The following is a 141357-nucleotide window of genomic DNA, read 5'->3' on the forward strand; positions in this document are numbered from 1 at the left end:
AACTAAATTGTGTTTTTTTTTTTTTTTTTCTTTGGTAAGAGAGAACTATCATTATAACTATCAGAACAGCAAAAATACATCAGCTCCACAACTTGGATCATGTCTCTAGAGTAGAAAATAATACTTCAATTCAAGTAATTCGATGATTCTATTTATCCCACAATCGAGGTGTACTTGTATACTCTAATGGGAAATAATCTTTCTATAATTACAGGAAATCTTAATCCTAATTACATACGGATTTACAGCGATTTTACACTCTCTCAAGTTGGTGCATAGATGTCATCAACTAACTGCTCCTTTGAGTTTACAAATAGAAAGCAATTAACCTTTCTGTCAATATTTTCTTTAATAAAATGATAGTAAATTAAACTCCAAATGATTTGTTCTATCATGCTGAACTGGATTATGTGCAATCTCAATGACAGCTGTATTATCACAATGCAAATCCATATGCCTTTTTAAGCCTGTAACCCAGGTCTTTTAGGACATTACGGATCCATAACATTTCACAGACTCCATGTGCCATACCTCGAAATTCAGCTTATGCACTTGATCTGGCAACGACTTTCTGCTTTTTGCTACGCCAAGTGACAAGGTTCCCTCCAACAAAAGTGAAGTACCCATATGTAGAACGTCTTTCAATTTTATCACCAGCTCAATCTGCATTTGTGTACCCAACAACTTCCAATTCACCTTTTTTTTTTTTCTCAAACAGTAACTCTTTACCTTGCGCCATCTTCAAGTACCTCAAACTACGAAAGACTGCATCCATATGCACTTCACTAGGACAACGCATAAACTGCCTAACAAAACTCACAACATAAGCAATATCATGTCTAGTATGTGATAGATAAATCAACCTTCCTACAAGATGTTGGTACCTTCCTTTATCAGTTGGAACTTGATCAGGATAAATAGCAAGTCTATGATTTATCTCAATGAGTGTCTCGATTGGTCTGCAGTCCAGCATCCCCGTTTCAGCAAGTAAATCAAGGACATACTTCCTCTGTGAAAGTGAAATCCCCTTCTTAGACCTAACAAATTCAATACCCAGAAAATACTTCAGTTTCCCAGATCCTTCATTTCAAACTCTTTTGACATATACTTTTACAATTCATTCATCTCTTTTGGATCATCCCCTATAACAATCATGTCATCAACATACACAATAAGAGCTGTAATCTTACCATTCTTGCATTTGATAAATAAGGTATGGTCAAAATTGCTCTTTCTGTATCCAAATGCTCTCATAGACTTTGAAAATCTTCCAAACCAAGCTCTTGGAGATTGCTTTAGGCCATACAAAGACGTCTTCAATTTACACACCTTGCCAACGTCACTCGGGTAATTCTTAACACCTGGGGGCACATCCATGTTCACTTCTTCCTCCAAATTCCCATTAAGAAATGCATTCTTCACATCAAACTAGTGCAAGGGCCAATCTTTGTTTGCTGCAAGTGAGATTAGAATCCGGACAATATTGATCTTTGCCAAAGGTGCAAAAGCCTCCTCATAATCAATCCTATAGCGTTGTGTATATCCCTTGGAAACCAACCTTGCCTTGTATCCATCAATAGTTCCATTGGCATTAAGTTTCACAGTAAACACCCAACGACATCTTATAGTCTTCTTTCCAACCGGCATAGGTACTAGCTCCCATGTTGCATTCCTCTGAAGAGCTTCCAATTCTTCATTCATCGCCTTTGTCCATTTTGAATCCGTCAATGCATCCTGCACATTACTAGGAATAGATACTGTAGATAATTGATCAACAATAAGTGCATGTAACCCCGAAATCCTATGGTTAGACATAAAGTTAGCTATAGGGTATTTAGCTTTGGCTTTGATATCTGATTCATATTGTTTCTTAGGATTTCCCTTTGTGATTTCCTAGGTTCGTCACTTTCTAACCCAGAAGACTCATTAAAGTTTAAGGGTACCTGAGGTGGATCATTCTGAGTGGGATCTTCAGTTGGTGATGTAGAAGGGGGAATATCTTTGTGTGAGCTTCAAATACGTCTTGATTTTGATCTAAACTATCCAAAAAATTGTCTCATGAAACGATCGATTGCCAGGGATCGACCAAACAATCGATTGTTTGGCTATTGGAAATTTCTACCTGTTGAAGCGATCGATCGCTAGGTTCAAGCGATCGATTGTTTGCTTCTGCCTCAGGAAGCGATCGATCGCTAGGGCTGAACGATCGATCGTTTTGTCCACTAGGAGCTCTGTCTCTTGAAACGATCAATCGTTTTTTGCTGTTTTAGAATTGCTGCCTTCAAATCGTTCATCCAAATTTTCTAAGTCTTTAAAAACATCAAAATCACCAATAGAACGAGGATTCCCTTCATAACCTCTCTCCCCCTGAAGGGAAGACCGAGAAGCTCCCTCTAAGCAATATGGCTCATATTCAAGGAATGAGACATCAAGATATATATGTATTGTGTTGGTGAGTGGGTCATAACATATGTACCCTTTCTGAAACATATAACCCACAAAAATACACTTATTTGCACTGGGATCAAGTTTGCTCCATTGTGGCTTTAGTATATGGACATAAGTTGTGCACCCAGACTCTCGGGGCTCCAAATTAGGCATAAAGGGGATGGTCAAAAGTGTATAAAGCTTCTAATGAGGATTCTAAAACTCAATTACCCGTGAAAGAGAACGGTTGATGAAATATGCTGCTGATTTCACTGCTTCTCCCCAATAGGATCGAGGTACATTCATGCCAAACAAGGAAGCACGAATAACTTCCATCAACTGCATGTTCTTCCGTTCTGCTAAACCATTCTGTTAAGAAGTATAAGAATTGGAGGTTTGATGACGAATTCCGTGTGACCGGCAAAACTCAATCATAGGGCCATTCATAAACTCTTTAAATGGTCAAACTGAAACACTCTGATGAATTGTTGAAACTAAGTTTCTACCATTTTTGTGAAATTCGGTAAACATCCCAAATACATCACTGGTATTCTTCAGTAATGACACCCATGTCATGCGAGTGCAATCATCAATAAACATTACATAATACTGAGCTCTAGAAAGAGAAGGAATTTTCACATGCAGGACCTCAGACATCGGAGTGAATTTTCATAAAAAGAACAAGCTAGACTTGTATTAAGACTTGGTGAATATGAAATACGGTGACTCTTGGCCAGTTCACAAATGTCACAATGGAAATCCAAATCACTAACAACCGAAAAAAAAAAAAAAAAAAAAAAGAGGTTACAACTTCTTAAGATAACTAAAAGATAGCTGACCTAAACATCGATGCCATAACCATACAGCTTCCTTCGCATTCTCTACCCCGTTGATCTGATTAACTTGCCCCAAAAGATATTTCTGGTTCTCTCCAGTCTCTATCAGATCCAGGTAGTACAATTTTCCCCTTCTAACACCATAACCAAGAATCTGCCGAGTCAGAATATCCTGAAACACACAGAAAGATGGATAAAAGGCCACAATACATGCAAGAGCTAAAATAATTTAACCAACAGACAGGAGATTATAAGCTAGTGATGGAACATCTAAGACGGATTCAAGGGTTAAACTATCTATTAAAGTAATCGAACCTTTTCCAGTGACCCGAGTTGGAGTACCATCGAGCAGCAAAGACAACATTTTGAGGGGAATGTCTAAGGTTTTTCACAAGATTAGGGTCATTGGTCATATGATCAAATGCACCTATATCAATTATCCATGTATTATTCAAAGTGACCTTACCCTTCATACCTAACTACACTATATTAGTGGAGGTATTGTCTAGATGCTCTTCCTCTATAGTAGCAACGGTAGCCTTGCCCAAATTCTTTCGTTGTTTCTTGGTGAAGTCCCACCAATCACTTTATAGCACCGTTTCTGGCTATAACCTAATTCCCCACAGATAATGCACTTTTTATTTGCATATGGATTTGGTTTACCTAGAGGACAGCGTGGAGAAGGACTTGAGAAGCCTAGGGGAGGACCCGGTTTGTGTTGAATGGCCATAACAGAAGATTCGGTAGGCACTGAATGCCCTATAGCCTGTTTCTTTGATTGCACCTTGCAAATGTAAGCATAGCTCTGCTCTAAGGAAAATTTAGGTTCCTTCTGCAGGATTTCTTCACGCACTTGATCATACTCTGGGTCAAGTCCACTCAAAAACATGTGATAACACATCCAAGACATCGCTGAAGTCTCTTAAACTAGAGCTGCAACATTATCATTCTGAGAGGCCACCCTTTGATCAATCTCCTGGAACATCGCCACTAACTCATTGTAGTAGGTAACATTGAGCCATCCATTTTGCTTTGCTTCAAAACACTTCTTGTTCAATTCAAAGATCCGGGTTTCATTACAATCATCATAAAATGTTTTCTCTACAGCTTTCGAAATATATTTTGCAGTAGGAAGACGAATATATATATAAGGGTTCATAAGAAAGGACTCCATGGAGTCAATGAGCCAACTTTTCACCTTTTCATTGTCCGTGGCCCAAGCTTCATACTCTTCTGAATTCATGGCGGGTTCAGCCTTTACTCCGGTTAGATAACCAACCTTCCCTCGTGCTCCAATGCTCATCCACATGAGAGGAGCCCATATGGTGTAATTGGATTCATTCAAGACAACACTTGTTAGGAAAATAGAGTTGTCTTGTTAGGTGGTGTAGTGGTGATGGATGACTTGTGAGCATGGCACTATTGCCTTCTTGGGATTTGATTGTTAGCTTCAATTATAGGTCCGGTCATTGAGGATCAATTTGGGATTTTTGCAGGATTGAGTTTTCTAGGGTTTCAAGATGGATCTAAATTCTTTGAAAAAAGAGGTTTTTTTTTTTTTTTTTTTTTCCCCGAAAAAAGGGTAGGGTGATGGTGGTTTGAAAGTCATGGTTTGATTTCAATGGTGGAGGTGCACAACGGTTTGTGGTGTTCTTCGGGATTCAGGATTCAAAGGATGCAGTGCAAGTTCAAAGATTGAACTTACTTTGATACAAAGTAGAAAAGACTACTTCAATTTAGGGTTAATTCGATCATTCTATTCATCCCACAATGGGGGTACATATACAGGTATAAAGAAGTAGTCTAATTCTAATAGGAAACAATATTTCCATAATTACAGGATATCCTAATCCTAATTACATACAGAGTTACAGCGATTCTACATCTAGACCAAGTAAACGAAAGATCTGACTAACACCGCTCATTCTTTCTACTATACTTGTTTATTCAAAGTGGGCCTACAAGCTAGAAAAATAGCGTAACATCTAGAAAGTTGAGAACTACCAAATGTCAATCTTGTAGGCTGCAAAACTAAACTAAGGACTAACAAGCACACAAGGTGCATAAACTCTGACAAAGTCCTATAGAACTACTGGAACTCGGTATTGGACTATTGAAAATAAAAAATCTAAATTAAAATGTTAAATGTACAGGTTGTATAAAAAAAAAAAAGGAAAAAATTCAGTTTGCCCCCCTGAACTTTGGGTCTAAAATCAGACTGGTCCTTAAACCTTTTTTTTTATCAGACTGGTCCTTGTACTCTCAAACGACACCACCAGAGTCCAAAATTTGAATTTGCCTCCAAATGTGACGTCACTATAGCCGTTGGAGCCGATAAGGGGGCCTATATTTGACTGATGTTTTGACATTTTTGATGAAATGTCTAAAATACCCTCCATTATTGTTTGTTTCCTATTACGGATTGATTACGGAGCCCATATCAAACTCGAGCTCGAAACACTAACTCACTCACTCTCTCTCGCTTTCTCGCTCACAATCATCTTCAACTTGTTGAAACCCATATTTTAAACCAAATCCAAACAAGCTATTTATGGGCCAGAAGATCAAAGCGAAGCGTGATGACATGGTTGGGGCAGATGAATGGATATGCCGATTAGAGAATGGAGGTGAAGATCTCCCGAATTACAGTGAGTTAGGTTTTTGAATTTAAGATTGTTACAAATGATTAAGGTGGTTTACTTTTTAGGGTTTGCCTTAGGGTTGTTGATTACATGATTTGGGGATTTGTTTGTTTCTGGTTATCCGATTTAGGGCATTCGAGTCCAGAAATGGAGGGTCTTTGGTTTAGGGTCTCAAAATTTAGGGTTTGGAATGTTAGTATCTAGGGATTTGTAGTTTACTTGATTAATTTTTTTGACAAATTAAGGTTTGGAACCTTCTGATTTGGGGGTTGCGAGAATTAGGGTTTCCAATTTTTAATGTTTTCGATTTCTCTTGTCATATATGTATCTGAAATTGAATAATAGATATGCATGTGGTTGTTGTTGGGAACCTAATGTTGTATATTAAACAAAGTGGTCCTCATAAGTGCTTCTGTGGTCCTACAGAAGATTTTATTTTTTAGGGTTTTAGTTGTTGGAATCCTTTGAAAACTGGGTTGGTGAGTATTTATGATAGTGTGAGCATAAGTTTAGGGTTTTGGGATATATATTTGTGCTCCGTATCTGTCTATGGTGCTGGATGTTAATTCATTTTTTCTAATTGAATCTATTTAATTTCAGACTACCTGCAAAGTATATCATGGTGGATACTTGGATCAAATAGAGAACAAGTATGTTGGTGGAACGATAAGCTACTACGATAATGTTGCCAAGGACAAGATGAGTTTAACTGAGATGGATGGGATGGTGAGGGGTATCAATCTTCTTATGTTAGGAGAAGGATTGATTACTATTACTCTATAGGGTCAGAGGAAGATGCAACCACCAAGCTGAATACTAACCGAGATGTGGTGACAATGTGCTGCTGTGTGCCAGAGATTAGGCTGGTGATCCTGTATCTTGTCCATAGAGACCTACATGAAGATGACTATGAAGAAGAGGATTATGTGTTCCTGTATGAGTATGGGATAGCAGGTTTTGGGGATAGTCAAGTGGGCAGCAGTGGGGTTGTCATAGAGGAGCTGCCTGATTCACCTCTAAAGCCTAAGTCTTCTATGAAGATTGAAGAGCTCCCTCCTTCACCTCAAAAGCATCTTGTGAAGGCTGAACGATATAAGGTACGTGCTTTAAGGAAGCCTCTGCCTGCTTTGAAGATAAATGAGCCTTAAGATGAGGAATGCTCTGATGATAATGACTACAACCCAACTAAGGATGATGATGAGTATGCGGGTTATGGAGTTGATGATTATTTTCTATTTGATTGGTTAACAGAACCAGAAGGAGGGCATAATGAGGAGGCTTCTCAGCCTATTGAAGGGATTAGAAATGGAGATAATACCAATGAAGCTATTGATGTTGAAGATGATGAGGCTATGTTTGTAGTTGACTCAAATGAGGAAGGGATAAGGCATGAGTACAATTCTGATGAGGATGTCGAGCAAGACAGGAATCCAGAGTTTAATCCAAAGATAGACATGAAGGAACCTTATGACTTTAACTTTTGCAAGGGAATGAAATTTGCTCAACTAAGATACTCAGGGTTGCTTTAAGGGAAAGGACAATTTAGGATGGTTGGGCAGTGATGTTTTTGAAGAATGACAGCAACAGAGTTAAGGCCATTTGCAAGGCTGAAAATTGTGATTTTGAACTGTTTGCATCTAAAATGCAACATGGGAGCACCTTGCAGATTAAGACTTATGTTGGGAAGCACAACTGTGCTAGGGTATTGGGCAACACTATGGTGAAAACACCATATCTAGTCCAGAGGTTGCTGAGCATATCAAGCTCAACCCTAATATCTCAACAGGTATTAATAGTCCAAGTTTACAATATTTTCAATTTACTGTGATGTTTTGGCAAAGTTATTAATCAAATTTCACTCTTTTGATGAATCAGAGTCCCTACAACAAGTGATGGCAGCTGTTGTGAGAGCCAAGGTTTCATTCTAGCTGCTCTAAGTATGCTTGAGAGAAGCATGAAGGAGCAATATGCAAGGGTGCATGATTACTCTAAGGAGTTGAAGAAGGTGGACCCAAATACAACAATGGATATCAAGTGGGACTTCAATAATCCTGGTCAGCTATCTGTATTCAAAAGAATGTACATCCGTTTGGGTGCATTGAAGCAAGGATTCAAAGCTGGATGTAGACCACTTCTAGGATTAGATGGATGTCACCTCACGAGTACCTATAGTGGTCAGCTATTGTCAGCAGTGAAGGTGGATGCTAATAACACAACCTGGGTGGTTGCTTATGCACAAGTAGAGATAGAGAGCAAGGATTCATAAGACTGGTTTATGAGGCTATTGGTTAAGGATTTGGAGATCACAGGTGAAGGGAATAGTTTCACTTTCAGCTCAGACAAACAAAAAGGGCTTCTACTTGCATGTGAAGATGTGGTGCCACTAGTAGATCACAGATTCTGTGTGAGGCACTTGTGGACCAATTTCAACAAGCTATTCCCTGGCAATGTAATGAAGGACCAGATGTGGGCAGTTGCCAAGTCCACAACTATGGCTTAGTACCACAAAGAGATGGTTCTCATGAACCAAATGGATTCAGAGGCTCATAAATAGCTGACAGGTAACCAAATTCTGGTAAACTTTATAATAAGCAAAAGCTTCAGATTACCTAAACCCTAAACTAATTTGAGTTGTTTCACACTTTATAGATCCAAAGAGAAACCCTAAGCACTGGTGCAGAGCCTACTTTAACACTATTTTGTAGTGTGATGTTGTTGAACAATCTTTCCGAGAGTTTCAATGCTTGTATCCTACCTGCAAGGTCAAAACCAGTCATTTCATGCTTTGAAGATATTAGGGTAAGGATGATGAAGAGGATTCCATTGAGGAAAGAGAAGATGGGAAAGGTGATGGACCCTATCTGCCCCAAGCCTAGGCTGCTTCTAGAGAAGAACAAGGTTAAATCTGCCATAGATTGCATCCCTAATGGGACTGGCAACCACAGAATTGAGGTGGAGAGCATTGGAGATAGCAAGTATGTGATGGATCTGGACAGAAGAGCTTGTGCTTGTAGGAGATGAGATCTAACTAGGATCCCTTGCAAGCAAGCCATATCAGCCATCAACTTTATGAGACAGAAGCCAGAAGATTATGTGGATGCCTGCTACCTGACCAAGACTTACATGGCTACTTACTCTAACACAGTCCCGCCTGTAAATGAGATGGACTTGTGGATCCCAAGTGAAGAACCTGCCATCCAACCACCACAATACAACAGGCAGCTTGGAAGGCCAAGGACCAAAAGGATTGAGGATGCTTCTGAGAAGGAGAATGAAGGCCCCAAGCTTGGAAGAGTGCAGAAATGAGGTGTAGCAACTGTAACTAGTTGGGTCACAATATCAAGAGTTGTCACAGACACCTCCCACCTAAGACAATGGCAGCTAAGGGTAACAAGAAGAGAAAGTTGAACAATAGAGAGACATCATCTTCTCAGGTATTTTTTTTCTTATGAGATTGTTAAGGGTTCAGAAATTTATTGGATTATTATGGACTAATCATAGTTTAACCAACTTATTTTCTGTAGGCAAAGGGTACCAAAGAGCCCTTAAAGACAAAGAATGAACACAGAGATAAGGCAACAAAAAAAGCTGAAACAACAAAGGTAAATTAATTTTACAAGTATGTTTGAAGCTTTTGTTGGTCATTGGTTGCTTCTAAATATACATCTCTTTGCAGAAAAAGAGGGATGAAAAGAGGCCAGCAACAAAGGCAGCAAGAGGACCTACTCCAGGCAGAGGAAGACCACCAAAAGCTGCTTTAAACAATGGTAAATTAGCTTCAACCAAGGGTAAAGCAGCTTCTCCACCACAAGCTTCATCAAGGACATCTGTCAGGATCCAAGATAATGCAAAGAATGGTGCAAAATAGAGCAATATGGGTATCAGATTAGCAACCAAGGTTAGGATTTACAGATGCATACTTACAATTTTTTGTGCAACCATGTGCTGTGTCGCATGGTTGCTAGCAAGGTTCAAAAAAACGGGTTGGGCGGCGCTTAGGAGCTAGGCGTCACCATACCGTTTAGATTTTTGGCTAGGCGTAGTCACTAGGCGGCGGCCTAGGCGTGCTAGGCGGACACTCTTGGGCGTTGGGCGTTGATTTTTTTTTTTTTTCCGATTCGTCTGGCCAGATTGATAACTCCCAAACTCCATAGTCTTTAGAGACTTCTCTCTGAACTAAAACCCAATCCTCGACAGAGCCCTTGATCAAAACTAACAACCCAGCGCACTCGGATGAGTCGGTGGTAGTGGAGTTCCGGCGATGAACCTGATAAGAGAGAAAGTTGGGGATTGAAATTTGAATCTAAAGTCGGAATCTCTGATCAACAAAACTATCGATTGGTAGATGAATGAAGCTTTCCTTGATGAAGACAACGAAGATTTTTGTGTTTGATGATCAATTTTGGTGAGAGGAAGAATTGGGAGAGTGCAGAGAGAAAAATGGGAGAGTTGAGAGGCTTCGAGGAATCTGGACTTCGTTTCTTGACTTTCTTCTAAGCACACACAACTAGCAAATGACAATTATGCCCTAAGACTAATTAATATAATTACAAGATTGAGAGTGGAGATTAAAACCAAAAGAAACGGGAAAAAAAAAGTTTTAAAAGGGAAAAAATACACACACATTAACACACTATATATATTTGTAATAAAAATAAAAATAATAATAATAATAAAAAACGCCTAGTCCCTGCCTAGGCTGGAGGAGCTAGGCCCCGGATTACCGCCCGACTAGCGCCTAGCGTTTTTTAGAACCTTGGTTGCTAGGTCTAATCTTTTTGCATAGATGATTAGACCTAGATTTTTGGCAACTCAATCCAAACTGTTGTTTTTGGTTAGTTTGGATATAAATACACATTTATGCATCCATTTGGCTGCAAATTATGGTAATTATGAACAACATTTTCTCCAAAATTTCTAGATTTTGGTCAAATAGCCAAGTTTTTTGTTCATTTGGCTTCCAAAGATTTTGTTCATTTTCTGGAAATTTAATGATGGTTAGGGTCCAATTGTTTCTTCCATTAAAAGTTTTGGTCAAATAGTCATGTTTTGGTGTGGTTGCCCTCAAACTGCACCAGCCCATTTAAAAAAAAAAAAAAAGAAGTCATGTTGTGGATTAAATTAGGATTCGATTTAAATTTTGGAGGCAAATAGATCAAATTGTCCATTCTTTCCTCCTTAAAGGTTTAAAAATCTGAAGTGTGGGCCCCCTTGTCAGCTCCAACGGCTATAGTGACGTTACATTCGGAGGTAAATTCAAATTTTGGACTCGGGTGATGTCGTTTGAGAGTACAAGGACCAGTCTGATTAAATTTTTTTTTTTAAGAGGATACAAAGACCAGTCAGATTTTAGACCCAAAGTTCAGGAGAGTAAACTGAATTTAATCTAAAAATAAACTATAATCCAATAAGTAGATGAACATAAAGTTTACGACAATTTATAAATATTTAAAAAACTAGCACATATTGTTCATTCTAATTTATATTTCAAAAGAATATTCATTGTAAAATTGATATTACCGAAAATCAAAATAAATACTAAATATGGTATAAATGATTAAATTCAAAAAATTTGGTTAAAAATTGGTATTTCAATTTCAAAACCAAAAACTTTGGTTTTGAAGTTAGCACCTACAAAGCTACAACCAGTTTGAGCTGATTGAGTGGCAGCTCTACTTTTATATGTGATTACATTCTACTGGATGCTAGGACATAGTTAGTGCAGAGTCTCTCATCAAAAGCAAAAGAAATCCTATGATCCTATGTGGGCTAATCATGTTTCTCAAATGAAACACACTCCGTAATGTAGGACTACTTAATAGTTTCTCATATTGAAAAGACAAGAAAAAAAAATCTCATTAAAGCAAGTTCACTCGTTGGGTAGGTCAGGGTCACTAGTTCATTGGATCACTGGGTCAGACACTATTCATTACTTTTTTATGTTTGTTTCCACCCATTGGGTTTGGATCACTGCCTCAATTTTCAAACTAATTAACTTGGGTCACTTTTTGAGTTAGTTTCTTGACTTACAAACTAACCCAAGTCAGTTTTCAAACTGACCCAGTGACCTAGACCCAACATGTGGAAATAAACATAAAAACGTAGTGAACAATGTCTGACCCAGTGTCCCAATGAGTAAACTTAATATAGGAAACTGACCCAGAGTGACCCATCTTAGTTTGGAAATTGATCCAGTGACCCAAACCCAACTGGTGGAAACAAACATAAAAAAAACAGTGAGCAATGTCAGTAATTTAGTGACCCAAAGGACGAACTTGCTGTTAGAGTGACAGAGGATAATGCAAGATTTTGTTTGTTTGTTTTTTTTATTTTTTATTATTACAAAAATGGTGGCCTAGTGAGCTACCACTCCGGGGGTTGGAGCAACTTGGGTATGACCCCTCCCCAATGGATGTTTTTAGCAAGCCGGGGTTCGAACCAAAGACCTCCTATTACCAGGAGAAGCCCTGCAGCGTCCGCCCCACTTACAGTCTAGCCAAAGATTCAAATTTCAGTTTCGGGTTTTGATTTCAGTACTTCAAATTTAAGGAAATTTCAGAGAAAGTTTCAATTTTGGTGGAAATTTCAGTTAAAAATAAAGAAATCACATTAATTGCATTTATAAAATGATATTTTTGAATGAAACTTTTACACGGACTAAACTAACCTATAATAAACATATTTACAATGTAACATCTCTAAAATTATACATTTATAATAGAATTATGATATTTAATATGGACGAGTAATTAACTAGTATTGTAGTAGGTTGCTAAACTAGTGTTTTTATCTATTTGTAATTATAAACGTGCTATATATTGATAATGTTATTGTGATTTACTTTTTTTTTTTTTTTAATGGCTGGAACAGTGAGAGGCTTGGCCATCACCCATTTTCACTAATAATTAGAAAATTACAATGGGGCTGGGCATGTAATACCAAAACCCCGTGAATGGAAATGAACAAGTAGAACAAAATGAATATAAAAGCTACTATGATGTGGTTCGATCTAGCTGGTTGAACTGCTTTTATTCAGTATCATACAATACTGCTCCCAATTACATGAATTTTGGAAATGATTTTGGTACTTCATCACATGGGTATTATATATGTGTTGATCTATTCCCACATGCAATCCATATATTGGATATTGGGGAATTAACCAATATGGTGTTTCATTGTATCAAGCATATGATATTTGAGAAGAAGCAAAAAGGGATTCATGTTATGGTTGGAGCATTCAACTCTGTAGTAGATAAAAGCAAAAAAGTTTTTTTTTATTGTATTCAACTTCATTGAAAAAAAAAAAATTAAAATTTCATATTTTCATAAGTATGAAATAAAAAATTCATTGTCGGTAACATACAAATTTCACAGAAGTTTCAGAGAAATTTCGAATAAAATTTCGGTGTGAATTTTGTAAATATATTTTGTGTATATATATTTCGGAAATTAAGAATTTCATGGAAATGTAAGGAAAATTTCGGGAAACTCTTGATGAAAATGATATAGCATATGAATTTTGTATTGATAAATTAAAATTACGGAAATTTCGACAGTTTCAGAGAAATTTAAAAGTTTGAACCTAACATGCTTCTACTAGACTAACCTCATTAGGTAACACAAAATTATTTTTTTGAATAAACACAAAATTATTTATTAGTGCCGAATTAACACGTGTATGTAGTTCTTGACAATCTGATTTGGTCCGTAAAATCTTGTCGGGTGATTAATCCAATTTTTCTTATTTTTGTTCCCACTACATGAACACATGGGCGACTTGGTGTCCCTAGTGATCAAGACCATGAACACATAGTAGTGCCGAATACCACACAGATATTTTAATTCGGAAATTAAAAATTAGTTATAACATACAGTAGAGAGATGGATTTTACGGCCAATCGTTTCAAAACTCGTACAGCTGCTTTCCCAATCGATTCAAATCTGACTTAATTGGAGCCCAACATCAGTTGTTGTGATTAACCAAGGTTAATTTCTTCTTCTCTGTTTGGTTGCTCCACTTTATTCATACTTTTCAATGTAAAATGTTGCCTGGAATTCTTCAATTGCAATTCCAAATGATCCGTTTTCGTTTCCTCATTGCATCTACATATCAATTTCGTTGGGTTATCACTTTCCACAAAACGTATCTGGAATCCAGATTCTTGACTCGGAATCCCTAGCACCCACATTTTCTGTAATGCCCACCATGTGTATGAGGAATGTCCTCTGTGGGAATGCACGATTCAAAAGATGATATTACTGCTATGTTTACCCAATTTTGCATTCTATCTTAATTTTGTATTTATTGGGTTTGGGTCTCAGTAATTCGATACCATGATTTACTTAGCTTATAGTCTAAGAAAGGTACTAATTTGTGTTGCATTTGCTGCAGATACCAAAGATATAAAAGATTGTGTACTTTTCGAAACTCTCTACAGAATTGTATCCGGTGCGGAACATAAGAAGACGGTGAAATGGGAGCCTCCAGTGGGCCAAGGCTTTCCGGAATGCAGAGACAAGTACTTAGTCTGTACAGAGGGTTCTTGCGGGCAGCTCGTTTAAAATCTGCTGAAGATCGACCCAAGATTGAGTCACTTGTGTCGAATGAGTTCCGCCACAATGCCAAGAATGTAGACCGCAAGAATTTTCTTTACATTGAGTACTTGGTTCGCCGCGGAAGGAAACAGCTTGATCAGCTCAAGAGCCCTGATACTGTTGGATTATCAGCCCTGAATGTGAGTTTCTCTGAAAGACTGAAATGAAACGTCCTACGCATTGAAGTAAGCGTTTGATATTTGTATCTACTTGCTGAGATAGATTTTATTTCATCCATTTTTATAAAAGAGTACGTTAGGAAAAGAAATACTTGATCTGAATCACTATCGAGAAATTCTAAACTGTGCAATATTGATGACTGTGGTCCTCTGAGGCAATGTGTATTGATTAACTTTGTTATAATAATAATATCTTAAGAGTTACTTTATTGATACTCCAACACCTGTTTCTTTTTTTCATTTTTTTTTGTATTTCTAATTGTTGTTAGACAATAAGAAAGCCTAAGCACTGATTTAATACAAGCTGATACGGAAAGCCTGAATACTACAGGTAAACAATAACTACTTGTGTTGTGTAGATAGATGAGGACAATCAGGACATTACTAAATTCTGATAAGCCTAACAGAAAGTTGCATGTAAACAAAAACTTTAAAAAGTTGGGAACTTGGGATAATGATCTTCTAATCATTGATTATGACAGTCATCCGGCTAGTATTGAAATCATTGTGATTGTCTATTTGCTTAATCACAGTAAGAAACCTTGACAACAACTCTAGCAATGTGAACTCTAGTGTTTTTATTTCAGTTTCCTTCTGTTTCTCACAGAGTATATATATAGGGAGCCTACTTGTAATATGATTATGAAACTTTCAACGCTGAAACCTCTGTCAGAGACCATTTTATCTGTTTTTTTAGTGTACTGCGGATGTGTCATTGATATGTATATCAACACTTAAAAACAAACATCAGGAACTCATGTATGAGGATTTGATATTGCTTGCCCAATTTAGGGTTCTCAACATCTGGAACCCATGTATCAGGAACCTGTTCTAAATGAAGTGTCTTCTGTTACTCGGTAATTTCATTGGAGTTGAGAAACTGTTTGGTATATCAAATTCTAGAAATATTTTCGGGAGCAGGGTAGGATAATACACCCCCCTTAGAATTTCACCATTTTCTTAACAACATAATAAAATGTCCACTAGATGAGGAGATAATGAGGTGAAGACACTCTATGAATAAGATTCCCTTCAAAAAGATCCCATGTCGTACAACCTCCAAAAACAATGTTACCCAAAAGCTCTGAAGAGAAGAAGAAAACTTGATCCGTACAATAGTTACAACTTAAAAATAGTACAGGTAAATTGAAAATGCATCTACCAACAACTTTAGTCAACAGGTAAAAACCATGTCCTGAATACTGCACAATTATTTCCTAGGCATAAAAGAATGGAAGAATAAAAAATAAAAAAATATAAAGAAACTCATATCCTTGCAGTGGTAGAAGTTCAGTCATTAGCAGTTCGTCAGTTGCAGCAAAAGATTCTCTTCAGTTTATAAGCAGAATCCAGAACTACACCTTCCCTAGAATATTAGGTTCGAGCCTCCTCACGGCAGAAGTACCCGAATTAAAACTCTTTACATCATTGAATAGTGAATAGACGTCCCAACCCCCACCTCTCCAATATGAATAATAAACAGCTGGAACATGAGCGACTTTCCAGTGATCTTCTCCACCATCTGGATGTAGTGGCATGATTAATTCATCTGGCATATCGAAAAACTCAAGCAGCTTTAAATTGGTTAAATGTTCAATGCCAGATGGGACCTTCTTCAAGCATTTGCAGCGCTGGATAATTAGCTTTTCTAGACAAGGCATTGCTCCCTCCTCTATGGTTACTGATTGTAGCTCATCCAATTTATCAATACCTAATAACTTCAGACTTGGAAACCCTCCTGCCTCAAAGTGCAAGCTTTCTCCATCATAAACTTGTAAAAGTTCAAGATGTACCAGGTTTGGCAAACCCCGAAGATGTACTAGAGGATCCTCCTTCAGCCGACTCCATTTTAGAAACAGTCTGACCAGGTTTTGAAGAGAAGAAATCCAGTGGGGTAAGTTTTCTAAACGCCCTGCCAAGTATAGTCGCTGAAGAAATGGAGGAGCACGAGAAATGTGGCTAAGATCAATTATCTTCTCTTTCTCTGCTGAAAATACAGACAACGAGCGAAGGCTGGTCATATTTTGGACGGATGAGCATAAGGTGGCCCCATGTTCTTCTCTCAACTTATAAATGCCTAACCTCCTTAGTTGGTTCATTCTCCCAAGCTCTGCCATTAAAGCACCACTGTATTGATTTGCCTCTATAAAGCAGAGCTTTTGGAGCGATTGCAAGCTACTTATCCCTGCCGGAATCTTAACTCCTTTTCTGGCATTAAATCGGGCATATGACTCAACCTCATAACGATAAACCAGGAGATGACGAAGTCGCTTGAGATTCAAAATCTCAGCAGGTAATTCAACAACATGCGAATGTTTAAGGTCCAAGGTCTCTAGGTTTTGTAGCTTCTTGATGGAACTTGGAATTTGTTTTACCTTTGTATGCCTCAAGCTAAGGTACTTGAGAAGAAGAAGCTTGACAACCTCAATTGGAAACATTTCCAGATGTGCACCTTCTAAGTCTAATACAGTAAGCAACTGAAGACTGGTATGAAACAATTTTGGTATGGGAAAATCAGTAAGTGAATCTTCTACCCCAAAAACGAGCAACGAACGAAGTCGGGATGGTGTCCTCTTTTGATGTATATTCTGCAGCGTGTTGACTATTGATAGTCTTCGAACTTTCTCATCAGGCCACATTGTACCTTGATCTTTTTCTATTGCTGCAAAGTTTTGCTCTTTAGACTTCAAAATGACAATCTCCCGTAAAAGATCATGGATGCGATATGATTTAACTCTCCCATCAGTTGATGTTTCTGCTGCTTGAATCAAACTTCTGTCCAATAACTCTCTGAGGTAACTCTCTGCAGCTTCTTCTGGTGTCCTTCCCTCTTTTCCAATAACAAATCCTTCAGCTAACCATAACCGAATTAATTTCATATGCTCAATTTTGTAGAGATCAGGAAAGATGCTCAGATATAAGAAACAAGATTTCAGATGGTATGGTAAATCACTGTAACTGAGATACAGAAATTTTTTCAGGTTGTAAAGTTGATCATTTCCGTCAATTTCAGCTCCAATGCTTCCAGAAACAGCAGCCCATTCATCCACATTTCTCTTGTCTTTTAAAGCTAGTACAGAGCTGATGGCCACAATTGCAAGGGGCAGTCCCCTGCATTTCATCAGGATGGATTGACAAATTTCCTCCAAATTTGGTGGGCATGACTCTCCATGAAATGTCTTCTTACAGAAAAGAGTCCAAGAATCCTCTGGAGATAAGGGCTCTAAATGGTAGAGCATGTCATGGTTCCCCAAGCAAGAGGCAGAGGCTACATTAACATAGCGAGTAGTGAGCATTACTCGACTACCACGATTGTTGTTCGGCATTACATGATTGATGGCATCCCAGTCCGATATATGCCATATACCATCAAGAACAATCAGGTACCTACTATTCTGCAGCAATTTTTTGATTCTCTCTCTTAGCTGATTGTTATCCATGGTTTCAACTTCTTCATCTTCAGGAACCGGTTTCTGGATAACTTTGAAGATATTATTGATCATGTGTCTTAGGAGCTGACTTGTCTTGAATGATTGAGAAACAGTGATCCAAGCATGTACCTTGAAACGTTTCTGAACTTTTGGATCCTCGTAGACTTGCTTTACCAAGGTAGTTTTCCCCAGTCCACCCATCCCAACTATTGGAACCACCTGGCGTCCAGTGTCTTCCTTCATAAGCAACTCAATCAGTTGCTTTTTGCGCTCGCCAATGGCCACAAGATCAGCCTCTTCCAGTAAAAGGGCATCCCCTTGATCAAACTTGTGGTGCTGAACCAGACGAGCAGAGTTGGAGCCAGCTTGGTCAACAAGTTTGTATCTCTCATGTCCCTCGTAGAGGTTTTTGACTTTTGAGTTTATTCTTTGAATATCAGCAGAAATTTGATGCTTAGCTTTCCATTTCTTGATGATACAAGAAAGCTTATGAAGGGAAGCTTGGAATCCATGACCGTGATCGTGTGAATGGAAAAGCCTGAATTTATCAAGGGCATCTTCCATTTCATGAGCTACATCTCTGACTTGTTTAACCCACACTTTGAGCTGAGGATTGCTGTCTTCCTTTGCATCAGCAACCCTTAAGAAGGCCTTGATGCGCTCCAATTCATCAACCAGGTCCTCGACCTGTTCTCGGATCCCGGACAAGAGTTTCACCTCTTCTTCGAGTAATGTCGTGAGCCTGTCCACCAAAAAGGTGACTGCACTTTCAGCCATTTCTTTGCCTGATAGCACTTGCAGGTTTGTTTGTGTTTCTGAGGACAGATAATATATTTGTGGTAGGAGAGAAGAAAAGCTTTGTATGTGGTATTTGAGTTGATATTGTTGAATGATCTTACAGGGAAAAATCAAGAATGAGGAAGGTACAATGTAATGAGAAATTGGAGAATATACAGGTATATTAATTAGACCCTTGACTATTTCTTTAGTTTTCAAAAACTATTGGATACCAGTATTCTAGTATGTTGGGCAACTGCACTTTTCTTTGTGACATGTAGCACCAATTGACCCTGATGTAGATGGTTTCCACAAAACCTTTAAAAACAGAAGAAGTCTACCCCATGAAAGATCATTCAACAATATCAACTCAAATACCACATACAAAGTTTTCTTCTCTCCTACCACAAATATATTATCTATCCTCAGAAACACAAACAAACCTGCAAGTGCTATCAGGCAAAATTTATGAATGATCTTTCATGGGGTAGGCTTCTTCTTTTTCAAAGGTTTTGTGGAAACCATCTACATCAGGGTCTATTGGTGCTACATGTCACAAAGAAAAGTCCAGTTGTCCAATATTCTGGAATACTAGGTATCCAATAGTTTTTTGAAAATTAAAGAAATAGTCAAGGGTCTAACATACCTGTATATTCTCCACTTTCTTATTACATTGTACCTTCCTCATTCTTGATTTCTCCTTGTAAAGTATCAGGCAATTTGTCTTAGTAGCCATCTAAACATTCCCAATCTTGAAATAAGTAAATAAGTAATTGAATAGTAGGCTTGACTGACCCAATCATCTTCTGAATTAGGAACTAATCAAAATAACAAAGTTACTTAACTGAGAAAATAACCGACTTGTGGCCACATATCATAATGCAATCTGAAAGAAAAGGACTCTGAATTCCGTTGCAACATCACCTTTAGCTAAGCTTTAGAATATTCGAATCAGTTTTGTTCCTTTCAAATCAACCTCGGCAGTCAACACCCATTCATCTGACTTGGTCTGTCTTCCAGCCATTTGCTAAAAAGCCAGTTTCCCCTACTGAACAACACGCGTTAGTAACATTGGCAAAGTGTTACTGATCATTTGCTCATTTAAGTCATTTGTGTAATTATGGCTTTGGCAACAGTAAGTTTTGCTGATAGGTCAGTTAACATTGATGTTGATTATGTTTGGATTATCTAAGCATTGTTTGTCCTTTATGTTATTTCGAGAGTAAAAAATTTATTATTTTATTTTTTTTAGAAGGATTATATATCAGGTTGAAAACAACCATACGTTTCTACAATTATTACTATGGATTGGTAACAATCTACATGATAGTCGGTGACAACTTGGACAAACAATGGATTGGTAACAATCTACCTAATAGTCGGTGACAACTTAGACCTCAAGGCAAACCTTCCCGACCTTCAACTCCAACACAAACCAGACCCACCAATTTCATCCCCACCTTCACAAACACAACCCTTAGCCAAATCAAACCGAAGACTCTAATTAATTGGTAGTTTCAGTGGGAGTTGGGAAACTGTTTGGTAACTATAATTTTAGAAAGGTCGCTGTCAACTCAATTAAGAAACAATTAAGTCAAGAGACAATTTAAGAATAATTTTAACCTCATATACCTACCACCTCCTGAAAAAAAGAATGTTACTGATAGGTCTGAAGAAAAGAAGAAGAAAACTTGCTCTCCATAATGGGTAAGGGTGGTTCTAGTTGGACCTCCAAATTTGATATTTGGACCTCCAATTTTTTTAGGTTATTAATTGACTTTGTCAACTTATATGAAAAGACAAATAAGGACAACAACATTCTTTTAGCAAATTCAAAGGGGTTCCAATAACATATCAAGATCGAGAACCAACCGTCTGATTAATTTTGATAGAGGAGAGACCTACTAATAAATAATAATAGAGCAATGTTATGTGATTTTGATTCATTTTTCTTCTCGTGGTTGAAGATAGAGATAAAAAGTAGAATAACAGATTGTTGTATCTCATGTTCAAGGGCATTTTGGTAAAAATAAGGAGGTCTACTTAGCTTTTCAAGTATTCTAAAAAGTAAATTAGAGGTGTATTAAGTATGGGAGGTCCAAATAGCAAATTTGGAGGTCCAACTAGAACCACTCAATGGGTAAAACTAGAAAATAGTACAGAAAATAGAAAAGTAAGCTACAAACAACTTTAGGCATTTTGTCCTGAATAACAGATGATTATTTGGAAGGCAAAAAGAAAGGAGAAATTAAATAATTCAGATTGGTGCAGTGGTAGAAGTTCAATCCTCAAAAGTTGCTTGCAAGGATTCTTTACATGTGTTTATAAGCAGAACCTGAAACTACACCTTCCATACAGTATTTCGTTCAAGCCTTCTCGTGGCAGAAGTACGCGAATCAAACCCTTCATTGACTAATGAACAGACATTCCAGTCGCCACCTCTCTGATAGGAATAATAGACTTCTGGGACATGAACGACTTTCCAATGATCTTTTCCATCTGGATATAGAGGCGTGACTACTTCAACTGGCACATTTCTCGTGGCTAAGATACTTGAGAAGAAGAAGCTTGACAACTTCTCTTGGAAACTTCTCCAAATGTGCACCTTCCAAGTCTAGTACAGTAAGCAACTGAAGACCATTAGGAAACAATATTGGTACGGAAAAATCAGTAGTTGATTTTTCTACCCCAATAATGAGCAAAGAACGAAGTTGAGATGTTGTCCTTGTATGTTGTACATTTGGCAGTACGTCAACAATTGAGAGTCGTCGAACTTTTGCAGGTAAAATTGTACCATGCTCTTTTCCTATTGCTGCAAAGTTTTGCTCTCTAGACTCCAAAATTGCAATCTCACATAAAAGATCATGGATGTAATATGATTTAATTCTCCCATCAGTTTCTGTTTCTGCTGCATGAACCAAACTTCTGTGCAATAGCTCTCTGAGGTAACCCTCTGCAACTTCTTCCGGTGTCATTCCTTGGCTTTTTCTGACAAATCCTTCAGCCAACCACAATTGAATTATTCTCATATGGTCGATTTTGTAGTGATCAGGAAACATGCTCAGATACAAGAAACAAGATTTGAGATGGTAGGGTAAATCACTGAAACTGAGATACAGCAGATTTTTCATGCTGTCAAGTCGAATTTCCCTCTATTTCAGCTCCAATACTATGATCAATAGCATACCATTCACGAACATTTCTCTCGTCTTTTAAAGCCAGAACAGCGCCAATTGCCACAATTTCCAGGGGCAGTCCCTCTCATTTGCGTAGGATGGAATGACAAATTTGCTCCAAGTGAGGAGGGCATGAGTTCTTCTGAAATATCTTTCTGCAGAAAAGAGTCCAAGAATCTTCAGGTGATAAGGGCTCTAAACGGTAGAACATGTCATGGTTCCCCAAGCAAGAGGCAGAGGTTACATTAACATCATGTAGTGAGCATTACTCGACTACCACGATTGTTTTTTGGCAACGCATGATTGATGGCCTCCCAGTCAGATATGTGCTATAGATCATCCCAAACAATCAGGTACCTAGTATTCTGCAGCAATTCTCTTATTCTCTGTATTAGCTGGTAGTCATGCATGCTTTCAACTTCTTCATCTTTGGGAACCATTCTCCTCATAACTTGGTAGATTTCATAGATAAGACGTTTTAGGAGCTGGTTTATCTTGTAGGATTGAGAAACAGTGATCCAAGCATGTACCTTAAAATGATTCTTAACTCTGGCATCCTTGTATATTTGTTTTATCAAGGTAGTTTTCCTAATCCTCCCATTCCAACTACTGGAACCACCTGCTGTCGGAAAACATTCAACATAAGCATCTCAATCAGCTTCTCTTTGCGTTCTCCAATTCCCACAGGCTCAGCCTCTTCTGGTGAAAGGACATAAACTTGACCAAACTGACATTGCAGACCTTGATCATAAAGTTGGTATCTGTTATGTCCCTTTGAGAGCGTTTGGACATTCAACTGTAGGAGTTGAATATCAGCTGCAATGTGATGGCAAGCTTTCGGTTTCATGATGATGCAAGAAAGCTTTTGAAGGAAAGCATGGAGTCCACGCTGGACATCATGTGAATTGGAAAGCCTGAATTTATCAAGGGCATCTTCCATCTGATGAGCCACATCTCTAACTTGTTTAACCCACACTATGAGCTGAGGGTTGCTGTCTTCCTTTGCATCAGCAACCCTTAAGAATGCCTGTATGCACTCTAATTCCTCAACCATGTCCTCCACCTGTGCTTTGATCCCTGATAATAGTTTCACCTCATCTACGAGTAACGTCCTGAGCCTGCCGACTAAAAAGGCAACTACACTTTCTGCCATTGCTCTGCTTGATAATGCTATTAATTAGGCCTGTTCTTGCTAGGTGAATATGGTTTTGGTGTAGATGTTGGAGTTGGTATTGTTGAGTGATCTTTCAGGAGGCAGCATTCTCTTTTTAAAGGTTGTATAAAAACCATTTACTGTGAGGTCAACTGGTGCTACATGCTGCCCAATACTGTGTAGCTGGCTCTACTTGTTATAAACAATTGGATTAAGAAAAGTTGAAGATGCTCATTTGGTGTTTCTTTACTTAATTATTCTCAAATTTCAAAACCAACATGCTGCGCACTACTTACCCTCGACCCAAGCACCATCAAATCCCTGGAAAACAGCTCCTAACTCTTCCAGATTCAACTTAAGCCAATGAAAGTACTGAGAATTATAAGCAGGTATAGCAAACCAAATGAGCATCTTGACTTCTTTTGTGAGGTAGCTAGCTAGTAATAACTAATAACCCATGGGATAAACAAGTAGAGCACCAGTTGACCCTGATGGAGAAGGTGGATGGTTTTAAAGTTTGACTTTTGATACAGCTTTTAAAGATAGAGAGAAGTTGAGAAGGCTACACCATGAAAGATGAGACAAATCTAATATCACACAAAAACCTTATGCTCCTAGCAATGATATAAACTATTATGTTTTTCGTGTTCTCTTCCTTTTGTCTTAATTTATATCTAGAAACCAGAAAAGTAGCTCTGATACCAGAAAAATAGATCAAACAACAAAGATGAAAGAGGAAAATTTTAATCCCAGAACAAAAACGAAGAAAAAAAAAACAATTAAGGACTAATGAACCGATCAATGAGAACTGGAATGGTTCTCCCCAAGTTGAACTTTGACAAACAGCAATAGTTACATACAAAGTTTGTGATCATGCGAGCTCCTCTGTTGATAATGGCTGTGAATTTCATAAAATCATAGTCACTATGTTATTTAATAGCCTTTTTTTTTTATCAAGAAACTAAAATGCATTAATTGAAATTCATAATATACATCGGACTTTAGTATGAGTACATCAATATATAAGGGCAAATGACGCAGTCGGAATGATAAACTAGGTTTACCAGCAATAAACCTAAGCAAACGATTCTGGAGTCCACCAGAGATAAAAGAGAATAATCTCAATATATTGATAAAAGATGATAAGATGCCTTCTGCAGCCGCTTGCGGCTGCATAAATAAGAGAAAAGTACCCTAGGGCGACTAACAACGAAACCCTAAGGCCCATGGATAAAAACGAAAACAATCCAAAAATAACTAAGAAAACCAAAAACGGTTAAAATAGAAAAATGCCGTTTTGAGGCCCTAAACGATCCCGAAAGCCCGAAAAAGGTCACACGTCGTGGCATAGCTACGAGTTTGCCTTCTGGCGCGATTCCCTTTCCGGAAAGCTGAAGTGCGTCCCGATCGGACTCCGGAGGCCCATTTCACGTCTACTAGTCCCTTTTCGGTTTCCACCCTTAGCACGATCCAATTGTTCTTGAAATTGGACCGCTATCTGTTCTACATCATCAAAATAGTCGATCCTCGATCTAAACACTGAATGCAGGAAAGATAAGAGCATTTTTAGTATGTGATGCCTAATTACATTCAAAAAGTAATTAATTTTTGAAGAAATAGAGCCAGCTAAAATGAGCATGGAACAATCATGGACCTAAACACTGAATGCAAGAAAAAAATGTCTTCACTTTTTCTGTTACAACAACCTCCATGGACCGATCAATTTTTGAATCTTGAAGTTGTTGGATAAGAGCCTTAATTCGAATCCATTTCTAACATAACTTTCTGAATTTTCTTGCATCATTACCTTTAGCTTTGCTTTTAAAGATACAGGTGAATTGTGTTCTAAATTTATATATTTGTTAGGAACCACACCAAAACCTAGTTTCCCATAGAACGTCCTTTCTTTTTCGGCAGTAACAGTAACATTTGCAAAATAGGAACTGTAAGGTTTGCTATTATAGGTCGGTAACATTTGAGATGTCGATCAATTGTCGATTCTCCGCATTGTATTCCGTTTTGATATTTGCAGTGTTGATAATATGCTTTGTACATTGCATATTCCTATCTAGAATTTTTGCTAGGGATAGTAAGTTAGTGTCAATCTTAGTCCTCAAGCCAATCCTTCCCACTTAAATTCTAAGTTTCCAACACCAACCAGACTCACCCATTTTCATATCCACCTTCGCAAACACAACCCCAAACCAAATCAAACCTAAAATTCTTACTGGCGATTCAGTGGGAGTTCAAAAACTGTTTGGTAACTTAAATTTTAGAAACGCTAATTGTCAGGAGCTAGCAGTGTACGTAGAATCATAATATATCCTCCTAGGCTCCTATAGTTCTCTTCTCTCTTCAGGAAGTTGTTCTGTCCACTCAACTAGGAAAGAAGAATGTCAAGCCAAAACAGAAAACCTCCTAAAACAACGAATGTCATCGGAATACGTACAGTGCAGACAAGAGAAAACGATCTCTATAATTCCCACAATTAGGTAAAAAAAAAAAAAAAACTAACGATGTCCTGACTCCTGAATAATTGAAAATTATTAGGAAGGCATAAACAAGAAAATAATAAAACAATTCTTTAGAACTTGCTTCCACAGGATTCTTTACAGTTATTTGTAAGCAGAACCTAAAGCTAGACCTTCCATAGTATATTAGGTTCGAGCCTCCTTATGGCAGAAGTACCATGATGAAATCCCTCCCCGTCATTGACTAATGAGTAGACATCCCAACCGCCACCTTTCCAATAGGAATAATAAACTGCCGGGACATGAGCGACTCTCCAATGATCTTCTCCATCATCTGGATGTAGTGGCATGATTAATTCATCTGGCATATCGAAAAATTCAAGCAACTTCAAACTGGTTAAGAATTCAATGCCATATGGGACCTTCTTCAACAATTTACAGCGTTGGATAATAAGCTTTTCTAGACAAGGCATTGCTCCCTTATCTATCTTTACCAATTGAAGTTCTTCTAATTTATCAATACCTAGTAACTTCAGATTTGGAAACCCTCCTGCCTCAAAATGCAAGCTTTCCCCATCATAAACTTGTAGGAGTTCAAGATGTACCAAATTTGGCAAGCGTTGAAGATGGACAACAGGATCTTCCTTCAACCGACTCCATTTTAGAAACAGTCGGACCAGGTTTTGAAGAGAAGAAATCCAGTGTGGTAAGTTTTCTAAACGACCTGTCAAGTACAGTCGCTGAAGAAATTCAGGAGCACAAGAAATATGGCTCAGATCAATTGTCCCTTCCTTCTCTCCTGAAGATACAGACAATGCGCGAAGGTTTTTCATCTTTTGAATGGATAAACATAAGGCTAGTCCATCTTCTTCTCTCAACTTTAAAATGCCTAACCTCCTTAGTTGAGTCAATCTTTCAAGGTCTGCCATTAAAGCACCATTGTCTTGATTTGCCTCTATTTTACACAGCTTTTGGAGATTTTCCAAGCCACATATTCCTGCAGGAACCTTAACTCCATATTTGGAATTAAAGCGTGCATAAGACTCAACTTCATAACGATATACCAGGAGATGGCGAAGTTGCTTGAGATTCAAAATCTCAGCTGGCAATTCAACGACATGGGAGTGTTTAAGGTCCAGAGTCTGTAAGTATCTTAGCTTCTTGATGGAGGTTGGAATTTGTTTCACCTTGCTACTCCTCAGGCTAAGAAACCTGAGAAGAACCAGCTTGACAACCTCTTTTGGAAAGACCTCTATATGTGCACCTTGCAAGTCTAATACAGTAAGCAACTGAAGACCTATAGGAAATAATTTTGGTATGGAAAAGTCAGAAAGTGAACCTTCTACCCCAAAGATGAGTAAAGAGCGAAGTGTGGATGGAGTCCTCTTCGTTTGTACATTCTGCACCGAGTTAACTATTGATAGTCTTCGAACTTTTTCTGGCCACACTATATCTTTCTCTTTCTCCATTGCTGCAAAATTTTGCTCTTTGGACTTTGAAATGACAATCTCTCGTAAAACATTGTGGATACGATATGATTTGACTCTCCCATCAGTTGCTGTTTCTGCTGCCTGAATCAAACTTCTGTCCCATAGCTCCTTAAGGTAACTCTCTGCAACTTCTTCTGGTGTCTTTCCTTCCATTTCGATCAGAAATCCTTCAGCTAACCATAACCGAATTAATCTCATACGCTCAATTCTGTAGAGATCAGGAAAGATGCTCAAATACAAGAAACACGATTTCAGCTGGTAAGGTAAATCACTGAAACTGAGATACAGTAATTTCTTCATATTGTCAAGATGATCATTTTCCTGAATCTCGGCACCAATACTTGTACAAATAGCAGTCCATTCATCTACAATCCTCTTGTCTTTTGCAGCTAGAACAGCGCCAATTGCTACAATTGCTAGGGGCAGTCCTCCACATTTGCTTAAGATGCAGTCACAAATGCTCTTCAAGTTTGGCGGGCATGAGTCTGCCTGAAATGTCTTCTTGTATAAAAGAGACCGAGACTCTTCTACAGATAAGGGCTCTAAAAGGTAGATCATACCTTGCTTCCCCAAGCAAGAGGCATGTGCTACTGCATGATTACGAGTAGTGAGCATTACTCGACTACCAAGTTTGTTATTGGGGATTGAATGATTTATCACATCCCAAGCATCTATGTGCCATAAATCATCAAGAACAATCAGGTACCTACTTTGCTGCAGCAATTTTTTGATTCTCTCACGTAGCTGGTTGTTGTCCATGCTATCAACCTCTTCCTCAGGTGGTTTATGAATAACTTGGAAGATGTTATGAATCATGAGTCTTAGGAGCTGGTTCATATTGACTGACTGAGAAACAGTGATCCAGGCGTGAACCTTAAAGTGTTTCTTAACCTTGGGATCCTCATACACTTGCTTAACCAAGGTAGTTTTCCCCAATCCTCCCATCCCAACCACTGATAACACCTGGCGTCCTGGCTCATGCTTCATAAGCAACTCGATCAGCTGTTTTTTAGGCTCCCTGATTGCCACAAGATCAGCTGCTTCCAGTAAGAGGGCATCCCCTTGACCAAAGTGACGTTGCCCAATCCGACGAGAAGAGGTGGAGTCAGCTTCGCCAACAAGATTGTATGCGTCACGTCTCTCTCTGAGGCTTCTGACTTTGGAGTTTAGCCCTTCAATATCAGCAGCAATTTCATGGCAAACTTTCCATTTCTTTATGATGCAAGTAAGCTTCTTAAGTGAAGTACGAAAGCCACGCAGGGGGTCATTGGAATAGGAAAGCCTGAATTTATCCAGGGCATCTTCCATCTCATGAGCCACTTCTCTGACTTGTTTGACCCACACTTTGAGTTGAGGGTCACCGTCTTCCCTTGCATCAGCAACCCTTAAGAACGCCTGAATGCGCTCTAATTCATTAACCATGTCCTTGACCTGTGCTTGGATCCCTGACAATAGGTTCACCTCTCCTTCCAGTAGTGACTTGACCTTGCCAACTAAAAAGGTCACTACACTTTCTGCCATTTCTTTTTGTAGTGCTATTTGGCTTTTGTTTTTCTGGGTTTCTGAACAGATAATATGTCTGTGCTAGGAGAAAAGGTTTTTGTCTTATGTTTGAGCTGATATTGTTGAGTGATCTTTCATGGGGAAGCCTTCTCTTTTTAAACTTGTGTCAAAAGTCAAAACCATCTACCATCAGGGTCAACTGCTGCGACATTTTCCAAAGAAATCATCTAGTTTCCCAATACTGTGTAGTTGTCTCTTCTTTTTTATCCATTGGTATTAGCACTGCTTCAAAGAAATTGTCAAGATGCTCATTTGGTCTTCTATACCTGCATCTCAAATTTCTCATTACCTTGAATGTTCCTTAATTCCTTTGTAAACTTCCTGGCAATTTTCTTAGTTTAACTTAATAATCTAATAACCAGATCACATTGTTCTATCTGTATTTAATAATAAACAAATCTCGATGGAAAGAAACGTTCTAACCAACTACTGCAAATTTTGTAGCATCATCATATATAGCTAAAGCTTTAGAAATATATCAACCTCAACTGTCAGCATTGATTATTCTGACTCAGCTCATCTCCTCGATCAAGTTGTTCTAACCAACTACTGCAAATTTTCTAGCATCATATATAGCGAAAGCTTTAGAAATATATATATATATATATATATAGAGGCCCGATCTACAGCGGACGTCCGCACTTTCGCTAAAGTGCGGACGGTGACACAGCAGGCTGTTCCAGGCAGCGAAGACGGCGTGGAGCTTGCCGGACGGAGGCTTCCCAGACGCGTCTGGGCAGCGATTGAGGTCGGAGCAGGTCGGGGTTGCAGGTTTCTGGGCAGCGACCCGACCTGCCGACCTGCAACTGCAACCTCGTCGCCGGCGACTCCACCCTACTGCAGACAGGTCCGTCCGACATGCTCCGCCGCTCCGTCGTGCCCCGAGCAGAGCTGCTGCGTCGCCGTCCGCACTTTAGCGAAAGTGCGAACGTCCGCTCTCGATCCTCTCCGTATATATATATATATATATATATATATATATATATATAGTCCGTCTCCGCTACGGACGTCCGTACCTTTTCTTAGGTACAGATTTCCCGTTTTCCCCCACTTTCCGGCCACATTTTCACATCTTAACCGTTCAGTTTTTAGGTCATAATGTATAGATCACCTCTGCAAAATTTCATCCAATTTGGTGATCGTTAAGGCATCCAAAACTGCAATTTACCATTATAAATACAAACGGTTCCGGTTTGACAGATTCGGTCCGTTCGTGTAAATTGCAATTTTGGATGTCTTAACGATCAGCAAATTAGCTGAAAATTTGCAGAGGTGATCTATACATTAGGACCTAAAAACTGAACGGTTAAGATGTAAAAATGTAGCCGGAAAGTGGTCGAAAACAGGAAATCTGTACCGAAATTTCGGTACGAACGTCCGCACCTGAGAAATATTCTCTATATATATATATATATATATATATATATATATATCTGCTCAACTTGAATATACACACACACACATACTATAAGAAATTAATATCAGTATGTTGTCAAGTTGTCAGACTTAACCAGTAATCAAGCTAATCAAATGGGTTTTCCACAGCTTGTACCTTTGGCAGCAAGGAACATAAAATAGGGACAAAGGTTTTAAAATATACGGTATTCCATAGGAAATGGAATTGATAATTTCTTAATCTAATGGGAAACTAGTTACGCCAATCATGATTGCACTTTCCTGGAATAACTTGGCCCGATCGAGTTGAACATTAATTAATTTCTACACAAGCCCCAATTGCTTTGCCCACACGTAACCCTCAAGATATTGTACAAGGCCAAATCAAACGCTTACATGTTGAACACTGACAAACAAAGCTCCATTTATATTTGGCAGTGAAAAGAGAACTACAAAAAAGGACCAAAGAGGAAAAGATGGGCGCTCATTCAAACAAAGCTATAAAGACCAAAGAGGAAAATTGAGATATCTATTCTAGTAGCGCATGTTGAACACTCTAACATACATCTCATCTCGATTGAAATTGTTCTTAATTAACAGGTTACCAACTAGATCAAACAAGGTATGGACATTTTTGATCTGATAAAAACTATATAATATAAAATGAAACAAATTAGGACTAAAAAACAAAGCATCACAACTAATTGGAAATTGGTGTTGGCATAAGCATCGCATCATCATGTGAATGTGAATTAGATACGGATACCTGCTACGATCGACCTTTTAAAGGCCTCGAAGCACAGCAACAAGATGCTTGCTCGTTCCTCCGATCAACCGAAACTGCTCATTCGTCTACTACTCTTCTAGTTCACATCCACACCACTTGATCTTGAGAGCAGCAAGAATAATGTGGGTCGATGTGATACTGATAACTAGCTACATGGAAGGTTATGTTGAGGGCCGGTATAGAACGTACTATATATGAATTGTCCTGAAATGAGTGGAAGTGCTGGAAGAAAGAAGTCGTAAATTAGGCTACATTCAAACACTGAGGTAAGCTATCCTTTGAAATTTCATTTCGCGCTGAAAGAGCGTTGTTTTAACTCAGATACGAGAAACACACAAAGGCCTCACCTGGGAGTCATAGAGGTTAATTGGCATTAGCTTTGGTGTATACTGTGTACCGGCCATATGCGAATAAGTATAAAGCCATACTCGTATCTTAGGCCAAAACCAAACCAAGCCTATTATCTAATAATTAAGAACACCTTGTCCTCGAAGAAAAAACCGTCCCAACAATCTAGTTGCCCAAACACGCACTTGGTTTTACAAGGAAAAAGAAAACTCGATGATCACCCAATGGACCCATGCATGACCAACTCAGTACCAAAGAGACTTGATCCCAGTAACTATCCACATCACAATTGCCCAAACCTCCTGCCACCAACTCGAATCAAATTGTAACTGTGGGAGTGGTCAACTTTTGTTGCGCCCACAATTAAGGCGATTAACTTTGCAATTAGCATGGAGATAAATTCCAGTCATGAATGCAGCGATTATTACAGCATTAACCACGATAATAACTACGCGCAATGATTACGGTTATGAATGCGCAATGAATGACCGTCGTAAATGAGTCATGATTAACCATTGTTAATACAAGAACAAATGAATGCGACCATGAAGACGGGAATAATGACGGCTTGTTCCCCAAGTAAGTCATCGCCTATATAAAGGCGGCTCGACGTCAAAGTAAATCATCTCATTCCGACTTGTTTTACTCCACTAGACTAAGAAACATACTGACTTAGGCATCAGAGGGTTTTTTGCAGGTACCCCCCCCCTCTAGAGGTGGCAAACGGGCCGGGCCGGCCCGGCCCATTTTAGGCAGGCCTAGCCGTGCTTGGGCTGGCCCATTTATTATCGTGCCGGGCTCGTGCTGGCCCATTTACTTAAACATTAAGCCCGGTCCGGCCCATGGCCCGAGCCCATATCGTGCCGGGCCGTGCTCGTGCCGGGTCAATAAACGGGTCGTACTCGTGCCTACCCACTATAAAGCACTATTTTAAAATCTTAATTTGAATAAATAAAAATTAATTTTATTTAACTATTTAGAAAATTAAAATAAATTAAGTTCTACAATATTTTTCTTAATCTTAGCTTTTTAAGATTAGTTTTCTAATATTTTATATATTCCACTACAAGAAAGAAAGAAAAAAATAACTCAAAATATATTGCTTGTAATATATTATTGTGAGATTAATCTTTATTAATATAATGAAGATTTAGTATCATATTATTCTTTCCTTCATTCTATAGTTGTATTATTATGAGATTAGAAAAAATACTTTATGTCAAAACTAGGATATAATGTTTTATTTCACTATTTTGACAATATAAAGAAATAGCATTGGTGGAATTGTAATAAGATTTTAAATAAAGAGGTCTAATATTCAAATCTCATCATTGTGGTTTTTAAATATTTTTAAAAACAAAATGAAATTTTGTGTTTGTAACGGGCCGGTCCACAATATGTCGTGCTCGGGCCGGGCCAATATTCCTAGGCCCAACCCGGCCCGTTATTCTAACGTGCTCGGGTCGTGCAGGGCCACTAACGGGCTTGGGCCGTGCTCGTGCTTAGCGGCCCGTTTGCCACCTCTACTCCCCTCCTACTCGAGCCGACGGTCAAACTCTGAGTCAACGCTTAAAGGAGGTGAAGTTTTATTTTAATTTTTTTTTTAATTTTTTTTTTTTTATCGAGATCACACGGTTCCTTAAAAAATTTCTAGGTCCAGAGACTAATCCGTGCTGGAAGATCATGTCCGAACGCTTCCTCCCTCTTGGCCACCAAGAATAGATTGTAATTTAACTCCAATCGGTGTCGGCGAAATTCAAACCCGGGTGTGGGGGTTCCACACTTGGAGGTTCTTACCAACTTGACCACAATGCTATAACTGATTTGAGCTGATCGAGTGATAACCCTACTTTTATATGTGATGACGTTCTATTGGCCAGTAGGACGGTTAGTGAAAAGTCTCCCATCAAAAGCAGAACAAATCATATGTGGACTATACATGTTTCTCAAATAAGACACACACGGCATTACCAAAAATAAAAATAAAAATAAGACACACTCGGCAGTGGAGAACTACTTGATAATTTCTCGTATTGAAAAGACAAGAAAAAAAATTCTCATTAGAGAGCCAGAGGATAAGTGCAAGATTCTTCAGTAGTCCCCAATTCAACACATGCTATCTTTGATAATCTGATTGCTCCATGTAATCTTAATTGGGGACGGGTTTTTTTTTTTGGGGGGCTACATGCACGTATAGACATCCTGGGGATTAAAAACAGAGACATGTAATAGTGTCTAACCACACAGTAGTTACAACTTACAACATTTAAGTAGAGAGATGGATTTCGCGGCCAATCATTTCAAAACTGGTGCGGCTGCTTTCCCAATCGATTCAAATCTGACTTACTTACCAAATTGGAGCCCAACATCAGTTGTTGTGATTAACCAAGGTTAATTTCTTCTTCTCTCTTTGGTTGCTCCACTTTATTCCAATCTTAATGTTGCCTGGAATTCTTCAATTATAATTCCAAGTGATCCATTTCCTTTCCTCATTGCATCTACATATCACTTTCGTTGGGTTATCACTTTCCACAAAACGTATCTGGAATCCAGATTCTGCACTCGGAATCGCCAACTCCCACATTTTCTGTAATGCCCACCATGTGTATGAGAAATGTCCTCTGTGGAAATGCATGATCCAAAAGATGATATTACTGCTATGTTTACCCAATTCTGCAAAATCCAGTTTTGTATTCTATCTTAATTTTTTTATTTATTGGGTTTGGGTCTTAGTAATTCGATACCATTATTTACTTAACTTACAGTCTAAGGAAAATCCTAATTTGTGGTGCATTTGCTGCAGATACTACAGATATAAAAGATTGTGTACTTTTCGAAACTCTCTTCAGAATTGAGTCCGGTGCGGAACATAAGAAGACGGTGAAATGGGAGCCTCCAGTGGGCCAAGGCTTTCCGGAATGCAGAGACAAGTACTTAGTCTATACAGAGGGTTCTTGCGGGCAGCTCGTTTAAAATCTGCTGAAGATCGACACAAGATTGAGTCACTTGTGTCAAATGAGTTCCGCCACAATGCCAAGAATGTAGACCGCAAGAATTTTCTTTACATTGAGTACTTGGTTCGCCGTGGAAGGAAACAGCTTGATCAGCTCAAGAGCCCTGATACTGTTGGATTATCAGCTCTGAATGTGAGTCGTTTCCCACAAACAAAACATCCTACTTATTGAAGTAAGTGATTTATATATTTGTATCTTCTTGTTGAGCTAGATTTAATTTCATCCGTCTTTTAAAAAGAGTAGTGAAGGAAAAAAAAAATAGTTGATCTGAAACAATATTTAGGAATTCTAAATTGTGCAATATTTGATGGACATGGTCCTATATTGATTACCTTTGTTATCATAATAATATCTTAGAGTGGCTTTATTGTTATCATAATAATATCTTCTGTTACTCGGTAATTTCATTGGAGTTGAGAAACTGTTTGGTATATCAAATTCTAGAAATATTGTCGGGAGCAGGGTAGGATACTACACCCTCCTTATCTAAATGAAGTGTTTTCTGTCATTTGGTAGTTTCAGTGGAGTTGAGAAACTGTTTGGTATATCGAATTCTAGAAATACTAACTGTTGGGAGCAGGGTATGATCATAACACCGTTTTCTTAACAGCTTCACAAAATCAGTCTACTGGATGAGGAGATAATGAGTTGAAGCCAAAAGGGATACTGTGAATGAGATTCTCTTCAGCAAAACCTCATGTACCTACAACCTCCAAAAACAATGATACCCAGAAGAAGAAAACTTGCTCTTTACATTAGTTACACCTACATACTGGACAATGATTACCAAGGCTTAAAAGAATTGAAGAATTACAAATTAAGCAAATAGAAAACCTCATATCCTTGCAGCGCTAGAAGTTGAGTCATTAGAAGTTACAGGGAAAGATTCTCTACAGTTCTTTATAAGCAGATCCCTAAACTACACCTTCCACAGAATACTACGTTCAAGCCTCCTCACAGCAGAAGTACCCGAATTAGAACTCTCCCCTTCATTGACTAATGAATAGACGTCCCAACCCCCACCTCTCCAATAGGAATAATAAACTGCTGGAACATGAGCAACTTTCCAATGATCTTCTCCACCATCTGGATGTAGTGGCATGATTAATTCATCTGGCATATCGAAAAATTCAAGCAGCTTTAAATTGGTTAAATGTTCAATGCCAGATGGGACCTTCTTCAACAATTTACACCGCTGGATAATTAGCTTTTCTAGACAAGGCATTGCTCCCTCCTCTATGGTTACTGATTGTAGCTCATCCAATTTATCAATACCTAATAACTTCAGACTTGGAAACCCTCCTGCCTCAAAACGCAAGCTTCCTCCATCATAAACTTGTAGCAGTTCAAGGTGTACCAGGTTTGGCAAACCCTGAAGATGTAATAGAGGATCCTCCTTCAACCGACTCCATTTTAAAAACAGTCTGACCAGGTTTTGAAGAGAAGAAATCCAGTGTGGTAACTTTTCTAAACGACCTGTCAAGTAGAGTCGCTGAAGAAATGGAGGAGCACGAGAAATGTGGCTAAGATCAATTATCTTGTCCTTCTCTGTTGAAGATACAGAGAACGAGCGAAGATTGGTCATATTTTGGATGGACGAGCATAAGGTGACCCCATCTTCGTTTTTCAACTTGAAAATGCCTAACCTCCTTAGTTGGTTCATTTTCCCGAGCTCTGCCATTAAAGCACCATTGTCTTCATTTGCCTCTATAAAGCAGAGCTTTTGGAGCAATTGCAAGCCACATATTCTTGCAGGGACCTTAACTCCTTTTCTGGCATTGAAGCGTGCGTATGACTCAACCTCATAACGATACACCAGGAGATGACGAAGTCGCTTGAGATTCAAAATCTCAGAAGGTAATTCAACAACTTGTGAGTGTTTAAGATCCAAGGTCTCCAGGTATTGTAGCTTCTTGATGGAGCCTGGAATTTGTTTCACCTTTGTATGCCTCAAGCTAAGATACCTGAGAAGAAGAAGCTTGACAACCACTCTTGGAAACATATCCAGATGTGCACCTTGTAAGTCTAATACTGTAAGCAGCTGAACACCTGTAGGAAACAATTTTGGTATGGAAAAATCAGTAAGTGAATCTTCTACCCCAAAAACGAGCAAAGAACGAAGTTGAGACGGTGTCCTCTTTTGATGTACATTCTGCAGTGTGTTAACTATTGATAGTCGTCGAACTTTCTCAGACCACATTGTACCGTGCTCTTTTTCTATTGCTGCAAAATTTTGCTCTCTAGACTTCAAAATGACAATCTCCCGTAAAAGATCATGGATGCGATATGATTTAACTCTCCCATCAGTTGATGTTTCTGCTGCTTGAATCAAACTTCTGTCCAATAACTCTCTAAGGTAACTCTCTGCAACTTCTTCTGGTGTCCTTCCCTCTTTTCCAATAACAAATCCTTCAGCTAACCATAACCGAATCAATCTCATATGCTCAATTTTGTAGAGATCAGGAAAGATGCTCAGATACAAGAAACAAGACTTCAAATGGTATGGTAAATCACTGTAACTGAGATACAGCAATTTTTTCATGTTGTCAAGTTGATCATTTCCTTCTATTTCAGCTCCAATACTGCCACAAACAGCAGCCCAATCATCCAAATTTCTCTTGTCTTTTAAAGCTAGTACAGCGCTGATGGCCACAATTGCAAGGGGCAGTCCCCCACATTTCATCAGGATGGATCGACAAATTTCCTCCAAATTTGGAAGGCATGTGTTCCCTTGAAATGTCTTCCTGCAGAACAGAGTCCATGAGTCTTCTGGAGATAAGGGCTCTAAACGGTAGAACATGTCATGGTTCCCCAAGCAAGAGGCAGAGGCTACATTAACATTGCGAGTAGTGAGCATTACTCGACTACCACGATTGTTGTTTGGCATTGCATGATTGATGGCCTCCCAGTCGGGTATATGCCATATATCATCCAGAACAATCAGGTACCTACTATTCTGCAGCAACTTTTTAATCCTCTCTCTTAGCTGGTTGTCATCCATGGTTTCAACTTCTTCATCTTCAGGAACTGGTTTCCTGATAACTTTGAAGATTTTATTGATCATGTGTCTTAGGAGCTGACTTATCTTGAATGATCGAGAAACAGTGATCCAAGCATGTACCTTGAAACGTTTCTGAACTTTTGGATCCTCGTACACTTGCTTTACCAACGTAGTTTTCCCCAGTCCTCCCATTCCAACTATTGGAACCACCTGGCGTCCAGAGTCTTCCTTCATAAGCAACTCAATCAGTTGCTTTTTGCGCTCGCCAATTGCCACAAGATCAGCCTCTTCCAGTAAAAGGGCATCCCCTTGACCAAATTTGTTGTGCTGAACTAGCCTAGCAGAGCTGGAGCCAGCTTGGTCAACGAGTGTATATCTCTCATGTCCCTCGGAGAGGCTTTTCACTTTTGAGTTTATTCTTTGAATATCATCAGAAATTTGATGGTGAGCTTTCCATTTCTTGATGATGCAAGAAAGCTTATGAAGGGAAGCTCGGAATCCATGGCCGTGATCGTGTGAATGGAAAAGCTTGAATTTATCAAGGGCATCTTCCATTTCATGAGCTACATCTCTGACTTGTTTTACCCACACTTTGAGCTGAGGATTGCTGTCTTCCTTTGCATCAGCTACCCTTAAGAAGGCCTTGATGCGCTCCAATTCATCAACCAAGTCCTCGACCTGTTCTCGGATCCCTGACAATAGTTTCGCCTCTTCTTCTAGTAATGTCGTGAGCCTGTCAACCAAAAAGGTGACTACACTTTCTGCCATTCTTTGCCTGATAGCACTTGCAGGTTTGTGTTTCTGAAGATAGATAATATATTTGTGGGAGGAGAGAAGGGTTTTATGTGTTATTTGAGTTGATATTGTTGAATGATCTTTCATGGGGTAGCTTTCTCTTTTTTAAAGGTTTTGTAGAAACCATCTACATCAGGGTCAACTGGAGGTTTTGTAGAAACCATCTACATAAGGGCCAACTGGTGCAAACATGTTACAAAGAGAATTCCAGTTTCCCAATACACCAATACTGGTATCCAATCGTTTTTAAATACCAAAGAAATAGTCAAGATGCTGAATTTGATCTTATATACCCGTATATTCTCCAACTTCTCATTACATTGTACTTTCCTCATTCTAGATTTCTTGTAGACTACCGGGCAAGTTTTCTCAGAACCCATCTAAACATTCCCAATCTTGCACAAAGTTAATAAGTAATCGAATAGTAGGTTTGACCACTGACCCAATCATCTTCTGAATTAGGAACTAACCAAAATAACGAAGTTACTTAACTGAGAATATAACTGACTTGTTGCCACAAATCATAACGCTTTAGCTAAGCTTTAGAATAATTGAATGAGTTTTGTCCCTTTTTAATCAACATTCAAGTCAAACCCTTTCATCTGGTACCATCTTTTCTCTGCAGCTTGATACTTTTACAGAACCACATAAAAAGCACTTGTCATTAAATCTTGAGCCATTTGTTCAGAAGCCAAAACCAAAGTCCCAATACAATGGCAAAATGTTACTGGGAATTTGCTCAGTTTTAATTTGTAGGGATTTTGTCCATGTACCCCATTTTTAGGGATTTTTTTCTCACTAACCCCATTAAGTTTTTTTAATTCCCTTTTACCCAATGCACTCTAAGGGAGTCTTCCCTAATACCCCATTAAGATTTTTTTTTTGTTTTTAATTTTTTTTAATACAATTTTACCCCTCACCCCTTTATTATTTAGAGAGAGAGAGAGAAACCATAAGAGACTTCGCCGGAATCCGGTCACCGGTCGCCGGATTCCGGTCACCCGCCGCCGCCCATCGGATTTTTCTGAAAACCTCTATTGCCCTCCAATAGAGGGGCAATAGAGGTCTATTGCCCCTCAATAGACGTCTATTGCCCCCCAATAGACGTCTAGATTACCGAAATGGTAATTAATCTTCCTAAAACTACACAAATAAAACTTTGATTAAAGAAAAAAAACGAAGAGATTACATCAATTCAAAACATCTATTGCCCCCCAATAGACGTCTATTGCCCCCCAACAGAACTTTCAGTCTCTGGAATAAGAACCAATCTCTTTAAATTTAGACAAATAAACTTTGATTAAATAAAAAAAATGAGAAAATTACATCAATTCAAAATGTCTATTGCCCCCCAATAGACGCATCAACAAACGTCTATTGCCCCAATAGAACTTTTTTTTTTCCTTGTGGGCCTTCTGCATCAATGAAATCAATTCAAAACTTACAAGTAAAGCATCTCTCCTGGATTCATCGTACAGCAAAAGGGCCTAGGCCCATTGAAGAACAAAAGGAACTTGACGAGCTGTTCATTTCCAGCTAGACCAAAGCACAGACCTAGCCGGACTGTCCACTTCCAGCTCAAACTCTCTGGTGACCGGAGAATACGAATATTAAGCGGTCGGGTACTCCCTTACGTACATCCGATGCACATCGGTGGGAGGGAGGAGGAGGAAATGCTTCTGTCCCGTGATCACAGCGTAGAGATTCTCGTACTGATCCTTGTGAGACGACGCCGTAGAGCGCTCGTCCCCAATCCACATGTTGACGGCCTCGGGTCAGCAACCTAGGGCTTCGATGGCGAATTGGATATGCGGATCGCAGTCTGCCGCCAGAGGCGAGTACTTAGAGGGGAAGCAATTGTTCTGCTGCTGCGCGTAGGAAATGAACGCATCATTTTTGGTCGTGATGAGGCGGCGGGCTTCAGGGAAGGGCGTGCGCACGTGAGCGGAGTCGAAGTAGAGGGGGGAGGAGGAGGAGGGGACGAGGGCGTCGGCGCGGCCGTGAGGGGTGAGGTGGGGAATCGAGTCGGTCTAGTTCGCCGGAGGGCCGATGAGCTGCTTTGATCATTTGTACACCACAGCTGCCCGGAAATGAAGAGAGGAGCGGACCCAACCCGGAGATCCCCGCTTAGAAATCCCCCGAAATGGGACCTGAATCTCGCCGGAGATGACTGATTTACGGTGGCTGCAGTGAATTGAGGCGAAAGAAATCGCCAACCTTCTGATCGCAAAAGCCGCCGTCGGCAATCATGGAGATCAGCGCCTTCGAATGTCCGACTCCGACGAGGAGGGAGCGACGGGGAGAGGGAGGGACGGAGGGGGAGGGGGGAGAGAGAGAAACCGGATTGGAGGGAGGAGACTCAGAGAGAGATGAGAGAGTGGCATGTTGGAGTTTTTTTAATCATGTTAAGGGCAAAGTTGTCATTTCAATTTAAATTGGGTTAGTGGGAACAGAAATTTCTTGCTGGGGTAAGTGGGATATTTTTCCCTCATTTTGGGGCTTTGGGTCAATGACCCTAATTTGTAATTATGGCTTTCTCAACTGTAAGTCTTGCTAATATAGATCAGTAACATTGATGTTCATTATGTTTGGATTTTCTAAGCATTTTTTTCTCCTTTTTGACATTTGGACAGTTTTTTTTTTTTTTTTGAGTTGAAGGAGGTCAGACATTTTTATTCAATATGGAAGAAGCAATATTACACAGTGACCCGCCCCTGTGGGGCCGTCAGAAAGAGACACCGCTAAACGCAATATCACACAACCTATTGAGTGAAGCTCAGGGGTGAGTAAACTAATAAGAAACTGATAATAAAATTTTTCTACAGATCCATCAGTAGACTCGCTGACAACCTCAGATCAATAATCCCGTCAGTTCCTCGCGGGTACTGATCCCAATAAAAAATTAGGTATCTAGACAAAAACTGTCCTGGATCCCAAATTTTTATAAAAAAGCCACCGGGATCCCAAATCCAGATCCAAAACTGAACATGCCCACATGGACCACATGCTGCAGCCCTAGGCATTCCATTAAGTCCCAAGCCCAAATCAGAAAACCAAAGCAAGGCCCAACAGCACTTAGGGTTAGCCTTGGCAACCAAAACAACAGAACCGTTGACTTTGCCGCCCCTGACACCTGCACCCAAGCTGCGCCGACATCGGAAACTGCCAAAATCCCGAAAGAAGCTGACTGTAATTTCAAAGCGCTGCCCCACCGTGCCTCCATCCAACCGATGACGAGGGACCAAAAGATTAAGTCCAACGTCGTCAACCTGGAAAACAGACGAGCAAAACGGAATTGGAATCGCAAGTTGACTTTGCCCCCATACCAGTAGACGTCGGTCAGCCGGAAAACAACCATGAAGGGACTTGAACAAAATCGGACCCGACCCATGCAAAACCCAACCCATCAATCGCAGCTGCCATGCTTGAACCAGATCTGCCTGCATCTCAGGTCCTTTGAACCGCGCACGCCGTGGCCTAGACGAGCCACCAAAACTTGATGGCACCCCTGAGATTGCACAGTCTTGCACCGCACAAGGCAATCGCTCCAGAAAAGACCAGGTTCCCAGTCTTATGAGCCACGATGGCGCAGGAGAAACCTGCGAAAGAGAAGACACGGCAAAACCCTGCCTTGATTTGGGCGATCCCAAAAGGGACGCCGTAGTTGTACTCCATACATGACGGAGAGAGGTACAGAGAGGCCAAACCTGAAGTTGGCACTCTCCCAACCCTAGCAGAGCTCTGCTAGGTCGAGACATAGATTATTTTTGGACAGTTGATAATATCAGGGTTGTTCTTTTTTATTTTTTATTTTTTTCTGAAATGCTTCTACAATTACTATTGGTAAGAGTCGGTGACAATGTCAGACCTCAAGCCAAACCTTCCCACCATCGACTTTTATTTTTTCTGAAATGCTTCTACAATTACTATTGGTAAGAATCGGTGACAATGTCAGACCTCAAGCCAAACCTTCCCACCATCGACTCCAACAGGAACCAGACTTCCTCAATTCTATCGGCACCTTCACAAACAGAACCCCAAGCCAATCAAACTTAAAATCCTAATTGCTAAACAGTTCGGTAACTTTATTTTAGAAAGGCTAAATTGTAATTACCGGATGGAACAAAATTGATAGAGTTTGAGTAATGACAGTTATTCAAACAAGCAACAACACAAATAAAAGAACACAAGAATTGCTGACGCAGTGTAAACCTCTCCACTGAGGAAACTTCACTGCGTGGCTTTTAACGTAGCCAACACGAGAATCAAATCCAATATGAATCAAATCGTTACAGATCACAAGTAGTGGTATTCAACACAACCACATTGACTAGCAACAATGCTAACTTGCTCACAACTGTAAAAGACCTATTCTAAACAACTATGAAGCAATCTGTATAGATGAAGAAATCTGGACACGCCTTCAAATTCAATCTTGCCTTGAAGCCTCACTGATCTCAATCACATATGCAAGTGATGAATGCAGTGAACAAGCAGTATGATCAATCAATCAAACAAACAATGAGAGTTTTGTAAAACAGTTAGTGCAGACTATGCAGCACAATTAAAATTCTCAATCAGAAAACTCTACCTCTCATAATGCAGTTTCAAAACCTTTTATAGAAGATAAAGACTCCCCCTCAATCCAATCACATTAAACACCGATTGAGGTAAACATGGAAAGGTTTTTCAAAACAATATGCAATCACAATCTTTTATCTGATATGTATTCAAAACAATTCTAAATGCAGATAAGATTTCCTAAACTCCTTTCCTTAAACACTATTTGAATTGGAGAGTTTAGACCCATAATATAGGCATCAATCACATGCAAATTGATATGATATGCAAATTAAAAGCTCTCTAAACCTAGACCATATTTTCAGAATTATATGGAGAAAGAATCGTGTACAATCAATGCGTCTAACCCTAATTGATTCCTATTAGGAAAGATCTTTTTAACAAAAGATTGCCAATTAAAATAAACAGACCTAAATCAATTAGGTCTTCAATGGGACGATTTTAACTGGTGAAAAAAATCTTTGCATAATAAAATTTAAGAATAGAAAGATACTTTCCAAAAACAAACTTCCTAAAACCTAGGACTGACTCAAGGATTGCAACACAGATTGCAATCCCAATGCATATGCTGACTCATGAGATGCATTTACCTGTAACGTATTTGAGATCAGTATTAGGCCCTTTTCCAGCTTCTTCAGTGATGAATTGTCATGATATACTTCACTAGCTTTGTATGGGAATGCCAACAAATAACATGTACAAAATCTTGTACTTACATAAATGTAAGGACCAGTGCAGGATCAGGATATATTGTATAGTTTTTCAACTGCTTCCTAAATTATCCCCCTCATCTAGGAACAAGCCAAATTTCCAAAAGTAAAGATGGAAACTCCAACAGTAAAACCTCGTATATTACCACCTCCTTAAACAACAAATGTTATTGAAAAATGCTGAACAAAAGGAGAAACTCGCTCTATATATTCTATAATTGTTACAACAGGAAAAAACTACAGTAAAAAATTCAGCTACTAGCAACATCGAAAGATTAACCATAGCTTGAATAAGAGAACTATTTGGAAGGCATAAAAAATTAGAAGAAATTAAACAATTCGGATAGGTGTAGTGGTAGAAGTTCAGTCCTTAGAGGCTCAGATCTTGCTTCCAGGACTCTTCGCAGTTGTTTAAAATCAGAACCTTATAACTATGCCTTCCATAACATATTACGAAAGAGCTTCCTCACAGCCGAAGTACCCGAATTAAAACTCTCCCCTTCATTGACTAATGAGTAGACATCCCACCCATCATCTCTCCAATAGGAATGATAAACAGCTGGAACATGAGCGACTTTCCAGTGATCTTCTCCACCATCTGGATGTAGTGGCATGATTAATTCATCTGGCATGTCGAAAAACTCAAACAGCTTTAAATTGGTTAAATGTTCAATGCCAGATGGGACCTTCTTCAACCATTTGCAGCGCTGGATAATTAGCTTTTCTAGACAAGGCATTGCTCCCTCCTCTATGGTTACCAATTGCAGTTCATCCAATTTATCAATACCTAATAACTTCAGACTTGGAAACCCTCCTGCCTCAAAGTGCAAGCTCTCTCCATCATAAACTTGTAAAAGTTCAAGATGTACCAGGTTTGGCAAACTCTGAAGATGTACTAGAGGATCCTCCTTCAGCCGACTCCATTTTAGAAACAGTCTGACCAGGTTTTGAAGAGAAGAGATCCAGTGGGGTAAGTTTTCTAAACGCCCTGCCAAGTATAGTCGCTGAAGAAATGGAGGAGCACTAGAAATGTGGCTAAGATCAATTATCGTCTGTTTCCCTGCTGAAAATACAGACAACGAGCGAAGGCTGGTCATATTTTGGACGGATGAGCATAAGGTGGCCCCATCTTCTTCTCTCAACTTATAAATGCCTAACCTCCTTAGTTGCTTCATTCTCCCAAGCTCTGCCATTAAAGCACCACTGCATTGATTTGCCTCTATAAAGCAGAGCTTTTGGAGCGATTGCAAGCTACTTATCCCTGCCGGAATCTTAACTCCTTTTCTGGCATTAAATCGTAAATATGACTCAACCTCATAACGATAAACCAGGAGATGACGAAGTCGCTTGAGATTCAAAATCTCAGCAGGTAATTCAACAACATGCGAGTGTTTAAGGTCCAAGGTCTCTAGGTTTTGTAGCTTCTTGATGGAGCTTGGAATTTGTTTCACCTTTGTATGCCTCAAGCTAAGGTACTTGAGAAGAATAAGCTTGACAACCTCACTCGGAAACATATCCAGATGTGCACCTTCTAAGTCTAATACAGTAAGCAACTGAAGACCGGTAGGAAACAATTTTGGTATGGGAAAATCAGTAAGTGAATCTTCTATCCCAAAAAGGAGCAAAGAACGAAGTCGGGATGCTGTCCTCTTTTGATGTATATTCTGCAGCGTGTTAACTATCGATAGTCTTCGAACTTTCTCAGGCCACTTTGTACCTTGCTCTTTTGCTATTGCTGCAAAGTTTTCCTCTCTAGACTTCGTAATGACAATCTCCCGTAAAATATCATGGATGCGATATGATTTAACTCTCCCATCAGTTGATGTTTCTGCTGCTTGAATCAAACTTCTATCCAATAAATCTCTGAGGTAACTCTCTGCAACTTCTTCTGGTGTCCTTCCCTCTTTTCCAAAAACAAATCCTTCAGCTAACCATAACCGAATTAATCTCATATGCTCAATTTTGTAGGGATCAGGAAAGATGCTCAGATACAAGAAGCAAGATTTCAGATGGTATGGTAAATCCCTGTAACTGAGAGACAGCAATTTTTCCATGTTGTCAAGTTGATCATTTCCTTCTATTTCAGCTCCAATACTGCCACAAACAGCAGCCCAATCGTCCACATTTCTCTTGTCTTTTAAAGCTAGTACAGCGCTGATGGCCACAATTGCAAGGGGCAGTCCCTCACATTTCATCAGGATGCATCGACAAATTTCCTCCAAATTTGGTGGGCATGACTCTCCATGAAATGTCTTCCTGCAGAAAAGAGTCCATGAATCTTCCGGAGATAAGGGCTCTAAACGGTAGAACATGTCATGGTTCCCCAAGCAAGAGGCAGAGGCTACATTAACATATCGAGTAGTGAGCATTACTCGACTACCACGATTGTTGTTCGGCATTACATGATTGATGGCATCCCAGTCCGGTATGTGCCATATACCATCAAGAACAATCAGGTACCTACTATTCTGCAGCAAATTTTTGATTCTCTCTCTTAGCTGGTTGTCGTCCATGGTTTCAACTTCTTCATCTTCAGGAACCGGTTTCTGGATAACTTTGAAGATATTATTGATCATGTGTCTTAGGAGCTGACTTGTCTTGAATGATCGAGAAACAGTGATCCAAGCATGTACCTTGAAACGTTTCTGAACTTTTGGATCCTCGTAGACTTGCTTGACCAAGGTAGTTTTCCCCAGTCCACCCATCCCAACTACTGGAACCACCTGGCGTCTAGTGTCTTCCTTCATAAGCAATTCAATCAGTTGCTTTTTGCGCTCGCCAATTGCCACAAGATCAGCCTCTTCCAGTAAAAGGGCATCCCCTCGATCTAACTTGTGGCGCTGAACCAGACGAGCAGAACTGGAGCCAGCTTGGTCAACAAGTTTGTATCTCTCATGTCCCTCGTAGAGGTTTTTGACTTTTGAGTTTATTCTTTGAATACCAGCAGAAATTTGATGCTTAGCTTTCCATTTCTTGATGATACAAGAAAGTTTATGAAGGGAAGCTCGGAATCCATGACCGTGATCGTGTGAATGGAAAAGCCTGAATTTATCAATGGCATCTTCCATTTCATGAGCTACATCTCTGACTTTTTAACCCGCACTTGGAGCTGAGGATTGCTGTCTTCCTTTGCATCAGCTAAGAAGGCCTTGATGCGCTCCAATTCATCAACCAGGTCATCGACCTTTTCTCGGATCCCTGACAAGAGTTCCGCCTCTTCTTCGAGTAATGTCGTGAGCCTGTTAACCAAAAAGGTGACTGCACTTTCTGCCATTTCTTTGCCTGATAGCACTTGCAGGTTTGTTTGTGTTTCTGAGGATAGATAATATATTTGTGGTAGGACTTAGGAGAAAAGAAAACTTTGTATGTGGTATTTGAGTTGATATTGTTGAATGATCTTTCATGGGGTAGGCTTCTTCTGTTTTTAAAGGTTTTGTGGAAACCATCTACATCAGGGTCAATTGGTGCTACATATGTCACAAAGAAAAGTGCAGTTGCCCAACATACTAGAATACTAGGTATCCAATAGTTTTTGAAAACTAAAGAAATAGTCAAGGGTCTAATTAATATACCTGTATATTCTCCAATTTCTCATTACATTGTACCTTCCTCATTCTTGATTTCTCCCTGTAAAGTACCAGGCAATTTGTCCCAGTAGCTATCTAAACAGTAAGTTTTGCTAATGGGTCGGTTAACATTGATGTTGATTATATAATACTCGTTGTTTCTAGAACTTGACTTTTCAGCACTCAAAAATACTTACAAGTAACAAGACGTAACCAACTTCCATTCCCAAGTTACCAAGTTACCAAGTATTGACATATATGTACTACAACCTCAATGTTTAATTCATGATCTTGCGTACAGAAGGACTCCTCTTCAATACCCAGGAAGAAAATACAGACTTGTCTTGCGGAACAAGGTGGTCCTTAACTTTGATCTCAAATCTAAACCTAAAGCTTACTTTACAAATGTATTTCCTTAATTTCTCTGTCGAATCTAAAAATAATTTATCATCTCAGCGTACTCAACCGTGTTAAATGTCAAATGCTCGATGGTAATTCTCGTCACAAATGTTTGTGAGACATATCATCAAACACATGGCGTGCGTGGCCACTCAACGGCTTTGTTGACAAGAATGAAAGGCCAACAGAGAATGAAAGATGCGCCAGGAAGCGTAAGGCATTCAGGAGATGATATTCGTTACGAAACTAGTGAACTTCCCAGAAGATGGAAGATGGAAGATGAATGAGGATACCTCATAGTCTTCTTCATGGAAAATTGGAAATGATGGCCTATCAGACCTTTACTCCACAGAGCTTCTTCACATGTCACAGCCAAGTAGATATTAGATTTGGGTGAAAATGAGCAAAACCCGAAACTGACTGTGAGGCTGACAGGGAGAAAAACCGATAGGGGTAAAGGTACAGTTTTGCCATAGAAAGAGAATGAGTTTACACGCTACGGGTGTGCAAAAAAACCAAACCATGGACTAAATCCCCCGAAAGTTTTGGTTTGGTTTTGTTTTAATCAATGATTTGGCAGCTTCCTTTTATTGCTGGATTCTATGTCCTTGCAACCAGCTATTTTGTTCTTTTCTCTTGAAAAAGTTATCGGTTACTTAGATTTTTCCCATATGGTTTGTTTTACGGTTTTACCGTCACTTTCATACATCTTTGTTGGTTAGTGTGATATCAAGTTGACCAAAAAAGAAAGAGTTGACATTTTACCACAAAACTCCAATACATGCAATCTGTTTATACTGTTCTCCCTTTTCTATTGTTTTGTGAGTTAAGAACTATCTATTTTAATCATGTTTGTGATCCAACCCTTCATCATTATAATAACCATGATTATATAATCCTATTTTTTGTGACTTGAGAACTATCTATTATAATCTATAGTCTGCCAAGCTACTGTAGGTGTAAGTTTATTGTAGGCAATTTGTACAATAAAACATATTGTTGTTGTGGAATTTGTAGATTAAGGGCAGTTTGATGAAAGGGAGTCTATGCAGTTATAATTTTTGAAAATTCATATACAATTTTGTTCATATTTATATCCAGGGACCAGTGGCGGATCCAAGATTGAATTGTTATCTAGGCTAATTAGAAGTGCACAATAATTTTTTTTGTTTGAAGTTTGGAACCCAGTGGGAGGCCCATCCTCAAACCTTTATTATTTTAGATCAAAACATACAACGGAGGGGACATAAAACCAAACCCAGTAAATTAAAAACTACAAGTATACATTTATTGTAAAATAACAATAAACTAACTAAATAGTAACCTCCGAGATCTACTCACTTCAAACTCAGCAATTATATAATCATTATCAATGCTATCGGCAAATTCTTTTTCAATGTAGAGAACCATCAAATCATCAAAAATTAGTTACTACAACAATATACATTTCAGACATAATGCAACTACAACTAATTATACATTATTATTAGTTACTAACTAGCAGCATACTTTAATGTCTAATGGATTTAATATGTGCCTCCTTAACATATATATAATTCTAATGGGTTTGTGAAAGGAACACTCACTGATTAAAAAATACAGGCTAAAGAATATAAAATTAGTAGCACTAACCAGATGGAAAGGACATCAACAGCAATCTCAGTATTGTGCATAAACCCATACACTATCACTAAAACTCAAAATTCTCCAATCTACAACACAAAATGCACATCTTTAAATAAAAAATAATCACAACATAATCAGAAGCCAAAGAAAGCATCAAGAAATCCCAAAACCCAACAAAAGCTCATTCAATTTTTTTCTTTTTTTTAGCCAGTAATTTATCATCAAAGACATCAGTTGCCCGTTGGTAATTCTAACACAATATACAATCATGAATCATCATAGCCTGAAGTCTCATAGGCTATCCACCGACCATGATCAAGATCCTCAGCTAATTATCATCAAAGACATCACTACATCACTAACATCAGTCGATAATTCTAACTAAAAAAGTAAAAATACAAATATACAATCATGATTCATGAATCATCATAGCCTATGAATCTATGAGGCGGCTATCCACCGACTGACCGACCATGATCAACAGATCAAGAATCAAGAATTCAAGATCCTCAGCTAACATGGAATCTCTCTCTCTCTCTCTCTCTCTCTCTCTCTCTCTCTCTCTCTCTCTCTCTCTCTCTCTCTCTCTCTCTCTCTCTCTCTCTCTCTCTCCCTCCCTCAGTCCCTCTCTCCCCCAAACCTCAACTTATACAATATACACAAAAGCCCAACTCAGAAGTCAGAACTAGTGGTAGCAAACAGAATCGGCAAGAGGAGATCTAAGATTTCTTTGAGGAAACCCCATTGGGGAAAAACAGATCAGGAAGAAGAAGTGAAGAACAGAGATGTATCACAAATTTAAAATAGGGGACATCGATAGGATTAGAGCTTCATACCTTGTTTCAATCGATAACTCGATAACCTCCATCGAAACACTAGAGAGTAGAGATAATGAGGCTGTGATGCTGTGGGAGACTGGGAACTGGGAATACACGCGAATCAAACATATAAATTTTTTTTTTCTTTGGGCTCCTATGGGCTGAAGGTAGAGATATATACCTAAGGATTTTTGGCCCAAAATGTTGTCTAGGCTTGAGCCCGTACAGCCTTCTACTTTGTTCTGCCACTGCCAGGGACTGTCTTTTATATTCTTTTTCTAAATGAAATACTCTGTTAGCACTTCTGTATGCATACCACTAAACTTAATGTCACTATATACAGCTTTTATTATGACCAAGTAGTTGGAGTGAAATAAGTGAAGCACATACTCTGCATTTTTATGTTAAAGGGCAATTGATTTAACGTAGCTGTTTATTCTCACTGAATTCTGAAGCAGGTTCCAAGTTATCAGAAGAAGAGGCAGAGAATAGAAAGGTATAATAATTACAATGGAGCAAATCTGAACTCTGAAGTTTGAACCAATTTTCTACTTTTACTTTTTTACTTCTCTTGGATTTTGTTGCAGCAAGTAGATACACTCGGTAGTCGGTACTACTTACTTTGATGCACTATCCCAAAACAATAAGGCAACTTTTACTAATTCAATTCAACTGCGTCTTAATTTATGCAAATTTCCAGGCATCAAATTTCCCAAAATGGTTTTTATTAGAATAAATTCTTAAGCCTGGAGTTTACTCCAAATTTGGAAAATGTTGAAGGAGTAGTCTGTTAAACTTAATGAGCAATTAATCCAAGATCAATTCACAATGAAATAAACACACTTAATATTAATCAACACATCATGAACCAAATAATATGATTTTTTGGACATACCTTCTTCATTGTTTGGAGCCATTGCAGCAGACGAGATAACAGCTACTAGTATTGATCTTCTCCTCAACTCTGAAAACAAGCTCCTATCTGTGGGGCAGGACTTAATGCTTTGTAACAGAGAAAGCAGGGACCAACACTTCCTATATATATTGGCTATGGTCCGAAGAATCCTCCCATAAAAGTGTTTCTTAGAAACCAAGTCACCAACAACTAGAAAACCTAATGCAACACTAAGTCGAATTACAATGTAACCCAACTAATGGATTCCTAACCTATGAGCTGATATAATTAACTCAATAGGTTTCTAGGTGTTGTACTTAACATACAACTCCTATTTATGAACAAAATTCCAATCCAATTTGTAAACTGAATAGAGATAATGATAGGTCCACTTTTATTCTAACATTCTCCCACTTGGACCATCATTGTCTATACAAACTGAATCAAGAAAATTTTCAGAAATAGATGTAGTGTGCACTAAGATGTAGGCATACCTTAAATCCATTCAATTCTGTCAAAATGCATAACCATTGCAGAATCAAGAAATAGGCATGTTCAAATGAGCATACTCGTTTCAGACCACAAAGCAACAGTTTCTGCACTTCACATGAGTTTAACTTAATGTGATGCAATCAAATAACATTATATATCAAACTACAGTTGTTATTTGATAACAGTCCAACCTAAGTATTTTGAATATTAAAATCACAATGCAAACACAATTTGTTTACACACAGTGGATCAATGTTTTCTTCTTACTGAATATATGCATATATTACAATCCACCTGATGAACTGATAAAAGAACAACAACTAAAAATTTAATTGAAGAAAAATAAAGCTGTAACTCGAACTGAAAATACCTCATTTTATTAAACCAAAGCATGAAGTACAAAGATTTCTGTTACATAACTAAAAACAGAAAATAAGAACTGAAACCAAATAAAACTAAACTGAAAACAATTTTCTCTAAAACATTTTGCTCCCATTGAACTTAAGCATCCTCAAAACTCAACAGAATTCCCATGTTCCTGGAATGCTCCTTAAAAGCTGCTACTGACAATGCTTTAGTAAATGGATCTACTAGCTGATCACTTGTCTTGACTCCAGATATCTCAACTTCACCATCTTTAACTCTCTTTCTGATACTATAAAATTTTAAATCTATATGCTTAGAGTTATTTGACCTCTTACTATTCTTACTGAAGAACACAACAGCTTCATTATCACAAAACACCTTCAAACTTCCAGTAACGAGATCACTCAACACTTTAGTCTTCAAAATAAAATTTCTGATCCACAATCCCTCACACACTCCTTCATATAGAGCTATCAACTCTGCCTGCATAGTGGAAGTAGCTACCAATGATTGTTTCATTGTTTTCCAAGCTATTGCACCACCTGCTAGCATATAAACATAGCCACAAGTCGACTTCATAGATGTGGGATAATTCCCAGCGAAATCAGAACCAGTAAAGCCAACTAATTCAAGCTTTTCACACGTTTATACACTAGCATATAGTCTTTGATCCTTTACAGGTACCTTAGAACCTTCTTACCAGCTTTCCAATGCTCATGACCAGGATTTGACTGAAATCTGGATAGCATACCTACTGCAAAAGACAAGTCTGTACAGACTTGTGCATACATCAAACTCCCTACTAGCCTAGCATATAGTATGGACTCCATCTCAGTTTTCTCAATATCATTTTTAGGACACTGATTTTTAGTTAGTTTATCAGCCTTAGACATTGGAACTTCACCATTAGCACAGGTTTCCATTCCAAATCTTTGCAAAATATTTGAAATATAATTTTGTTGAGATAATCCCAACAATCCCTGCTTCCTATCTCTCTTAATCTCAATTCCTAGTACATATGATGCTTCTCCTAGATCCTTCATGTCAAAATTACTTGACAAGAAAGCTTTAGTATCTTTCAACAATTTTACATTACCGCTAGCAAGAAGAATATCATCTACAAACAGGATAAGAAAGATAAAATTATTTCCAACAAGTTTAAGATAAACACACTCACCAACTAGATTTTCAGAAAATCCAAAAGATGAAACAATTGCTAATGCAGACTCCAAACCCTGGTTTCCTTATTCTCTGTGATCTTCTAGGTACCACTACTTGATTTTGTTGTGGCTCAAGTTGAAGTTGAGGTTCAGGCTGAGGCTCAAGTTGTGGTCCAGTTTGAGGTTCAGTTGGAATTTCTTGTACTTGCTCCTGCTCTAAGTTTGGTTCGGCCATTTCAGAATCATGGTCACTAGCCTCTAAGACATTATCTATTGCATTTTGATCTTCGACTAGATTTTGGCTTTGAACTAATCATGAACTTAATGAATTATTTTGAATGCTTGGCATTACTGCTATATTATCCACATGTTCTACAATTTCTTCAAAATCTAAAGACAAGTCCTCAAAATTTGTATTGCAGACACTTTCACCTAAAAATTTAACTTGATGAGTTTCAAAAACTCTGGGTGAATGGTGAGGTGAATAAAGTTTATAACCTTTAGACTTTTAACAGTAACCAATACAATGACAAGTTACAGACTTTGGATCAAGCTTTCCTAAATTTGGATTATAAATCCTTGCTCAGCTTTACATCCCTATACATGACAATGGTGTAAACTTGCTTGCGTACCACACTATAATTCAAATGGTGTTTTATCTACAGCTTTGCTTGGGGATCTGTTGCAAAGGTAATTTGCAGTTCTTAAGGCTTCTCCCCAAAGCATCTTTGGCAATCCTGAAGTACACATCATACTTCTTACCATGTTTAATAGAGTTCTATTTTTTCTCTCAGCTACCCCATTTTGTTGGGGATTATATGGTGTTGTATACTGAGCCTTTATGCCTACACTTTGTAGATATAATGCAAAAGGACCCTTTTGGTTGTCCTTGCTCAGTATATTTGCCATAAAACTCTCTCTCTCCCCCCCCCCCTACCATCAGACCTCACAACCTTAATTTTCAAATCCAGTTGATGTTCAACCTCAGTTTTGAAAATTTTAAAAGCCTCAAGTGATTGTGATTTTTCTGACAGTAAGGAAATGTAGCTATACCTGGAAAAATCGTCTATAAAAGTAATGAAGTAGATATTTCCACATAGTCTTATGTCTAAATGGTCCACATATATCTGTATGGATTAATTCCAATAGTTTCTTACTTCTGTTGGCATTTTTCTTTCTTAAGTTTGTCATTTTTCCTTTATAACAATCAATACAATTCTCAAGATCATCGAAGTCTAATTCTGGAAGTGTTTTATTTTTCACAAGTACTTTCAATCTATCTTTTGATATGTGGCCAAGTCTCCTGTGCCACAAATATGTAGATTTTTCATTGTGTAGGGTTCTTTTGACACCAGTAATGGTGTTTATGCTTGATGTGTTACTGTTATTTTCAACAAGTAAAGTTTCTTGTTGACCTAATGAACAATTCAATCTAAAATAATCATTCACAATAACACCAGAACCAAAAATAGAATAATCTTTAAGTAAGAAATCAAGAGAATCCTTGAAAATTTGTATTCCATTTGAACCAATGTAAAAATTACATCCACTCTTAACCAAAAGACTAACTGAAAGCAAATTCCTCTAAATTGAGGGAATATAATAAACACTATCTAAAACCAGAAAATTTCCTAATCCCAAATCTAGTCTTAAAGATCCTACTGCCTTGACTGCAACCCTCATTCCATTCCCTACGCAGATGTTAGCTTCATCACTTCTTGGCTTCCTCTTCCTTATGAATCCTTGCAAAGAATTCGTAATATGTAAGGGACTGCCACTATCTAACCAATAAGAATGAGGTTCTATGTTAACAAAATTAACTTCTAATGAAAAAGTTTCTAAATGATCAAATAAATCAATCTTACCCTTTTTCACAAGCCATGCCTTAAATCTTGTACAGTCCTTCTTCATGTGTCCTACTTTCTTACAAAAGTAGCACTTGAACTTAAATGGCTTGTTGACTTTAGCTGCTGCAGTATTTCCTAATGGCTTAGCTATAGTTTTCTTAGGCTTGAATCTGTTCTGTTTCTTTGGCTTTTCAACTAAATTGACAGAGGTGGAGGGCTGCTTCTCTTTCTTCATCCTGCTCTCCTCATCCACGCAGATTGCAATAAGCTCATTCAAGGTCCAGTTCTCCTTTTGTGCGTTGTAGCTAGTCCTCAGGGTGTTGAAGCTAGGTGGCAGGGAATCTAAGGCATTGTGAACTAGTTGGTCATCCTTAACCCCCATATCAAGATCCCTGAGCCTGGCATTCAATTCAGTAAGCTTCAAAATGTGCTGCCTAACTCCTCCACTACCAGTATATTTTAATTCATTCATCTCCTTATTGAGTCTTGCTGCCTCAACCTTATTGCTTTCCTTGAATTTCTCAGCTATAGCATCCATATAATCAACTGCTAAGGCTAGTTCATCTATGCTACCCCTCATAGTATCAAACATGGTGGTCCTCATCACATTCTTAGCTCTATAATTAGCTCTATGCCAGTCTCTATAGTATTCCTTCTCATCAGGTGAGCTATTGGTATCTATTCCATAAGGCTCTATATCGGTGAAACATAAGTGCATGTTTTCATGCATCATGAGATAAAACTCTACACCACTCCTCCAAGCCTTAAAGTTGGATCCAGTAAGCATCTGGATATTATTCAAATTCATGTATGTACGTGATTCCTAGGGAGCAAAAACAAAAGAAAAGTGTAAGTCTTAGTTTTTAACAATTCTCAAAAACAAGTTTTGTCAAGAAGTGTTTTGCATACATGTGTTAATTCTAAAGCAGTTCAAGTAAACACACAAGCAGGTAACAAACCATCTAACAAAACAAAACAATACCAGAAGCAAATAATGCAATTTTTTTTTTAGCCCCAATTCTGCAATCAATATCAAGCATCACTTTTATAGCAGAAAACATGATATTCTGTAGGTTCCTCAATCATTATGCCACAAATAGTGAATTCATATTATTCTAAAGACAATCAACATCTTTATGACAGAAGAAAAGTCCCTAGAATCCAAAATTGAACTCGAAATTATGCACAATGCTGTTCCACTTTTAAACCATATAGCTCAAAACTTCTTTGGAAGACAATATACATATACAGTTTAAAAACGAAAACACAAGTTTCTGATCTTTTCTTCATCTTAATGAATTTTGAATAATAAGTAGATAATCACTTTGTGCAACATATCCACTAGACCATTTAAATTCACAGACCATGAAAAATTTCCTTTCAATCTGCAACTTTTAGTATAACAAGCATGTACATGGAGATCGACTTAATCACATGTCATATTATACCATCGTAGATCACAAATTATAGAAATTTCACAACATATAAACAATCATATCAAAACATCAAGATATTCAAGTTCATGCTCATTCCAAAAACCATCGCATCACAAAAACAAATTCTGAAAATTAAGTTTCATCCGGTCACCATCTACTCTAGCCTACGTGCACGCCGGGAATGCCTCTATTGTTCTTGCATATTACGATGATCAAAATACTCCAAAATTTAAAAAACCCAAAATTTCCAGAAATTCTATCCTTGTTCTTCTTAATTTGTTGCAAAACTTTATCGCGAAAGCATGTGTTTTTATCCAAAACAGCAATCGATTAATTCGGCTTCTTAATCCGCAGAATTGGTGTGTTGAAATCCATAGAGGACATGAACGTCCTAACAGGACCCGCCCCGAATTTCACCCTGAAATCAGAGGTGGCCCTGTGGGGCCCACCTTAAGAATCGCTCTACCAAAATTTCGGTAGAGTTACCCCTAAAATGGACAACCCAAAAACCTGTAAAACACACAAAACACTTCAAGCAAACCAACCTTATACTCCTGGAGCCACCCTGCTCCCAATTACCATCAACTCCACTTTCACAAATCACAAAACACAAAACTCAACAATACTAATCCCAAAGGTTATCAGAGCAATACTAATACACAAGGATATAAAAAGAAGAGTAAAAGATCAATTAAGGGATCCTACAAGGTGGAAGTAGTGACAATTATGCCTCAAATGCCATGTATGCCCGATCACCACTAATTCGCCTGCAAACTGGGCATTTGAAACTGAAGGGCCTAGGGAAAAATAATTTAAAAAACGTTAGAGTGAGTGGACAAAAATAAATAAGTAAGTTAATTCAAATGAAAGTAAAGCTTTAATACTTTCCCATATTTATTCCTTTAAAAACTCGATGCATGCAACGTGGATAAAATATATTTCTCGCAACACGAAAATTCGTGAAAACATTCCAGCCCCGCTGGTCAAAAGAAATCGAGGTAGCTCCCCCAGCTGAAGGTATCGGTTAAACATGGGGAAGAAGTTCTCACCATACAAATAAGGGACCCTCCCAGGCTCGGGTCGAAGTGTCCCACACTTTGGAGCATCCCATGCTCTGCTCTACTCACCCACGAACACATAGTAAGCAAGGAGGAGTACTAATAGGCTAGCTAGCGATAAATATGACGACCTAGGTATGGTGGTTTAAAACCATACGAAAACTCGAAAATCAGTAAGGCTTCCCCAACACTCACGAGAAAAGACATATTCCAACGACGTCGCCCCGCACGCCAAAATAATCTCAAGTCAATGAACCATTAGGCGAGAAAAAATCGATAAATATAATTCCATCAAAAATCCCATTTTCGAAAAATATTCCAGAAATCTCAATATCGACGAATAGAAATGTATTATAAATTTCTGGAAATCACCTCGGAAAATAACTCGTCGAAAATCATGATTTCAAATAAAAACCATATATCGGAGATACTTATCGAAGGCTCAAAATCCATTTCCGAATCATAATTGAAAATAATTCATAATTAATCTCCGAAAATTAAATCGTATTTCCGAAAATAAATCATAAATCTAAATCTGAGCATAATAGATTCGTAACCAAAATTCATATGGAAAAACAATGTCAAAATTATAATCCAAGGCAAAATATTATGCTCGATAAATAAAATGATAATTAAATTAATCAATAATTTCAAGATAAATGCAGGCATCATTATTTAAAACAAAAGTCCACTCACTGTACTATTTAGGCGATCACGCATCCGAGTTCCTTCGTCGAGCAATAGCTCGGTACATCGCCTTGTACACAATTATATTCCGTGAATAACAACTAGGCCATTTAATACGATTCCTAAAATCAATTCCTCATAATCACATCTCCACTTCTTCTCGGACTCAACCCAAATAATACAACTAATACCAATTCGCTAATTTAAAGGTTCCAAGGTAGAACCAAGAGATATCCAACGGTCGGATTCTAGTAAATCGATAATCGAAACTCATAATTTTTGAAAATTCATAATAGATTCAAAACCTCACCAATCTTCACCAAACATCATATATAAGCTCCACTACATTTATAGGATTTAATTGGGCTAAAACAGAAATTTAAAAACCTACTTTACTCACCTCCATGCGCCACCAACAGTGGCAGCGCATGGGCCCCACGCGCCGGCGGCCACCAAACTTTAGTAGCAGCACCTACTCAACAGACCCAACAACTTTCTCAACTAAGACAAAGTCAGAAAACGAGTAGAAGTACCTCAACAATTAAGGAGAAGGTTGAACCCGATCGGTGAATAGTAACCCAGAAATTCATCTCTTCGATTCTTTCTCCACGCTGCAAATCGTGGCTCAAGGCTAGGGGCAAAATGATTCTTGGCAAAAACCGAACCTTCAACGCCGGTTTGGTGACCGGAGACGGCCGGAATCAGAAAATATCAGCGTTGACTCAAAACTGCTACAATAACCTTCCTCTTCTTCTTGTTGCTGCACCTTCCACAGTTCAAATTAAGCTACCAAACGACCCAGAATTGAAGAGAAGGAAGAGAGCTTTCCAACGACAGCTTATGCGTTAAAATCCATCACCGGATGGAGGAGTTATGGCCGGAAGAAGGTGAAGAGGTCGGAGAGGAAGAGAGAATCGGGGAGAGAGAAGAGAGAGAGCTCGGTAAGTTTCCGAAAATAGAAACTTACCACAGTAACTCGGCTATTTATAGACAAATTACCATGAACAGTAACTTCCGTTTTCGCTTATACCTTTCGTAAACAAGCTCCGATTTTTACATACCACATATGCACGCGCTCGGTTTAATGTCCTCTACAACTTTCATGAAGAAACTTTTCTCAAATTTTGACCCGAAAAAAAGAAGTCATCTTTTAGGGCCCCCTAAAAGTACTGAAACGACAGTAAAAGTGAATGTAAATTTCGTTTACCGTCCTAATGATTAGTAAATTGGTAAATCTAGGTTCGGGACGTTACACGTCCCCTGCGCTTTCAATCCCGGATAGAACCCTAAATCCCCAAATCAAATATGACCGTTAGGATACAACAGTCATCTGCAGGGGTTCTAAATGATTGGATCCGGGTCACCGTTTCTGCGGGTTTGGGCCGAAAATTTTTCTAAAAACTGGCCCACTCGTGGCCCTTTTCTTTAGTAAGGTTTAAAACAGAATTTTTGTAAATTTTTGCTGAAAATAAAACTTTGGTTCTTCCAAAATTGATTAATCAAAAATAGATTTATGTTTGTGAAAACCTTGCTCTGATACCATTTGTTAAACTTAATGAGCAATTAATCCAAGATCAATTCACAATGGCATAAACACACTTCATATTAATCAACACATCATGAACCAAATAATATGATTTTCTGGACATACCTTCTTCATTGTTTGGAGCCATTGCAGCAGACGAGATAACAGCTACTAGTATTGATCTTCTCCTCAACTCTGAAAACAAGCTCCTATCTGTGGGGCAGGACTTAATGCTTTGTAACAGAGAAAGCAGGGACCAACACTTCCTATATATATTGGCTATGGTCCTAAGAATCCTCCCATAAAAGTGTTTCTTAGAAACCAAGTCACCAACAACTAGAAAACCTAATGCAACACTAAGTCGAATTACAATGTAACCCAACTAATGGATTCCTAACCTATGAGCTGATATAATTAACTCAATAGGTTTCTAGGTGTTGTACTTAACATACAACTCCTATTTATGAACAAAATTCCAATCCAATTTGTAAACTGAATATAGATAATGATAGGTCCACTTTTATTCTAACATAGTCATGATTAAGTACCGTAAATACAAAAATCAATGACAACAAATGAATGTGAATTTGGTGCATTTCTAATTGTCAATAACTATAGTCTACCACCCCCTGATTGCATCGGATTACCTTACATAACTAAATAAACTTACTTCAGTTCTACTATAAATATCAAATTCTTTCCAAAAAGTTGGAATACATATTTTTAGATAAGAAAATTATAGTGTACTGAATTTTAATTGATCTGATTTGAATTAGCATCTTATGTCTACAAACGAACAGCAATTCCAATTTTGATATAGTTTTTAAAATTCTGTTCATTTCTTCAGCATCTTTTCGTTTTAGTAGCAGTAATTCTTAAGCTTTCATGGGGAAGTTAACAAAGTTTATCTTTGTTACCATTTTCAGTTTGTTATTGTGGAGCTCTGATGTTGTTAAGTGAATACTATGTAAATGAAGTGGCTGTTGAACATTTGAAATTGAACTCATTGTCATTTATTTATGTGGTTATCTATGGCATCAGATACGTTGCATGGTCTGTTTGATTTTGCATTCAATCTACGAATATTTTTTTATGTCCAATTTATTCTGATTCATTCTTCTTCCAGATTTACAGGTGGGGAGTAACATCCTTCCAATCCTGAAAGTCCTCCATGTACATATTGAAACGAAAAGATTTGGCCTAGCTTTTTTCCCTTTGGAGAAGAGCATGACAGGGGAGAGCTTGGAGATGTATAATGGGTATTTTTCAGCCTTTCGTCTCCTTTCATATGAAAACAGTCACAATAGCCTTTTGCTTATTTTATGATTAAATTACTCATCCTCTACTTTTCTTTTTCTTCTTTTTTAACTTAGTGCTCATTGCTCCTTCCGAACACAGAACATGGGGTTGAAGGCAAGTTACTTTTTTTTGTAGTTTAGTTAGCAGCAAATCTATAATTTAGAGTTGTGATTTGTTGGAAGGGTAGAGTAGCATAGAGGCACAGAGTGTTGAAGTTAAAAAGGAACTTTAATCACTTTTGGTGTAATTACACAGGTATCTACACTTTGGTGAAGTGCTTAGGCTTGGATTGTAGGGACAATATCTTGACATTTCTGTATGAGGGAATAAATTTTGATCAGCTACCATCTCTAGATTGTAGAGAAATTGAAATGTATAAGAAGCTTAGAACTATGATTTTAGGGTCTTGATATTTTTATTCTTCCTACAAGCAAGAAAAATCAACGAAGATATAGAAAGAACAAAGCATATGAAGTTGTCGGATACTCAAAGTGGGGAGATTGCCTCCACCAATATAGCAATCTTTTGTACTGAAATCACATCTACAATTTTGTGATGAGATAATGGTTAAATATATTGCATATAGAATGCAGCTTCTAGAACTGAATAGACACAATATAACCTAACTCATAAATAATTTTGCTTCATTTTATTACATCTATCTTTCATTTTGCTATTCAAACCACACTCAACTACAAAGTTCTTAAAAAATAACAAGTACTACAACTTTTTACCCCTCAGCATCGTGCGGGTGCTCTTCTGTTGTTCAAATATCTAGTTTATATCTTAATATTCTTGAAGGATTCCAGATCTTATACATCTTGGTTTGAATGGAAAACTGTGTTTTTTTTTTCCTCCAATCGGGTAGATAACAGCAGGTTTGACGTTGGTTTGAGAAGAAAAAAACCCAAAACATGAAACAAGTTGATGTGGCAGGGGCGGATCCAACCAATGGCTTGGTAAGGCTCAAGCCCTATCGGGCTTTTTGGGCCCAAAAAAAAAAAGGTATATACATATGTATTTTTTTTTTGGTACCAGTCATCTCGTTTCAAGCCCTACAGGCTACAGCTGTGACTTGGACTCTTGGAGCACAGAGGCGCAGTGCAGTCCGACTCAGCGACCCAGCGATCTGCAAAAGTACAAGGCTGGAAGCCTGGAACCAGCAACCCATCTCCGGTAGTCCGGTCTTCGAGCTCCCCACCGCCACAAGCCCACTAGCAACCGGTTTGGCTGTCTCTGTGGTATCTCACCATCTCTCTCTCCCTAGTTCTGATTTCTGAGTTTTTATCAGTAAATAATTGATTTCTTGATTTCCATTTGATGATTGATCTTGTGAAGTTGTGATTCTTGTCTTCCATTTAATCTATATCACTATATGTCTATATCAGTTCTGAGTTCTTGTTGGTTTTTAAGTTTTATAGTTGAAAACTTGAAAATTGAAATGGGTAATGGCCAATGGTTTCGATTTTGGTTGGTGCTACTGTCCTACTGATGTTGATGGTATAATTGCTAAATTGCAGATTTGCAGAAATGATATAATTGCTTGGCCTATGGTATGGAGTATGGATATTGATTAACTGATGGTGACATGGTGTATTGATGTTGATGAGTTGATGTTGATTACTTGATTTTAATAAAGGTAATGATACTGATTGAGTGATTGGGTAGTTAGAAATGGGTTTGATAACTTGGTTTCCGTTTAATGTTGATTTCTTCTTCAATTGCAGTTTGTAACTTTGTATGATTCATGATTCATGAGGAGAAGGCCTCAGACCTCAAAAGCAGAGGGCCACAATTCGTTTGAGAAAGCTTGTAAAAAAATAAAGGTAATGACATTGCTCACATAATTGTAATTTGAGGTGTTACATATATGTGAATTATAATTGGATTGACATAATGGCATTTTTCTCATATATCTAATATAATTTATAGGTGTTACACTAAAATGTCAAATCATGAACCGAAACCGAAGCGATCAAAAAAAATTACTACATGGTTTCAAAGAACTAATGTTTCGTCTTCATGCTCAAAATGATTTCTAATCCTTCCATATCCTCTCCAAATTTTGATGATCAACCGGAACCTTCAGAGTCTCTAGTGGTCAATTCTCAACCTTTAGAGCCACCAAATAATATCAATGCTCTTGAACGTGATCCTGGATTACGTTCTCCCATATGGAAATATCCAGTGAATAAGCGTGCTAGTGTTCGAAAAGCCTATATTTTGTTGGGTCCATTTCAGCCTAAGTTATCATATCCACTCACAAATCATGGGGGTCAAAAACGTAGATTTCAGTCTTCTTGGTTCAAGGATAATCCATGGCTTGAATATTCAATTGCTCTTGATAAAGCATATTGCTTCCCTTGTTTCCTTTTTGACACTGAAGATTCTCAGCATCATGCATTCACTGTTGATGGGTTTCAAACTTGGAAGAGGGTTAGCGTTGGTGATAATATGTTGATTAAGCATGAAGGAGGCCTTAACTCTCCGCATCATGCTACAATGCAGAAATGGGATTTATTAAGAAACCCAACCAAACAAATTGAAACAATTCTTGAGTCCAGGTCACTGAAAGATGTGGAAGACAATTGATTGAGGCTTAAGGCTTCAATAGAGAGTGTTAGATTGCTTGCTAATCAAGGAGCTCCTTTTAGAGGCCATGATGAATCTGAAAGTTCTTTGAATGCCGGATATTTTAGGGAAGTTATAAAATCTTTTTCAAGAATGAATGTGGAGGTTGAGAGAGTTGTCTTGGGAAATGCCCCTGGAAATGCCAAGTATATTAGTCCATCAATTCAAAAGAAAATTCTAAATATTCTTGGTAATAAAGTGAGGAGCAAGATACGTGCAGAAGTTGGGGATTCCAAATATTGTATTCTTGTTGATGAAGCTTTAGACACATCTGGTAAGGAACAAATGGCCATTATTCTGAGATTTGTTGATTGTCAAGGTATGATACGAGAACGATTTTTTAAGATTGTGAGTATTCCTAACACTACCTCACAAACTCTTAAAAATGAGATCACCAAAGTACTTACTATGTACAATCTTCAAGTGAGAAATATGCGTGGTCAAGGGTATGATGGTGCTAGCAATATGAGAGGTATTTATAATGGGTTACAAGCATTGTTTCTTGAAGAGTGTCCTTATGCATATTTTGTGCATTGTTTTGCTCACCGCCTGCAGTTAACATTGAATGCTACAGCTCAGGGGGTGCATGATATTTGGAAATTCTTTTCAACATTGAGTTTAATTGTGAATTTTGTTGATTCTTCTGCTAAGCGTCACTCTGCATTGAAAGCTGCAAGAACTGAAGAAATTGCAAATTTGGTAGCTTCTGGCGAGCTTTAAACAGGTATCGGTGCTAATCAACTTTGTACTTTGCAACGAGCTGGTGCTACTCGTTGGAGCTCACATTTCCATTCTATTAAGAGTTTAATTGAACTGTTTAGTTCAACAAAAAACACTCTTAATGACATGATTGACCAAGCACCCTTGGAATTGCAAGGACAAGCTAAGGGTGTTCTTAAAGCTATGAGGTCTTTTGATTTTGTGTTCTGCTTGCTTCTTATGCACAAAGTAATGAAAATTACTGAAGTTCTTTGTCAGACATTGCAGCAGAAATCATTAGACTTTGTACATGCTATGCACTTTGTTGGACTTACAAAGTCACTTCTTCAGGAGATGAGACAAAAAGGCTGGGATGATTTGGTAAGAGATGTGGAATCTTTTTGTGAAAAGCATGATATTGATATGCTTGATATGAATGCTTGCTATAAGGATGGCACAGGTCGTCGTTGCCAACAAATAGATTTCATTAAAGTTGAGCATCATTAACATGTGGATGTATTCAATGCTTTAGTTGATTTTCAGTTGAGTGAGTTGAATAGAAGATTCTCAGACCAAGCATCAGAACTCCTTATACTTAGTTCAATTTTGGATCCTCGTGATAACTTCAGGAATTTTAAAACTGAAGGTGTTTGCAATCTTGCAAAGAAGTTTTATCCTGAAGATTTTGATGATGGTGAAATGTTTGCTGTAGAATTAGAGTGTCCATATTATGAAAAAGATATGCGTGGTGATCAAAAATTTCAGAATTTGGAATCCATTTCTGATCTGTGCGGACCTTGGTTCAAGCAAGGAAGTCAGAATTTTTCCCTATGCTTCATAGATTGATTTGTCTGGTTTTGACTATTCCTGTTTCTACAGCAACCACTGAAAGAGCATTTTCAGCTATGAACATTGTTAAGAATAAACTTAGAAATAAGATGGACAATGAGTTTCTTGGTGATTGTATGGTCCTTCACATTGAGAAAGAGTATTCTGAATCTATTGACAATGATGAGGTGATTAAAGAGTTTGAAGTTTCATGTACTCGTAGGGTTAGATTTACTTAGTTTATGCTCTTGTATTATATTGCATTGCACGTTTATTTTATTGTTGAATTTGTCCATTAGTTTTGTATGTGCATTTGAGGGGTAAGGCTCATTATGTCCCCCCCTGACTAGGTGTATCATTTTTTCTATTAATAAAATTCTCTAGCACCGTCGAGGTTCTCTACTATTTTTTCTTCTTCACTTTGCAAAGAAATCCAAGCCCCAACGAAGGTGGAATCCTGGATCCGCCCCTGTGATGTGGCGATGATCTGACCATTGAAATATTTCAATGAGTAGGATTTTATGAAATTCATAACTTTATAGACATAGTCAATGTAGAGGAGCTCAATCAGTGACGTAGCTCTGTATACTGCAGTATGGTGTTTAAGCTTAATGAGCTTGAACACTTGCTAGCTAGCTCACAAGAGATAGAACGAGGATGCAACAGAAAATGAACAAGTATGCATTAATTCAAGTGCTAGGAATAGATTAATCCCACACTTTTTGATGAACTCCCCTGTCTATATTCATCCCGGCCGTGTTTGAGGTTTGTGATATTCTCTTTTTCCCCGAAGCATCAAGTCCAGCAACCAAGAAGCCCGTATAAGCATCTACATATATAAGAAAAATTGGGTCCAAACATTGGAAGCCCAAAAACATAAAATACTCTATATAGCCCAATCCAGCTTGGTGAACTCACCACTATCGGACCCTGTTGGTGCTCGCCTTACTTCCAATTGGAAAAGGCGCCCAATGCAAATCAATGTGAAAATTTCATTCCAGAAATGTAAGGTACGTCATTTCAGTTGTACGCGTCTCCATCAATCCATCATGACTGACGTTCATCATCAAGCTGCTACTGTCAGCAGAAAGTCATCAATGACCACTATTGCATGGGAAGCTTTGAGGTCTCGTTTGATTCATGGAAAGGAAAGTAATTCATTTGTCTTTTCCATAGGAAGGGAAATTTCATTTCAACATTTCGAAATGAAATTTCCCAATAACTTTCCATTCCGTTGTTTGGTAACGTAAGTAAAGTTGTTAAAAATTTTGTAAATACTAAATAATATAATAAAATAATATTTTGTAAGTAATAAATGCAAGGAAAGAATTGGGGAAAGTGATTCATTTGGGGTTTGGAAGGAACCACTTTCCCCTTTATTTTCCATTCATTCGGAAAATGATTTCCTTTCCTTTTGCATTCCAAATGTACAAATTTCCTTTCCTGATGCTTTCTTTCCGCGAACCAAACGTGGCCTGAAGATTTTGACATCATTGCTTATGTTTTCAACTACCGGTAGATCCAGGGAACTGGGAAGGTTGTTGTAAATGTGTATATGTTTCTCAAACGAGTTAATTGCTTTTCATTTTTACTGCAATAATAGATCGTCTAAAACTCAAAATAACTAAGAAAAAGTGGTCAATGAACTCGCACTTGCCTTGATTAATTGGTTTGTGTTTTAGAGAAACTGGAATTGAGAGAAAATCGTTGTGTATTCTCATTGATAATAGGGGTCTCTTTATATAGAGGATTACAATGCGTAGAGTCTAAATCATACAAGGAAAGGTAATCATACATTGAATAGGAATCTCTAGATTCTTCTAAATAAACTCTATTACCACTATGTCAAGTAACCTAGATTTGAGCTAGACACATATTCTGGATTTACTTGAACACTCCCCCTTATGTCGCCCAAACGTGGTGCTCCTCTTGTTGCCTCATTAAAAACCTTGCCGAGTAACAAAAACTCTGTGGGACAAAAATAACTTTGATCGAAGGGGAAAAGGAGCACAACACACCCTTCACGTTTCGAGACCCTACATGTAGACATCTCCCCTGATGTCTGCATCTCCCCATGATGACTACGGTCATGGGAATTAGGATAACTTCGACAAACGATGCTACCAACATGTTTCTCGAAAGTGGAATTTAGGCAATGACTTAGTGAGCAAGCCTGCTACACTATCCTCAGATCGAACCTAGTTCACTTTGATTTTGAGGAGAGTCTGTTGTTGCTGATTATCCTTGGTGTTGTTGCTTTTGATGTAGCCTTGTTTCATTTGTTCAAAACAAGTAGCATTATCCTAAATGCTCATAGGCTCATATGTGGTAGACTTCAAACCACAATTGTTCAAACATGAGTAATTATGGATCCAACCCATATACATTCACGAACCACTTTGTGAAAAGCAATGATCTCTGCATGGTTCGAAGATATAGACTAGGGTCTATTATGTAGACTTCCAAGATATCATAGTCTTTACCTATGGTGAACACTAAACCAGTTTGGGAATGACCTTTGTGTGGGTAAGAGAGATACCCAATATCATCAAAACCTTCCAAAACACTTACGTCGTTTTGGGACGGGGATAGAGGATGCAGGCCAGTGTTGGCGGCGTTCCTATTGTGTGATGGGTCCAAATCCATCGTCTCTCTGTAGGGATAGAACAATCCCATATCAATCGTACATCTCAAGTACCGAAAGATATCTTTTACACCAATCTAATGGCGTCGCGTTAGCACAGAGCTATACCTTAGCTAACAAGTTCACTGCAAATGAGATGTCCGGTCTTGTGCATTGAGCTAAGTACAATAATATGCCTATTGTACTTAAGTAAGGCACTTCTGCCTCTAGCACATCTTCGTCATCATCCTTTGGACGAAGAGGGTCATTTTCAAGATCAAGACTACGGATGATCATGGGGGTGCTTGAACGTTTGACCTTGTCAAGAATGCCTAAGCATCTATCAACATGATGCTCAAGTTCCAAATTGAGACATAATCGTGTTTCCCAAAATCCTTCATCTCAAACTCAGATTTCAAGTGTTCAGCGGTTTCCATTAACTCTTTAAGGGCTTCCAATGAAGATCATATCCAACATGAACCGCGATAGAATCCGAAACTTGTTATGGAAAAGTGCGGGCATGCATATCCCTTCCCAATTAAGTAGTCACTTTAGTGAGCGTTTCAACCTTATTGTAAACGTGCTCCGTGGTCTAGAGCCACTTGACTTGGGTAAATGAAGTTCACCATGAACCTTAATATATATTCCGTATCTAGATCCCTATAGAGATACGTAGTGACCACATTCGTAAGCTGCATGTTCAGTTATTCAAAAACTACCAAACTGATAAGGTAGTGGAGTGCAATGACATCCATTACGAGAGAATATGTCTCATTGTAGTCGATTCTAGGGCGTTTTGTGAGAAGCCTTAAGCCATAAGGCGAGATTACTATCTCTTTTTCTCAACACGCTTTCTAACAAAGACGCATTAGTCAATAGGCTTTATGTTAGGAGGTGTTGGCATCACTGACTCAAAACCTTCCTCTTCGTTAGAGAATCCATCTTAACCTGGATCGCATCTTTCCATTTAGGCCAAATTTCTCTACGTTGGCATTCATTCATCAACGGAGCATTGTTCGATATCATCGGACTCAACAGACTCATGCGTAACGAAATGTGCAACTACATCCTCAATTATGATGGAGTTTCTATCCCACGTCTCATATACACCAGTGTAATTTTCAAAGAGCTCTATATTCTCAGGAATAGGTTCTAACGTTGAGGCATCTCCCAACGATAACCATAACCCATAAGATTCTCATTAGATGGATTTTGAGTTTTAATGATCAAATGATTGGAATGTGCCAAAGTTTCTTTCGAACCCACGGGCCTCCCACGCATCCTAGCTGGAGCCATGGCCTGTAATGCCAAAGTGTCATTCTCTATGGCGTTGGCGTCATGTCTACCTCTGTGTAGGGTGGCGTTATGTCCTCTTGTAGGGACGTTCGTCCTTACAGGCATGTTTGCAACATATTTGGGTGATCTCGTCACTTTAACGGGGATCGAGATGAGATATAGTAGGGACGGACCACGAAACTTCCTATCGTTCCTGCTGAAAATTCGTGTGCTTATCTCCCCCTAACGATGGGAAGACTGTCTCATCAAAGTGACAACCCGCAAATCTAGTAGTAAGAAGATCGCCTTGCAAAGGCATTAAGTGGCGGACGATTGTTGGAATCTCAAATCCAACGTAGTTGCCCATTCGTATGTAAGGAAATATCCTAGTGCGCTGTGGCGGTGCAATTGGCACATAAATGGCTCACTTAAATGTGCGTAAGTACAAAATACTTGTACTCAGTCACTAGCTGTAACGCAAAGGTAGATTGAGTGACGGTGGGTCGTAGACGAATTTGCATAGCTGCATGCGATATTGCATCACCCCAAGTGGATATAAGGAGATGGGTGTGCATTACCAATATACGGACTACCATCGTAGTCGTTTCTGAGAGACCATTTGGGTGTGTTCATGGGAATATGATGTCAAACATCAGTCCTAATGCAATAACCATCAAAAGTCTTCAATGTAAACTCTCTAGCATTATCAAGTCCAATTGACGAAATAAGATGATTCGAGGAGTGAGCCCGTTGTCGTATGATATGTGCTAGGAGTGTAGCATAAGCAACATTTACAAGTGGACAATGGCACAACACGTGACCAGCGTGTTTGCTTGTCAACCAACATTATGAGATATTTAAATGTCCGCAAGTTGGTTGAATCTGTCCACAGAATCCCTATAGATTCTATGTAAGAACAGAATGAGTATTGTCATATCCTTTGCATAGGACGGTCTCAGTCCTAATTTCCCTACGGAACAGGCTTTATAAACAAACGAGAGGATGTAGAAGCAACCAATGAGGGTTTTGGTTGGGCCTGAGCATCTGAAACGCCATTTGAAGCAAATTTAGTGATTGCAGCATCACCTGGGGCGCCATCACCATGATGGACTCCATCCATGGCGTTATGGATAGGGACTATGCCAGCCCTAGGCTGGTGGTGGACTGCAGCGGTCACACTTAGTTCAGGAATCAACTTTTGATTCATGCTTCGTTTGGCTCTAGAGAAAGGATGTCCATGTGAAGTCTTTAGTAGATGGATCATTATATCATGACTAAGATGACCTATCCTGTCGTGACAAAGCCAATATGTGTCTAAAATCCAAGAGATCTTCTCTCATGACTTTATTGGATTTAATAGCTTGAATAGTGACATAGAGTCCACTAGAGAGACACATAAACTTCTCTAAGATGCGCTTTTGTTCGCAATCGTTAGAGGTATCGCAAAGGAACTCATTTCCATTCTCTTCATGCGTTTTCGCATGGAATCCGTTGGCTATTCATATGTGCAATTTGCCCTAGGAGCGTAGAGATAGAGTTTTTGTGACAATAATCAAGGTGCCATTTGGCAGGGGAACTTGGGCTATTCCATGTCCTTGAATTAATATTGATGGCCCAACCATCGTAGTCACAATGTAATATGCTCATAATCAAAATGGAGTCATAATGAAAAGAATTTGAAATTTTACTCATAAGCCAACAGAGTACATTATTGTCTCTTAACCATTAGGAGAATCTAATCCAAATGCTAGCTAATGCAAAACAATGGTAGTCGTATGACTTCTTTCGGTAACTCCAAAATAAATATGATCAGGTGAGTAGAGAGATGTTGGTGGAGCAAAGCTCACTTAAGTACCACTTATCTCAAAACCTTCCTAGACATCATACTAACTTTGGATGAGCCTGTGTGAAGAAAAACTAAACCAATGACATTTACTACAAGTATATGGCAATTGCCTATTACATCTCTTGGAAAATAAAAAGACTTAATCAAAATTGCCAGTCTCTGGATCTTGGCCTTTGATGTCTTCAACCCTTAGAGCGAGATCGTCATCTTAATCTTCTTGCTCCATGTAATTTTCTTCCCTTGCTTCACGATACGTCTTGTACGCGTTAGCAATATTCTGGGGTGCATTACATGCTTTAGCCCAATGTCCTGACACTCCACACCGAAGACAAGCATTATCATGGTCAGGCTCCCTTGATCGAGGCGTGCTTAGAGCGCGATAGGGACAACTATGATCCTTAGTGGCGCCGCCACCATAGCCGGAGGCTCTGCCTCTCTCTCTCTCTTCACACATTGACTTCTACGGTTCAGTGCACGCCTATCTTGGCGATTTCCTTGCTCTTTAGGGTGAGAATATGGACCAGAACGTCCAGAATAATCCCTTAGGGGCGCGACTATAGTTAGACTCCGGAATTGGCTTTTCTCCTACGGGTCTAGAGTTATAGTTCTTCACAAGTATGTTATCGTGCTTTTCAACTACGTTCATGGCTCCAATTAGCTCATGAAATCTTGTGATGTGTCCAGCATTAACATCAATCTGATAGTTCTTGGCTATCATCAATGCAGAGACGAGGAAGGTAGAGAGAGTTTTCTCGATCAATATCGTATCAGTGATTTTCTGCCCACAGAATTCCATCAAAGACTTAATACGAAGTGCTTCCGAATTGTAGTCAAGTACAGACTTGAAATCACAGAAGCGGAGGCTATGCCATCTCACTTCTAATTCAAGAAGCAGGGAGTCACGAACATTGCCAAATCTTTCTTCAAGTGAGACCCACAGCTTTCTGTGGTCTTCTTCATTCATACACTCGTACCGGAGCGAATCATCCATATGACGAGTCATTAGAATTATGGCTTTCGCCTTATTTGCCTCTAAGGCTGCTCTATTTGCTTCCAAAGCTTGAGCTTGCTCAACAGTTAGCACGTCCTAGCTAGGCTCGAGAATCGTATCTAGGATTCAATCGGCCTTGAGATGCTGGCAGACATGACGAACCCACATGTGATATCCAGAGCCAGTTGTTCCTAATGGAGCAAAGTCCAATTTGTTTAAGTTACTTATTCTGAAAGAGAACAAGAAAAATGGTTAGTTTCGGAGCGGAAAAAGCTACTACGAAAACATATAAAATTTCTTAGCGTAGTTGCTTCCAAGAAATTAGGAATTTTTTAGCATAATCGCTTCTAAGAAATTCAATTCTAAGAGGTATTGGATTAGATCGAAACAATGACATAAGTGGTTGATCATAAATTATCTACAAACTCTTAAGTTTGGAGATCTCAACAAGCTCCAAGCTTGGAGTAAGCATGAACCCCCACTGTTCGGCTTAATTAGGTCTCCCCTATGATGAAGAAAGGGGGGGTAGAAGAATGGAGTTTGCAAGTCCCCGAGAAAAAGAAGAGAAAAATAATAAAAACTTCAAAAACGGTAACCTTTAGTAAAACATACATCTTAGGATTGCAGAGAGTATTCGATCCTCGTTGTAGGATTGTAGACGAGCTTCAGTCCTAGGGGAACAGACTTGTAGGATTGCAGACAAACTTCAGTCCTGGTGTAAGTGAACTGATTTGTAGGATTGCAGCGTGGTTTCGATCCTTGTAATAGGATTGCAGACTGCTATCAATCCTAGTTGCTGAAACTGACAGACGAAAGGCATGCTGGGCTGCTGCTGGCAGGTTGCACATTAGGCAGGTGTAGTGTGCTGCTTGCTGGCTTGCGACGTTGGGCTGCAGAGATGTGCTATTGATCCTAAGTTAGGATTACAACTAGTTTGCAATCCTGGTCGAAGCCGGTGCTAGGTGGATGCGGTGTTGCAGGGGCATGCGAGTAGCGGCAGAGGCTTGCAGCAAGAGTAGGCGCCCGGGCGCTTATGAGAGGTGCACAGTGAATGGCAGTGAACGGGAAGAAGGATTTTTGGGTTTTTGGCTTCTAGAAACTAGGGCTAGAGCTCGTGCTGATAATGTATTTTAGAGAAACTGGAATTGAGAGAAAATCGTTGTGTATTCTCATTGATAATAGGGGCATCTTTATATAGAGGATTACAATGCATAGAGTCTGAATCATACAAGGAAAAGTAATCATACATTGAATAGGAATCTCTAGATTCTTCTTAATAAACTTTATTACCTCTATGTCAAGTAACCTAGAGTTTGGGCTAGACACATATTCTGGATTTACTTGAACAATTTGATATTTTTGGGTTGCGATTCTTTTGCTTTTGCAGCATTAAAATTGACTAGCTAGCTAGCTTTCTACTTTGGCAGAAATATCACTTTGGTCATCAAACTATGTTTCGCTCGACACTTTGGTCATCCAACTTTTCAAAACTTCACTTTGGTCATCGAACTATATCACCATATTTCACTTTGGTTATTCCGTCTGTTTTCTCCGTTTAAATGTGGCAATTGAACCTCACATGTCTAATAGGCAGGGCTATATGTGTCAATCCAATTAAAAAACGAATTAGACTGTTGGAGACTACGGGTCAAACATATACCATACTCTCTCTCTCTCTAAGCCAAAAGATTTTCACGCTCTCTCTCTCTGTCTCTCTCTCTCAATCTCTATGTTATTAGATTTCAAGCCACAAAGCAAAACATTTGAAATGGTGAGTGAGATTATACATGATCTCTAAGTTGGCATATAACTTTTGGGTTGAGAACCTAATGAACATTTATCATATTTTTTGAAGTTTAGTGCGTTATTGATGGAAAATCAACTAAGTACCGGGAGGTATTTTCAAATTGATGGAGAGCCACCCACCTACAAAGGTATGTAATTGATTCCTTAATTCTTTTTATTGTTTGTGGAGCCTTAATCTTTATGGGTTTTGTGTTGTGCTCATGTAGCAGTGTTTGGGAATTAGGGATTTGCTGATTTTTTTTTCCTTAAAAATTGGGGCAATTGTGTTTTGTTTATGGCATTTGTTTGTAGAAATTGGCATATACACAGCCCATCACTTCGTTTTCCCAAAAATTTCACCTAGAGAAGGATCAGATGTATATGCCAAACTTGGTTGCAGAGTCGGAGTTCATAAGAGTGTTTCTTGATTGTGGAAAATGGGAATGGCTTTGACTATTTCCTTCAGAGGGAGAATCTTTGTGGCATGTGATAACAGAAGCCCTTGGGAAGAGTCAGATTTAGGAAGAATCAAGATTTTCCAATATTATATATTCAGATTATCGAGATTCCATAACATAATCAATAGATAGTTTAGCCACACCAAAACTTTCCTGGTCAGCTGGGAATTTGATGTCAAAAGGAACTTAAACGAGGACATGGAATAAAGGAGGCACGGGTAGTATAGGAATTGCTGATATTTTTACAAACAATCAATTGGTGGCTTCATCGAAAGAAAAAGAAAAAAAAAGGAAGAAGAGAGGTGGAACGTAGTCTTTGTTTTGGCATTATTGGTTTGTAAGTGGTGTCCAGACTTCGTTTAATCAAAGTTGGATTGCTTGCTTTGTTTAATCAAAGTTGTGTTTGTGAGACTTGATTTTCTTTTGAATTTGAATTTTATTTTGTGTTTCCTTGTGCAAGTTGTTCTTGATGAATTTACACAGTTCTTCTTTGTTGCATCTTGTTATTTGTTTAGATTTGAAAGTTATTGGTTGGACTACCACATATCATTCTTTTTCTACCTGTCTATTGAACGTGTTCTCGATCTTGATCTGATGGCTCTGTTAGACTAATTTAATTTTTCATCTAGCGTTACGATCTAATTGTTTCATTTGAATGATGGATCAATGTTTTATTTTCAATTGGTTGCATCAAATGTTCAAAAATGAGTCAGAAAAGAAGCTACTTTTGATATCTTCTGTCATAACACAAGGACTTGTGATAGGCGTAATCAACAAGGAAGTACCTCTCAAGCTGTAAGTAATTTAATTTTTATTTTATTATAAATTTGGAGGCATTTTGTATTGCTGCAAGTGTAAATGTACTAGATGTTAAATTATAGTTATGTAATGGCTGAACATATGGTAATGCAAATGGACAGAGTTCTACTATGCAAATGAAGAAGGTTCTCAAAATGTTCAGTAAGATGGCAATGCAAATGATGAACATAGAATGCAGAATGCTCAGCAATGTGGCAATTCGAATGGACATAGTTCTGAAAATGTTCACGATGATGTAATCATTCATAAAATAAGAATGTCAAAGCTTAAATGTAAAATTGCACGAAATTAAATGGGTCTTTTATTTTACTCGAAATCATAATATCAAAACTTAAATGCCAATGACTGATGCTTCTTTTGTCATATTTGACTTGTTTTTGTTTTACATCATGCCGATGTGTTCTAAATGGGATTGCTCTTTGAGTCACGAGTTAATTATAGAATATTAACCTTTCCTCCATGCTTATTTGTGGAATATGGAAGAGCCCAGTGGTCCTTAATATATAGTTAATTCATAAACTACTCTCTTTGTCTGCAACCAACAATACCTAATTTAATTAGGGAATTGAATTGTCCCTTCCTATTGGATTTGTTTCTTGCCTTGTTTCTTTATGTGAATGTCATTCCGATTACTTTGTCATGATATGAATTGTATTCATACATGTGAGAGTGTTAATTATGGATTGATTAAATTATCGTATGTGTTTTTCTATTAACAGGAGCATCATGAGATTCCATCTCAACAATCACTTGCGAAAGCACCTTTTGTTTCATCGCAACCACTTCCATCACCTCTAAATTTCTCACAAGAAATTCCTCCAGTTCAAAGAAGTTCTCAACCTATTGGATCATTCTTAGCTTCCTTCTCCTCCATCATGAACACTGATCCTGTAACAGGGAGGCCAAAGAAGCAAGTTGCATTCAGAAATCCTAAGAATTCTATGTCAACTGAGAATGCAAGCAAGCCTATAGGGCATTTTGTGATAACTCTTTGAACAATTAGGATAGAATATTTTCTAAAAATTTGACAGGTCATTTTGGTACAGTAGTGTTTTATGTTAGTATGGAATGCTTATGTAATTTGCAGTTAGGATATGTAGTTTTGAACTATGTTAGCTTTACCGTTATTCTAAGCATTTACATGACCATTATTCATGCATTCATCATCAGTTTTCGAAGCATACAATGGAGAAAAATGATTGAGTCAGAGAATGATTCAAAATGAGGGAATATAAGAGGAAGAAAAAGATTGATTTAATAAATTGAGGAATTATAAAAGGAGGGAAAAGTTGGCAAAATTGGATGAAGTTTTATGTTTAGGCAGGAAAAATTGGAATAAGTTATAAAAATGGCGGGCAAAAATTTTCGTCTCCAAAATACCCTTAGAGTTAACAGAGAAAACGGAGAAAACAGACGAAATGACCAAAGTGATATACGGTGATATAGTTGGATGACCAAAGTGAAGTTTTTAAAAGTTGGATGACCAAAGTGTCAAGCGAAACATAGTTCAATGACCAAAGTGATATTCCTGCCTTCTACTTTTTTTTTTTTTTGAAGGGGTTTGGAACCCAGTCAAGCTGGGAGGCTCAGCCCCACGCCTGACTTATTATATTAGAATGAACTAACCTCTTCGAGGGGGACATAAAACCTTGACCTCGAGCATCAGTACAAGAGTCCTTATAGAGAACATCCCGAATAATAATAGGAGTCTCCTCTAACCATACATCAAAAATATAATTACAACTAGCAAGGTGCGCTAATCTTTTGGCTGCACCATTTGCTTCACGGAAGATGTGCCTAACCTGAAAAGGGTGAAAAGATGTCAAATATGACTTACAATCATCGATAATACTCCCAATCTCAGATCTATCTTCCACGTTATGGTGTAGAGCAGTAATCACAAGAGAGCAATCGCTCTCCAAGTCAATAGCAGACATGTCCTGATGGATCGCCAATAGAAGTCCAGCCCGACATGCTTCAGCATCCATGTGTAGAGCTATTGAAGCATGTGGAAAATAACAAGCCAAAGCTGCCAGGCGCATACCATTTTCATCCCTTATCACAACTCCCACACCACCATCACCATACTCAGCCCTGTAACTACCATCGACATTCACCTTCAGCCGCCCACTAGGAGGGTTCCTCCATTTTGACTTCTCCCTCCTTGCTTTTGCATTTCATGCACATGAACTTGCTGATATTCTTCAAGAAATTTACTTGCCCATTGGGCTGCATTTGAGGCACAAAAAAAGCTCCCATTCCACAACACATTATTTCTTTCAGACCAAATGACCCAGAGTGCCAAGAAAAAAGCACATCTTTAGTTACCATCCATCTTGTCAATGACCCAATCCAGCTTGAGGACCCAATCCACCACACATGAGCCAGCCACATTCTTAGCCAATAGACCCAATTTAGTAAACACCCAAAAGCATGATGTGACATCACAGTCTCTGAATAGATGCAATCCATCTTCAGTTTTGGGGCCTTCTACTTTTGATACATAGCGATCGCAGCATTGTTATTAAAGATGGATTTACAGACAACACAATCAACCCTGGACCCAAGCTTTTATTTTGTCCAACAAATAATACATCACAAGTACGTAAGCAATAATTGATGACTATGAATCCTAGTACTATGATTTTTTGAATGATAATTGTTTACCTTATTATAATTCATATCATAGTAAACAACAGTACACTGATCCGATCAACTGGACATGTGAAAATAAATCAAACGCTGGCTGGCTTAGCAATTGCCAACTTGGATACAAATTCATCAATATTCTTATCAGAGGTGCCACCCTCGCTCACTGCCTCAATAGCCAGCTCCCTCCACTTTTTAGCATTCATTTTCATTTCAATCCCCATCTCCCCCATCACTTTCCTAATGCACAACTCAATCTCTTCTCTTCCTTCCACCCCACTACTCTCATCAACCTTTACTCTAACCCCAACCTTCCAAAGACCCTCAACCAATTTGGAATTAGTAGGCTGGTCGACCCACTGTGGCATTAACACCATTGGCACTCCCAAGCTCAATGCCTCAATTGTCGAATTCCACCCACCGTGAGTGAAAAAACACCCTACTGCTTCGTGTGACAACACTTCGAGCTGAGGGCTCCAATTTACTAACAAGCCTTTTTCGGCCGTCTCTTCTTTGAACTTTTCCGGAAGCTTTGCCACTTCGGAGTCCCTGACCACCCACAAGAAGTGGAAGTCAGTTGCCTTCAAGCCGAAGGCAAGTTCCTGCATTTGCTTGTCACTCAGATTGGCTATACTACCGAAGGATACGTACACGACGGAGCCTGCTGGCTTGGTGTTGAGCCAGTCGGTGCAAACCGAGTCTACCTCGAAGAGATGAAGCCCATACTCCTTGTCGTCTCTGATGCTATTGTCCAAGTATTTAGATGGAATTGTTGGCCCTATTGTCAACATTGGACAAATTTGAGACATCGAATCCAACACCTGTAACATACCATTCGAATCAAATTAAGTCAAATGCTACTACTTCATCATTTCGTGAACAAAATTAGTAACGCACCTCTTCCTCTAACTTGTAGAAAGTGTTGGCGAAAATGAAATCAGCTTTGTCGGTATTAGAGAATTGGTTCAACACCATCTCAAAGTAAGCTGGATACGAGCCCGGCACTGAAAAGTAGGACGGCATATCTTGAGGCTCAAGAATATGCAATCCGAGAGGAAGTTTATTAGGAGAAGAAGCTGGACTCCTAATTAGTCCATGATGATGCTCAAGATAGTAAGTGTAATTAACGGTGCAGGCTTGAGTAAAGAAGGCAGCAGTGGCTAGACCAAATTGCTTAGCTACATCCAAAGCCCAAGGCAAGAAGGCGTTATAAATTATGCAGTCAATAGGGTTTGGTGTTGACTTGTGCCTTGTAATGATCTCAGCTAAGGATTTGGAGCCCTCGGCTTCTAAACGGGATAGATAGGCGGCGATGCTTTCAGCTCGCGCAAAGCCGCCGTCATCATACCCATCGGATATGGTCTCAAGTTGGACGGAGCCTGCCGATTTGGGTAGGTTCAAAGAGTTGGCGATGAAGATGGTATTGGCTAGGGTCACTTTGAGGCCCTTAGAAGAGGCTAGGCATTTGGAGAATTGGAGTAGCGGGTTTATGTGGCCTTGAGCTGGATAAGGAATTGCTAAAACGTGAGCTTTATAGCCACTGCTTGCCATTGCCTCTCTTTCTTTAGCTCTCTCTCTCTCTAGGCTCTTGTAGTTATAGTTAATCTGTATATATAAGGAGCTTGGTCGATCTCATGCACAGATATGGTCAAGTAAACTAGGATTATATAACACCGAATATAAGCCCAGTAGTATCAAAAAACAAATATTTAATCAATAATAAAGGCTTGGCTATTGCATTTAGCAATTTTCCTTGTTTACAAGTTATACTTGTATATTGAATTGAGTAGACTTGAGTCACAATCAGACGTAAGCGTGAGACGACTGACTGACTAGTAGATCTACTATATATCTGGACTAGGGAATTGGAATCTGTCAATCTTTTTCCCGTCTTATCCTTTTGTCTCACACATCGAGCAGAGCCGCAATGGCTATAGCAACAATATAGAGCCAAGAGATCGATCAGCATCCATGTAATTAAATAAACTTTAGGCTGCGTTTGTTGACCTGGATATAGAGTGTGGATTTGATTAATATCTCCAATCTGATTAGAATTTGTGTTTGGACGTGTGGATAACTTCCAGGCAGATAATCTGACTTTGATATCAATTCCAGTTGAAAAGGACTGATATCACTTATCCAATTGAAGCCACGCGATCCAACCGCTGCAAAATTCTCATTAAAAAAAAAAAAAAAAGGCAATTAATTGTGTCAAACAAACGCGCTCAATAGAACGCGTGCTGCAGACAGCCTTCCGTATCATCTTCAACCTTCAACTATAACCCTCCTCTGTCTCATCACAGCCTCTGCTCATTTGTCTCCATTTTTTTTTCTTCCTCTATTTTTGTCTCATCACAGCCTCTCATCAGCCTCCTCTATTTTTTCTTCTTCTATTTTACTTTTCTGCCGACTTTTCAATTTCGCCGACATATAGTCCGTGCTTTGCATCACAATGAGATCGCCGGAATGGTAGAATATGTGACGCCGGTGAACGTAGATTTAGCCCCAAAGTAGGGACAATTCTGGAGCTTACCCCCCCCCCCCCCCCCCCCCCCCCCAACTGAAGATTGAAGTAGATCATCTGCAGCTCCATCCAATTTATTTTAGGGTGTGGCTATTGGTACCCTATTATTTTCTTTGTTCACCATACTATATTCATTACACCCTACATTTTAATTTCAATTATTAAAATTATTTATCTAACCCATTTCTCTCTCCAAGACTATCCTTTTATCCAATTAAAAAAATATTTTTTTAAGAAAAATCACTTATTTAATTTATATCAATAAAAACACTAAAATATATTCAAGTTTTCGAAGTAACTTTTTTGTTTTGTTTCGATGTTCCTCTATTTTAATCTATGTCAAAAGGTTAGTAAGTTAACAATTATGAGCAATGACAAAAAAGAATGATTTTTTTTTTCGTGTTTTAAATTTTAATTTTGTTTTTCACAAAAGATATTGCAAAGATTTTGATGAAGTTAACATTAATAGTTTTGTGAATTGAATAACGAATTAACAATGAGGATGCAACAAAAAGACAAAAAAAAAGTAATAAATTCAAATTTGGGTGGAGAATATGAAGATTATTGTTATCCAATGAAGAATTAAGTAGTTTTTGTATTTAATTAATTGGTTATCTATTTATTTTTCTTACAGATTTGGATTTTAGAAAATCAGTGTACTTATTAGTCATTTTGTACTTGGATAATATAGTCTTTCTATAATTCAAATGTTTGTAGAGTGAACTAAGAAAATAATAAGGTGGCAATAGCTGCACCCTTTATTTTATTGATTTTGTTCAAATTTCCTTATACAGTCATGTTGTTATCTATTTGCTTCAAACACTAGATAAGTGTAGTAAATCCTAATCCTAAACCAATCCAATCAGGATATTAATTGCCAATCTAATCTACTCAACTCTGCCAATCCTTATCCAAACCAATAATTTAGAGTCCAATCCTCTCGCGGAATTTAACACAGTGATCGATATGCATTAGCCATATAATTGATTGGTTAGCACAAGAATTCGTAGGCAAACTCTATCAGATCATGACATGAATTATTTCTCAACTATGTCTTTGGACCACTAAGGCACTAGCTGTTGGTGGGGATGGCAAAAATCCCCATCTAGTAGGGTACCCATTGGGTATTCAACCATAACTGGGCAAAATTCAGGGAAAATAGGGTAACGGGGATGGGGATCCCCAGTATTCGAATTTTGAAACCTGGTATGAGGCGGGGATAAGACTTTGATCCCCATCCCCATACCCACCCAATATATATATATATATATATATATATATATATATATTATTTATAAATAAATATTTACGTAAACTTCATCTTTTTGTCAATAAAATTCATTGAAAAAGAGAACATCACCTTGTTGGAGTGAATGAGCAAGTTGTTAGGTTACATTAAGTAGTTGATTGCGGAATTTTTTTGTCAAATGCAGACATTTATTGTTCTTTTTTTAAGCTAGACTTGTATTTGTTTTTGTTGGATTGAAATGAGGAATTTATTTTATTTTGATATTTGATTTTAACTTCAGACTTTACAATATGTAATTATTTATATGAATTTTTCTATAATAAATTAGTAATTGTTTAAGGAAAACTGAAATTTGGAGAGAATTGAGTCGTGCTTTCATTGATAATAAGGGCATCTTTATACAGAATATTACAAGACATAGAATCAGAGTTATACAAGGAAAGATAATCGGATATCTATGAATATCTCCGAGAATATCTCTAATTCAAAACTCTATTACAACTAGGTCAAGTAACCTAGAGTTTGGGCCAAACACATATTCTTGATTTACTTGAACACTCCCCCTTGTGTCGCCCAAACTTGGCGCTCCTCTCGTTGCCTCATTAAAAACCTTGCCGAGTAACAAAAACCCTATGTGACAAAAATAACCTCGGTCGAAGGGGAAAAAGAGCACAACACATCATTCACGTTTCGAGACCATACATGTAGACATCTCCCCCTGATGACAATGGTCATGGGAGTTTAGATAACTTCCGCAAATGATGCTACGAACATGTTTCTCGAAAGTGGAATTTAGGCAATGACTTAGTGAGGAAGTCTACCACATTGTCCTCAGATCGAACCTAGTTCACTTTGATCTTGAGGAGAGTCTGCTGTTGCTGATTATCCTTGGTATTGTCGCTTTTGATGTAACCTTACTTCATTTGTTTAAAACAAGTAGCATTATCCTAAATGCTCGTAGGCTCATATATGGTAGACTTCAAACCACAATTGTTCGAACATGCGTAATTATGGATCCAATCCATATACATTCATGAACCAATTCATGAAGAGCAATAATCTTTGCAGTGTTCGAATATATAGCAACTCGGGTCTGTTTTGTAGACCTCCAAGATATCACGGTCTTTACCTATGGTGAACACTTAACCAGTTTGTGAATGACCTTTGTGTGGGTCAGAGAGATACCCAATATCAGCAAAACCTTCCAAAACACATGTCGTTCTGGGATGGGGATAGAGGATGCAGGCTAGTGTTAGCGGCGTTCCTGGTGTGTGATGGGTCCGAATCCATAATCTCTTTGTAGGGATAAAGCATGCTCATATCACTTGTACATCTCTAGTATCGAAAGATATATTTTACACCAATCTAATGGCGTTGCGTTGACACAGAGCTATACCTTAGCTAAAAGTTCACTGCAAATGAGATGTCCGGTCTTGTGCATTGAGCTAAGTATAATAATGCGCCTATTGTACTCAAGTAAGGCACTCCTGCCTCTAGCACATCTTCGTCATCATCCTTTGGATGAAGAGGATCCTTTTCAGGATCAAGACTAAGGACAATCATGGGGGTGCTTGAAGGCTTGACCTTGTCAAAATGCCTAAGCATCTATCAACACGATGCTCAAGTTCCAAACTGAGACATAATCGTGTTCTCGCAAAATCCTTCATCTCAAAATGGAATTTCAAGTGTTCAACGGTTTCCCTAAACTCTTTAAGGACTTCCAATGAAGATCATGTCCAACATGAACCGCTATAGAATCCGAAACTGGTTTTGAAAACGCGCGAGCATATCTCTTCCCAATCAAGTAGTCACTTTAGTGAGCGTTTCAACCTCTTTGTAAAACACGCTCTGTGGTCTAGAGCCAATTGACTTGGGTAAATGGAGTTCATCATGAACCTTCATGTATATTCCATATCTAGATCCCCATAAAGATACGTAGTGACCACATTTGTAACCTGCATGTTCAGTTATTTAGAAACTACCAAACTGATAGGGTAGTGGAGTGCAATGACATCCATTACGAGAGAATATGTCTTATCGTAGTCGATTCCAGGGCGTTTTGTGAGAAGCCTTGTGCCATAAGGCGAGATTGCCATCTCTTTTTCTCATCACACTTTCTAACGAAGACCTATTAGTCAACAGGTTTTATGTCAGGAGTTGTTGGAATCATTGGCTCCAAAACCTTCCTCTTCGTTAGAGAATCCAACTTAACCTGGATCGCATCTTTCCATTTAGGCCAAATTTCTCTACATTGGTATTCATTCATCAACGGAGCGTGGTTCAATATCATCAGACTCAACAAACTCATGCGTAACAAAATGCGCGATTACATCATCAATTATGATGGAGTTTCTATCTCACGTCTCATGTACACTAGTGTAATTTTAAAAGAGCTCTATATTCTCAGGAATAGGTTCTGATGATGAGACGTCCCCCAACGATAACCCTAATCCAGAAGATACTCATGAGACGAATTTTGAGTGTTGATGATCCAAGGATTGAGTTGTGCCAAAGTATTTTTTGAACCCACTGGCCTCTCACGCATCCTAACTGGGGTCATGGCCTATAACGCCAGAATGACACTCTCTTTGGCGTTGGCGCCATGCCTACCTCCGTGTAGGGTGGCGCTACGTCCTCTCGTAGGGACGTCCTTCCTTGCAAGCACATTTGCAGTAGATGTGTCCTAATTTCCATAAGGAACAGAGTTTGTAGAACGAGCAAGGGGCCTTAGAAGCAACCAATAAGGATTTTGGTTGGGCCTGAGCGTCTGAAACGCTATTGGAAGTATAGTTGGTGATTGCAGCATCACCCGGGGCTCCATCACCATGATGGACGCCATCCATGACGTCATGGATATGGATTTTGCCAGCTCTAGGCTGGTGCTGGTCGCCGGTGGCGCCAGAGGCAGCAGCTGCGGTCACACTTAGTCCAGGAATCAACTTTTGATTCTCTGCTTCATTTCGCTAGAAAGAATGGATGTCTGTGTGAAGTCTTTAGTAGACGGATCATCATATCATGACCAGGATGACCTATCTTGTCATGACAAAGTCAATATGTGTCTAAATCCAAGAGATCTTCTCTCATAACTTTATTGGATTTAATAGTTTGAATAGTGACATAAAGTCCACTAGAGAGACACATAAACTTCTCTAAGATATGCCTTTGTTCGCAATTGTTAGAGGTATTGAAAGGAAATCATTTCCGTTCTCTACATGCGTTTTCGCATGGAATTCGTTGACTATTCATAGGTGCGATTTGTCCTAGGAGCGTAGAGATTTTATGTGACAATAATCAAGGTGCTATTTGGCAAGGGAAACTTGGGCTATTCCATGTCCCTGAATTAATACTAATGGCCCAACCATCGTAGTCACAAAGTAATATGCTCAGAATCAAAATGGAGCCATAATGAAAAGAACTTGAAATTTTATTCATAAGCCAACGGAGTTCATCATTGTCTCTTAACCATTAGGAGAATCTAATCCAAATGCTAGCTAATGCAAAACAAAGGTAGTCGTTTGACTTCTTTCGGTAACTCCAAAATAAATATGACCAGGTGAGTAGAGAGATGTCGGTGGAGCAAAGCTCGCTTAAGTACCACTTATTTCAAAACCTTCCTAGACATCATACTCATTTTGGATGAGCCTATGTGAAGAAAAACTAAACCAATGGCATTTACGACAAAGTATATGGCAATTGCATATTACATCTCTTGGAAAAATAAAGACTTAAACAAAATTGGCTATCTATTGATCCCAGCCAGATTTGTAGTCTTCAACCCTTCACTCTAGATCATCTTCTTGATCTTCTTGTTCCACATAGTAAGCTTCTCTTGCTTCACAGTATTCTTTGTAGGCGGTGACAATTCTTCACGAGCTCAAAAAATGTGTGCCCAATGGCCGAATACTCCACATCGACAACATACATCTCTTTGCTCAAACTTCATTGATTGAGGCGCTTTGAAAGTGTCATTTGGATGGCTCTTAGTGTTGGTGGCTCCACCAACATGGCCAGAGGCGTCGCCTCCTTCTCTCTTTCCACGTTGACCTCTTCGGTTCCGTGTTCGCCTATTTTGGAGGTTACATTCCTAAGTAGAGTGATTCTATGGACCAGAACGTCCATAAGTATCCCTAAGATTAAGGTTTCACTCTTGGCGCCCTCTCTTAGGAGCGTGACTATAATTGGATTTCGGAATATGCTCTATTTCCATGGATCTCTAATTATAGTTCTTCACAAGGATGTTGTCATGCTTTTCAGCGACATTCATAACTCCAATGAGCTCATGAAACCTTGTGATACATTCTGCAGTAACATCAATTCGATAGTTCTTAACAACCATCAATGCAGAGACGGGGTAGGTAGAGAGAGTCTTCTCAATCAACATCGCATCTTTGATCTCTTTACCACAGAATTCTATTAAGGATTTAATGCGAAGTGCTTCCGAGTTGTAGTCAAGAACTGACTTGAAATCACAGACGCAGAGCCTATGCCATCTCACTTCGAGGTCAGGAAGCAAGGAGTCACTGACGTTGCCAAATCTTTCTTCGAGTGAGACTCATAGCCTTCTGGGGTCTTCTTCATTCATACACTCATACTAGGGCGAATCATCCATATGACGAGTCATTAGGATGATGGCTTTCGCCTTATTTTCCTCTAAGGCTGCTCTATTTGCTTCCAAAGCTTGAGCTTACTCAACAGTTAGCACGTCCTGGCTAGGCTCGAGAATCGTATCCAAGATTCCATCGGCCTTGAGATGCTGGCGAACATCACAAACCTACCTGTGATATCTAGAGCCAGTTGTTCCCAATGGAGCAAATTCCAATTTATTCAGGTTACTCATCCTGAAAGAGAATTAAAAAAATGGTTAGTTTCAAAGTGGAAAAAGCTACCACAAAAACATATAAAATTTCTGAACGTAATTGCTTCCAAGAAATTAGAAATTTCTGAGCATAATCGCTTCCAAGAGGTATTGGATTAGATCGAAACAATGACATAAGTGGTCGATCATAAATTCTCTACAAACTCTAAGTTTGGAGATCTCAACAAGCTCCAAGCTTGGCTTAATTAGGTCTCCCCTATGATGAAGAAAGCGGGGTAGAAGAAGGGAGTTTGCAAGTCCCCGAGAAAAAGAAGAGAAATTGAATAAAAACAAAAAAAAGGAAATGTAAAAATTACTTCGAAATAGGTTGCTAGAAAATTTGGCCGGAAAAAGTGGCTGGAAAAGTCACCTGCAGTGGCCTGAAAAGTGGCCGGCGGTGACCTGTCGCTGGAGCTTACGTGGCACCGGAGCTGACGTGGCTCGATGACTTGGTATGCTGACGTGGCAGTAAGCTGCGCTTTACTTCTTCCCTTTTTTTTTCTTTTCTTCTTTTGCCCTTTTTTCTGCTGGCCGGTTCTGCAACCTCTAGACCTGTTTTTTGAGTTCTACTTCCGATTCCTGAATCTTGGGGTCGAGACGTTGGTTGGTGGAAAAATTTGGTAGCAATCGGAGGTTCAAAAGGTGGTGAACCGGTGCAGAGATCCCCTTTTTTCTTCTTGGAAGGCTAGTTCGATACTTCTGGTGGTCAGTTCGATGGTTTTCCGGCCGGTTTCAGTGGTTCCGCTACCGGTTCTGGAATCTTGGGATTGAGGGCTTCAATATATGCGGCGGTGGTGGTTAGGGTTTAAAGGCTACGAATTTAGGGTTTCAGGATTAAGGCTTCGTGCTGATAACGTGTTTAAGGAAAACTGAAATTGGGAGAGAATTGAGTCGTGCTTTCATTGATAATAAGGGCCTCTTTATATAGAGGATTACAAGATATAGAATCAGAGTTGTACAAGGAAAGATAATCGCACAATTAATCGGATATCTATGAATATCTCCGAGAATATCTTTAATTCAAAACCCTATTGCAACTAGGTCAACTAACCTAGAGTTTGGGCTAGACACATATTCTGGATTTACTTGAACAGAGTAATATTATTAACGAGGATTTTTTTTTTGGGGGGGGTACCATGTTACAGGTTGGGGTGGGTACGTGAATGAGGAATGAAGTCAGGTATGGGAATGGTAATTTAGTCCTCATACCCTACCCTCCCTATTGTCATCCCTAGCTGTTGGCCTTTCAAATGATGCAAATTGAAAAGTCGTCATATCATGTTTTTGCTCTAAAAAGTATATATAGAAACTACTTGACAGAAACAAAAAGATATTTTGTTAATAAATTCAGGAAGAAAATGTCAATTACATGTGTGGTTCATGATATCACAATATTAAAAATATAAACACACAACACATTTTGAAAAATTAGAATGCGACCTGTTGTCGGCATAAAAAAGTTAAACTTGGTTTTGTTTCATCTTTCATCGACATAAGTCGTTCTTGAATACTATTGTACACGTACAGGTATGAATAGATCATCAAGTTACTAGCTAATCGGTAGCCAGAAGCTTAACATTCCTATATAGGCATTCCCCCGATATACTGATGCAAATGACTCCATATTCTATTCCATGTTCTTATTAGTTGAATTAGTTGCAGCTGGCCGGCTAGAAAGAAGGTGTTGGAAAGTAGAGTATTTTAATTGGAAAAGTTGTACCATATGGTTACATAAATGTATAAGCTAGATCGATGCAATAATACGTAGATGTATAATACAATTAGCCTACTACAAAAGCTCATCTGCATTAATGTAGTGATTGGAAGCCCAGCCTTGTAACTAGTGTGCTAATTGAAACCAATCTTGCTTTTCAGGTGAATTGACAATTGGGTTGGGCTGAAGTCTTAGTCCTGACTCCTAATTGAAGTTCGCTTGAGTTTGGGTTCGGGCTTGGATTATTAATTAGCCTTTGGGCTTTTCTCTGTTGAAATGGAATGAGAAGAAGGTTGAGGTTGTGCCTTTAATTAGTAAATAAAGGGAAAATCTACATCTATCGATCACTATCAGGAGTAGGGCTGGGCACGGGCCGAAATTGTGGTAATCCTAATCCCGGGCCTAGAATAGAAGTTCGGTACAGGCCGTTACGGTTCGGGTCATTTTGAGAATTGATCCCGACAAGCCTCAACTCGATTGGTAATGGGTGGGGACAGGAACAGGAAAAAGAAAAAGAAAAAGGACAGGTTCCTAAAATTTACCAGGCATTTCTACTTTTCCATTACTTCAACCCTGCAATCAAATGACCATCCAAAAAAAAAAAGTGAACAGTGTAAATAACCTCGTGAATAACCAACGGATGAACTTGCTCTTAGAGTGATAGAGGATAACGCATGATTATATATTAACACGTGTATGTGGTTCAGGACAATTTAATTCGTCTGTGAAATGTAATGCCATGTCATTTATCACGTCAGCCTGTTGTATGTTGACATAATTCAAACAATAAATCTGAACCATTGAATATTTTTAAATCTAATGGCTCACAAGGTGTGTCAAAATTTGTGTAAAAAAAGGTGTCCCTTGATCCGGACCCTAGAAATGTATATACTCAAGTCAGTAATCAAAATATAAAGTAAGGAAGAAATTAAGGATGTAATTGATTATGATAAACTCAAAATGAATTGATTTTTTAGCTTAATATTTCAAATACAAATGGATGATAAGATTAAGCAAGATACTTAATTTAACTCTCCATAATAGAAGGGCATATTAGATATATCAAAGAATGAGAAAACTATTAATTATAGACATATACCCTATATGGAAGGTTTGCTTATGTAGAATGAGTGTAAATTGAAAGAAAAATATCTATGGGTTCTTCTATTGAGAAGCTTATATTTTTGGGTTTATATCTAATTTTCTCAAAAAACAAAGCATCACAACTAATTGGAAATTGGTGTTGGCATAAACATCGCATCATCATGTGAATGTGAAAAGATACAGATACCTGCTACAATCAACCTTTTAAAGGCCTTGAAGCATAGCAACAAGATGCTTGCTCGTTCCTCCGATCAACCAAAACTGCTCATTCGTCTGCTACTCTTCTAGTTCACATCCACACCACTCGATCCCTTGAAGCACAACAACAAGATGCTTGCTTGTTCCTCCGATCAACCAAAACTGCTCATTCGTCTGCTACACTTCTAGTTCACATCCACACCACTTGATCTTGAGAACAGCAAGAATAATGTGGGCCGATGTGATACTGATAACCAGCTAAATGGAAGGTTATGTTGAGGGCCGGTATAGAACGTACTATATATGAATTGTCCTGAAATGAGTGAGAGTGCTGGAAGAAAGAAGTGGTAAATTAGGCTACATTCAAACACCGAGGTAAGCTATCCTTTGAAATTTCATTTCGCGTTGAAAGAGCATTGTTTTAACTCAGACACGAGAAACACAAAAGCCTCACCTGGGAGTCATACGAGGTTAATTGGCATTAGCTTTGGTGTGTACTGTGTACACATATGCGAATAAGTATAAAGCCATACTCGTAAGTCGTATCTTAGGCGCCAAAACCAAACCAAGCCTATTATCTAAAAATTAAGAACACCTTGTCCTCGAAGAAAAAATTGTCCCAACAATCTAGTTGCCTAAACACGCACTTGGTTTTACAAGGAAAAAGAAAACTCGATGATCACCCAATGGACCCATGCATGACCAACTCAGGACCAAAAAGACTCAATCCCAGTAACTATCCACATCACAATTGCCCAAACCTCCTGCCACCAATCTCGAATCAGATTGTCAACCGACTCCCTTCAGCCACCCATCGCGGCAAAGCCGCTTCGCACTAGCTAGTACTTGACATTAAATTCCGAAGGCACCTTAACAACCATTGGTGGTGACCCATGACAACTACAAATGGTATTCACTACAAGGATTTCCATTGATCTAAGGGGATACGTACATTCCCACATTCATCCCTTTTTATTCTTGAAATTTTGGAATTTTTCCAACAATATATTTTGACAGCAAGGAACTTTATTGGAAATTTTCATAAGAAAATATTTTGACAAACCGTGGTTTGAGGCAGGGTCTTGTGTAGGGTTGCTTGACCATTAGCATGCTTTGAGCTCTTTAGACAAAATTTAGCCCTAAAAAACGCATCAACTATACTCCTAAAAAGGGAAATCACTAGGAGCTCCTAAATCTGAAGAGGTAGAAAATGAATTTTAAGGGATCTTAAAACATTAAATATTTAACACATCAACTATACTTCCAAATTTTTTTTTTGGAAATATTAAAGAGTTTCTGTAAAGTAGAGAAAACCCTAAGCTACGCCCTTGTGGTTGTGACGCCGCCCGCTAAGGCCCTGTCCCATCGTTCAGGCCACCATGCTGCAAGGCAACATTCTTGTTTGGAACTGCAGAGGTATCGTCAACCTTGAAACACAACGTGCTTTGATCGATTTGGTCCATGCCAAGAGGCCGTATCTCATCTTCTTGGCTGAAACCCTAGCAACACCCCAACTCATCAATTCTTTGACATCTCGCCTTGGTTTTGTGGATAATATTTGCGTTCCAAAAGGGCCCGAATAGCAGAGGGTGGCTCTGCTATGGAGTTCGGAGCTTCATGTTAACCTTCGCATAAAATCTCCACATCATATTAACGCTGATGTAAGGGAGGCAGGAACTAATGATGTGTGGAGATTTACTGGGATATATGGCTTTGCTGCACAAGAGGATAGACATCGAACATGATCCTTGATTGAAACCCTAGCTGCAGAAGTGTGTTCATTCCCATGGTTGATGGCTGGGGACTTCAATGAGCTCATGACCATGGCTGATAAATCAGGTGGTCCTCCTAGAGCACTTGCTGCAATGGTGCAATTCCGTCATACTATGGAAGCTGCAGGGCTGGTGGATATGGGGTTCTATGGCTGTAGGTTTACTTGGTTTAATAAATTTACCTAGGAACGGCTGGATCGGTGTTTTCAATCTGGGTCGTGGAAAAATCTCTTTCCCTTGAGTAGAACGCTCATATTACCTCCTTCTGATTCAGATCATAACCCTTTGTTGGTTGAGGTGCGAGCTATGCGTGAGTCACATCGCAAGCGAGGCAAGCATTTTCGCTTTAAGGAGTTATGGCATGGGAATGAACAGTGTACCGAAATCATCAAAAGGCACTGGTCATCTCCATTAACCGGGAATATGCTACAGCAGATGAGAACCAAGATCCAGGCCATGGGTCAAACGCTAATGCAATGGCATAGCACTGAATTTCAAAGACACAAAATTGAGCTACATGAAATTCAGGAGAAGCTGCATGATATTATGCGCCAACCTTATTCTCCTTGGCAGTATGAAGAGCAGAGTGAGAAGGTTACATATGTCCAACAAAATTAACTCCTATCACAGCAGGAGAAATATTGGAGACAAAGATCAAGGGCTATATGGTTAAAAGATGATGATCGGAATTCTGCTTACTTTCACCGTAAGGCATCTAACAGGAAAAGTAGAAATACCATACGTGGCCTGCAGAATGAGGAAGGGGTGTGGACAGATGATCTGAAAGAAATTCAGCATTTATTGCTTGACTTTTACAATATGACCTTTACTTCTGAAGGTATAGATGATGCTGCAATCTCTGAGGTCTTTCGAGCCACTCCAATGAAAGTCACTTCCATTATGAATGATGATTTGAACTCACCATACTCGGACAAGGAAATAAAAACGGCCTTGTTCCAAATGCATCCTTCTAAAAGCCCAGGACCCGATGGTATGTCTCCCTTCTTTTTTTAGAAATACTGGCACATTGTTGGCTTGGATGTATGTGTTGCTATTTGTAATTTCTTGGAAAATGGTGAGATTTGGAAGGAGTCTAATCACTACACCATAAAGTCTCATCTATAGCATTCGAAAAACGCTATGGTAGGATTCAATACGCTATGTCTGCCCCAGCTATAGTAGGTACAAGGTCAGTCATAGCGTTTTCGGAAACGCTATGAAAAATTCTGCATCTATAGCGTTTCACAAACGCTATGAAAAATTCCGCATCTATAGCATTTGTATAAGATTCAATAGCGCTTAATAAACGCTATTGTTAAACAATCAATAGCATTTCCAAAACGCTATTAAACAATCAATAGCATTTAATAAATGTTATTAATACCTATGTCATAGCTATTAGAAAATGCTATATACAATATTTGATAGCACTCAATGGTCCTGCTATCCAACATCTTTAAGTGCTGTCAAAAGTACACAAATGAACAATTACATAATTTCAGAAGCAATCGAAATAGAATGTGTTAACATTCATAAATTAAAAACTACTACATTGTCTCAGCCAAAGCTGTTTTCCTTTTGTACAAATGATGCAAATCATACTAAAAACAAAAAGCCTTTATAAAGACACTAATATGTTACTCCTAGCACATGCTTTCTTTCATCTATACAGAAGTGTGAGGACTAGATACTAGTTTCAAACAAAAGGCTGATGGAGTGGAAAGTAGTTAACATAAAACCATCGTTATCCTGTAAGCCACTAAGCCTCATTGCAAAGTTATATCGAATAGACATACAGCAAGCTCAGTTCTGCAATAGACAATACACAACAGACACCCTTAGTTAGAAGTCACAACATTGAAGACCTGAGCTATTAAGGAACTGAAAGCAAATGGTAATGCACAATTAAAATTCAAACTACAATATTAAATAATAATGCATCTAAATGTTTGCACACTATAGGACATCTTTATGGAGAAAACAATGCAGATATAGTCATTAAAGGAAAAAACTGACAAGTATAAAATGGAGAAAATAATCAAACCTGGAAGTGGGGAAGGATTCTATGCTCCATAGTAGGAAGCCATCCTTCCACCTGTAGCAGAAATTAGACTGTATGATGGAGAATATATAACAGTAACGTCAAAAAGTAGCTAAGACAAATCATATACTTACCAACTAGGGGCTTGACAATCGTAATATATTGGTCGAATACATCCCTACAACCTTCTGCATTGGGATTCCAACCTTCTCCAATTCAACCTGTATGGATATATATTAGCAGAACATACTACCTTCACCAGTTAAAGACCCATCCTTTAATACGACATTATCATGTACCTTTTGTGCTACCTTCACTAGTTAAAGACCCATTCTTTTATCATGGGATTTGGGGGAGATTGAGAGATAGAGTCCCTAGGATTAGTGTAGAAAAGATCACCCACTAGTGAATACTTAATGTAGTGATGTGATACCATTTCTGTTTGAACAACAAAGAGGGAAGTGCTTTCGTCAAATCGATAACAGGATGGTCAGATCATACTATCATCCCTCAGAAAGAATTGCTCAGATCCCAGTAAGTGAGGCATTTTAATTAGGTTGTGTTGTAAATACACTGGCTAAACCTATTGATGGTCGAAAATGAAAATTATAAAATTATAAGACAAGAGCACAAAATAACTAATAATATGAATAATAAAAAGGAGTATTATCATACATATATTTCATGTAGAAAGGGACAAGCTGTCCTTCCAATCCAAGCTAAGTATCATCAGTAATCTAGAAGACCTGAACAACGTTGATTTTGAAAGTACAACACAAAAGATTAGTGATAATGTACATAGAGCCCGAGAAGCTCGAGTAGTAAATTTATAAGGAAGAAATATATAATACAGATTATGGGGCTTCTGGCCATGGGAAATACCATATTGTACGCTGATTAAACTAGAGACCAATGTGAATACATACCATTACCCTATGCTCTAAAAGATATGCAATTGGTATTACAATGGACACATAAAAGCCTCATGTGGTGAAATTATTTTCTGTTTTAGTGTTAAATTAACAAGTAGGAATGATATATATATATATATATATATATATATATATATGAAATAGAAAAGAGAGAAATAAGGGAAACATATGAAAAGGAAGACATGGAATAATTTACAAAAATAAAAATGTAAAACCATTTTAGATTGCTTTGGTAAGTCATTTTAATTTTTACCCATTCTCCTTCTCTTTATAATAAGTCTCACCTCTTTACTGACTCTTATTTTTCTCACTTTCACTCATTCAATTACAGACACAATAGACCCTAGGAATACTCCAACTTACACTGCCTCTTGAGAAAAGAATTATTAATTCCAAGACTCCACGGATCACTTTAGATTAAGCCTATAACCAAAATGCTTTCAAACTCATGAGAAGACCAAGGTCTCGGCTTTCAACCAAGTAAAAATATTAACTACATCAAATAACAACAGAATTATTTCAAAGTTAAAGTGGTTCCACTTGATCATTGGATATTCAGAAGATTAACAACATAAAGAAGTGGTTCAAAAGGATCTGCTTTTGAGATTAAGAAAAGGAGGCATCTACCAAGCTAGTAGGTTGTAGTTGTAGAGTCACAGTGGCAATCAGAATATCAGTATGTTGACTTATGTAACTCGACAAAAGAAATACAGATCGAAAAGAACAATAACATTAGATGCACTTGAATGGCAAATGACCAATAAAAAGAGTTTACATCGGCATACAGGACAATCCAAAATAAAGGGAATCATGCCAATCAATACAAAATAGTGATTGGAGCAATGCAGCAGGGCAACTGGGAAAAGAACACTAATTCATTAGCAACAAAGTAGCAGCAGGACACAATCAACAATCCCCAACCTACACAACCTATAGCATTGATTAATAGATCTCTATCATTTGTTGAATAAAATTTTTCATGTAACCCATTATCAAAACCACGTAAATTACCTGAAAGGTTAAAGAGATTGCAGAAATTAATATCCCCAAAAGTCTTCAGACAAACCCTAGAATTCAATTACCTTATATGAACCAAAAAACAACACTGAGGCAGAGAAAATAGAAAGTGAGAGGAGGTTCGGAGGACTTACCAGATTCATCCTCTCCCTCATCTACCGTCTATGCCTCCTTTCAATCTACGTCTCTCTCTGTCATAGTTTAATTGATGTCGTCCTCTCCCTTCTGGAAATCTTTCATATTGAGCTTTCGTTCACTCAGACGGAATGGACACCGATGTCATTCGAAGAGTTGTGACTGAGAAAAGGAAGAAATGGTTAGACTGTAGGTCGAGCAGAGTCTCTGCAGAGAAATGATATTAAACCAGACTGACTTTTGGCGAAAAAATTTTGGCCGCGAAAGAATGTTTTTCATTAAACTTAAAACCCCCGCGCTTCTTTTTATCATTGCCGCTCTCATTTTTGGTGTGTAACCTTATTTTGACAGCGTTTCAAAAACTATAGCGTTATAGAATAATAACCAACTTCTATAACGTAGCATTTGTGGAAAAAACGCTATAGTGAAATGCTATAGATGAGATCTTTTCTTGTAGTGAATTTTACTCACATCTGTCTCACTTCATGCACTAACTCAAGACCTAGGAAGAAGGTTTTTTCTCTCTTAAACTAGACATCAATAAAGCTTATGATCGGTTGGAATGGCCTTTTCTACAAGCCATGCTAGTAAAACTTGGTTTTTCATCCAGGTGGATTACTATGGTAATGAGTTGTGTCACCTCTGTCAGTTATGCTATTCTTGTACAGGGAGAACCTTCTGCTCCTATATACCCTACTAGGGGCATCCGACAGGGTGACCCTTTGTCACCATACCTATTCATCTTGTGTGCTGAAGGTTTATCTGCATTGATCTCACAAGTAGTTGATTTCGGTACTATTAGGGGTTTGAAAATGTGTCCGCAAGCTCCTATATTGCATCATCTATTCTTTGCAGATGATAGCACATCTTATTTGGCGCTGCTACAGTTGATGAATGTCTAGCCTACAGAAACATTTTGAACACTTATGAAAGGGCTTCTGGACAGAAGGTAAATTTTCAAAAGAGTAGTGTGGTTTTTTCGCGAAATTTTCATGTTGACACTCAAGCTACACTTGCAGCCATATTAGAAGTTGAATGTGTGGAAGAACATGATAGATACTTAGGCCTCCCAATGCGAGTAGGCAAATCAAAGACCCAAATTTTTCAATACATTAAAGAGAAATTGTCCAAGAAGCTAGAGAATTGGAAAGCTAAGATTCTAAGCTGTGGAGGTAAAGAACTTCTTATAAAAGCGGTTGCTCAAACTATGCCGCTTTATGGTATGAATTGTTACTTATTGCCAAAGACGTTATGTGATGATATCCACAAGCTTTGTGCCTCTTTCTTTTGGGGTGACACGACTGGAAAAAAGAAAATTCATTGGAGGAGTTGGGAGAGGCTTTGTCTCACAAAACATGAAGGAGGTATGGGTTTTAAAAATATCTATGCATATAATCTTGCTATGTTGGCTAAACAAGGTTGGAGGCTAGTCACCAATCCTACTTCACTCATTGCTCGCCCATAAAAAGCAAGGTATTTTCCACATTGTGATTTTTGGCAAGCTGATCTTGGTGAGGCACCCTCCTTCTCTTGGCGAAGTATTCTTGTAGGAAGACTGGTGTTGAAAGTTGGCACTAGATGGCAAATTGGTGATGGTACGAAGGTGCATATTTGGCATGATCAGTGGGTACCAAATTGCTCCCAATTTCTTATTTCAAGGCTTGCACTCTCTTCATTGGAATATGTTGCAGATCTTATTGATTCAAACACTAGGCAGTGGATACCGAATAGAGTACAGGCTGTCTTTCACCCCACAGTAGCCATTAAAGTTCTGAGTCTTCCACTTAGACAACAAAATATGCCAGACAAACCCTACTGGTCCTTGGAACGTAGAGGTTGGTTCATGATCAAGAGTGCATACTGGGTGGCACGAAAACAGGTTCTAGCTAATGCTCTAGCGTCCTCCTCCAATGGTGATCCATATCGAGAGTAGCGGCGGAGACTTTGGAAAGCAAAAGTACCAGGTAAAGTTCAAATATGTGTATGGAGAGCATGCTCTAATTTGTTACCTCCAAGAGAGCGACTAATGCTTAAAGGCTATGAGGGAGAGCTCAAGTGCCTTCTATGCAATCACCACCTGGAGGACACTGCCCACATCTTCTGTAAATGGCCTACAGCCTTCACTCTATTATCTCAAGCTCAGGTTCATCTTCAGAATTCTTTGCTTCCTCAAATCAACTTCAAAGATTGGATGTTGGAACAAGCTTTAAATCTCAAGATGGAGAATTTTGAGAAGCTATTGTTGCTTCTATGGGGACTATGGACCAATCGTAATACAAAATTGTGGGAGGACAATGCTAGGAGTGCTGTGGACATCTTCCTTAGTTGTATGACGTGGCTACAGGAGTTCCAGCGATCGCGGACTAGTGATGCAGCACCAAAGCAACCTGGTACACGTACTTGTCTACCTGCTAATGAATCCACTTTGAAACTAAATATTGATGTGGCATTTGTGCCTCACCTAACAAAGGGTGGAGTAGGAGGTATTCTACGAAATTCTAAGGGTGAAGTTCTTGCTGCATTTCAGAAGGTTGTTCAATATGTGAGCTCTGCTTTTCACGTGGAACTCTTTGCCATACAAGCTGGGTTGGAACTCATCAAGAGGCACAATTACCGGTCTGTGATTATTGAGACGGACTGTCAAGTAGCAGGGCAAGATATCTCTAGTGCTTCTCCAGTCCACACAGAATATGGGACGTTGATTGATGACATCCAAGCTTCCCTAACAACCTTGCAGCAGGTACAAGTATGCTTGCTCCCCAAACTTGCAACCTTGCAGCACATTGACTAGCTAGTATAGCTTTTGATTCTGATATTTGTAATACTTGGCTGAACTCCATTCCGGAGTGCATCCGAACCATTGTACAACAGGAGACCCCTCGTCCTTAATTCTATAAAGCTGAGTTTTGTTTTGCCTTAAAAAAAAATATTGATTTTTTTTTTCTTGATAAATATTTTTTTAAAAGAAGTCAGATTTCATAAATAACTTAAAACATTACAATGTATTGGAATGATGGGTTGTGGCCTCAATAATATGACACACATTCCTACCAAATTCTTTAGTTACAGGTCCGTCACTATTGGTAAGTACTTAAGCCGAAAACGCCCACCCCTAACCAATTTTTCAACCATAGCCGCTGGCACGATTCGATTGATGCGATGCACATGCACGTGAGATCGTTCCCCCAACCACCTGAAGCAAGTTAAAGCAGTAATCACATCACAGTTGTCGCCACTAAGAAAAGAATGTAGTTGCTCGCAACAATAAAAAAGAAATAAGAGCTCGTCCTACTGCAACTACCACATACCGACAAGGCTGAGAACCAACACCGGCATGGGAGCGCCACTGGATAAGGAAACCGGCCCCTTGAGAAACAAAACCACAAACTTTGGCTAAAAGTTCATGAGGTGTGTTTCTAATAACTATTACTTTTAGAAGAAAATAATATTTATGGCCCTAAAGTGTTGATCATGTTCCCTTCAAAGAAAAAAAAGTGTTGATCATGTTACCTTCAAGAAAATAATATTTAAGGCTCCTATATGTATAAGCTCTTGATTTAACTTTTAACTATTTCCTTCAACAAACTAATTTGTTGAAAAAATGGAGAGTACCATTTTGGATGTCTAAAGAAAATAACCAGAATATATAACTATGAGATGTAATCAATTATTTCTTTTAATAATCTTTTTTTTTTTTACACAAAAGAGAGAGTTATCATATCTCTCTCAAAGAAACCCTAAGGGTCTACAGTGGCGGCTTCAACTAAGAGCTTGCTCTCGTCTGGCGGCGGCTATGGTATTCGGGTGGACCTTTTGGCCTCACAAATGACGCGTGATCTGCTGCTAGACGGGACTTGATGCTAGCGTTCCGGAGGTTCGGGTGTGGGTGTTGCTCGATAGTTTTTGCAAGTGGTTTTTGGCTCCAAGTCGACGGAAATCTTTGGGATGGGTGTAGTTATTGTGGGTCTCGGTCCAGATCGACGGCGTTTGGACAGTGGAGCGTTGGGTCGTGGCATCATGGAGGTTTCGACTTCGACGACAGCGTAGGATCATGGTGCGCTGGGTCGTGGTGGGTTTCCGTGGTAGTGTTTGCGTTGTGACGGCAGGAATCCAGCTGGAGCGAGCATGGGCATAGTGGCGGCTGAGGACGGGTTTGGAGATGGAAGTTTGGTCTGGGCCAATCTCGGCTTGTTGGGCTTTGGTGGGCCTGCTTTCGGAGCTTCTTGGGACAAAAATTTGATGGGCTAAGGTTTTGCTCTCAGCACATCCCTATGTTTTTAGTTTGTCTAATTACAATAAAGTTCCTTTTTTTTTTAAGAGTAATAACTTTTATTTAATAACTCAAAGAGGATTACAAACTGGAAATCAAAGTTGCAAAACTATCTCCACAACATCCATCCCTTCTACCACTACTTGTTACGGGACCATCATCGTCGATGACTTACATGAGCCAAAGAGCCCCAACCCCTAACCAACAAACCCGCCCTTCAACCTGGGCTACATGTTGAGCAACCATATGAGCTGCCCTATTCACCTCTCTAGGACTAAAAACCATCCTTGCATTTTGGAATCTCCCCAAAAACCTTTGGACTTCCCATGCAACAACCCCATCAGCTGACATGCAATCTTCCTCCCTAGAAAGCATATTTACTACCCGTCCAAACAATCACACTCTACTACCAGAGCCAGCCAGCCCTTCTCCAAGGCAAACTCCAAGCCAATTTTGATAGCAAATAATTCTGCTATACGGGGAGGAATATTAAATCTCAATCGCTGCCCCACCACACCAACAAAACAACCTCTATTATCTCTAAACACAGCCCCGGCGCCCTCCTGAGCCCCTCCAGGAAACACCGATCCATCACTATTCATTTTAATTATACCTAGGGAGGGAGGGGACCATCGACAGCCAAACCTTTGAACCGCTCCATCACGTGTGTCACCACTTGTCACATTCATAGCTTCCACCACAAGAATGCTCTGCCAAACCGCCACTGCTACTTCATATAATACATTACTGGGCTTTGCATGCTCTCCATGCACCAAGGCATTACGTTCTTTCCAGTTGATCCACAATATTGTAATAAATAACCTTAACTCATCTACCTCCAAGACATTCACCGCATGTTGATGTAAAGAGAACAATGTAGGCGACTGACCAGGATTCAACTTAGCATAAAACCCCGCCCTCTCAAGCACCACAACACAATTACCATAACTCCAGGTTGTGTGTGAGGGCGTTTCATCACCTTGTTGACATTGCTGACAAATCGCATCCTGAGTAATCCTGCGTTTGAATAAAGATGCCTTACATGGCACAAAACCCAAAGAACAGCGCCAAAGGAAGTGTAACATCTTTGGAGGCAATTTAAGCTTCCATAGATGTCTCCAGTACTCCACCAACTCAGGAGCAACTTCCCCTAATGTCTCCCTTTCATGATCAAGTTTCAAAGCCAACCAATACCCACTCTTCACTGAATACTTCCCACTACGATTAAGATGCCATATCAACTTGTCCGGAGCTGTCGTAGTGTCACACCCCGGACTCGATGTCGGTGGATTTTAAGCACATGACCCTGAATCTGAGGTGAGAGTGTTATGAAGCAGAATGTAAATAAGCTCTTCCTTCTAGTCTCTTCATTCTAGGCTCGTCCAATTGACTTCGGCTCTTCAAAACCTAAGTACTTCTTTGCAAAAGGTATTAGAGATGGGTGGGTGAGCAAAACCACGCGCTCAGTGAGTAGATCATGTAATATGCCAGTAAATCCATGTCATTTTACACACGCTAGAAAGCAGTATATCGTATACACATCAATTCACAGCAATTCATCACATCGCATCATCCTTTCTTATTGATTATCCTTCAATTTAGTGTACCCCACGGGAACCCTAATGGCCTTCTCTAGCCCTATACCACCGTGTGACACATCCTTACCTCAGCATAATCAATCAAGAAGTTCTCATGTTCCATGACTGGTCAAACAATGGATCCAACATATAATATATATAAACTCCGCATATTTCGCAAATAGACATGCTTCACTTAAAAATAGAGAGATATTTCGTAAATAGATAAAATCATGCTTTTCCACCATTTTTGTAGAAAATAAGAATATTTAAAACATATTACACAAACCCACTCACCTCGATAATACGAATCGCCTCCCAGAATACCGATCGTAAACCGAGCCTCCTAAAATGAGCATTCTAGAAACAACCATTGGATCTAACTCAAACCTTTATGGATAGGAAGATGATATCAAAACAAATTGTTAGCCTTTCGCGGATCCTGAATTGGAGTTACGGTTTAGAAGATATGACAAAAACAAGTTCTAGAGAGAAGCTAGAGAGAGAGTTAGAGAGAGAAGCTCTCACCGAAAAAAAATGGGTACGGAAGAAGAAATTGTTGAATCCTATATATAGGGAGAAAGGACCAATAAGGAACAACCATGTGTCAACACTTAAACCATTCACCATCATTCTTATGCCACTTGTCAAACATATAGCAAACTTTGTCTAAACAAGTGACATGTGTCCCATGACTGTTGTAATTGTAAGTGGCACGTATGGCTGCTACTCCTTGGTGACCAAGTCATGCTTTAGGGCTTAGGCCAATAATGAGTCACCACGTCGCCATCTAATTTGCTTTGCATCCAAATTTTAAAAATTCCTTAAAAATAGCTCGGGAACCCGAAAAATTCACTGAAAAATGCTACGAACTCGTGGCGATGTCTACTTTCCATTTCCAACCTCAAAAACAAAATTTGACTAACTTCAAAATTCGGGATCTCATACGTAGGGACAATTGGAATTTGCACCACAACATCTCTTTCCCGAGCATCACACACAAGCTGCATCATTTCACCGTTCCATACACCCCCGTTAGTGACTAGATCAGCTACTCTCAATTCACAGTCAACCCCATTCTTCAACCCAGTTCTAAAACTCTCCAATGAAGGGACCCAAGGATCATGAAACACCCGAACTGTTTGTCCATTACCAACCCTCCACCTCAGACCTTGCTGCAACAGCTCCCGACCCCAAACAAAGGACCGCCATAGTAAAGAAGAATTAGACCCAATAGTAGCTTCAAGAAAAGAGCCTCTGGGGAAATATCGTGCCTTAAGCATTCTAGCCACAAGAGAGTTTGGGGCAGTCAGAAGTCTCTACCCTTCGTTTTGCAAGTAAGGCCTGATTGAATAACTGCAAATCTCTAAAGCCCAAACCCCCTTCCTTTTTAGGGATACAAAGCTCCTTCCACCATCTCCAGTGAATCCCTCTACCCCCTGGTTTACCCCACCAAAATCTTGCGATACATCAATTAATACTCTCACAAGTACCCACCGGCAATTGGAACACCCCCATCGTATACGTCTGAATTGCCTGAGCCACCGACTTAATTAACATTTCTTTTCCACCCTTTGACAGAAGTTTGCCCTCCCAACCTTGGATACGATTCCAAACCCGATCCTCCAACCCCCTAAACACTCTCCGCTTATCTTTACCAACCATCGTAGGAAGCCCTAAATACCTTTCGTGACACGGAACTACCTTCATATCAAGCACATTACAACAATCTTGACGAATTAAATTTGAAGTTCTGGGACTAAAACTCAAGACTGACTTATCCGTATTAATCCGTTGCCTTGAAGCCTTCTCATATTTCTGATAAATCTCCTTCAACTTCATACAATCTCCCATAGATGCATCACAGAATACAAGACTGTCATCCACAAAAAACAGGTGTGACACCGAGGGAGCACCCCGAGCAATAGAAACCCCATGGATTGTTTTCTATCGTTCTGCCTTCTGAAGTAATGAAGAAAAACCTTCTTCCACTAAAAGAAACAAGTAGGGAGAGATTGGGTCACCTTGACGGAGGCCCCGAGTCTGGATAATCCTCCCAAATGGGTGCCCCTGAATCAGCACTGAATAAGTAACAGACGTGATGCACCTCATCACTAAATCAACAAATCTCCCTGGAAAACCCATAACTATCATCATCCTCTTTAAAAAACACTCCACTCGACACGATCGTAGGCTTTAGCCATATCAAGCTTAATATCCACTTTCTGCCTGCTCTTCCTCCCTCTACGTTTCAAGTTATGAATAATCTCAAAGGCTGCAGTTACATTGTCATGGATAAGTCTATTAGGAACAAAATCACTTTGAAAATCCGAGAAAACCCCTTACAACACATTTTTAAGCCGATTAGCCAACGCCTTCGAAATCAACTTATACAGAACATTACACAGACTAATTGGTCGAAACTTAGTGACCTTCTTCGGATTGGGAACCTTGAGGATTAACGCTATTAATGTCTGATTAAACATCTCCACCGAATCCTGCCCATTCAAGACCCCCAAGCAAGTTGAAGTCACCTCATCTCCCACCACTGCCCAATACTTCTAAAAAAACACCGGAGACATGCCGTCAGGTCCTGGAGACTTTGTTGGACCCATACCCTTCAGAGCTGCTTCAATTTCTAGTCTAGAGAAAGGTCTAGACAACACGTGTCCTTGTTGCACTGTAAGCTTATTTGTAACTGCATAAAAAATTTCCTCCTCCATCTGACCATTTTCTGAGGAAAATAACTTACAAAAACATGCCCCACCTCATATGAATCACTCCTCCATCTGCTATCCTCCCCAAGGATGCCCAAAATCCGATTCGACCTCCCACGCTGCTTGGCATACTGATGAAAGAATTTAGAGTTACGGTCACCATGTTTCAACCATTCCACTCTAGATCTCTGCTTCCACATAATCTCCTCCTTCTCTAGAATTTTGTCCAATTTAATCTCCACCTCCCGCCTTTGTTGCAACGTATTAACAGAAGGATACCTCCTCTGGAGCCCATCCAATTCCTCCCTTGTCTCCTTAACCAATCGACGCACACTCCCAAACTTCTCTCCTTCCCAACTTTTTAACTCACCAGCAACCACCTTCAGCTTATCAACGACAGAAGCCTGACCAGCGCCACCCCATGCATATTCAATCACTTGGCCATACTCTGCCTTCGTTGTCCACATCTCCTAAAAAAGAAACCTCCTTCGCCTCCTACCAAACACACCACTACCCTTCTAAGGCGGGTCATTCTCAATTAAAAGAGGACAACGGTCAGATGCCATAGTAACCAAGTGATGTGCAGTAAAACCTCCCCATTTTTGAATCAACGCTAAATTACCAAAGCCTCTATCAATCCTCTCCTTCACATTGGTATCCCCTTCCCGGCGATTATCCCACGTAAATTTATAACCAGTAAAAGCAAATTCAAAAAGGCCACAGATCTCCAAAGTCCTCCTGAACTCGTCAATCTGAAGTTGTGGCCTAATTACATCCCCAATCTTTTCGGAAATATCCAAAATCTCATTAAAATCCCCACAACGCAGCTAAGGGCCCTCCCACACTCCAGCCAACTGTTTCAGTAACTCCCAAGATAAATAACGTTGACTCGCATTAGGTTCACCAGAGAATCTAGTGACACGTGACTGAAACTCATCCTCCCATTTGACCACAACATCAATGTAGAAAAAAGACGACGAAAGAAAAGTAACATCAATATTCCTCTACCAAAGCATACATAACCCCCCAGAAACCCCCCCATTTTCCATCTCGGCTGCTCCCACCACGCTAGGGATACCCTCCAGAAGCATTACCTTCTTTGTACCTTTTTGTTCCCCCTCCAACTCATCTTTCTGACTTCCGCTTCCCACCCTCCACCGAGATTGAGTTCTCTTCAGTAGCTATATTAATAATCTCCAATTTCTTTCTATTAGCTGACACTTTTAAAAATCTTCGTCCCCCCTTGGATCCACCCACTTCCTTCTTTCCCATTAAGTTACCCAACTGGAACTGAAGATTCTCCTGAACTCCCTGAGTAAATAAAGTTGTATTAGAAACTCTCTATGTACTTCCAACGCCTCTAGAGTAGTACCGAAAGAGGGTATCCACTACCTCTATGTATTTAAATGTACAATGAGTAGGACTATATATACGTACCACTTGTGGATACTAGTGTACTACCACTAGCTTCTTGTCTGTCTATAAATGACAGCGGAATGGTATGTAACGGCATATTCTGGTTTGTGATGAATACATTATTTCACCCTTGTGGCATTACTAAAAAAAAAAAAAAATTCTTTTAATATTGAAATGTTACAAATGTAATTAGTAAGTAAAATTTATTTTTATTAACCAATTTATTAAAAAGATGATTTATGTACTCTATTCTTATTTCTGCAGCTGTGGGGCCCACCTCACCTGTTGTTAGGCCTAACCTCTCTATGGACCCGACAACGATTGTTTTCGAAAAAATCTCTTAGCCCTAGCTTGAAGGGCAAAGGAAAAAATATAGATAGGTGTGTTAGGAGCCTATTTACTATGTTTTACTATTCTCCATAGTTTATAGGCTCACTTTAAATAAGTGAGCGCTTAGTTCGAATATAGATGATCTGTTTTTATATATCACAATAGTTCTCTTACTACAACTTCTTGATCTGTCTAGTTGAAGGCAGCAGAAGAATATGTAATGGCCATCTTGGCATGCGTTAATAAAATCCACATTTCTTTCAAAAAAGAAAAATATGTGTGTGTGTGTGTCAGGAGTTGAAGATATCTAAGATCTTTCTGATGTGGTGGAAAACTTCTATTCATTAAGGCCTCATTTGGTTCACAGAATTGAGGCATCAAGAAAGGAAAACTTAATCCTTTCTTGTGTTTGAAATGCAAAAGGAACGGAAACACTTAATTTCCCGCAAGAAGGAAAAATAAGCAGGAAAGTGATTTCTTCCATATCCTAAGGGATTCATTTTCTCTTCTTATATCTTTGCAAATTTATTACTCACAATTCATTATTTTATTACATTAATTACAAATTTTTTAACAACTTTCTTGATAACTTTTCTTACATTACCAAACACGGGAATTAAAAGTTTACGGAAAATTTAATTTCTCATCCCATAAGAAATATTATAATTAAAGTAATTATTTTCCTTTTCACAAACCAAACGAGGCTTAAAAGTATGTAGAAACACAACTTAAAAATTTTGTCCACCTTGAGACGCCCCCTACGCGGTCGAGTTCGACCAACGTCCTCAAACTCATCTTCCCCTACAAGCTTGCTTCGGCGATGAACCGCCGACCTCACCATTTTCCTCAGATCCCAGAGTTCAACTAAGGTAGAACGAGGCCTTCTCATGTCCAAAACCGAGGGCCAGCCTCCTATCCACCCCCAACTTGAAGCAAATAGGAGATCAGATTCAACAAAAATGACGGATGCAGGAGCACCATACTGCCAATTGCCACAAACACTACTAGCTCCTAATAAGTCACTGTTGCCGCTTGGAGAAAAGCGCACGAGGCTCGACCTTGGAGGTCTGCCGCAGATGCAATATTAGCAGTGCCCGCCTCTCTCCCCTATAGGTAAAGAGTGGGCACCGATTGAGAAAGTAATTGACAATAAACATCGCCATTGAAGCCTTTGCCTAAGGCGGCTAGGGTTAAGAGACATGAGAAGCACTTGCTGCTCGTCACTTGTGTAGATGGTGGGAACTTTATAGTATCAAAAACTAAATACTGAACTTGGTAGAAATGATTAAATTTAGAAAATTTTGGTTAGTAATTGGTAATTCAATTTCGAAACTGAAAGTTTTGACTTTGAAGTTTTTATTTATTTTTTTTTTTTTTATCGAGATCACACGGTTCCTTAAAAACTTCCTAGGCCTAGATACTAATCCGTGCTGGGAGATCATGTCAGAACGCTTCCTCCCTCCTGGCCACCAAGAATAGATTGAGATTTAACTCCAATCAGCGTCGACATAATTCAAACCTGGGTGTTGTGGGGGTTCCACACCTAGAGGCTCTTACCAACTCGACCACAACACTGCAACTGATTTGAGCCGATCGAGTGATAACCCTACTTTTATATGTGATGACGTTCTATTGGCCGGTAGGACATAGTTAGTGAAAAGTCTCTCATCAAAAGCACAACAAATCATATGTGGACTAATCATGTTTCTCAAATAAGACGCACACGGCATTACCAAAAAAATAAAAAAAAATAAGACACACTCGGCAGTCGAGAACTACTTGATAATTTCTCGTATTGAAAAGACAAGAAAAAAATTTCTCATTAGAGAGCCGGAGGATAAGTGCAAGATTCTTCAGTAGTCCCCAATTCAACACATGTTGTATTTGATAATCTGATTGGTCCATGTAATCTTGGACGGTTTTTTTTTTTTGGGCCTACATGCACGTATAGACATCCTTGTGATTAAAAACAGAGACACGTAATAGTGTCTAACCACACAGTAGTTACAACTGACAACATAGAGAACCGAAAAGTAGAGAGATCGATTTCGCGGCCAATCATTTCAAAACTGGTGCGGCTGCTTTCCCAATCAATTCAAATCTGACTTACCAGATTCAAATCTGCTTTACCATTTTCTCTGTTCTTTGAGTGTGCTGTCGATGTGTCATTGATATGTATATCAACACTTAAACACAAACATCAGGAACCCATGTATGAGGATTTGATATTGCTTGCCCAATTTAGGGTTCTCAACAATAGGAACCCAGGAACCTGGTCTAAATGAAGTGTCTTCTGTCATTTGGTAGTTTCAATGGAGTTGATAAACTGTTTGGTATATCGAATTCTAGAAATGCTAATTGTTGGGAGCAGAGTATGATCATAACACCGTTTTCTTAACAGCTTCACAAAATCTGTCCATTAGATGAAGAGATAATGAGTTGAAACCAAAAGGGACACTATGAATGAGATTCTCTTCAGTAAAACCTCATGTACCTACAACCTCCAAAAACTATGTTACCCAGAAGAAGAAAACCTGCTCTCTACATTAGTTACACCTACATACTAGACAATTATTACCAAGCCTGAAAAGAATTGATGAATTACAAATAAGCAAATAGAAAACCTCATATCCTTGCAGCGCTAGAAGTTGAGTCATTAGAAGTTGCAGCGAAAGATTCTCTACAGTTCTTTATAAGCAGATCCCTAAACTACACCTTCGATCCACAGAGTACTACGTTCAAGCCTCCTCACAGCAGAAGTACCCGATTTAGAACTCTCCCCTTCATTGACTAATGAATAGACATCCCAACCCCCACCTCTCCAATAGGAATAATAAACTGCTGGAACATGACCAACTTTCCAATGATCTTCTCCACCATCTGGATGTAGTGGCATGATCAATTCATCTGGCATATCGAAAAATTCAACCAACTTTAAATTGGTTAAATGTTCAATGCCAGATGGGACCTTCTTCAACAATTTACACCGCTGGATAATTAGCTTTTCTAGACAAGGCATTGCTCCCTCCTCTATGGTTACTGATTGTAGCTCATCCAATTTATCAATACCTAATAACTTCAGACTTGGAAACCCTCCTGCCTCAAAATGCAAGCTTCCTCCATCATAAACTTGTAGCAGTTCAAGATGTACCAGGTTTGGCAAACCCTGAAGATGTACTAGAGGATCCTCCTTCAACCGACTCCATTTTAGAAACAGTCTGACCTGGTTTTGAAGAGAAGAAATCCAGTGTGGTAACTTTTCTAAACGACCTATCAAGTAGAGTCGCTGAAGAAATGGAGGAGCACGAGAAATGTGGCTAAGATCAATTATCTTGTCCTTCTCTGTTGAAGATACAGAGAACGAGCGAAGATTGGTCATATTTTGGACGGACGAGCATAAGGTGACCCCATCTTCTTTTCTCAACTTGAAAGTGCCTAACCTCCTTAGTTGGTTCATTCTCCCGAGCTCTGCCATTAAAGCACCATTGTCTTGATTTGCCTCTATAAAGCAGAGCTTTTGGAGCAATTGCAAGCCACATATTCCTGCAGGGACCTTAACTCCTTTTCTGGCATTGAAGCGTGCATATGACTCAACCTCAAAAAGATACGCCAGGAGATGACGAAGTCGCTTGAGATTCAAAATCTCATAAGGTAATTCAACAACTTGCGAGTGTTTAAGATCCAAGGTCTCTAGGTTTTGTAGCTTCTTGATGGAGCCTTGAATTTGTTTCACCTTTGTATGCCTCAAGCTAAGATACTTGAGAAGAAGAAGCTTGACAACCTCTCCTGGAAACATATCCAAATGTGCACCTTGTAAGTCTAATACTGTAAGCAACTGAACACCTGTAGGAAACAATTTTGGTATGGGAAAATCAGTAAGTGAATCTTCTACCCCGAAAACGAGCAAAGAACGAAGTTGAGACGGTATCCTCTTTTGATGTGCATTCTGCAGTGTGTTAACTATTGATAGTCGTCGAACTTTCTCAGCCCACATTGTACCGTGCTCTTTTTCTATTGCATTTTGCTCTCTAGACTTCAAAATGACAATCTCCCGTAAAAGATCATGGATGCGATATGATTTAACTCTCCCTTCAGCTGATGTTTCTGCTGCTCGAATCAAACTTCTGTCCAATAATTCTCTAAGGTAACTCTCTGCAACTTCTTCTGGTGTCCTTCCCTCTTTTCCAATAACAAATCCTTCAGCTAACCATAACTTAATCAATCTCATATGCTCAATTTTGTAGAGATCAGGAAAGATGCTCAGATACAAGAAACATGATTTCAGATGGTATGGTAAATCACTGTAACTGAGATGCTGCAATTTTTTCATGTTATCAAGTTGATCATTTCCTTCTATTTCAGCTCCAATACTGCCAGAAACAGCAGCCCAATTATCCACATTTCTCAGGTCCTTTAAAGCTAGTACAGCGCTGATGGCCACAGTTACAAGGGGCAGTCCCCCGCATTTCATCAGGATGGATCGACAAATTTCCTCCAAATTGGGAAGGCATGAGTTCCCTTGAAATGTCTTCCTGCAGAACAGAGTCCATGAATCTTCTGGAGATAAGGGCTCTAAACGGTAGAACATGTCATGGTTCCCCAAGCAAGAGGCAGAGGCTACATTAACATTGCGAGTAGTGAGCATTACTCGACTACCACGATTGTTGTTTGGCATTGCATGATTGATGGCCTCCCAGCCTGGTATATCCCATATATCATCCAGAACAATCAGGTACCTACTATTCTGCAGCAACTTTTTAATCCTCTTTCTTAGCTGGTTGTCATCCATGGTTTCAACTTCTTCATCTTCAGGAACCAGTTTCTGGATAACTTTGAAGATTTTATTGATCATGTGTCTTAGGAGCTGATTTATCTTGAATGATCGAGAAATAGTGATCCAAGCGTGTACCTTGAAACGTTTCTAAACTTTTGGATCCTTGTAGACTTGATTGACCAAGGTAGTTTCCCCAGTCCACCCATCCCAACTTCTGGAACCACCTGGCGTCTAGTGTCTTCCTTCATAAGCAATTCAATCAGTTGCTTTTTGCGCTCGCCAATTGCCACAAGATCAGCCTCTTCCAGTAAAAGGGCATCCTCTTGACCAAAGTTGTGGTGCTGAACTAGCCAAGCAGAGCTGGAGCCAGCTTGGTCAACGAGTGTTTGTCTCTCATATCCCTCCGAGAGGCTTTTCACTTTTGAATTTATTCTTTGAATATCATCAGAAATTTGATGGTGAGCTTTCCATTTCTTGATGATGCAAGAAAGCTTATGAAGGGAAGCTCGGAATCCATGGCCGTGGTCGTGTGAATGGAAAAGCCTGAATTTATCAAGGGCATCCTCCATTTCATGAGCTATATCGATCTCTGACTTGTTTTACCCACACTTTGAGCTGAGGATTACTGTCTTCCTTTGCATCAGCTACCCTTAAGAAGGCTTTGATGCACTCCAATTCATCAACCAAGTCCTCGACCTGTTCTCGGATCCCTGACAATAGTTTCACCTCTTCTTCTAGTAATGTAGTGAGCCTGTCAACCAAAAAGGTAACTACACTTTCTGCCATTCTTTGCCTGATAGCACTTGCATGTTTGTGTTTCTGAAGGTAGATAATATATTTGTGGGAGGAGAAAAGGGTTTTATGTGTTATTTGAGTTGATATTGTTGAATGATCTTTCATGGGGTAGCTTTCTCTTTTTTAAAGGTTTTGTAGAAACCGTCTACATCAGGGTCAACTGGAGGTTTTGTAGAAACCATCTACATAAGGGCCAACTGTTACAAAGAGAATTCCAGTTGCCCAATACACCAAGTATCCAATCATTTTTGAAAACCAAAGAAATAGTCAAGATGCTTAATTTGATCTTATATACCCGTATATTCTCCAACTTCTCATTACATTGTACTTTCCTCATTCTAGATTTCTTCTTGTAAACTAACAGGCAAGTTTTCTCAGAACCCATCTAAACATTCCCAATTTTGCACAAAGTTAATAAGTAATCGAATAGTAGGTTTGACCACTGACCCAATCATCTTCTGAATTAGGAACTAATCAAAATAACGAAGTTACTTAATTGAGAATATAACCGACTTGTTGCCACATATCATAACGCTTTAGCTAAGCTTTAGAATAATTGAATGAGTTTTGTCCCTTTCAAATCAACCTTGACAGTCAAACCCTTTCATATGGTACCATCTTGGTGGAGTTAAATCCCGCCGACGCTTATTGGAGTTAAATCCCAATATATTCTTGGTGGCCAGGGGGAGGAAGCGTTCTGACAAGATCCCCCGAGCACGGATTAGTCTCTGGGCCTAGGAAGCCTTTGAGGACACCGTGTGATTGACAAATCAAAAAATATGGTACCATCTTTTCCCTGCAGCTTGATACTTTCACAGAACCACGTAAAAAGCACTTGTCATTAAATCTAGAGCCATTTGTTCAAATGCCAAAACCAAAGTCCGAATACAATGGCAAAATGTTACTGGGAATTTGCTCAGTTTTAATTTGTAATTATGGCTTTCTCAACTGTAAGTCTTGCTAATATAGATCAGTAACATTGATGTTCATTATGGTTGGATTTTCTAACCATTTTTCCTCCTTTTTGACATTTGGACAGTTGATAATATCAAGGTTGTGTTTAAGGAAAAGAGAACAGTAGAGAGAATTAGGAGAATAGTTGTAACTGTTATTGATAATAGGAGCCTCTATATATAGAGGATATAAGTACATAATCTTTTAGTACAAGGAATCCTATTCTAATTAGAACTAGGAATCTAGAACATTCTCTCCTATTACAACTATAGAAAGTAATCATAGTTTGGTAAGACACACATAAATCGAATATCCTTCAACACTCCCCCTTGTGCCGTCCAAACGTGATGTCATCGTGACACCATGGTGCTTCAAATGTTGCCTCGTTAAAAACCTTGCTCGAGTAATAAAAACTCTGTGGGACAAAAACAACCTCGAGGAGGAGAAAAAGAATACAACACGCCCTTCACTCTTTGAGATCAAACATGTAGACATCATGCCTCCCCCTAATGTCGACATCTCTCCCTGATTGCTACAATCATGAGAGTTCGGATAACTTTCTCAATCCGATACTCTTTACATGTTTCTCGAAAGTGGATTTAGGTAACGACTTAGTAAATAAGTCGGCTACATTATTCTCTAATCGGATTTGAGTCACTTCAATCTTTAGAAGTGTATGTTATTACTGGTAATGAAAGAACTTAAGCGATATATGCTTGGTGTTGTCGCTTTTGATGAAACCTAACTTCATAAGTTCGATACAAGCTGCATTATCCTTATATATGCATGTAGGTTCATCTGTGGTAGACTTCAAATCACAAATTCCTCAAATATGTCTAATTACATACCTTAACCATATGCATTCACACACGGCTTCATGTAGAGCAATAATCTCTGCATGATTCAAGGAAGTAGCCATAAATGTCTGCTTTGTAGACCTCCAAGATATCGCAGTGCTTCCCATGGTAAAGACATAACCTGTTTGGGAGCGACATTTGTGAGGGTTAGAGAGATATCCTGCATCAACAATACCCATCAAAACATCGTCATCATTTTGACGGAGGGGAGGAGGGTGACGCCGGCCAGTCTTGGTGGTGTCGGCGCCGGCCATCTCGCCGATCACGGCAATGGGGACGGCGACATTATGCCTAATGGGGTCCGATCCCATTCTTCCGTCATTCATTTTCTCTCTGTTGAAATAAAACAAGACCATATCTATCGTACTCTTTAAGTATCAAAAGATTGTCTTTACACCATTTTAATGGCTTCGCGTTGGCGCAGGGCTACATCTAGCCAATAAGTTCATAACAAATGAGGTGTCTGGTCTTGTATTCAGTTAAGTACAATAATGCGCTTATTGCACTTAGGTAAGACACTTCTGCCAATTAACACGTCTTCGTCATCATTCCAGGGACAAAACGTATCCCTCCTAGGGTCAAGACTACGGATGGCCATGGGAGTGCACCTTGACTTTATCAAAATATCAAAGCATTCATTGACACAGTATACAAGTTCTAAATCTAGATAAAACAGTGTTCTCCCAATGTCCTTCATCTCAAATTCGGATTTCAGGTGTTCTGCGGTTTCCCTTAATTCTCAAAGGTTCAAATTATGTTCATCAACATAAACTGCGACAATTGCAAATCCGGAACTTATCATGGAAACGCGTGGGCATAGTTCATCATATCCCTTCCCAATCAAGTAGTCACTTTAGTGAGCATTTCAACCTCATTGCAAACGCACTCTGTGGTCTGGAGCCATTTGATTTGGGTAAATGAAGTCCATAAAAACCTTCATTATATTCCGTATCTAGATGCCCATAAAGATACGTAGTGACCACATTCGTAAGCTACATGTTTAGTTATTTGGAAACTACCAAATTGACAAGGTAGTGGAGTAATGACATCCATTATGAGAGAATATGTCTTCACGTAGTCGATTCCAGGACGTTTTGTGAGAAGCCTTGCGCCATAAGGTGAGATTACCATCTCTTTTTCTCATCACGCTATCTAACGAAGACCTATTAATGTCAACAGGTTTTATGTTAGGAGGTGTTGGCATCTCAGGCCCGAAATCCTTCCTCTTTGTTAGTGAATCCGATTCAACCTGGATCACATCTTTCCATTTAGGCCAATTTTCTCTTCATTGGCATTCTTCAACGGAGTAAGGTCTGATGTCATTGATCTCAATAATCCCACATCCTCATGTACACTAGTGTAGTTTGTAGAGATCTCTATATTCTCAGGAATTGGTTCTAACATTGAGGCGTCCCCCAACAATGTCTCTTGGACATAACCACAATCCAGAGTATTCTCATAAGACTGATTTTGAATAGCAATGATCAATGGATCAAGTTGTGCCAAACTCGCTCTCTTTCTAGGGCGAGAATCCATCGAACCTATAGGTCTTCTACGCTCTCTAGAAGAACACATGACCTATGACACCATTATGCCACCTTGTGGCCTCACTATACCACCATCCATGGTGGTGGTACCGTACCCATCTCCTCTGGGTGGCACCATGTCCTCTTATAGCGACATCCATCCTTGCAGACATGTTTGCAGCAGGTATATATGATATCGTCACTTTTAGGGGATCAAGATGAGACATAGTGGGGACAGACCACGACAATTCTTGTCGTTCCTGTTAAACGTTGACTTTCTAATCTCCCCCTAACGACGGGAAGATTGTCTCATCAAAGAGACAATCCGCAAATCTAGCGGTAAAGAGATCGCCTCTCAGGTGCTCTACATAGTGGACTTATAGTTGGAGATTTATATCCAACACAAATATGCATTTGTTGCAATGACCCATTTGATGCATTGTGGCGGCGCGATTGGCACATAAACTGCACACTCAAATATGCATAAGTACGAGATATTAGACTTGCACCCAGTCACTAGTTGTAATGCAAATAAAGGTTGAGTGGCTATAGGTTGTAGACGAATTAGCATAGCTGCATGCGATATTGCATAACCCCAAGCGAAAATATTGGTGCGCATTACCAATGTCCGGGCTACCATCATAGTCGTTTAATGGTGGCTTTTCTGCGAGACCAATGGGGTGTATACATGGGAATATGATGCCTAGTATCAATTCCCAATGATATGCAATAGTCATCGAAAATTTTCAATGTAAACTCTCTAGCATTATCAAGTCAAATTGACTGAATGTAATTATCTGGATAGTGAGCCCGTAGCCATATGATCTGGGCCAGGAGTTTATCATAAGCAGCATTACGAGTGGACGATAGCGCGACACGTGACCAGCGTGTCCGCACATCAACCAACACCATAAAACATCTAAGCAGTCCGCAAGTTGGTTGAATCGATCCATAGAATCCCCTTAGATTCTATGTAAGAATGGAATTATTTCTTTAGTGTCCTTTGCATAGGATGGTCTCGATCCTAAAAAACAAGCTTTACAGAATGAAAGATTGGCCTTATAATCAACCAATGAAGGTTTTGGTTGAGCCACAATGTCACAATTGACTTTGAGAAGTAGAGAGAGGAGCCAAGCCTCCATACATGGCGTCAAAGCCATGATTTTGCCGCTGGGGGATCACGGCGCCGGCGTTGGCCGGCTGGTGGTGCATGCATGGAGACGGCGCCCCAAGGTGCGGCGGCGGTGCAATGCTCTCTTTGAATCGACTTTTGATTCTTACTTCTCTTCATTCTGAAGAATAGATGTTCGTGTGAAGTCTTTAATATTACGGATCATCATATCATGACCTAGGTATCCCAAACGGTCGTGCCAAAGCCTATATGTGTCGGTGTCCCAAAGGTCATCTCTTATGATGTCATTGGACTTAATTACTTGAATAGTGGATACATATAAGGGCATCTCCAACCCTTTAGTCAAAAGCCAAAGTCATTTGGAAAATCTGACACCCCTAGTGTCATTTCTATTCATTCATATTTTGCATCTCTAACCCCCTTTAGTCAAAAGTCATAGCCATTTCATAATTTTAATTATTTTAGATAATTATTTAACTATAATATGAATTTATAAATCATACATAATAATCTTATATAATATATCGTCGTTTAAACTTTTTTTAGAAAATTTTATTTTATTTTTTCAAGTTTTTCTCGTTTAAAACTACATTACTCTATTATTAGCCGTTGAATTTAATTCATAGCATTTTTCTGACTGTTAGATTAGAAATGAAGTAATTATATATTTATTTTTTAATTTTTGGTATCAATTAATCTTGGCATTCCATTTTGAATCGAATTCATGATGAGTGAATCAGAGTCACTCATTTTGAATAGTAGAAGGTGGGGCCCAGCTTTCTTCCCCTAAGCCATTTTGGCTTTCTACCTTCATTCCTTAGTCATTTTGGCTTTCTACCTTCATTCCTTAGTCATTTTAACTCAAGGTATGGCTCAAAAGCCATTTTGACACCCTTTTGATTTGGGTTGGAGACGGTGAAAAAAAAACCCTTTAGTCATTTTGGCTTTTGACTCCATTGTTGGAGATGCCCTAACCTACTAGAGCGACACATAAGCTTTTCTAATACTCGTTTTTGTCCGTAGTCATTAGAGGTAATGCATAGGAACTTATGTCCATTCTTACTATGTGTTTCCACATAAAAACCATTGGCTCTTATATCTTTAGAATAATAAAATTCAAATTAAAGAATCAACACTTTATTAATAATAATAGCCAATGATTAAATCAAAGTTTCTGGACCAAAATCTAATCCAAAATAAAAATCAAATTTAGACAAATTGTAATTACTCAATTCTTTCGGTAATTCCAATTAAACATGACAGGAAAGTAAGAAGAGATGTCGGTGGAGCAAAGCTTACTTAAGTACCACAAATCTCAACTAGTTTCCTAGACATCATACTTAATTGGGTGAGCCTAGTGAGAAAGAGTTAAAACAATTGTCATTTATTGATTTAAGGTATAATTGTCATTACATAATTCTTGGAAAATAAAAGACTATACAAAAAATCTGCGACATTTTATCTTCATTGCCAGATTTAAAGTCTCCTTTAACTGATGTCATGATCACCGTTGATCAGATACTCCATAAAGTACCATGAAGAGGATGCTCTCTTGATTGAGGTGTATTGACACAATACATATGGTCTCTAGGACCAATGGCGTTGGAATAGCATCACCATGGCCAAAAGTGGCGCCATGGTGTCCAACCCTTATACCCTCAACTTCATGACTCCTTTGGTCATGTATTCGCCAATTTTGGCGATTACCTTCTTGAGCAGGTTGATCATATGGATCATATTGTCCATGGCGACTTCTTCTAGCCATTGAACGGTGCTCATGGTAGCCATCTTGAGGCCTACCAAATTCTATATTCACAAATTCGTGGTTGTGCCTTTTAACACAAACCATAGCTCCAATTAGCTGGTGGAGATTTGTGAACCGTCATTCGTTGATTAAGGTTTGATAGAATTCAGAGAATCTTAATTCAGTGACAGGGAAGGTAGTTAGGGTTTTCTCAATGAATTGTGCTTCCGAACAATATTCCATAACTATTTCAAAGTTAGAGAAGTAGAGATTATTCTATCGCGCTTCTAAGTTCGGAAGATTGTGAATGTTAGCTAAAACGTTCACGAAGCGCTACCCAAAGGTTTCTAACTCTATCCTCATTTATGTACTCAAACTAGCGTGCCAGGCGCTTCATCAGGGTAAGTGCCTTGGAATTATCTATCTCAGTTTGAGAGTCTTGAGCTGTTCATTTAGAACAGGGCTCTTGGATTGTAGGCAATAAATCAAGGGCAATTAGGTGGAGCTCAACATTATGAGCACAGATGTAATATCTCATGCCCGTAGAATACAATGGAGTAAAACCGAGCTCGTTCAAGTTTGACATCCTAAAAAGGAAAGCAAGAACAGATTAGTTTCGGAGTCAATGCTTCTACGAAAATTAATATAAGATTTCTGAGCCTTAATGCTACCAAGAAATCGATTTCCAAGAATATTTGGATTAGACCGAAACAATGATGTTTGAATGGTCAAATTTTGACGCTCACGGACACTCTTAGTCTGTAGCTTACTGTACATACCTCCAACAATATGGAGGATTTGCTACATCACCAAGCATAAGTAACACACTCTTAGGGGGCCCCACAAGCCATGGTGGGGCCCAACCGAGACATATATCTCGTACCTCGACACTCAAGCTACCCTGTGGTGGTCGGACGCCGCCAAGAGCTTACCGGGAAGCCACCTTCCCGACCTTGCCAATATGCCTCCATGATAAGCTTTCTACACTAGAATAGAGGTTTCTTGTCCCACATTGGAAAACATGTAAAGGAAGAAGTCTCCCTCCTCTATAAAATGAGACTTCTTCCCACTTACTCATCATCCCATTACAACACACTTGTAATCATCTTGGGCCGCAAGGCCCAAACACACTAGTCAAACTTTCAAGTGGACGTAGTCTCCCGCTCAGGTGGGAGACGAACTACTATACTTCTTGTGTCTCGCTCTCTCTCGCTCTCTCTCTTTTACGTTAATTAGACCCCTCGATCACTTACATTAACATTGGAGTCGTCTGTGGGAAGCCAACACAAAGGCTTCGTCATGTACCATGAACTTTGGCTCATTAGCGTCAAGTCAACTCCGATCAACACCCATCAGGACTGGTCAACTCCGACCAAGGCTGGTCAACGCCATTCAGGGATGGTCAAACTCTAGTCAACGCTCATCAGGATTGGTCAACTTCGGTCAACGCCATTAGGGTTGGTCAACGCTGATGAAGGTTGGTCAATTCCAACTCAAAGAAAAAAAAATTGTGCCAACTTACTTTGGACACCCAAAAATCTACCGTCAACACTTTGGCACTCTTCAATCATCATCAACGATAGGTGCTTTAATCTTGTGCAATCATCATCAGCACACATCATCATGCTCAGCGCCAAGCACAGCATTGAATGACGAGGAGCAGGGCGCCAGCCACAAAAAAAAAAAAAAATTTAGGACACCCAGCGAGTTTGTCCGCCACACTAGCCTCCAGCGGCAAACATTACCCCATATTGGCAGTAATCAAAAAAAAAAAAAAAACTTAGCGTCATCCATCTTTGTACACCCAGAAATCTATTCTGGGCACCATTGACCAAAATGCTAAGCGTCAACTCACCATGGCCCCTGCCTCAATCAGCTTCTTGACGGTGGAGGTTCTTGACGGAGCTTTAATTTTCTCAGAAGTCACTGAATGAAAGAGGAAGCATAACTATTAGGGTCGACTGTCAAGCACAGCGCTAGCAACCTCAACCCAGCGACACCGCTAGCCCTCCATCCAGCGGCTCCGCTACCTCGCCCAGCGGCCCCGCTAGCCCTCTATCCAGCGGCTCCACTACCGCGCCTAGCTGCTTGCCATCCAGTGGCTCCTTTAGCGAGGCTAGAGACCTATCACCAAGCGCCCCCGCCAGCTCTGAACAAAGCCTTGGGCGTCTTCCCGCCAATCACCAAGCTTCAATCATGACTCAAAGCTTCAAGTGACGAGCCTCTATAGCGATCAAAGCCATTGCAATCAAGTCTCCGGACTTTAATCAAATGCTCACTGTTCGAACCACAGCCACAAAGCATTCAAGCAATTGGCCACCGCTATCTGGGCCATGTTCTTCGCACCCAGCCATCGAGCAATTTTCTCTGTACACCCATAAGCCAAGTTTCCCTCGATATAAACTTCTCTCCTTACTTATGCAAGCACCACGTGCTTCTGTTTTTTCATATATCATGATACATCTGCCCGCACATACAGTTCACATGTATGCTTTTCTATTGACCGCATGCAGCCCAATCAATTATAAACACACATATTTTGAGTTAGACTATCAAACCAACAATTATACATGCTTGACTTCTTTGCCAATAAAGTCACAGATGGTTAAATTGTGTGTATACATCAATATTGTAACATCATTATCACAATCATGTCTTTCCTGATGTATGCTGCCACTTAACAATTGGGGTCATGAGTCTAAGTTTCATAACTGCACGTACTCGTCCCATATGGTCCGACAAAGGAGCTTGTGTTAATATTCATGGTCAACAGAACATGCCTACATTATAAACTAGCTGTGGAAGTCAACTATGCATATTTGGCTCGGTCAAAATTTTAAACTGGTGCATTATATAGCAATACCCATCATCAATTAATGACTTTATCCTAAAGCCCACATATGAGTACTATGGCTAGATTACCTCAATCTTGCATGTACTCCCATCGCTCTACATCCCACTAGAATTGCATATCTTGACTTCAAAACGGCAACGAACTTTAGTTCATACCCAATCTAGTCCATCTAGTTTAGTGTGTGCATCAATATACGTAAAGTGATTACTTGTGCATAATTCTCTATATAGGCTCCGATGCCTAGTATATACATGATTTATTGAAAATGTTTCTTCAACATTTCATTGTCACTTTGTGAAATTCATATTAGAGCACACAATCAAGTATGTCATTTGTTATCAACTATATCGCTTGTACACTTTGATATACTTGTTTGTCAAAGGTACATACATAAGCTATTAGTGATAATTTTACGTACTCATATACTAATCACCTATTTTGATTTCAAGGAGACATAATCATCGATCACCTATCCAATTAGCGAAATCATCATCCTTCTACTAAGGAACTTTGCCGGAGCAATGGAGCGTCATGCTTGGACAACTCCAACATGATTTGGGTACTTACATCAATGCCAACTTGAAATCACTCCAAATCGGCATAAGATAAGTAATTATATCTTCCTTTCTTTACGCTCTTTAGCTAGTGCCATGCCAATGCCATGCTTTTATAACTCTTAAGCATGCCTACAATATTTCGTAGATTTGGCAATGCCTTCTAGGCCTTACATGCTAGATATGTCATGCTTCAAATATCGATCTCAATGATCTTTAAGCATGTTTACAAAATGCAAAAATATTATTAGCAACTTTACTATAAGTACATGCTATACACATGCCATGCTTAAATCAATTTAATGTGACACTCACTTAAACAAACTATGCCACATCTAGAAGCTTATGACACTTATGATTTAATTAAACATGCTCGGATAAACACTTGCAACGGTTACGACTCGCTTGGGTATCGAGCATGGTCACGACTTGCTTGGGCCACGCCCCGCATGCTCATACAGCGCCTATCCACTCAACTACACCCAACTTGCTCGGACACAACCTAACTCACTCAAACATATCCAACATGCTTTAGTTAAGCTCTAGGTTCACAATGCTTCATAGCTTTCATCGAAAGCTACTCTCAAAATTTTATATGGACACCCATCACACTTGCCACTATCTATTGTGCATGTTACATAGTCATAAGATCCATATATTATTACTTGCTATACTTATTTGTCATTGTTCATACAATTACAAACTTTACATATACTTTATATTTAAACATATGGTCTAGCCTCCGGGCACCATACTTTGTCAAACTCTCCCCACGGGAAAGAGACCTAAACGGGTCTAGACTCCACGAGTCTATGGTCTACGCCAACCGCCATGCGGTAAGGCAATGTCTCATAATGACAATGACCGCTACGCGACATTGCAGTCAAGCTTTTCTCCTCAGGGAAAAAGTAAAGGGACCGGTTAACGTAGCCCATGGCAGCCATTGATCCTGCAGTTAGCCCCCGACGTTTGGGAATCAAAGATTAGGTTCGCTACCTAACACCCACTGCTTAAATGTAGCTCCCCTCATCAAACAATTTTCCGACCATACGAAGGTCTATAGCCAGGAGTGGGGGACTCCTTGGAGGGCCTAGCAGGGGCCCACTCGAAAGGGCATAAGCGCTTGCTCCGACCAATTCTAGAAGAATGACGCACTCGCACTAATTATGCTCGCAATACGGCACAAAGCTACGCTTTGGTATCAACCCAGCAAGAAAACCCTCCTTGACCGAGGACTTCGGGGATTTGTACATACAGCCCAGCATAATTAGCAACGGTTTCGTTTACGCGTCAGGGCATCACATTCGAGCTTCCCGCTCACGCCTCAGTGGCATCCCCGAGCTTTCACGCTCACGCCTCCGTGGCATTCCCGAGCTTTCACGCTCACGCCTCCGCGACATCTCTGAGCTTTCACGCTCACGCCTCCGCGGCATCTCCGAGCTTTCACGCTCACGCCTCCGCGACATCCCCGAGCTTTCACGCTCACGCCTCCGCGGCATCCCCGAGCTTTCACGCTCACGCCTTCGCAGCATCCCCGAGCTTCTCACTCATGCATTCATGGCATCCACGAGCTTCTCGCTCATGAGCTCTATCGCTCACGTCTCCGCAGTACCCCCGAGCTTCGTGCTCATGCCTTTACGGAATCCCCGACCTTCCCACTCACGAGCTCTAATGCTCACGCATTCCCAGCAATCCCTAGATTTACACTCACGTCTCCTTGACATAGTGCACATTAATGGAATATTGAATTCTTCTATCATTTGTCGTTTGCAACAAATCAAATTCTTTTCCCGTTCCATTAATACAAGCGAAAACCAAAAAAAAAAACACAAGCGTTCGCGTATTCATCGTTCACGAATTACAAACGCTTGCCTTCATGGCACTCATGCAACTCACATCGAGCGTAACCTCGTCCTTACTCGACCTTGTTTGTTTTCTTGCGAGCACCACATGCATCATATGCAATTCATGTGCTTATTCGTGATATGTTCACACAACCATACGCGTTCTCGAGTTTATACGTCATAATCGATCGTACTCAGCGTCATTCACATGTGTACATCAACATGTATCATGCACCTCATACATTCGTATATGTCAATGCATATCAATGCAACTCACATACGTTGCCCAATACAACAAGCATTCTACATATGCACGCTTTTGTCTTTGTTGTGCAGGTTAACGAGTCCCTTCTTGCTTACGGAGTTCGGGGACTTGTAGGGGCTAGGTGCCTTTCAGACGTTACTTATGCTTGATGACATCATGTGTATAACTTCCCAACCAAGAAGCTCCTCTTACTTGGAGACTTCGGGGACTTGTACATACCTCCAACAATATGGAGGATTTGCTACATCACCAAGCATAAGTAACACCCTCTTAGGGGGCTCACAAGCTATGGTAGGGCCCAACCGAGACATACATCTTGTACGTCGACACTCAAGCTACCCCTTGGTGGTCAGATGCCGCCAAGAGCTTACTGGGAAGCCACCTTCCTGACCTTGCCAATATACCTCCATGATAAGCTTTCTACACTAGAATAGAGGTTTCTTGTCCCACATTGGAAAACATGTAAAGGAATGAGCCTCCCTCCCCTATAAAAAGAGACTCCTTCCCACTTACTCATCATCCCATTACAACACACTTTGTAATCCTCTTGGGCCGCAAGGCCCAAACACACTAGTTAAACTTTCAAGTGGACGAACCACTATACTTCTTGTGTCTCACACACACACTCTCTCTCTATCTCTCTCTCTCTCTCTCTCTCTCTCTCTCTCTCTCTCTCTCTCTCTCTCTCTCTCTCTCTCTCTCTCTTATGTTAATTAGACCCCTCGGTCACTTACATTAACACTTACGAACGCTCTTAGTCTGTAATATTTTGATGCTTTACGAACGCTCTTAGTTCGTATAGCGTGAATCCTCACGATTCTGCTTTTATAGAATTGAACCCGTGTTACAGAAAGGTGGGATGTAGAAGAAGGGATGTTGCAAGTCCCCGAAGAAAAAAAAATTAAAGACAGAAAGCAGCAACTTTAATCTTAAGGGTTATTATCACAAATGGTACCTGAACTTATCTTCTATTTTATCGATGTTACTTGAACTTCAATTTTGATCACAACCAGTACCCGAACTTTTCGATTTCATTTTAAATGGTACCTAAGGCCACATTCGGTCACTATTCCGGCCAAAAAAGCCAAATAAAAAAAAAAACAAGTTCAAAACAAGTCTATTACTAAAAAATCATCACTATATATGATTGCAACCCTTGAAATCACCAAAAAGCATCACTATGATTGCCTCCCATGCCGTTTTTAGTCGGAATAGTGACCGGAGGTGGCTCTAGGTACCATTTAAAATGAAATCAAAAAGTTCGGGTACTGGTTGTGATCAAAATTGAAGTTCAGGTACCATCGATAAAATTGAGGTATAGTTCAGGTACCATTTGTGATAATATCCCTAATCGTAAATACTTACTTGGATTTCTTTTCTTGTTCTTCTTCTTGGTCTTGATCTTGAACTCGAAGATAATGGCACACGGGTGTGTAGGAGGAGGAGGACTTGCAACGATGGAGGTGGTGCACGGCCAAGGGTGGTGCGCACGGGTTTTGGGGTTCTAGGGTTTGATGTTGCGCAAAAGGATGCTTTGCAGAAAAATTTTGGCTTTTGATTTCAGGGTTAGGGCTCATGCTGATAACGTGTTTAAGGAAAAGAGAACTGTAGAGAGAATTGGGAGAATAGTTGTAACTTTTATTGATAATAGGAGCCTCTATATATAGAGGATACAAGTACATAATCTTTGAGTACAAGGAATCATATTCTAATTAGAACTAGGAATCTAGAACATTCTCTCATATTACAACTATAGAAAGTAATTCTAGCTTGGTAAGGCACACATAAATCGAATATCCTTCAACAAGTTGTTCTTTTTTATTATTTTATTATTTTATTATTTTTTATTTTTTATTTTTTATTTTTTCTGAAATGCTTCTACAATTACTATTGGTAAGAGTCGGTGACAATGTCAGACCTCAAGCCAAACCTTCCCACCATCGGTTCCAACAGGAACCAGACTTCCTCAATTCTATCCCTTCACAAACAGAACCCCAAGCCAATAAAAATTAAAATCCTAATTGGTAAACAGTTCGGTAACTTTATTTTAGAAAGGCTAAATGTAAGGACCAGAGTAGCATCGGGATATATTGTATAGTTTTTAAACCGCTTCCTAAATTATCCCCCTTAACTAGGAAACTATCAGGTGAAGCCAAATTGCCAAATGTAAAATGGAAACTCACTCTATATTCTATAATTGTTACGACAAGAAAAACTACAGTAAAAATTCAGCTACTAGCAACTTCAAAAGATTAACCATATCTTGGATAAGAGAACTATTTGGAAGGCATAAAAAATAGAAGAAATTAAACAATTCGGATAGGTGTAGTGGTAGAAGTTCAGTCCTTAGAGGCTCAGATCTTGCTTCCAGGACTCTTCGCAGTTGTTTAAAATCAGAACCTTATTACTATGCCTTCCATAACATATTACGAAAGAGCTTCCTCATGGCCGAAGTACCCGAATTAAAACTCTCCCCTTCATTGACTAATGAGTAGACATCCCACCCATCATCTCTCCAATAGGAATAATAAACAGCTGGAACATGAGCGACTTTCCAGTTATCTTCTCCACCATCTGGATGTAGTGGCATGATTAATTCATCTGGCATATCGAAAAACTCAAGCAGCTTTAAATTGGTTACATGTTCAATGCCAGATGGGACCTTCTTCAACCATTTGCAGCGCTGGATAATTAGCTTTTCTAGACAAGGCATTGCTCCCTCCTCTATGGTTACCAATTGCAGTTCATCCAATTTATCAATACCTAATAACTTCAGACTTGGAAACCCTCCTGCCTCAAAGTGCAAGCTTTCTCCATCATAAACTTGTAAAAGTTCAAGATGTACCAGGTTTGGCAAACTCTGAAGATGTACTAGAGGATCCTCCTTCAGCCGACTCCATTTTAGAAACAGTCTGACCAGGTTTTGAAGAGAAGAGATCCAGTGGGGTAAGTTTTCTAAACGCCCTGCCAAGTATAGTCGCTGAAGAAATGGTGGAGCACGAGAAATGTGGCTAAGATCAATTATCTTCTCTTTCCCTGCTGAAAATACAGACAACGAGCGAAGGCTGGTCATTTTTTGGACAGATGAGCATAAGGTGGCCCCATCTTCTTCTCTCAACTTATAAATGCCTAACCTCCTTAGTTGCTCCATTCCCCCAAGCTCTGCGATTGAAGCACCACTGTATTGATTTGCCTCTATAAAGCAGAGCTTTTGGAGCGATTGCAAGCTACTTATCCCTGCCGGAATCTTAACTCCTTTTCTGGCATTAAATCGTAAATATGACTCAACCTCATAACGATAAACCAGGAGATGACGAAGTCGCTTGAGATTCAAAATCTCAGCAGGTAATTCAACAACATGCGAGTGTTTAAGGTCCAAGGTCTCTAGGTTTTGTAGCTTCTTGATGGAGCTTGGAATTTGTTTCACCTTTGTATGCCTCAAGCTAAGGTACTTGAGAAGAAGAAGCTTGACAACCTCACTTGGAAACATATCCAGATGTGCACCATCTAAGTCTAATACAGTAAGCAACTGAAGACCGATAGGAAACAATTTTGGTATGGGAAAATGAGTAAGTGAATCTTCTACCCCAAAAAGGAGCAAAGAACGAAGTCGGGATGTTGTCCTCTTTTGATGAATATTCTGCAGCGTGTTAACTATCGATAGTCTTCGAACTTTCTCAGGCCACTTTGTACCTTGCTCTTTTGCTACTGCTGCAAAGTTTTGCTCTCTAGACTTCGTAATGACAATCTCCCGTAAAATATCATGGATGCGATATGATTTAACTCTCCCATCAGTTGATGTTTCTGCTGCTTGAATCAGACTTCTGTCCAATAACTCTCTAAGGTAACTCTCTGCAACTTCTTCTGGTGTCCTTCCCTCTTTTCCAATAACAAATCCTTCAGCTAACCATAACCGAATTAATCTCATATGCTCAATTTTGTAGGGATCAGGAAAGATGCCCAGATACAAGAAACAAGATTTCAGATGGAATGGTAAATCCCTGTAACTGAGAGACAGCAATTTTTCCATGTTGTCAAGTTGATCATTTCCTTCTATTTCAGCTCCAATACTGCCACAAACAGCAGCCCAATCGTCCACATTTCTCTTGCCTTTTAAAGCTAGTACAGCGCTGATGGCCACAATTGCAAGGGGCAGTCCCCCGCATTTCATCAGGATGCATCGACAAATTCCCTCCAAATTTGGTGGGCATGACTCTCCATGAAATGTCTTCCTACAGAAAAGAGTCCATGAATCTTCCGGAGATAAAGGCTCTAAACAGTAGAACATGTCATGGTTCCCCAAGCAAGAGGCAGAGGCTACATTAACATATCGAGTAGTGAGCATTACTCGACTTCCACGATTGTTGTTCGGCATTGCATGATTGATGGCATCCCAGTCCAGTATGTGCCATATACCATCAAGAACAATCAGGTACCTACTATTCTGCAGCAAATTTTTTATTCTCTCTCTTAGCTGGTTGTCGTCCATGGTTTCAACTTCTTCATCTTCAGGAACTGGTTTCTGGATAACTTTGAAGATATTATTGATCATGTGTCTTAGGAGCTGATTTATCTTGAATGATCGAGAAACAGTGATCCAAGCATGTACCTTGAAACGTTTCTGAACTTTTGGATCCTCGTAGACTTGCTTGACCAAGGTAGTTTTCCCCAGTCCACCCATCCCAACTACTGGAACCACCTGGCGTCTAGTGTCTTCCTTCATAAGCAATTCAATCAGTTGCTTTTTGCGCTCGCCAATTGCCACAAGATCAGCCTCTTCCAGTAAAAGGGCATCCCCTTGATCTAACTTGTGGCGGTGAACCAGAGGAGTAGAGTTGGAGCCAGCTTGGTCAACAAGTTTGTATCTCTCATGTCCCTCGTAGAGGTCTTTGACTTTGGAGTTTATTCTTTGAATATCAGCAGAAATTTCATGCTTAGCTTTCCATTTCTTGATGATACAAGAAAGCTTATGAAGGGAAGCTCGAAATCCATGACCGTGATCGTGTGAATGGAAAAGCCTGAATTTATCAAGGGCATCTTCCATTTCATGAGCTACATCTCTGACTTGTTTAACCCGCACTTGGTGCTGAGGATTGTTGTCTTCCTTTGCATCAGCTACCCTTAAGAAGGCCTTGATGCGCTCCAATTCAGCAACCAGGCCCTCGACCTTTTCTCGGATCCCTGACAAGAGTTTCGCCTCTTCTTCGAGTAATGTCGTGAGCTTGTTAACCAAAAAGGTGACTGCACTTTCTGCCATTTCTTTGCCTGATAGCACTTGCAGGTTGTTTGTGTTTCTGAGGATAGATAATATATTTGTGGTAGGAGAAAAGAAAACTTTGTATGTGTTGAAGGAATATCGATTTAGTGTGCCTTATCAAACTAGGAGTAGCAATAGGAGAGAAGGTTCTAGATTTCCCAATCCTACACGGATTGGTATTCCTTGTAACATTAGAACTAGCACTTTGTAATCCCTATATATAGGGCTCCTATTCTCAATAATAAGTGACATCTCTCTCATCAATCTCTCTCAAATACATTATACTTAAACACGTTATCAGCACGACTCTAACCACAAAACAGAAAACCAAAACTCATTCACAAAGCAGCCCCTAGCCCGAGCTAGCCGAGCCTTCGCTGCAGCCCGAGCACCCGTGTGCTTGCAACCTTGCACAGCAGCCCCTGCTGCCCCCTCCCTGCAGCCCTGCGTTCCAGCCTGCTGCCACCGAAGCATCCCTGCTGCGCAAACAAGCCAACGCACACCCACTGCATCTTTTTCCCGTTCCTGTGCACATCCGTCTTCTTGCAATCCTCGAAACGTCTAGTTCGGAAGCTCAGATCGAAAAACTTTCTTCATCAAAGTTGTTCGTCTCTGTCTCTTCCATCTAACCTCCGAATTTCAGCCTTATCGGAGTTATATTGAGATCTGTACACCAATCGAAGTACAGGCTGTTCAGAACAGAATCTGCTCCGAATTTTCAACAAGTAAGTATTCAAAAGAGTAAGTTTTGAAGTTCCTATAATTCGAAATTTAAATATTTCTTCTTTTCTCGGGGACTTGAAAACCTCCCTTCTTCTACATCCCACCTTTCTTATAACGTGGGTTCGATTCTTGAAAAGCGGAATCGTGGGGATTCACGCAATTAACGAACTAAGAGCGTTCGTAAGACTTCGGACTAAGAGCGTCCGTAAGCATCGATTTAACGAACTAAGAGCGTTCGTAAGCTACGGACTAAGAGCGTTCGTGAACATAGATTTTGACCATTTAAACATCATTGTTTCGGTCTAATCCAAATATTCTTGGAAATCGATTTCTTGGTAGCATTAAGGCTCAGAAATCTTATATTAGTTTTCGTGGAAGCATTGACTCCGAAACTAATACGTTCTTGCTTTCCTTTCAGGATGTAAGACTTGAACGAGCTCGATTTTACTCCATTGGATTCAACGGGCACGGGATATTTATTTGCCTACAATCCAAGAGCCCTGTTCTAAAGTAACCGCTCAAGACTCACAAACTGAGATAGAAAATTCCAGGGCATTTACCCTGATGAAGCGCCACATGAAGATGGCCCTCCAGTTTGAGTACATGAATGAGGATAACGCTAACAACCTTTGGGTTGCGCCTAGTGAACGTTTTAGTAACATTCACAACTTTCCGAACATAGAAGCATGATGGAATAATATCTGCTTCACTATAACTTTGAAAGAGTTATGAAATATTGTTCGGAAGCTCTCTGCATCATATTATTTATGCATGCTTGTGGAAAAACACAAAATAACAAATTGATTGAGAAAACCCTAACATGACCATAGGAGTCATGACGTTGAGGGTATAGGGTTGGACACAATGGCGCCATTTTTGGCCATGATTGCACTATTCCAACGCCATTGGTTCTAGGGACCATATGTATTGTGTCAATACACCTCAATCAAGAGAGCATCCTCTTCATGATATTTTATGGAGTACCTGATCAATGGTAATACATCGAGCTATAAAAGACTTTAAATCTGGCGATGAAGATAGAATGCCGCAGATTTTTATTTAGAATAGTCTTTTAATTTCCAAGAATTATGTAATGGCAATTATGCCTTAATCAATAAAATGACTTATTGGATTATCTCTTTTCCTCTAGGCGTACTCAATTAAGTATGATGTCTAGGAAAGTAATTGAGATTAGTGGTACTTAAGAGAGCTTTCCTCCACCGACATCTCTCTCTACTTCCCTGGTCATATTTAATTGGAATTACCGAACGAATTGAGTGACTACAATTTGTCTAATGTTTGATTTTTCTTTGGATTAGATTATGGACACGAAACTTTGATGTAATCATTGGCTATTATTAATAAAGTATCGATTTATTTTATCTCATGTCATGGACTTTTCGAACTTTATTACTTCAAATATATAAGAGCCAATGGTTTTCATGTGGAAACGCATTGTGAGAATGGACAAGAGTTCCTTTGCATCACCTCTAATGACTACGGACGTAAAAGAGTCTTAGAGAAACTTATGTGTCAATCTAGTGGGTTGTATGCAACCACTATTCGCATAATTGAATCCAATCATGTTATGAGAGATGATTTATGGGATTCTGACACATATAGGCTTTGGCATGACCGTCTGGGACACCTAGGTCGTGATATGATGATCTGTATATTAAAGACTTCACACGGACATCCATTCTTCAGAACGAAGAAAAGTAAAAACCAAAAATTGGTTCGAGGAGATGCACCTGCGCCTCACGGCGCCAAGACTGTGCAAGACCGGCCACTTAGGGCCGGCGCCGTCTACCCCCTACGGCAACAACATGGCATTGACGCCATGGATCATTGTTTGACTCCTCCTTCTACTTCTAAAGTCAATTGTGACTTCATGGCTAAACCAAAATCCTCATTGGTTATCTCTAAAGCCCATCATTCGTTCTGCAAAGCCTGCTCTTTAGCAAAATTAGGATCGAGACCATCCTATGCAAAGGACAGTAAAGAAAATATACCATTCTTGCAAAGAATCCAAGGTGATATTTGTGGACCTATTCAACCACCATGCGGACCATTTAGATATTTTATGGTGTTGGTTGATGCATCGACACGCTGGTCACATGTCATGCTATTGTCCACAAGGAACGCTGCATTTGCTAAACTCCTAGCACAAATAATTAAGTTACGGGCTCACCACCCTGATCATCCCATTAAGTCTATAAGATTAGACAATGCTGGGGAGTTTACATCAAAGACTTTTGATGATTATTGCATGTCCATTGGGATTGATGTTGAACATCCTGTTCCTCATGTTCATACCCAAAATGGTCTCGCAGAAGCCACCATTAAACGACTACAAATGGTTGCTCGAGCATTGGTGATGCGCACCAATCTCCCTATTTCTGCTTGGGGCTATGCAATATTGCATGCAGCTGTGCTTATTCGTCTGAGGCTCACTGCCACTCAACCCTTCTCTGCGTCCCAGATGGTTACTGGGTATGAGCCTGATGTCTCACACTTACGCATATTTGGGTGTGCAGTCTATGTGCCTATTGCGCCGCTACAGCGCACCAAAATGGGTCCTCAAAGACGATTAGGCCTTTATGTTGGATATGATTCTCCAACGATTATCCGCTACATAGAACCCTTGACAGGCGATCTCTTTACCGCTAGATTTGCGGATTGTCACTTCGATGAGACAGTCTTCCCGTCGTTAGGGGGAGATAGGAACATAAATGTTCAACAGGAACGACAGGAATTGTCGTGGTCTGTCCCCACTATGTCTCATCTTGATCCCCGAACCGCACAGTCAGAAATTGAAGTGCGGAGAATTCTCGATCTTCAGAACGTAGCAGATTCGATGCCTGATGCGTTTTCTGATATTTCTAAAGTGACGAGATCACACATACCTGCTGCAAACGTGCCTGCAAGGATTGATGTCCCTAAAAGTAGAGGACATGACGCCAACTCAAGAATGCATGAGCATGGCGCCAACGTCCCATCTCTCAATGATGGTGACTTTGTGGCTAGGCCCACGGCTCCCGCCAAGAAACGCGGGAGGCCCATAGGTTCGATGGATTCTCGCCCAAGAAAGAAAGCGAGTTCGGCACAAAATAATCCATTAATCATCGATGTAAATAATCCATCTCATGAGAATATTCCGGATTATGGTTATGTCCAAGAGACATCATTGGGGGACGCTCCAATGTCAGAACCAACTCCAGAGAATAGAGAGATCTCCATAAATTACACTAGTGTACATGAGATGATGGATAGAAATTCTATGGCGATTGATGATGCATTTGCATATCATATTGCAAAAGGAATTATAGAATATGATGATATCGAACCTCGCTCTGTTGAAGAATGTCAACAAAGAGCGGATTGGCCTAAATGGAAAGATGCGATCCAGGTTGAATTGGATTCACTAACAAAGAGACAGGTATTTGGGCCTGTAACGCAGACACCCCCAAATGTAAAGCCTGTTGGCCATAAATGGGTCTTTGTTAGAAAGCGTAATGAGAAAAATGAGGTTGTTAGATACAAAGCCCGCCTTGTGGCGCAAGGTTTCTCACAACGCCCTGGAATTGACTACGAGGAGACATATTCTCCCGTAATGGACGTTATAACGTTCCGCTACCTTGTCAGTTTGGTAGTTTCCGAAAAACTTGACATGCAGCTTATGGATGTGGTTACAGCATATCTCTATGGGGATCTAGATTCAGAGATATATATGAAGGTTCCAGATGGACTTCAATTACCCAAATCAAGTGGCTCTAAACCACGGAGCGCGTTTTCAATAAGATTAAAACGCTCACTATATGGATTAAAACAATCCGGACGGATGTGGTATAACCGTCTAAGTGACTACTTGATTGGGAAGGGATATATTAACAATGAAATATGCCCATGCGTGTTCATTAAAAGAACAAGTTCCGGATTTGCAATCGTAGCAGTTTATGTCGATGACATGAACCTAATTGGAACTCTAGATGAGTTGAAGGAAACTGCTAAATACTTGAAATCCGAATTTGAGATGAAAGATCTTGGGAAAACACGGTTTTGTCTCGGTTTAGAACTCGAGCACCGTAGTGATGGAATCTTGATCCATCAGTCTGCATATACTCAGAAAATCCTAAGGCGCTTTAATGAAGATAAAGCAAAGCCTACGAGTACTCCCATGATCGGCCGTAGTCTTGAGCCCGGAAAAGATCCGTTTCGTCCAAGGGATGAGGACGAAGAACCATTAGAGGCCGAGGTGCCCTATTTGAGTGCAATAGGCACATTATTGTACTTAGCTCAATGCACAAGACCGGATATCTCATTCGCAGTGAACTTGTTAGCTCGACATAGCTCTGCGCCAACACGCCGCCATTGGATTGGTATAAAGACAATCTTTCGATACCTAAGAGGTACGATTGATATGGGCCTATTCTATCCCTACAGAGAGAAAAGGAATGACGGAAAATTGGGATTGGACCCCAAAAGGCAAAACGCCCCCGTCCATGGAATGGCCGCCGGCCATGTTGCCGCCGCCTGCGCCGCCACCGCTCATGGTGGCCGGCGTTCTCCTATCTCCCTCCATCAAAACGACAATGATGTCTTGATGGGTTTTGCTGATGCAGGGTACCTCTCTGACCCTCACAAAGGCCGCTCCCAAACTGGTTATGTCTTTACCATGGGAAGCACTGCGATATCTTGGAGGTCTACAAAACAGACCCTTGTTGCTACTTCCTCAAATCATGCAGAGATTATTGCTCTACATGAAGCTGTACGTGAATGTGTATGGCTAAGGTCTGTAATTCGACACATTCAAGGAAGTTGTGGTTTGAAGTCTACCACAAATGAACCTACATGCATTTATGAGGATAATGCAGCTTGTATTGAACAAATGAAGTTAGGTTTCATCAAGGGCGACAACACCAAGCATATATCGCCTAAGTTCTTTTATAATCAGCAACAACAATCACTTCTAAAGATTGAAGTGAATCAAATCCGATCAGAGGATAATGTAGCGGACTTATTCACTAAGTCGTTACCTAAATCCACCTTCGAGAAACATGTGAAGAGCATCGGATTGAGAAAGTTATCCGAACTCCCATGATTATAGCAATCAGGGGGAGATATCGACATCAGGGGGAGTTATGATGTCTACATGTTCGATCTCGAAGAGTGAAGGACGTGTTGTGCTCTTTTTGTCCTTCGACTAGGGTTATTTTTATCCCACAGGGTTTTTGTTACCTGGCAAGGTTTTTAACGAGGCAACGGATGAAGCGTCATCACCAAGTTTGAAGCGGCACAAGGGGGAGTGTTGAAGGAATATCGATTTAGTGTGCCTTATCAAACTAGGAGTAGCAATAGGAGAGAAGGTTCTAGATTTCCCAATCCTACACGGATTGGTATTCCTTGTAACATTAGAACTAGCACTTTGTAATCCCTATATATAGGGCTCCTATTCTCAATAATAAGTGACATCTCTCTCATCAATCTCTCTCAAATACATTATACTTAAACAGTATGTGGTATTTGAGTTGATATTGTTGAATGATCTTTCATGGGGTAGGCTTCTTATGTTTTTAAAGGTTTTGTGGAAACCATCTACATCAGGGTCAATTGGTGCTACATGTCACAAAGAAAAGTGCAGTTGCCCAACATACTAGAATACTGGTATCCAATAGTTTTTGAAAACTAAAGAAATAGTCAAGGGACTAATTAATATACTTGTATATTCTCCAATTTAGTATATTTCTTCTTGTATTTATCATTTGTTTTCTCTTCCGATTGTTTTCTTTGGAGGAGTTTTGGTTACGTCCCCTCCTCCCTTTTGTACGTTTCTTTTCTATATTCTCCAATTTAATATATTTCTTCTTGTATATATCATTTGTTTTCTCTTCCGATTGTTTTCTTTGGAGGAGTTTTGGTTACGTCCCCTCCTCCCTTTTGTACGTTCTTTTCTATATTCTCCAATTTAGTATATTTCTTCTTGTATTTATCATTTGTTTTCTCATCCGATTGTTTTCTTTGGAGGAGTTTTTGTTATGTCCCCTCCTCCCTTTTGTACTTTTCTTTTCTTTTCTTCGAAATAAAATTCAATAGGGGGTGAGCCGCCTAGGCTATTCCTCTGTTTATTAAAAAAACCTGTATATTCTCCAATTTCTCATTACATTGTACCTTCCTCATTGGCAATTTGTCCCAGTAGCTATCTAAACATTCCCAATCTTGAATAAGTAAATAAGTAATTGAATAGTAGGCTCGACTGACCCAATCATCTTCTGAATCAGGAACTAATCAAAATAACAAAGTTACTTAACTGAGAAAATAACCGATTTTTTTTTTTTTTTTCAAAGAGGATCAATGGATTTCACTCCTACCCCCATGGTGACTCGAACCCATGACCTCGATCTTAGGTGGTAGGTGCTCTAACCACTGAGCTAACACCACTTCGTCTAACCGACTTGTTGCCAGATATCATAATGCAATCTGAAAGAAAAGGACTCTGAATTCCCTTGCATCATCACCTTTAGCTAGGCTTTAGAATATTCGAATAAGTTTTGTTCCTTTCAAATCAACGTCGGCAGTCAACACCCATTCATCTGACTTGGTCTGTCTTCCAGCCATTTACATAAGAAGCCAAAAGCAAAAACCCAGTTTCCCCTACTGAACAACGCGTTACTAATGGTAACATTGGCAGTGTTACTGAACGTTTGCTCATTTGTGTAATTATGGCTTTGACAACAGTAAGTTTTGCTAATAGTTCAGTTAACATTGATGTTGATTATGTTTGGATTCTCTAAGCATTGTTTGCCCTTTATATTATTTCGAGAGTTGATAATATCCGGTTGAAAACAACCATGCATTTGTACAATTATTACTACGGATTGGTAGTCGTGACAACTTGGAACTCAAGGCAAACCTTCCCGACCTTCAACTCCAACACAAACCAGACCCACCAATTTCATCCCCACCTTCACAAATCACGAGAGGTTGACTCTAAGATCATGCTAAGTTTACCATTGAGATAAATGAACAATATAATACCAGCCAAGAGTTCCTGTATTTTCAACTATCTGTTCTTACTTCAAAGTTAAAACCTGCACAATATTCCCGGAAATATCCTGAGAAGTGATAAAGCCTACAGTCAAGGATGGTGTGAACAAGCCTAAAGTCCAACCGTAAAGATCATGGTAATCCAAAATGTGCACGCACATATGCCAATCACCCTATTATTATAGTCTCTTGGTAAACACAAACCATGCCATATCTTCTCATCCTCACTGAAATGACCACATTCTTTTAGCTAGTAGCTAATAAAAAACAATACGCTGCTAGACAATGACTCGGTGTATATAAATAGCGAAAGGACAGTCAAGCATCTCCTCAGACATTCTTGGAATTTTCTGGCGTCTAGATAATACTTAACTAGATTTCTTTGTCTGATTCATGTTTCTAGAACTTGACTTTTTCAGCACTCAAAAATACTTACAAGCAACAAGACGTAACCAATTTCCATTCCCAAGTTACCAAGTACAACCTCAATGTTTTATTCATGATCTTGCGTACAGAAGGACTCCTCATCAATAAAAAAACAAAATGCTAAGCTAATTTCTCCTCTCCCACCAAGAAAATACTGACTCTATCTCTTTAGGAACAAGGTGGTCCGTACTTTGATCTAAGATCTAAACCGAAAGCTTACTTTACAAATGTAATTCCTTAATTTCTCTGTCGAATCTAAAAATAATTTATCATCTCAGCGTACTCAACCGTGTTAAATGTTTGTGAGACATATCATCAAACACTTGGCGTGCGTGACGGCTTTGTTGACAAGAATGAACAGCCAAAAGAGATGTCATTGTTAATGAAAGATGCGCCAGGAAGCGAAAGGCATTCAGGAGAGGAGATGAGATTCGAGACGAAACTAGTAAACTTCCCAGAAGATGGAAGATGGAAGAGCATACCTCATGCATAGTCTTCTTCATGGAAATGATGGCCCATCAGACCTTTACTCCACAGAGCTTCTTCACATGTCACAGCCAAGTAGATATTAGATTTGGGTGAGGAGCTGAGAAGTGAGAACTGGTCTCTCCTTGGATAAGAGTTGACGAAGGGAAACGGTGAAAATTAGCTAAACCCGAAACTGACAGGGAGAAAAACCGAAAGGGGTAAAGGTACGGTTTTGCTAAGAAAGAGGATGAGTTTACACACCACGGGTGTGCAAAAAACAAACAAACCATTGACTCAATCCACCGAAAGTTTTGGTTTGGTTTGGTTTGTTTGGAGCCCTTCTAACGAGGACTATTAAAATAAAGATTAGTCGAGGACTTTTTAATTAATAATTTAGGAGACTCACTTTTCAATTACATCACGGCAAATCAACCGTTAGATGTTTTTGTATGCATAAATAGATCACTTCTGAAAATTTTCTTCCAATTTAATAATCGTTAAGGTACCGAACTTGTTCAAATCAATGGAAAAACCAAATTTGTCAAACATGAACCGTTCATATTCATAATTAATAAATCACAGTTATGATTATGTTCACAATTTTCAAGTTGCTTGAAATATTGCACAAATAATCTACACATAAATAGCTAAATATCTAAGGGTTGATTTGCGGAAATGCGATTGAAAAGTTGGTCTAACAAAAAAGTCTTTAACTAGTCCTCATTTTTATGGTCCCCATTAGAATGACTCCCTTGGTTTTTTATCTTTAAAAATTAAAACTCAAATTTATTACGAGGATTGAGAATCAATTCAATTTGGTTCATGAGCTACTCAAATCGATTATAATCGAACTAGACTTTTTTTTTTCCTCCTTGATAAGAGAGAACTATCATTATGGCTATCAGAAACGGTGAAAATACATCAGTTCCACGACTTAGATCATGTCTCTAGACCAAGCAAAACAAAAGACTTGACTAACACCGCTCATTCATTCCACTATACTCGTTTATTCAAAACGAGCCTACAAACTAGAAAAACAACCTAACATCAAGAAAGTTGAGAACTACCAAATGCCAATCTTGCAAGCTGCAAAACTAAACTAAGGACTAACAAGCACACAAGGTGCGTAGACCAGGACAAAGTCCTGTAGAACTAACCAAACTCGGTAATGGACTATTGAAAATAAAAAATCTGGCTTAAAATGTTAAATGTACTATTATATTCCAATAAGTAAATTTATGACAATTTATAAATATTGAAAAAACTAGCACATATTGTTCCTTCTAGTTTATATTTCAAAAGAATATTCATTATAAAATTGATATTATCGAAAATCAAAATAATAAATTCAGAATAAATGATTAAATTCAAAAATTTTGGTTAAAAATTCGTAGTTCAATTTCAAAACCAAAAATTTTGGTTTTGAAGTGGGTACCTACAAGACTACAACCAATTTGAGCCAATTGAGTGGCGGCTCTACTTTTATAGCTAAAGAAATCCTATGACCCTATGTGGGCTAATCATGTTTCTCAAATGAAACACAATCGGTAATCTAGGACTACTTAATAGTCTCTCATATTGAAAAGACAAGAAAAAAAGAAACCTCATTATAGCAAGTTGATCCGTCAAGTCATTGGTCAGCATCACTAGTTCATTGGATTATTGGGTCAGACACTATTCACTATTTTTTTATGTTTGTTTCCACCCATTGGGTTTAGGTCACTGGGTCAATTTTCAAACTAACATGGGTCACTCTCCAGGTTGGGGCCAAGGTTTCTATTACATTTACATACATGCATTCTGAATTTAGAAACCCAGATGAACTGTAGGCATAATATATAGTACTATGTATTCTAAATTTCTGATCTCATGAAGGATCAAAATAGTTTTAAAGAATTAAATGTTCATATACTCCAGTATTAGATATTGGCATATAGAAAATATGAACTTGGGCAGCTTCCTCTTATTGCTAGATTCTATGTCCTAGCAACCAGCTATTTTGGTCTTTTCTCTTGAAAAAGTTATCGGTTAGTTAGATTTTTCCCTTATGGTTTGTTTTACCGTCACTTCTATACAGCTTTGTTGGTTAGTGTGATGATTTTTGCATTGCAAGTTTACATTTTAGCACAAAATTCAAATAAATGCAGTCTGTTTCTACTGTTCTCCCTTTTTTATTGTTCTGTGAGTTAAGAACTATCTATTTTAAACATGTTTATGATCCAACCCTTCATCATTATAATAACCATGATTATATAATCCTATGTTCTGTGAATTGAGAACTATCTATTATAATCTATAGTCTGCCAAGCTACTGTAGGTGTAAGTTTATTGCAGGCAATTTGTACAACAAAACATATTGTTGTTGTGGAAGTTGTAGATTAAGGGCAGTTTGATGAAAAGGGGTCTATGCAGTTATAATTTTTGAAAATTCATATACAATTTTGTTCATATTTATATCTAGCTAGGGACTGTCTTTATGTTCTTTTTCTAAATGAAATACTCTGTTAGCACTTCTGTATGCATACCACTAAACTTGATGTCACTATATACAGCTTTTAAAGCATTATGACCAGGTAGTTGGAATTGAATTAAGTGAAGCACATACTCTGCATTTTTATGTTAAGGGGCAATTGATTTGACGTACCTGTTTATTCTCACTGAATTCTGAAGCATGTTCAAAGTTATCAGAAGAAGAGGCAGAAATAGAAAGGTATAATAATTACAATGGAGCAAATATGAACTCTGAAGTCTGAACCAATTGTCTACTATTACTTTTTTACCTCTCTTGGATTTTGTTGCAGCAAGTAGATACACTTGGTACTACTTACTTTGATGCACTGTCCCAAAACAATAAGGCAACTTTTACTAATTCAATTCAATTGCGTCTTAATTTATGAAAATTTCCAGGCATCAAATTTCCCAAAATGGATTTTACTGGAACAAATTCTTAAGCCTGGAGTTTATTCCAAATTTGGAAAATTTTGAAGGAGTAGTCATGATTAAGTACTGTAAATACATAAATCAATGACAACAAATTAATGTGAATTTGGTGCATTTCTAATTGGCAATAACTATAGTCTACCACCCCCTGATTGCATCGGATTACCTTACACAACTAAATAAACTTACTTCAGTTCTACTATAAATATCAAATTCTTTCCAAAACGTTGGAATACATATTTTTAGATAAGAAAATTAGAGTGTACTGAATTTTAATTGATCTGATTTGAATTAGCATCTTATATCTACAAACGAACAGCAATTCCAATTCTGATATGGTTTTTTAAATTCTGTTCATTTCTTCAGCATCTTTTCATTTTGGTAGCAGTAATTCTTAAGCTTTCATGGGGAAGTTAACAAAGTTTATTTTTGTTACCATTTTCAGTTTGTTATTGTGGAGCTCTGATGTTGTTAAGTGAATACTATGTAAATGAAGTGGCTGTTGAACATTTGAAATTGAATTCATTGTCATTTATTTATGTGCTTATCTATGGCATCAGATATGTTGCATGGTCTGTTTGATTTTGCATTCAATCTTATGAATATTTTTTTTTATGTCCAATTTATTCTGATTCATTCTTCTTCCAGATTTACAGTTGGGGAGTAACATCCTTCCAATTCTGAAAGTCCTCCATGTACATACTGAAACAAAAAGATTTTGCCTTTTTTCCCTTTGGAGAAGAGCATGATAGGGGAGAGCTTGGAGATGTATAATGGGTATTTTTCAGCCTTTCACCTCCTTTCATATGAAAACAGTCACAATAGCCTTTTGCTTATTTTATGTTTAAATTACTCATCCTCTACTTTTCTTTTTCTTCTTTTTTAACTCGGTGCTCATTGCTCCTTCCGAACACAGAACATGGGGTTTACTTTTTTAATAGATTAGTTAGCAGCAAATCTATAATTTAGAGTTGTGATTTGTTGGAAGGGTGGAGTAGCATAGAGGCACAGAGTGTTGAAGTTACAAAGGAACTTTAATCACTTTTGGTGTAATTACGCAGGTATCTACACTTTGGTGAAGTGCTTAGGCTTAGATTGTAGGGACAATATCTTGACATTTTTGTATGAGGGAATAAATTTTGACCAGCTACCATCTCTAGCTTGCAGAGAAATTGAAATGTATACAAAGCATAGAACTATGATTTTAGGGCCTTGACATTTTTCTTCTTCCTACAAGCAAGAAAAGGCAAAGATATAGAAAGAACAAAGCATATGAAGTTGTCGGATACTCAAAGTGGGGAGACTGCCTCCACAAATATGGCAATCTTTTGTACTGAAATCACATCTACCATTTTGTGATGAGATAATGGTTACATATATTGCATATAGAATGCGGCTTCTAGAACTGAGTAGACACAATATAACCTAACTCATAAATAATTTTGCTACATTTTATTATATCTATCTTTCATTTTGTTTTAGCATAGCTAATTTTTTTTTATTATTCAAACCACACTCAACTACAAAGTTCTTAAAAATTAACAAGAAGTACTACAACTTTTTACCCCGCAGCACCGCGTGGGTTCTTTCTCTAGTGCTCTTCCGTTGTTCAAATATCTGGTTTATATCTTAATGTCATGAAGGATTCCAGATCTTATACATTGCGGTTTGAATGGAAAACTGTGTTTTTTTTTCCCTCCAATCGGGTAGATAACGGCAGGTTGGACGTTGGTTTCAGAAGAAAAAAACCCAAAACATGAAACAAACTGATGTGGCGATGATCGGACCATTGAAATATTTCAATGACTAGGATTTTATGAAATTCATAACTTCATAGACATAGTTAATGTAGAGGAGCTCGATCCGTGACATAGCTTTGTATACTACAGTATGGTGTTTAAGCTTAATGAGCTTGAACACTTGCTAGCTAGCTCACAAGATGCAAGGAAAGAATGGGGGAAAGAGATTCATTTGGGGTTTGGAATGAACCACTTTCCCCTTATTTTCCCTTCCTTCAGGAAATAATTTCCTTTCCTTTTGCATTTCAAATGCAGAAGTTTCATTTCCTGATGTTTACTTTCCGCGAACCAAACGTGGCCTGAAGGTTTTGACATCATTGCTTATGTTTTCAAGTATCGGTAGATCCAAGGAACTGGGAAGGCTGCTGTAAATGTGTATATATATGTTTCTCATACAA

General features: G+C 39.1%; 8 protein-coding genes, 2 long non-coding RNA genes and 4 pseudogenes across 12 annotated transcripts; 3 read left to right on the forward strand and 11 right to left on the reverse strand.

Annotated features, from left to right (window-relative positions):
• Positions 1 to 13700: 13700 nt before the first annotated feature.
• Positions 13701 to 14903, forward strand: LOC112179654 (succinate dehydrogenase assembly factor 1, mitochondrial). Its single transcript, XM_024318108.2, has 2 exons — positions 13701 to 13893; positions 14301 to 14903. Exon 2 carries the CDS (start codon positions 14383 to 14385, stop codon positions 14668 to 14670), a length of 288 nt encoding a protein of 95 aa, XP_024173876.1. The 5' UTR covers positions 13701 to 13893; positions 14301 to 14382; the 3' UTR covers positions 14671 to 14903.
• A 775-nt stretch (positions 14904 to 15678) lies between these two features.
• Positions 15679 to 19201, reverse strand: LOC112176775 (disease resistance protein RPM1). Its single transcript, XM_024314854.2, has one exon. It carries the CDS (start codon positions 18888 to 18890, stop codon positions 16038 to 16040), a length of 2853 nt encoding a protein of 950 aa, XP_024170622.1. The 5' UTR covers positions 18891 to 19201; the 3' UTR covers positions 15679 to 16037.
• A 1880-nt stretch (positions 19202 to 21081) lies between these two features.
• On the reverse strand, positions 21082 to 23417 carry LOC112176064 (annotated as a pseudogene).
• A 2359-nt stretch (positions 23418 to 25776) lies between these two features.
• LOC112176062 (disease resistance protein RPM1) lies at positions 25777 to 28834 on the reverse strand. The gene has a single exon (XM_024313880.2). It carries the CDS (start codon positions 28699 to 28701, stop codon positions 25858 to 25860), a length of 2844 nt encoding a protein of 947 aa, XP_024169648.1. The 5' UTR covers positions 28702 to 28834; the 3' UTR covers positions 25777 to 25857.
• A 4444-nt stretch (positions 28835 to 33278) lies between these two features.
• On the forward strand, positions 33279 to 35148 carry LOC112176975 (succinate dehydrogenase assembly factor 1, mitochondrial). 3 transcript variants are annotated; one of them, XM_040511104.1, is made up of 4 exons: positions 33279 to 33663; positions 33827 to 33958; positions 34077 to 34419; positions 34898 to 35027. In XM_040511104.1, the coding sequence occupies exons 3-4, from the start codon at positions 34159 to 34161 to the stop codon at positions 34937 to 34939; spliced, it is 303 nt and encodes a 100-aa protein (XP_040367038.1). In that variant the 5' UTR covers positions 33279 to 33663; positions 33827 to 33958; positions 34077 to 34158; the 3' UTR covers positions 34940 to 35027. The 3 variants fall into 3 exon arrangements, with proteins under 3 accessions (XP_040367038.1, XP_040367037.1, XP_024170886.1); XM_040511103.1 differs by lacking the exon at positions 33827 to 33958 and having other exon boundaries at positions 34898 to 35148; XM_024315118.2 differs by lacking the exon at positions 33827 to 33958 and having other exon boundaries at positions 34077 to 34459; positions 34898 to 35139.
• Positions 35149 to 35181: 33 nt separating this feature from the next.
• On the reverse strand, positions 35182 to 38541 carry LOC112176970 (disease resistance protein RPM1). The gene has a single exon (XM_024315115.2). It carries the CDS (start codon positions 38168 to 38170, stop codon positions 35207 to 35209), a length of 2964 nt encoding a protein of 987 aa, XP_024170883.1. The 5' UTR covers positions 38171 to 38541; the 3' UTR covers positions 35182 to 35206.
• Positions 38542 to 43489: 4948 nt separating this feature from the next.
• LOC112176972 lies at positions 43490 to 47081 on the reverse strand (annotated as a pseudogene).
• A 15498-nt stretch (positions 47082 to 62579) lies between these two features.
• Positions 62580 to 63140, forward strand: LOC112177756. The gene has a single exon (XM_024316016.1). It carries the CDS (start codon positions 62580 to 62582, stop codon positions 63138 to 63140), a length of 561 nt encoding a protein of 186 aa, XP_024171784.1.
• A 13898-nt stretch (positions 63141 to 77038) lies between these two features.
• On the reverse strand, positions 77039 to 78892 carry LOC112176973 (UDP-glycosyltransferase 74F2). The gene is made up of 2 exons (XM_024315116.2): positions 78050 to 78892; positions 77039 to 77973 (listed from the first exon to the last, which is right to left on the reverse strand). The coding sequence occupies exons 1-2, from the start codon at positions 78701 to 78703 to the stop codon at positions 77239 to 77241; spliced, it is 1389 nt and encodes a 462-aa protein (XP_024170884.1). The 5' UTR covers positions 78704 to 78892; the 3' UTR covers positions 77039 to 77238.
• Positions 78893 to 92081: 13189 nt separating this feature from the next.
• Positions 92082 to 92922, reverse strand: LOC121050563. The gene is made up of 3 exons (XR_005803461.1): positions 92744 to 92922; positions 92613 to 92663; positions 92082 to 92377 (listed from the first exon to the last, which is right to left on the reverse strand). It is a non-coding gene; the product is annotated as an uncharacterized LOC121050563 (long non-coding RNA).
• Positions 92923 to 98452: 5530 nt separating this feature from the next.
• Positions 98453 to 104306, reverse strand: LOC112177757 (annotated as a pseudogene).
• A 3222-nt stretch (positions 104307 to 107528) lies between these two features.
• Positions 107529 to 110838, reverse strand: LOC112176971 (annotated as a pseudogene).
• A 13718-nt stretch (positions 110839 to 124556) lies between these two features.
• LOC112180450 (disease resistance protein RPM1) lies at positions 124557 to 127559 on the reverse strand. The gene has a single exon (XM_024319016.2). The coding sequence runs from the start codon at positions 127557 to 127559 to the stop codon at positions 124710 to 124712; it is 2850 nt and encodes a 949-aa protein (XP_024174784.1). The 3' UTR covers positions 124557 to 124709.
• An 8237-nt stretch (positions 127560 to 135796) lies between these two features.
• LOC121050848 lies at positions 135797 to 136526 on the reverse strand. Its single transcript, XR_005804199.1, has 2 exons — positions 136235 to 136526; positions 135797 to 136091 (listed from the first exon to the last, which is right to left on the reverse strand). It is a non-coding gene; the product is annotated as an uncharacterized LOC121050848 (long non-coding RNA).
• Positions 136527 to 141357: the final 4831 nt, after the last annotated feature.

The sequence above is a fragment of the Rosa chinensis genome, chromosome 7, assembly GCF_002994745.2.
Source record: "Rosa chinensis cultivar Old Blush chromosome 7, RchiOBHm-V2, whole genome shotgun sequence".
Taxonomy (NCBI): domain Eukaryota; kingdom Viridiplantae; phylum Streptophyta; class Magnoliopsida; order Rosales; family Rosaceae; genus Rosa; species Rosa chinensis.

Bases quoted from the DNA above. Each gene is read 5' to 3' on its own strand.
- LOC112179654 (XM_024318108.2), top strand. From the start codon at position 14,383: ATGGGAGCCTCCAGTGGGCCAAGGCTTTCCGGAATGCAGAGACAAGTA.
- LOC112176775 (XM_024314854.2), bottom strand. From the start codon at position 18,890: ATGGCTGAAAGTGCAGTCACCTTTTTGGTGGACAGGCTCACGACATTA.
- LOC112177756 (XM_024316016.1), top strand. From the start codon at position 62,580: ATGATTTCTAATCCTTCCATATCCTCTCCAAATTTTGATGATCAACCG.
- LOC112180450 (XM_024319016.2), bottom strand. From the start codon at position 127,559: ATGGCAGAAAGTGCAGTCACCTTTTTGGTTAACAAGCTCACGACATTA.
- LOC112176062 (XM_024313880.2), bottom strand. From the start codon at position 28,701: ATGGCAGAAAGTGTAGTGACCTTTTTAGTTGGCAAGGTCAAGTCACTA.
- LOC112176970 (XM_024315115.2), bottom strand. From the start codon at position 38,170: ATGAAAGATCATTCAACAATATCAACTCAAATAACACATAAAACCCTT.
- LOC112176973 (XM_024315116.2), bottom strand. From the start codon at position 78,703: ATGGCAAGCAGTGGCTATAAAGCTCACGTTTTAGCAATTCCTTATCCA. The intron at 77,974-78,049 runs GTGCGTTACTAA...GGTATGTTACAG, and splicing joins TCTACAAGTTAGAGGAAGAG to GTGTTGGATTCGATGTCTCA.
- LOC112176975 (XM_040511103.1), top strand. From the start codon at position 34,159: ATGGGAGCCTCCAGTGGGCCAAGGCTTTCCGGAATGCAGAGACAAGTA. The intron at 34,420-34,897 runs GTGAGTCGTTTC...TTTTCTTAACAG, and splicing joins TTGGATTATCAGCTCTGAAT to CTTCACAAAATCAGTCTACT.